The sequence below is a fragment of the Psammomys obesus genome, unplaced genomic scaffold, assembly GCF_907164565.1.
Source record: "Psammomys obesus unplaced genomic scaffold, mPsaObe1.curated_primary_1811, whole genome shotgun sequence".
Classification (NCBI taxonomy): domain Eukaryota; kingdom Metazoa; phylum Chordata; class Mammalia; order Rodentia; family Muridae; genus Psammomys; species Psammomys obesus.
In genome coordinates, this window is record NW_026590407.1 from 2,379,921 (window position 1) to 2,516,837 (window position 136,917).

Sequence of the window (136,917 nt, forward strand, 5' to 3'; positions counted from 1 at the left end):
TTGAAATAAGAAAAAGCTAAAAAATCTGCCTTGAACTCATAATGATCATATAGATAAAAACCACTGCTTTAAACTTGTCTAGGTAGATATTAGTACCAATATCCCTACTGTAACTCCTCTTTTATGTATCTATTTTTCAATGATGTAGTTTTTTTCCATACATAGAGAACCTTTATACTAGAAAGTATAAAGGCCCAGGACAGAATTAAACAGTTTTTGAGCCACTCACTTCATCCAAAAATATATCTGTTTGTCTAATTGTGTGTGTGTGTGTGTGTATACACACATATGTGTGTGTAATGTGTGTATATACAAATATATCATGTATATATTGTATATATGTATATTTATATCTGTATGTTTGCATATATGTGTATGAATGGTGTCTTTGGGAGCTCCTTTGGTTTGTCTATTAATTATATGTGTGTATATGCATGTGAGGTTTGTAAATATCTGCCTGCTTTGTCTGCCAAATGTGTATGTTTTTACATGTTTCTAAGTTTAGTAAGTTTAGTAAATGATAAGCAGTCCAGGGTGTTTTATCAACCCTCTCAATTACGACTCTACCTTCCAGCTGTCCAATTTCTCTAGGCTTGAAAGAACTGCCACTCTCACTGAGTCACATTGCTCTGAGAAGTTAATACAGGAGTAATGGGGACCACAAGGCCAAATATCAGAGGCTTACCTATTTTGATAACATTATGTACGTCTCTTCAAAATGGAGACAGTTTGAATGAAAGGGCCTTATGAGGACTATTGCTTAAATATATCCCCTCAATTTCTACAGCTGAGGAGGGGCCCTTGAAAACACAGGTTGACTGCTACTGCTCTTCACTCCTGACCTCACATTTTTGAAATTAAACCTACTAATCAAAAACTGCCTTTGAGCATACACCCCTAAGAGCACTCATTTATATTCTATATGTAAGCACTGATAAATTTATCAAAAGCTTCTTTAAAATATCAGTTGGATTTGTCATCCTTTAAAGGTATTTACAGGTAAGTTAAAGCTTTTAGAACCAGACGAGTTCCACTACCCATAACAATATTTACCTGTAGTTCTCACTCAGAGGCTGCAATGATTGCTGTCATTAGGTAACAGGCAGCCAAGCTACCCATGCTCCAAGAGGAACTGCAAGGTTTGATTCTAATGACATATCTTTCTGGGTTTAAAAAATTAAAAGATCCTGTTCAATATCCTTTATATTACAGATTAACATAATGTTTTATAGTATGAATTTAGAGAATGACAAATTACACAACTGGGCCACTGCATTCCACAACAGTGCATGTTTTCACTCATGGTTCAGCTTCAGATCAGGCTGCTTTGATTATTCATCATCATAAAGAATCTTTCCCTATGCAAGAAACTTCTTCATTGTGGACTGAGCTGACATCAGTAGTTAATGCTTTTAAAAGTCTTAAAGACAGGAAACTCAGCAGAGTCGTACATTGTCGTCTATTTGTGCCTCTCCTAATCTGGGGAGGCTTTCAAAGATATGATACAGCATTTATTTTACTGTTTTGCCATTTGGATATGCCAAGAGGTTTAGAAACTATTCACTGTTTGTACCACAAAAGATTTTTTTTAAATTGATGTTTAACTTTTAATACGTTACACTCCACTGGCATCCCCTGTAATCCACAAAACAGGCTATTGTGTAGCCAGCTCATCAGACCCTTAAGGGCACAGATATCAAGATTATAGATACCCAGCTCATCATCATATTTTAATTCATGCCTTATACCTCTGACAAAATAAGAATCCCTACTAACCAGAAAATTGGAAAGACAGAATCCTTTATCCCCAGAAAAGCTTTGTTTGCCTGTTCTCACAGGTCACTAATCCACCATTATGGATGCCAGAACAATTGATTGTACCAGGACACTCTTTTCCAGCTTGAAGGCAGAGACATTCACCTAGGTATCCACCACAATAAGAAAGATCATATGAATATAAAAACAAAGAATAAATTGTTAGCTCTACAAGGCAAGACAGGCCCCAGTTTCTTTGCATAACCTTTGCATTAAAAAAAAACTTGCTTTCTGGATTCACGCAGAATCTAGGCTCTAGCTTTCTACTGCAGGCAGGAGCACTGTGCTCACCCGCCATTATTGAGTACCACTAGGGCACTGGGACACACAGCTGCATCCTCAGACCTACAAAAGCCAGAGAGCCATTACAGCAGCCCTCAGATACTGTGCCAAGGATCAACCAGTTATCCCTAGCTAGACTGACAAAACTGTGGGAATCCCTTGTCCTTCAAGAGGGCTGCACCCACAGTGTCCGGACTAGAGTGGTGCCCACAGCCGCCATCCCAGACAGGGACACACAGCTTCTGGTCCAGACTGAGGCACCCAGCCTCCAGACAAGAGTGGAGCCCTCAGTTACCAGCCTCCAGACCAGAGCGGCGCCCCAAGGCGCCAACTCAACCTAGGTGCACATTCTCCAGGCCCAGAGCAGAGCACTCTGCCTCTGGCCCAGAGACTTGCTGGGCGCTCATTCTCACTTTCCCGGACAGAACTGTGTGCCCCAGGATAACAGACTGAGTTTCCCTGTTGGGAGAAAACCCACAGCTAGAGAATCAGCAGGTTCTTCAAGAGGACTGTACCTGGAAATTTAGTGAGCAGCAGCTCACTAAATTTATAACGAGAAACCCAGCAGTGGGGCAGCTGTCTTGAGAACTTCTATGGGTGAGAGGAGAGCCCCGTCTGCCTAACAAAGACCACAGCTACTACTCAGGTCTATACACCTGAGGTGAGCAGTGGCAATTCCTGAGAAACACTGACCATACAGTGACCATACCCAAAAAGCAGAGGAGGACTCCTTCAGGAAAAATCATCTTCCGGCCAAGGACATTCTCCTTACCTCAGGACTCCAGGAAGCACAGAAACTAACAGCCAACACCTAAAACAGCCCAATGGGTAGAGGTCAGCGTAAAAGCTCAACCAACAAAAGACAGAGCAATATGGCATCTCCAGAACCCAGCCATCCAAGGGCGAACAGCCCTGGAAAACCCAGCATAATAGAAAATCAAGAAGATGACCTTACATCTATGCTGATGAAGAGGATAATAGAGGAAACAAATAAAATACGTAAAGAATTAGAGGAAGATAAAACCAAACAGATCATGGCTATCCATAAAGAAATGGAGGAAGTTAAAGACAAGCAGATTAGGGCCATCCGTGAAGAAATACGGGAAGATGCAGCCAGTTTGCAGCCTTCAGAGAAGAAATAATTAAATCACTAAAAGAAATAAAAGAAACAGAGTTGAAGGAACTAAAAGAAAAACAGGAAAATACAATCAGACAGGTGAAGGAAGTGAACAAAACAACTCAAGACCTGAAGATAGAACTAGAAAAATTAAAGAAAACACAAATGGAGAAAATAATGGAGAGGAAGAATTTAGGGAAGAAAACAGGAACTACAGAGGTAAGCATAACCAACAGACTACAAGAAATGGAAGAAAGAATCTCAGGTGTAGAAGATACAATGGAAGAAATCGATGTATCTGTCAAAGAAAATGTTAAATCCAAAAAATTCCTGACACAGACCATCCAAGAAATCCAAGACAATATGAAAAGACAAAATCTAAGAGTAATAGGTATAGAGGAAAAAGAAGACTCCCTTCTCCAAGGCCCAGAAAATATTTTCAACAAAATCATAGAAGAAAATTTCCCCAAGTTAAAGAAGAGGCCAATAAGGATACATGAGGCCTACAGAACACCCAACAAATTTGACCAGAAAAGAAAATCCTCCCGCCACATAATAATCAAAACAGTAAGTATACAGCACAAAGAAAAAATACTAAAAGCTGCAAGGGGAAAAGGCCAAGTAACATATAATGGCAAACCCATTAGAATCACACCTGACTTTTCAACAGAGACTATGAAAGCCAGAAGGCCACGAACAGATATCATGTAGACCCTAAGAGAACAAAGATGTCAGCCCAGGATACTATACCCTGCAAAGCTCTCAGTCCTCATACACGGAGAAAACAAGATATTCAATGACAAAAACAAATTTCAACAATACCTACACACAAACCCAGCATTACAGAAGACACTGGAAGGGAAAATACAACCCAAGAAAATTAGCTTCTTTCAAGAAAACACAGGAAATAACTAACCTTTCTACAGTAAAACAAAAAGCAACCAAGCACACAACCTTATGACCACAGCCAACATCAAAATCAAAGGATCTAACAGCCACTGGTCATTAATCTCTCTCAACATCAATGGACTCAACTCTCCAGTAAAAAGACACAGATTAACAGAATGGATAAATAAACAAAACCCAGCAATCTGTTGCATACAAGAAACACACCTAAGGCAAAAAGATAGACAATACCTGAGGGTAAAGGGTTGAAAGACTACTTTCCAAGCAAATGGACCCAAGAAGCAAGCAGGAGTAGCCATTCTAATATCTGATAAAATAGACTTTCAACCAAAATTAATCAAAAGAGATGGGGAGGGATACTTCATACTCATCAAGGGAAAATTCCACCAGGAAGACATCACAATCCTAAACATCTATGCCCCAAATACAAGAGTACCCACATTCGTAAAAGAAACATTGATAAAATTTAAACCATATATCGATCCCCACACATTAATATTGGGAGACTTTAACACCCCACTCTCAACAAAAGACAGGTCAACAAAACAGAAATTAAACAAAGAAACTATAACTCTGACAGAGGTCATGAATCAAATGGACCTCACAGACATCTACAGAACTTTACACCCAAACACAAAAGAATTTTACCTTCTTCTCAGCACTTCATGGAACCTTCTCCAAAATAGACCATATGGTTGGTCACAAAGCAAGCCTCAACAGATACAAGAAGATTGAAATAATCCCTTGTATCTTGTCTGATCACCATGGAATAAAGCTGGACCTCAACAACAACAGAAATAACAAAAAGTCTACACACACATGGAAACTGAACAACTTGTTACTAAATGACAGCTGGGTCAGGGAAGAAATAAAGAAAGAAATTAAAGTCTTCCTAGAAAGAAATGAAAACGAAGACACAACATACTCAAACTTGTGGGACACAATGAAAGCAGTGCAAAGAAGAAAGTTCATAGCACTAAGTGCCTTCAAGAAGAAATTCGAGACAGCCCATTCAAAAAACTTAATGGCTCACTTAAAAACCCTAGAAAAAGAAGAAGCAGACACACCAAAAAGGAATTTGCAGATGATATGATAGTATACATGAGTAACCCCAAAAACTCTACCAGGGAACTCCTACAGCTGATAAACAACTTCAGCAAAGTGGCCGGATACAAAATTAACTCAAAAAAAAAAAATCAGTAGCACTTCTATATACAAAAGACAAAAGGGCTGAGAAAGAAATTAGGGAAATTAGGGAAACAACACCCTTCACAATAGCCACAAATGACATAAAGTACCTTGGTGTAACCCTAACCAAGCAAGTCAAAGACTTGTATGAAAAAAATTTCAAGTCTCTGAAGAAAGAATTAGAAGAAGATATGAGAAGATGGAAAGATCTCCCATGCTCATGGCTTGGCAGAATTAACATAGTAAAAGTGGCCATCTTACCAAAAGCAATCTACAGATTTAATGCAATTCCCATCAAATTGCCAACACAATTCTTTACAGACCGGGAAAGAAAAATTCTCAACTTCGTATGGAATAACAAGAAACCCAGAATTGCTAAAACAATCCTCTACAATAAAAGATCTTCTGGAGGTACCTCCATCCCTGATCTCAAGCTGTACTATAGAGCAAAAGTTATAAAAACTGCATGGTACTGGCATAGAAACAGAATGGTGGATCAATGGAACCGAACAGAAGACCCAGAAGTAAACCCACGCACTTATGGACACCTGATTTTTGACAAAGATGCCAAAACCGTACAATGGAAAAAAGATAGCATCTTCAACAAATGGTGCTGGTACAACCTGATGTCTACATGTAGAAAAATGAATATAGATCCATACTTATCACCCTGCACAAAACTGAAGTCCAACTGGATCAAAGACCTCAACATAAAACCAGACACATTAAATCGGCTAGAAAAAAAGTGGAGAATACCCTAGAACTCATTGGTACAGAAGAATACTTCCTGAATAGAACACCAACAGCACAGGCTCTAAGAGCAACAATCAATAAATGGGACTTCATGAAACTGAAAATGTTCTGTAAAGCAAAAGACACTGTCATCAAAACAAAGCGACAGCCTACAGATTGGGAAAGGATCTTCACCAACCCTTTATCTGACAGAAGACTCATATCCAGTATATATAAAGAACTAAAGAAGCTGAAAAGCAGCAAACCAAGTAATCCACTTGAAAAATAAGGAACAGAGCTAAACAGAGAACTCTCTGTAGAGGAATATCAAATGGCAGAGAAACAGTTAAAGAAATACTCAACTTCATTAGCCATTAGGGAAATGGAAATCAAAACGACCCTGATATTTCACCTTATACCCATCAGAATGGCCAAGATCAAAAACTCAAGTGACAACACATGCTGGAGAGGTTGTGGAGAAAGGGGAACCCTCCTCCACTGCTGGTGGGAATGTAAACTTGTACAACCACTCTGGAAATCAATCTGGTGCTTTCTCAGACAACTAGGAAAAGCACTTCCTCAACATCCAGCCATACCACTCCTAGGCATATATCCAAAAGAGGCTCAAGTACACAAAAAGGACATTTGCAGGACATTTGCTCAACCATGTTTGTAGCAGCTTTATTTGTAATAGCCAGAAGCTGGAAACAGCCAAGATGCTCCTCAACTGAAGAATGGATGCAGAAACTGTTGTACATCTATACAATGGAGTATTAATCAGCAATGAAAAATAAGAAAATCATGAAATTTGCAGATAAATGGTGGGACCTGGAAAGGATCATCCTGAGTGAGTTGTCTCAGAAGCAAAAAGACACACACGGTATATACTCACTCATATAAACATACACCATAGGTTAAACCCACTAAAATCTGTACATCTACACAAACTAAGCAAAAGAGAGGACCCTAACTAAAATGCTCAATCCCCATCCTGAAAGGCAAAGAGGATGGACATCAGAAGAAAAAGAAAACAGGAAACAACCTAGGAACCTGCCACAGAGGGCCTCTGAAAGCCTCTGCCCTGCAGACTGTCAAAGCAGATGCTGAGTCTGATGGCCAACTGGCGGGCAGAGTGAATGGAATTTTATGTAAGAAGTGGGAAATAGTAAGAGCTGGAGAGGACAGAAACTCCACAAGGAGAGCAACAGAACAAGAAAATTAGAAAACAAGGAACTTCCCAGAGACTCATACTCCAACCATGGACTATTCATGGAGAGAACCTAGAACCCCTGCACAGATGTAGGCCATGGCAGTTCAGTGTCCAAGTGGGTTACATAGTAATGGGAAAAGGGACTGCCTCTGACATAATCTGATTGGCCTGCTCTTTGATCACCTCCCCCTTGAGGGGGGAGCAGCCTTACCAGGCCACAGAAGAGGACAATGCAGCCACTTCTGATGATAACTGATAGACTAAGATCAGAAAGAAGAAGAGGAGGACCTCCCCTATCAGTGGATTTGGGGAGTGGCATGCATGCAGAATGGGGAGGGAGGGTGGGGTTGGGAGGGGAGGAGGGAGGGACTTATGGGGGGATACAAAATGAATAAAGTGTAATTAATAAAAGTTAAATAAAAAATTTAAAAAAAACTTGCTTTGAGCACATAATAAGCATTTGAATTAAGAAAAAGATAAAACTTCCCCTTTGAACTCTTAAAGAGTATATAAATAAAATCACTGCTTTAAACTTTTCTAGTTAGATATTAGGAACAGTAGCCTGCTGTAACTCTCCTTTTATGTATCTATTTTGAGTGATAGCAATGCTACCAGCCTTAAAGATTAAGAGTTAATGTATAGAAACACCAGCTATCAGCTGGTCCTCGACAACTCTGTTACCCACCTTGGTTCACCCTGTGTGCTGGAGCTGGTCTCTAGCAGTTAATTAGTTAATTAACTAACTAATTATTTAATTAACAGTTAAGAGATCACATCCCCTTCAAAAGGGCTAGCAGATGGCTCATTAGGGAAAAGTACATGCCTTACAAGCTTGGTGTCCTGAGTTTCATCCTCAGAATACCTATTGTGAATGGAGAAAAGCAAATCTGATCCCCACACCAAATCCATGACACACAAATACACACACACCAATAATAATAATAATAATAATAATAATAATAATAATAATAATAATAATAATAATAAAAGAACCCTTTTACCAATAGTGACCGAAATAGCTTTGCGTTTGTTGCTGCTGTTGCTTGTTTTATTTCGCTTGTAGAGACCAGGCTGGATTCGAATTTGAATTTGTAGCCATCCTCAAATGTTGTGAATTTGTAGCCATATCTCAAATGTTGTGATTATTCGTTATTACAACAAACACTTCGGTTTTCAGTTTGTTTTTTTTATTAATTTTATGTGTATGATATTTTGTCTGTGTACCACATGTGTGCCTGGTGCCCGCAGGGGCCAAAAGACATACTGGATCCCCAGGAATCCAATCCCCAGAGGATTGTCAGCCACCATTTGGGTGCTGGGAATTGAAGTTCCTTGGTCTGCTTCAAGAGCAGCCAGTGCTCCTAGCCTCTAAGCCATCCCTCCAGTCCCTGGTTTGGGTTTTTTAATGTTGGGTTTGATTCAGCAGACAGTTAGTTGATTTTTTTACTGAGGTGTATCCCCATCACCGCTAATGAGAATGTGAAATGTTACAGCTGCTATGCAAAACAATCTAGCAATTTTCCAAATAAACAAAATTATCACATAACCCTGAACTTTTATATAATGTAAATTAATCTCAAAAAGTTTCAAACGAAGCTTTTGCATAAATGCTTATAGCAGTGCCATTTAAAATCACATCACTGAAAGGTAAAAACAAACATCCTTCAGTCAGTGTGTGGAGAAGCAAATATAATTTATCTGTACAATGGAATTTTATTCAGTCACTGAAAGGAAGGACTGAATGATAAATACTACAACATGGACACATGTTAAGTGTAAGTTGTCAGGCACAGAGAATCACATATTGCATGATTCCATTTACAGTTTGCCCCACCTTACCTTCACAGATATGTTCTAAAACATATTCTTTAAAAACATCTCTAAAACAATGGATGCTTGATATTTCATATAGTATTATTATAAATACATATAAATATAAATACCATTATAAATACATATACACACATATAGGTATATTTTGTGTATATTATATACTATTTGGTATATTTTATATAGACATATATATTTATTACACATACATGTGTATATATGTATATATATTTAAATGCACATATATTATATATTTAAATACATTATGTATATATAGCTTAAATTATATAATATACAATATATTATATTATATATTATACATTACATATTATAAAGTTTTAAATATATAGTTGTTTTATAATACACACATGAACCTATGATAGTCACACATACCCTATGATGTTTAATTTATGAATTAGACACAGTAATAAGTTACCAATAAAATAATTATGTAATACACAAACAAAAGTTATGTGACTATGTTTCTTTTTCAAAATTTATTAGTGTAATTTTGTATTTATGATTTCATCACAACTTCTCACTTTGAATGGTATATTTTCTCCTTAAATTATTTTTAATATTATTTTATGTATTTATTATTGATATATATGTATGAATTGCATACATATATACAGAGAAGTCAAAGAACAATTTTTTGGAATCAGTTCTTTCCTTCTATCTTGGGACATTAGGGATACACCTAAGGTCATCAGGCCTGAGCAGCACATGCTTGTTGTCTAGTAACCCTTCACCTTGCCAGTCCTTGATTAAATTATTTAAGTCTGCCAGAATGTGGCCCTATTTTCATCATCAGCTTCTCCAATATTTCATCAAAATTGTTCAGTAGAAATCTATTCCTGAATCTAGGTACCTTTCTTTTTTCTTATGGCGTGTACTTTCTACATACTAACTTAATGCTAACTTATGGGGGGATACAAAGTGAATAAAGTGTAATTAATAAAAGTTAAATAAAAAATTTAAAAAAAAAACTGCTTTAATGCCCTAACATGCTGTCTTTCTCCTTTAATCCCAGCACGTGGTGAGTAGGGATAGATGGATCCTGGATCCTTTATTATCTGAAACAAGAGTCTCTCATTGAACCCCATGCTCACCTATTGACTAATGATCTCCAGGGAGCCACCTGCCTCCTCCCAACCTTGCTAGGTTTATAGATGTGCATGACTACATCTGGGTTTTTATGGAGATACCAGGTACTGCAACTCAGTTTTTCATACACAGTAGGTACTTTACCGACTGAGTTATCTCCCCAGACCTAATTTATATATTTTTGATGATCTCTGAGTACAGTTTGGTGGTCAGTGTGTCCTTTGAATGGTGATTCCTGGGTTTAATCCAAGCATCAGAAATAAAAATAATAAAATAGATGTATTATTTTGCATAGTTAATTCAATCACATTATTAAAAATTGAAGCATAAAAAACAATATAGTGAAAAGTGTGCTTCACATTGCTATGCTCCACCCGCTAGGTTCCTTTCCCCACTTTCAAAAAATGTTAATAATATCTTTAAAGAGATTATTTATGATTATTCATAAAATGATACAGTTATACAAAATGGTAACTGTATCAAGACACTAATTCTTGGCATTTTAATTTAACAATATATGCTAGTATACTGGAGCTAACTTTATATTAATATATAAAGAGGTTCTTCATTATGTTTATTGCTTCATAGTATTTCTTTCTATTTTTTTCTGGTTTTTTGAGACAGGGTTTCTTTGTGTAGCCCTGGTTGTCCTGGGCTCACTTTGTAGACCAGACTGGCCTCAAACTCACAGAGATCCACCTGCCTCTGCCTCCCTCAGGGCTGGGATCAAAGGCATGCACCACCACACCTGGTTAGTATTTCAATATTTCAATACAGGATTGTTCTGGTTGGTTTTTGTCAATTCAACACAAGATAGAGTCAGCCAGGGAATCTCAATTGAGACAATGCCTTAATCAGATTGGTCTGTAAACAAGCCTATGGAAAATTTATTGATTAATGATTGATGTGGAAGTGCCCAACCTACTATAGGTAGTGACATCCTTTGGCAGGTGGTCCTGGGGTACATAAGGAAACAAACTGAGCAAGCTATAAAGAGCAAGCCAATAAGAAGCATTTCTGCCTGGATTCTGCTCCAGTTTTCTGCCTCCAGGTTCTAGCCTTGAATTCCTTGAATTCCACTGGCTTTGCTCAATGGACCATGACTCAAGATATGTAAGCCAAACAAATGCCTTCCTACTGAAGTTTCTTTTGTTCAAGATCTCTATCACAGCCACAGAGAGCAAACCAAGACAAGGATTATTTAAGTAATATTTTATTGAAAGTCCCATGGGTTGGGCACAGTTTCTTTTTATTACAGACTTTCTGATATGTCAGTTTATACACATGGGTACATTAACAGGATGGATTCCTAGAAGTCAGATTCTGAAATGGAAACTGTGTATTTGCAATCTGCCAAATGTTGTTAATATGCTGTCCATATTTGGATATAGAACCAAATTACAACTGCACCAGTAATAGAAAAAAGTACCTGTTTCCTCATACCCAGACATGGCAGGATGTTAGCAAATTTTTGGTTGTACATTTTATCAGATGATGTGGTGATTTGAATAGGTATGGCCCCTATAGAATAAGGTGTCTGAATGCTTGACCACTGGAATTGCACTATTAGGAGGTGTGGTCTTGTTAGGGTGTAGCCTTGTTGGAGGAAGTGTGTCACTGTGGAGGCTGGCTTTGAGGTTATAAGGTCTCTTAGCTCAAGCTACAGCCAGTCACATAGGACCCTTCTGCTGCCTGTGGATCTAGATGTAGATCTCTCAGAAACATCTCAAGCCCCCTCCAGCACCATGCTGGCCAGCATGCTGCCATGTTTCCCACCATAATAATAACATAGTAAGCCTCTGAAACTGTAAGCCAGACCCAATTAAATGTTTTCCTTTACAAGAGTTACCTTGGAGAAACAAACAAACAAAAACAACTAGGCATGGTGGCACAGGCCTATAATCCCAGCACTCAGGGAAACAAAGGCAAGGGGGATCTCTGTAAATTTGAGGCCAGCCTGGCCTATAAAAAAAAAAAGTTGCTTGGGCATATCTCTTCACAGTAATAAAACCCTAAGACAGGTGAAAATAAAAAAAAGACATATGTCATCTTATTGTTTTTAAATATAAATTACAAGTTTGAATCCTTGTACAACAGAGGAATGGGCACTAGGATCTCGCTGGCCTTGTCTCTTGCTTATTCAAGCTTCAGCACGGTCCGAGATGGCTGGTGATAAGGCTGGAAAGGACTCGGGAAAGGCCAAGAGAAAGGCGGTTTCCCATTCCACTGAGCTGGCTTGCTCAGGCAACATTCATTCCACAGTCATCGACACCTGAAATCTAGGACAACCAGCCATGGACGTGTGGGCATGACCAGTGCTGTGTACAGTGCAGCCATCCTGAAGTACCTCAGTGCAGAGGTACTTGAATTGGCAGGAAATACATCTAAAGACTAAAAGGTAAACAGTATCACCCCTGTCGCATTCAACTTGTTATTCATGGAGATGAAGAGTTGGACTCTCTGATCAAAGCTACAATTGCTGGTGGCGGTGTCATCCTACACATCCACAAATTTCTGATTGGGAAGAAAGGACAACAGAAGACCTTCTAAGGATGCCTGGATTCCTTATTATCTCAGGAATATTGTTAACAGCTGTTCAGTTTTGGTGATTCCAGTGGACTGTATCTCTGTGAAAAACACAGTTTTGCCTTTCTGTAATTCTATTTGAGCAAGTTGGAAGCTTAATTAGCCTTCCAACCAACCAAATTTCTGCATTCAAGTCTTAACCATATATAAATGTTACTGTGGCTTTAAAGAAGCTATTGATTCTGAAGTAGTGGGTTTTTTATTGACTTGACTATTTTTAAAAAACTGTTTGGATTTTAGTTGTGATTCAGAAGTTATAGTAAGAAATATTTGGTTTTGTACAGACATTATTTCATATGTGTGTGTGTGTGTGTGTGTGTGTGTGTGTGTGTGTGTGTGTGTGTAGAGAGAGAGAGAGAGATTTCTCTTTTTTATGGGAAAACAGGAATGGGAAAAGCTACACATAGAACACACATCTGCGATTGAATGGGTAATTAAAAAAATGCATTCCCTATAGCAGGATTCAGGATAGTAACTTCTGGAAACCTGAAATCATGGTCCACAATGTCTTGGACTAGGCTAGTCACCATCATTTCTGACTTCTTTTGTCATTGGTGGATTCAAATCATAGCCTACTTGACTGAAGGCCATGAGTGAGAACTTAAACTATGTGAGTGAAGTTGAGGTGTGGGAAACTCCAGAAGCAAACACTTTTACAGCTACAGAAAATGGGCAGGCATGACAGGTCTTTTACAAGTGGCTGCAATTTTGAGATAAAGCACTGTGCTTTTACTTCCAGACTCCAATCTTTTCTCAGTGGTTAAGAGCCATTTACATTTCCATGTATTTAAAATGTTTCCTCTGTTGTGGTTGATTGTATGTTGACTCGAGTAGGTTAAGGATACTCTGAACATTTAGAAACACTATTTCTGGATGTGCCTGTTGAGGGTGTTTCCAGAAGACGTAACATTACAACCATTAGATTGAGCCAAAAAGATTCATCTTTATCAGTGTGATCAGAAATTCTCTCAGTTTCTGACTTCTGAATTTGTTGGGAAAGTCTAACAACAACCCATGCAAACAAAAAGACTGAGAAGGATTTGGGTTCCTGTCGTTCTTTGCTTTGGTTTTAAAATTATTACTGTAGGGGATGTCATACTGTAATGTGCATTTCATGGTCAGAGGAAAGATTTGTGTTGTCAGGTCTCTCTTTTCACCTTTAGGTAGGATCCAAGGATTGAACTCTGGTTGTCATGCTTGGTATGGCAAGTGCTTCTGCCCACTGAGCCATCTAGCTTTCCTTGCTTTTCTTTCAGAGACATGTTGCCCACGTTGACATCAAAGCCTTATGAGCCAGGCTAGCCTTGAATTCAAGATCCTCTTGCCTCAGCCTCCTGAGTACTTAGATTTAAGGTATGTGCCACCAAGCTTGGCTTTAGAGAAGGACCTATATCAGTGAAGAATTGAATGTGAACTGGATTGGAGTTGTCTATTAGAAATGTGTTTAAAACCTTGGAGATTTTGTTACGATTGTACAGCGAAGTTACACAGGATCTCAGATGTAGAAGTAAAATCTTTTTATACAGGTGAAGGAGCTTCTTCTTTGCTGGTACATGGATCTGGCAAGACCAGTATGGGCAGCCTCCATATCTGTCTAGCCATGTTTTGCAATAACCTTTGGTTTGATCAAAGAGGAAGCAAGCAAAAATTCAATCATATAAGAGAGGAGGGATGGGGCGTCCAAGATGGCTGTGATCAGCACACACCATATCTGAGGGGCACAGAATCTGAAACTCTGAAATTGGTGAAGGGAGGGGCAGCTAAAGCTAGAACACCGACATTGAGGCTTCCTAGGAAAGAGGGCAACCCATGAGCTGGGACAGTTTGGATCCAGGTCACCTGTGAATGTCTCTGGGGACTGAGAGTGGTGAATTGTCAACACCCCTGAACTTCCCCTTCCCCCAAGCATGAGCTTCCTGGCTTGGCAAAGAAGGCTGTGGTTGACCTAAGCACCATCCTCCATGCTCAGTGACTGAGACTGCAGAGGCAGTGGCAGTAAGGGCCACCCAGATCCATGGACAGCTGTAAAGGCCTCCCAGGACTGTGGCTGCACGGGCGGCTGTATAGGCCTCAAAGGCCTGGAATTGCCGCTGCCAAGGGCCTGCCAGGTCTGCAACAGCAGTGGAGCAGGGAGTGGCTAGCCCAAGCCGGAGCCTCCGTGTTCCATGACTGAGACAGCAGAGGCAGCTGCTGAAAGTACAGGTGTTCCTGCTCAGTGGCCAAATAGTGAATACCACTGAGCTGAAAAATCTTCTACATTCTCATTTGCCCCTGCGAGCCAAAATCTGAGAGTAGAAAACAGGGGGAAGCCCTGTGCTTTTTTATTAGGCCTGCAAGCAAGTGAGTGCAGCTTTAAATGAGTGCATGCAGAGCCCCAGATCCAGGGTACCTCTACACTAGCAACCAGACATCAGATCCCTCCCATCCACACCCCAGCTATAGGCAATTTAAGGATTCTAGGGACCATGTTATCAACACTGAAACTCCTGTCCTGTGGATCTACCAGTGGAGTCCAAGGAAAAAATTCCTGGAGCCCAAATAGGTCTGAATACCAGAAGGAATGTACAAGAGGACTGTAGGCCAGTGAGATATTCAGAGCACCTGCACATGCACATTGGGAGCACGGAACAGTGCCAGCAACCCCTCCTGCTCTTACACTACACCCTTCCAGGCATCTACACTCTCTGGCACCCTGTTCTTCAAGGCACACTTCCACACACACACACACACACACCTGCACTTGCACACATGTGCCTGTGACCTTCTTCTCTTAGCTACAGCTGAAATACCAACATCCACTTTTGAACCTATGGACTGCTCTTATATTCCTGAAGAATACTCCAGACACCAGAGACAGAAGGACTGAATCTGAAGTACAGACTCCAGGAACAAACAACAAAGTTTACAGATAAACAGATGGCTAGAGGTTGGGGTGAGAACACATCCAACAAAAATCAGAACATCATGACTTCACCAGTAACCCCCAAAATAAATGGATATGCTAATTCACCGGAAACACAGGAAAATGGTCTCAAATCTATGCTTATCCAGTTATTAGAGGCAGATAAAGAAGAAAGGAAAAAAAGCTCTCAAAGAAATACAGGCAAATACAACCAAACAAATAGAGACACATGGAGAGGCACAAATAGATGTGTATAGAGAGGAATCGAGCAAAGCTCTCAAAGAAATACAGGCAAATACTGCCAAACAAATAGATGCACAAATAAAGGCACAATTACAGTCCTATAGAAAGGAAAAGAACAAAAAAAGTGATGCCATCATGGAAAGAAAGGACTCCACATTCAAACAAATGAAGGAAATGGTGCAAGACATGAAAACAGAATTAGAATCAATAAAGAGAACTTAGAGAAAAGATCAGGAACCACAAAGGTAAGCATCACCAACAGAATACAAGATATGGAAGAGAGAATTTCAGGCACTGAAGAGAAAAGTTCCGAACACAAAACATCCAAGAAATCAAGGATGCCATGAAAACATGAAATTTAAGAATGATAGGAATAGATGAAAAAGAAGACTCCAGGCTCCAAGGTCCAGAAAATATTTTCAAGAAAATCATAGAAGAAAAATTTCCCAACTTAAAGAAAGACATGTCCATAAAAATACAAGAGGCCTACAGGACACCAATTATACTAGACCAGAAAAGAAACACCTCACATCACATAATAGTCAAAACACTAAATCTACTGAACAAAGAAAAATAATAAAAGCAGCAAGGGAATAATGCCAAGTAACATAAGGTTGACCTATCAGAATCACACCAGACTTCTCAACAAAAACTATGAAAGCCAGAAGGGCCTGGGCAGATATCATGCAGACTTTAAGAGACCACAGATGCTAGCCCAGACTACTATACCCAGCAAAGCTTCCAATCGACATAGATAGGGAAAACAAAATATTCCGTGACAAAAAATAAACTTAAACAGTATCTACACAGCAAACCAGCTCTACAGAAGATACTAGAAGCAAAACGCCAATCCAACCAAATCAACTACACCCAAGAAAACAAAGGATATAGATAACTTCACAATAAAAAAAGAAAGAAAACAAGCTTAGAAACACAGTAATACCAACAACCCCACAACAAAAAGAACTAACATTCATTGGTCACTATTATCTATCAACATCAACAGACTCAACTCTCCAATAAAAAGACACAGACTAACAGAAGGGTTGCAGAAACAGGATCCAACATTCTGCTACAATCCAAGAAACACATCTTTGCAACAAAGATAAACACTACCTCAGAGTAAAGGGATGGAAAAAAAATTTTAAAACAAATGGACCCAGAAAACAAGCTGGGGCAGCTATCCTAATATCTAACAAAATAGACTTTCAACCAAAATTAATTTAAAAAGATGAGGAGGGGAACTTCATTTTCATTAAAGGAAAAATCCACCAGGAGTAACATCACAACCCTGAACATCTATGCCCCAAATAAAAGAGTACCTGCATTTGTAAATTAAACATTATTAAAGCTTAAATTACACACTTATATAAACACCTTAATAGTGGGAGATTTCAACACTCCACTCTCACCAAAGGACAGATCATCTAGACAGAAGCTAAATAGGGAAATAATAACACTAAGTCTTAAATCAAATGGACCTAATAGATGTCTACAGAACTCTTCACCCAAACTCAAAAGAGTATTCCTTCTTTTCAGCACTCCACGGATCCTTCTCAAAAATTAACCATATATTCAGGCACAAAGCAAGCCTCAATAGATACAAAAAGATTGAAATAATCCCTTGCATCCTATCAGACCACCATGGCCTAAAATTAGACCTCAACAATAACAGAAATAACAAAAAGTCTACATACACATGGGAACTAAACAACTCTCTACTCAATGACAGCTTGGTCAGGGAGAAATGAAAAATTAAATTAGAGACTTCCTAAAATTCAATGAAAATGAAGGCACAACTTGCCCAAACACAATGAAAGCAGTGCTAAGAGGAACTTTCATAGCATTAAGTGCCTCCAGAAAGAACTTTGAGACATCTCATACAAGCACCTTAACGGCATATCTAAAAGCCCTGGGGGGGGGGGAGCAGACACACCCAAGAGTAGTAGACGATTTAAAATAATCAAACTCAGAGATGAAATCAATGAATCAGAAACACACACACACACACACACACACACACACACAAATAATTCAAATAATCAATGAGACCAAGAGCTAGATAGACAAGACCTTAGCCAAACTAACTAAAAGGCATAGAGAAACTATCCAAATCAGCAAAATCAGAAATGAAAAGGGGGGCATAACAACAGACAGTGAGGAAATCCAAACAATCATTTGGTCTCACTACAAAAGCTTATATGCCACAACATTTAAAAATCAAAATGAAATGGACAATTTTCTTGATAGACTTCATTTACCAAAATTAAATCAAGATCAGGTGAATAGATTTAATAGTCCTATATCCCTCAAGGAAATAGAAGCACTCATCAAAAGTCTCTCTTCCAAAAAGCACAAGCCAGATGGCTTCAGCATAGAATTCTACCAGACCTTCAAAGAAGAGCTAACTCCAATTCCTTTCAAACTGATATGCTAGAGTCGGAAGGAAGGGGAGGAGAACCTCTCCTATCAGTGGACTTGGAGAGGGGCATGGGAGGAGATGAGGGAGTGAGGGTAGAATTGGGAGGGGCTGAGGGAGAGGGCTACAGATGGGATACAAATTGAATCAAACATAATGGTAGGTAGGTAGATAGATAGATAGATAGATAGATAGATAGATAGATAGATAGATAGATAGATAGATAAAAAGAGAGGAGGGATAGATGTAGGGGTGATGGTTATTTCAATCAGCTCCTGACAGCCTCCCATAGAGCAATTTCCTGACCCTATATGGAGAGACTGTTTATTATCAATGATCGTTTCTTGAACCTCAAATCTCCATATGTAGGGATTACCTTGGACAGAAACAAGACAAAAGGGAGAGGAAGAAAAGTACATTTCCAATCCAATAAGGTCGAAGACAGCTGCTGTAGCAAGGCCTCATTTCTCTGGAACAAGAGACAAGGTTGTTGATCATGGCGTCTTCTGCTGCTTGAAAGAGCAGGGTCCTGTAGAAGTTGATGTGTAGGAACAGGCATTATCTTGAAGAGGGGTAAAAGGCTTGAGTTGAGATAGATTAATCCAGTGAGGAAAGCCCTCAAGCTTAGCAGCTGTGGGGGTCACAAAAATCACCTTGAAAGGACCCTGCCATTTTGGAGAAAGAGATGAGGGGCTTTGGTCTGGAGGAAAGAGAAGGACCTGGCTCCCAATGTTAAGAAGAGATGGACAGGAGTTAGTTACAGCTGTGGTAAACAGTGGTCAGTAAAGACCCACAGAAGAGAATGGAGATGACAGAGTAAGAGAGTAAGTAGGTGGTCAGGGAGAGGCAAGCTAAAAGATGAGGAGTTAGGACCAGTCTTCCATATATGAGCTCCATGGGCAAGATAGACAGAAATTTTTGGGGGGTAAGCTCATAGCCTAAATAGGGCCATGGAGAGGAGTTTTACCCAATCAAGGTGAAGCTCTTGTAATAGTTTAACAAAAGTCTTTTTTAAGGATCTTTTAGTTCATTCTATCTTTCCTGAGGGTTGGGCATGATATGGGATATGAAAATACCAAGGAATATTAAGGGCTTTAGATAAGGTTTGGGAAATCTGAGAAGTGAACTCAGGACCATTGTCTGACTGTAGGGAGGTGGGAAGTCTAAAATGCGGGATAATCTCAAGGAAGAGATCAGAAACTGTGAGCTCTTCTATTAGTAGTGGGGAATGCCTCCACCCATCCTGAGAACGTGTCCACCAAGACCAGGAGGTATTAGACATGTTTGACTGCTGGCATGTGAATAAAATCAAGTTGTCAGTCAGTAATAGGGAGAGAGCCTCTAGCCTGGTGGGTGGGGAAGAGGGGGCTATGATATCCTGAGTTAGAATCTGAAGTCTAGAAAATCTTACAAGAGACAGTAATAGTCTTTAGGAAATGCAAATCCTCAAGGGTAGGCTGCAGGTGGGTCTTGACAAAATTAGACAAGGCTCAACTGTTAGGATGAAAGAGCTGGTATAGATAGGACAGAATCTGATGAGTATCAAGAGATGAAAGAGGAGATATGGGTTGTAGTTTAAGGATGTCCTGTGGTGGATGACATGAGTCTAGGGCTTTAAGAGCTGCAGCCTTAGCTGCCTCGTCAACCCGGTTATTTCCTTTGGAAACAATGGAATCTTCTATTTGGTGGGACTGGCAGTGGACTATTTCAATGCTGTGGGAAAGTGGGAGGCTTCTAGCATGGCCATAATTTGGTTGGCATTGGTTATAGATCCTCCCTTTGCTGAAAGGAACCCACGCTCTCTCCAGATAGCAGCATGGGAGAGAAGAATATGAAAGACATATTTAGAGTCTGTGTAGCTGTTAAGGGATTCTCCCTAGGCCAATTAGAAGGTACAGGAAAGAGCTCCTAGTTTGTCCTGTTGATTAGTGGTGTAGACAGGGAGCGCTTGTACCTCAGCCACCTCAGTATCCGACGCTATGGTAATAGCCTGCTTTTTGAGCTCCCTCATGTACAAAGGAGCTTCCATCTGTATACCAGGTATAGATAGCCTGAGGCAATGTGTCCTCCTATATGTGTAAGGGATAGGGCAACAGTTCCTTTAAAGTTTCAATGGAAGAATGAGATTGAGGGTAGCCTAAGTTAGGTTGAGGAAGAAAGTTTGAAATAGTAAGATGTGGGCATGGTTGAAAAGTAAGATTAGAGTCTTCTATCTGGATGGAAAGATCCATGAAGGGAGGTAGAGATTGTAAGTATTTATACGTTAAAAAGTGAGACAGATTGTGAGAAGAGAAGAGAGTAATAGGTGACTCAAAACTTAGTTTTTGGACTCTTGAATAAGGGAGCTCCGCAACTGCTAAGGCACGAATGCAGGTTGCCCATTCTTGGATTGTCGGATCTAATTTTTTTATTAGGTACGCTACAGGTGCAAAGGTGGGTCCCAGTTGTTTACCCAGGGCTCCAAGGGCATATCCCTCTTTTTCTGTTACATAGAGAGAGAAGGGGTGGGTTAGGTCTGGAAGATGTAGGGCGGGGGCCTCAAGAAGAGCCTGTTGGAGCCTCCAAAAAGGCTTTATGGGTTTAAGAAGGGGTTCATGCAAGGGGCCAAAGGCTGCCTCATATAAGGGGTGGGCAAGAAGGGAAAAGGAAGGGGCCCAGAACCTTAAGAAACCAGCCATTCCCAAAAACTGTAAAATTTCTTCTTTAGTAGAGGGAACTGCGAGAGACTGTATTAGAACTTTTCTATCTAGGGTGATGCCCTTGTGGGTTGGGGTTATTGTTAGTCCCAGGTAAGTGGCCCCAGAGTTGTGCAATTGAACCTTGGAGGGTGAGACCATAAAGTTTCTGCTGGATAGGAAATTTAGAAGAGCAGAGGTGTTAGTTTGGCTAAGTTATAGGGATGGGCTGCAGAGGAGAAGGTCATCTATATAATATATAAGTTTAGATTTAGGGAGAGATAAGGAGGCTAAGGCTTAGCCAAACTGGTTTGGACTATCCTGAAATCCTTGGGGTAGGAAAGTCCAAGTATGCAGAGTAGAAACAAGGGTGTCAGGGTCAGTCCAGGTGAAGGCAAAGATATGTTGTGACTGGCTGTCCAGGAGGATAGAGAAAAATGCATCCTTGAGATCCAGAACTGAGAAATGGAAGGTACCTGAGGGGATAATGGGGAGGATAATATAGGGGTTATCTACAACAGGGTGGAGGAAGACAACTGCAGGATTGAGAAGCTGGAGGTCTTGAACCAGGCAATAAGTTCCATTGGGCTTTGTAACTGCAAGTATAGGAGTATTAAAAGGAGAGGAATGGGGAAAAGGAGTTTTTTTTTTTTTTTTCTTAGAAAGTCAGCTATAATAGATTTAAGTACCCTGAGACTCTTGAGAGGAAGTGAGTATTGAGCCTGGATGATATACTGGGTAGGAATCTATAGTTGAATGACCACAGGGAAATGGTGCCTGGCAACACAGGGGTTTTGGACATCCCAGACTTGTGGGTCCACTTGATAGGATGGTAAAGGAAGCAATGTGTTACAACTGGTAAGTATGGTAGCTAGGAGAAGAAGAGAGAATTCTGGTGAGCCTGGCGTGGAGTGAATGGGTGGAGTAAAGAAGATAGAGGCTCCCACTTTGGCTAAAACGTCCCTTCCCAGTAAGGGGACTGGACAGGTTGGCATCACTAAAAATGAATGAGTCAAGGGAACACCCCTGAAAATACAATTGAGTGGTCGAGTCTGGCAAGGATGGCAAGGCTGTCCCCCTACCCAACAATAGAGGAACTAGAAGGAGAGGTTGGTCCCTAATACTCCATTAGGATTGAGTAAGTGGCTCCAGGGTGATGGGCCACCCTGATATCATGATAATTACCCGTGGCTCCCTGATAGTGTTGGCAGTGGTTGGGTCAAGGGAACCTGGACACCTTCAGTTCTCCATGACCAGTCCTACGATATCAGCAGGAGGGCAATCTGGGAATGATGCCCCCATATCATGGGAGAAACAGTGGCAGTCAACACCCCAACATCCCTCTTGGTGGCATTTTGAACATGGTCTCAATGGCTTGTGGGGGTTAGGACAAAACTGGGCCCAGTGACCTTCTTGACCACATTTGAAATAGGGACCCCGTTGTCCTCATGCCTTAAGAGGCAAGGGAACCTGGGTAGTTGCTGACCTGGGTAGTTGCTGAGTCCAGTCGGTTGGCCTTGGCCAGCAGTTGGGTTTTTTTTTTCTTGATGTCTTTCTCTTCTCCTCCAAGGTACACCTAAAAGGCCAATGCTAAGACTTCTGCCTGTGGAGTCAGAGGTCCTCTCTCCAAGCACCTAAGCTTAGCACTGATGTCTGGGTAATTCTGGCAGAAAAAGTAAGTCACCAGGAGTTGCCTACCCTCTGTACTTGGGGTCTAGATTAGTATGTTGTAAGAGGTTCTTTGTAATGTGCTCTAGGAATTGAGATGGGTTTTAATCCTTGTCCTGAATGACCTGTTGGAGCTTCTCATATTTAACTGGCTTGAGGGCAGCCAGGAGGCCGGTCCTGAACTGATCTCTAGCTAAATGCCTTCTGGAGTATTATAATCACATTGTGGATCCTGGTCGGCCATCGCCACAGCCCCAACCAGCTGTGCTGTGTTTGTTTGGTAAACCTCATCTGTTGGTTCCCAAACTTGCCTGTGCTCCTCAGGTAACAGATTGTTGGTAAGAATCAGATATACATCTTGGAAGGTAAGACTATAAGATTGAGAGAGATATTAAATTCTTTAATGAAAATAGGATTAGAGGTATAGGATCTTGTCTCTTTTCTACTTGAGAAAGTTCAGTTAATGAGAAGGGAACATGCACCCTAACTAAGCCATCCACATCGGCCACCTCTCAAAAGGGAAGAGTTGAGGCTGGTTTATGCTTAGTAGAAGAAGAAGGAGGTTTTGTTACACAGAGAGAGTGGGTAGCAGGGGGCTAATAGCAGTTGGTGGGATAATAGCCAAAGTAGGACGACTAGGATGGACTGTTGCTGGGAAGGGGGCTGAGGATGCTGTAGAAGCCAAAAAGGAAAAGGAGGAAGCAGGGGAGGAGGGAGAAGCTAGAGGTGGAGAAGCTGGAGGTATAGAACAGTGTAGTGGAGTTTCATCCAATGGGTTGAAGAATTTAAGTTAGCCAGAATATAACTCCATTTTGAAATAAAGATTTTGCCTGGGAACTGAATTCAGGTACCAGGAAACATAACAGAATGTATACCTGGCAGAAAACAAAGTTAACTCTCTTAGCAAAAGCCTCCAGGAAATATAACAGTATAAATGCTACATAGAAAATAGAGACAAACTCCCTGGCAATAACCAATGGGAATCTGCTGAGAATCGGGTGGGAAAATTCTCCCCAATATTTCAGATATGGTTTAGAAAAATAGCCATTGTGATTATATGCCTTAGCCATTGTGATTGTGTGCCTGAGAAAATGTCACCCCGCCCTGCTTCACCCCACTTCACCCCACTTCACCCCACTTCACCCAATTCTGTAATGCCAAAGCTTGTGCCCCTCTGCCTGCTGCCATGGAAACCCCCAGCTCACAGACTTTCCCTTTAAAAATCCTGTTCACTCAGGAGCTCGGGGTCCCACTTCTCTACTGCTGCATCAGTGAGCAACTTGGGTCCCGAGTTCGATCGCTCTCGTAATAAAGCTCTCTTGCCATTGCATCTAGTCGTCTCCTGATGGTCTCTGAGGGTTCCGTGAACCTGGCATAACAGGGTCAAAGGTAGAGACCTCTTGAGGTTGAGACCTTATAGCTAGAAGAATTTGGGTTGAAGAACAGGAAGAACAGAGAGAAGGTTCTTTAGTGGAGAAGAGAGAATGCTTGAATGTACGATACTGCCTTCGGTTTACCAAAACACTAACAGTAATTAAAAAGATCCCGTAAATTATTGGGATTTAATGTGTAACTAATTGGTCAATTTACACCATTATCTAAGGAATATGTAGGCCAAGTTTTATTACAGAGGCATATATATGAGCTTAGAGGCCTTTAATTCAGACTCCGTGCATAGGGTTTTAAAATTTTCCAGAAGACATCCCTGTGGGGATGCTGGAGGAACGGATGGATGGACAGTTCCCATTGGGAAGTAGGAGTCAGTGACCTGCCAGAGGTGTCCCAAAGGCAAGGTTTGACTCAGTAGAGTAGTATGGCCCTACCTGATCCAACAACTCGTCAGAACTGAACAAAGACCAAGGGCACATCTGCCTGTAGTAAACACTGTTTACCTAGGTCTAGGATTTTCATAGACGAGCAAGGGGTGGGGGGTGTGAAACCATGCTAGCAGGCAGAAAAATCTCACCCAAGGGAAAGAGAAGCCCTAAATGGAGGTCAGCCAAAAGGGTCAACCATGGCCAGTGAAGGCAGTGGTTGGGAGTTCCTCCATCTCAATAGGTACCAGGAAGTTGCCATACTCTCAATGGTCAATCTTCCCCTACCAAGAGAGACGTTTATGCTGACCAATGAAGGGAACTCACCAGTCCAGTTGGTGTTGCATGTAAGAGGTAGTGATCTGGTTGCCAGAAAGCGGATCATGGGCAGATTTGAAATGAAATAGCTTTCCAGCAGTTCCGGTGGTGGTGGTGGTACCAAAAATAAACACAACACAGCATGGCCACTGAAAGCACCTATTTGGCCAATGAACCGATGTTATGATTGTGCATCAAAGTTACATTGTGGGTTCACAAATCACACCACTCGACTAGTTCCACGTGGGAGGTTCTATTAAGGGAAGGGGGAAGGTGTCACAGAGAACTCTCTGGGCAGGGTAGGAAAGGGAGACAGAGAGAGAGAGAGTGAGGTAGGGAGAGAGAGAGAAGTTGGTGTGAGTTCTCTTATAAGGTGGCTCAGAGTACTCGAAGGTGGTTTCAGGTGGTTTGTGAGTGGTCCATAGGTGGCCTCACAGATGCCTGATACCCAGTTTGTCAGGTCCCTTGGGGCTGGCCATGGAGATGCCTGCTTATGGATCCCAACAGATTTCCCTTATGAGGGGAAATGGACTTGGGACTAAAATGATACAAACCTGGGAGAAGAGAACAAATTGTGGATAATAGTACAATGTAAAGAAGCACCTGAAAATGTTGACAGCTTTGAAGAAAAGCAAATGTGCTTATGACCTGCCTGAGGGAAGGAAAAATCAGAAACCACATGGAAATAGAGACTCTTCCTTAAAGACATAGTGTGTCCTTCCACACAGGGATGGCAAAAAAAAAACAAAAAACAATCTGTTCAGAAAATAATTAGGCAGTGTTTATAATATTTGCTTATGTTATGCCCAAGTCTCACAGACACCAAAGACCACCAACGAGCTGATTCTAATGCAAATGCAGTAGGGTCTTTATTACAAACTCAAGCTTGGGCCCACGCCATCACTGACCCAGCAGTTCTTGAGTGTAGAGCCCTGAGCTCAGGGAGAGAGGGGTTTTTATTTAGAGTTACATCAAGGTTCAGGAATTCCAGCTTGACCGCTCTATGATTGATTGTTTCCCGAGGTCCAAACTATAATTGTTTTACTCAACCTATTGTAAAGAATACCTGGGTAAACTCCAGGTATTCACTCACTGATTAGCTGTTGCTAGGGGTGATGGTTAAATATTACCAGGGGTGAGTGGTTGAAGCATATTTTTGTCGGTTTACTCCAGGCTATTCCTTGGTTAGGGGACTTTATTGTCTTGTTCCTGGAATTGATGACCTATGGCCTAGTTCCTGGGACTGGTGACTTTGGGTAAGGAGAGGTCAGGCCTGGTTCTCTCACTTTGGAGGAACAATGTGTATCTAGCAATGCCAGACCATATTAGATTAAAGTGGAGCAATACCACATTAGTAAATCAGGCCAGGAACATTATGTACCAAGTAGTCTAAACCTTAAAAAAAAAAAAGAGATGAATTACAGCCTAAGAAATAACTGCTGAGTCCCTGAGTTCCTGAATTCAAGATGCCTTGAATTCAGCCTTCTAAAGACATTGTGATACAGGATGAACACACCTAATTTGAAATCCGAGAAACAAAACTACTCTAAACCTTTCTCTGTGTCAACCAAACCCAGGGTCCCATGCATACTAAGAACTGTTTATTTTTCTTTATACTCTTTCTTCCTTTTTTTTAACAAAATAAAAAGCTGAAAGACAAATGAGCTGGGTGTGGCCTGTAATCCAAACACTTTAGCAGTCAAGGCAGGAGGATTATGAATTTAAGATTTTCCTTGGCCAACCTGGGTCATGATATCCATTTCAAAACAAAACAAAAATCAAATGATTGATAGTCTACCTCTTTTGTTTTTGGCTTGTTTGTTGGCATAATGTTCTTGTGGAATTTGTACAATTTACAAAAATTTACAAATTGTACAATTTACATTTGAATGAACAAATGCTGATTTCTCTACCCCACTATCTGGTTTCAATCCAGATATTGCATTGTGATGTTTACTTATTCTAAGCATCACCTGCCTCAAGTTTGTGTAAACATGCTACCATTTGTTCTCTGTGATGTCAATAAAAACAACCAACCAGTGCTGAGCAAAGGAGAGAGCTGGGTGGGACATCCTGGTCCAGAGGGGAAGAGAAAAAGGAGAGTAGGAGCAGAGATCCAAAAGCAGAGGACCTGGAAACATGAAGAGAAATGAACTGGACCTAAGATATGCTAAAAAGAAAGTATACTGTGGGAAATCTGAATGGGAGGAAGCTATGTGGACTTGGAGGTTTAGGATGGAGTAATAATTGCCCAACCTTGTGCATGAAATTAATGAAATAGATTTTAGTCTCTGTGGTAATTTAGGTATACAGCTGGTTTAGGAATAACCACTGTTCAAAGATAAATCAATATTAAATATTAATAATCATCAACACTTGTTTATTATTTTTTTCCTGTTAAAAGTTTATAAACCATTGTGAGTTACCCTTTAAGTATTTCTGAATTTAGGTATTTGGGTATGTTTCTTAATTTGGATGAGGAACTAAATAACTTCAGGGGTTACTGGGTCTGAGGAACTGAGGATAGCTGAATGTGAAACTGCATGTGGCCCATTCAACTTGAGTAGTTCTATTATCTTCCTTTCTAGCCATGTTTGTTTCCATTCTCATTGGCACATTATTTCCCAACTTATCTCTTTCTCCTCTTTATATTTTACAGCACTAGTGATTTAAACTAGGGCTATGTTCATGCAAGGTATTTGATGTACTGAGCTACATCCACTGCCTCTTAAAATTTATTTTGAGACAGGTTCTTGTTACATTGTTCACAACAATGTAACATTGTTATCTTGAACACAAAAACTTCCTGCCTCAGCTTCCTGAGTATAATTTTCTTATGGAATTGATACAATTTAACCTTGTTCATTCAAACGCTGATATTTCTCCCCCATTATGTGGTTTCAATCCAGACATTGCACTGTGATACTTCTAAGCATCACCTGTCTCAAGTTTGTGTAAACATGCCACCATTTGTTTTTTGTGTTGTCAATAAAAACAACCAACCAGTGCTGAGCAAAGAAGAGAATAAGGTGGGACATCCTGGTCCTGAAAGGCATAGCTTCCCAGCTCCTACTTCCTTTTCTATGCTTCTCCCCCTTCTAGCTCACTCCAAATTTCTCTCTCAGAACTTCTTTATATTTCTAATATTGCCTCTAGTCTTAAACCCCACTTCTACCTTAATCATTTCCTGTAGTCTCTTCTTTCAATGAGTGAAATATCCACTATTTTCTTTTTCACCACTACAACCTATTTATTTCTGCTAAACTGATCTCTCTAAATGGTATATAAGGGGAAATAAGGGTAAGTGGAGGACTTTCATTTATTTCAAGTAAGTCTACATATTTCTTGAAAGGTTAAAACTTTCTTAGAACCAAGCTTAGTAGCTCACACCTGTAATCCCAGCACTTAACAGAGGCAAGGGGATCTGGAATTCAGTTACAGAGCTGGTTTCTGGTCAGTCTGGAACTACATGAGATCTTGTCTTTAAAAAAAAAAAAGCAAAAAAAAATCAGAAGGCATAGATTACATCTGTTATTTATGTCTTCTCATGCTCCAGTGAAAGGCCTCATGCCCAGACTCATATGATCAGCACAAACTGAAGCAAAGGGGTTAATAATAATAATGATGACAAAAGAAACTATGAAGTTGGAAAAAGGCTTAGGGTAGTGGGAAACAGATAAAATTAAATATATATATATATATATATATATATATATATATATACATATATGTATGATGTTTTGAATAATAATTAAAATGCAAATATTATTTATTACTCTGTCGGGGACCACCTGAGGGAACTCGCCAACTTCAGAGACCACCTGTGGAAGCTTACCAACTTGCCTCAATTTGCCTGTTCCCTTATCTCCAGTAAACATACTGCTTGGAGATGCCCGTTCCCTTACCTGCAGGAAACATACTGCTTGGAGATGCCCGTTCCCTTACCTGCAGTAAACATACTGCTTGGAGATGTTAGAGACCACCTGTAGAAACTCACCAACCTGCCTCAACTTGCCCGTTTCCTTACCTGCGGTAAACATACTGCTTGGCAACAGCAGAGATGTGCTCACAGAACCATGGCTTATCACAAGATGTTTCAGGCCCCTGGCCAAGAAGAATCTGTAACGTTTCACCCACCCTACTTCCTCATCCTGAATCCTATTTAAAGCTGATTCTGCTTAGTAAAGTTGGTCCTTGACAAGCACCTGTTTGCTTGGACTCCTTTCTCTTTCTCGCCCATCTTTTCACAGGTTTGGATTCTCTTTTAACCCGCGAATAACCTTAGCTCCGCTGGCCGGAGCATTACTCCACTGTCTAAAAATCTTCCCGTAACTTTCCATTGATTGTAGTCAAACCTCCAAAGTGTGTTCATTTTATGTGTTTGGATGTTTTGCCTGCACCTATGTATGTGTACCACTTATGTACCTGGTACCCACTAAGGGTGTCAGATCCCCTGGAACTGCAATCATGTATAATTGTGAGCCCCCATGGGGGTGCTGGGAATTGAATTAATGTCTGCTGTAAGAACAAGTGGTCTTAACAACTGCGAAATCTCTCCAGCATGTCAAGATGCTTTCTAAAGGTTCATGTTGGTTTACAGTTCACTGCAGAAAAAGCAAGAAAGAGCTGGTCATACTGCATCCACAATCAGGAAACAGAAAAATCAAAATTCTTAACATAACACATTCCATTTGCTCTGGTACATTGTGTGGAGCCATATAATAGCTGTTTGACTCCTGCCTGCTTGGAATCTATGATGCACATTGTGCCTTGCATGGTACAGTGAGTTTCCATCCCTGGACCTCAGGTGCTGCTTTCAGCTTTGTAGAGGCTTGTTCAACCATTTAGATTTGTCAAGGTATGTGTATGAGAACTTGCTTCCCGCTTACCTGAGAACTGTCCTCCCATTTTTTAGAATTTCCTTGAGAATACCCTGCTTTGCGATTTTCACTGAAACTAGTTCCTCCCACCCCACCCCGAATTGCCCATTCTTACTTACTCTCTATAAGCTGTAACCTAAAGCACAATAAATCAAGACTTGATCAGAATTCTGTCTTCTCTCCATTTTTCGCGTCTCCTATTCCATCCTATTCCCACACCCCTTCCAGGTTCCACACTGACAGTCCTGTGGGTCGGGTCAAACTGTCTCCCAACGTGGAGGCCTGGATATGGAGGGGCATTCTGTGAGGAACGCCGAGAGTGCAAGGCCGGCGAAGAAGTGAGAAGAAAAACCTCGGGACGCTGCGGGAGCCTGCTGCAGCGCTCAGCCTGAAATAAGAATAGGCGATCACGGGACAGGATTTAAGCCAGCATGAAAAATATCTGGATCAAGTAGGAGAGGCTCTCCAGGCACGAGGGGCAAAGGTTAAATCAAAGCATCTATTTAGATTTAGACCTTTGTCCATGGTTTCCTGAAGAAGGAACAATTAATGTAAGACATTGGTCTCGAGTTGGAGACGCGCTGCAAGATTTATATAGTACTTTTGGACCTGATGAGGTTCCAGCCACAGCTTTCTCATATTTCAATCTCATAAAAGAATTAATTAAAAGTAGGGAACATTGCTCAAAAACTGTGGCCGCTGCTGCAAAATCTGAGAGTTTAAAAGCCACTGGGGTAAAAAAAAAAAAAAAAAAAAAAAAAAAAGATTTTGATCCTGTCAGTTTCTGCCTCCCTGGAACTCCTGGGATAAGAAAACCGGAATGAGAATTGGTTTGAATAGCTTTTCTGGAACTTCTGTGGCAAAAAAAGTCGGGTAAAAGCCAGGTTTTGGGTTTTACTTCGTCTCTGTGTATAATTAATTGTCTTTTTCTTGGTGTTGTGCCCGGAGTTACTGTTTCATTCCTGTGATTAATTATTTGTGGTTTTGCGTCTACTTGAGAGTGCTTGATTTTACTTTTGTTCAAAATTGCCGCTATTTTTGTTTTTGTGATTTCAGGTTTGTCCCGGTATATTAGCCCAGGTACAGGCTATTTATTGTCTTTAGTTTCTCTTTTGCCTGAGGCAGCAAAAACAAAATGCAAAACCCCTGTATGGGTTGATCAGTGGCCTCGGAAAATTTGACAGCACTTCAGACACTCGAGCAGGAGCAATTAATGGCTGGTCATATAGTAGAAAGTAACTCTCCATGGAATATTCCTGTATTTGTCATCAAAAAGAAATCAGGCAAATGGAGATTGTTACAAAATTTATGTGCAGTTAACGCCACCATGGTTCTCATGAGAGCCCTGCAACCTGGACTTCCGTAGCCATCCCTCAAGGGTATTATAAAATAATTATATACTTAAAAGATTGGCTTTTTTACGGTGCCTTTACATCCAAATGATCAAAAGCATTTCGCCTTCAGTGTACCATCAATTAACTTTTAAGGAACCTATGAAGAGATATCGTTGGAATGTGTTGCCTCAGGGTATGTCGAATAGTCCAACTTTGTGTCAAATATTTGTAGCTTCGGCTATACAAAGAGTTAAAAACAATTGAAAAGAAATTTGTATTATTCATTACATGGATGATATACTACTGGCAGGCAAACACAAAAATTCAGTTTTAAAATGTTTTGCAGATTTAAAAACAGCTTTAAAAATTTCAGTACTGCAAATTGCACCTAAAAATATTCAGCTTCAAGATCCTTGTACGTATTTTGGATTTCAGATTAATGGACCAAAAGTTATAAATAAAAAGGCAACTTTTACAATGGATAATTTAAAGACACTTAACGATTTTCAAAAATTGCTAGGTGATATTAATTGGTTATGACCTTATCAAAAACTAACCACGGGTGAATTAAAGCCCTTATTTGACATTTTAAAAGGAGATAATGATCCTCAAGTCTCCTAGAGCTCTTACTGCAGAGGGACGCTTAGCCCTTAAAAAGGTTAAAAATGCTATTGCATTGCAATTCGTTACTTGTGTTGATTATTCCAAACCTTTAATGCTTATTATATTCAACATCACCATTACACCAACTGCAGTGTTCTGGCAAGGAGCACCAATTATGTGGGTGCACCTTCCCTCTTCTCCAAGCAAGGTAATATATTCATATTATAATGCAATTGCAGATATTTTATTAGGAAGAGATAGTAGCAAAAAAAATATTTTGGCATAGAACCTAACATAATTATTCAGCCCAATTCTAAAGTGCAGGTAGATTGGTTATTCCAAAATACAGATTGTTGGCCAATCGCTTGTGCCTCATTTCCAGGACAAACTGATTATTATCCACCAGATAAATGAATTCAATTTTGTAACTTGCATGCTTTTTTGTTTCCCTGAAAGACTTCTTTGCAAACTCTTGCAAATGCATTTACTATATTTACAGATGGATCGTCTAATGGTCAAGCAGCATATGTTTTTAATAAATAAACTATAACTTTTCAAACCTCGTTAAAATCAGCTCAGCTTGTAGATTTACAAGCTATTATTGCTGTATTTTCAGCCTTTCCTAATAAAGCTTTAAATATTTAGACAGATAGTGCTTATTTGGCTCATTTGATTCCTATTTTGAAAACTTCAGCACAAGTAAAACATGTTTCTGATACAGCAAAATTATTCTTACAATGTCAGTCTCTAATTCAAAACGTTCTTCGCCTTTCTATATTGGTCATATTCCAGCTCATTCAGGACTACCTGGTCCTTTAAAATTAGCAGAAGCTAATTTTAAAGCTGATTTGGCAACTAAAATTATTGGCTTTAACATAAAACATACAAAGAACAATATCCAGGGAAAGGGAAGTCCCTGGGAATGCCTTTTCCTCTTGTCTTACAGAAAAAGAAAAATGAATTGGATCATCGCCTCGATGACATTGACTGTGGCTGCACTAGGATGGGGAATGGAAGATCAACACTCAAATCCACACGTGCCACTTAATCTTACTTGGTTAATCTTGGGGCCAGAAGGAGAAGCTGTCTTTAGTGTCTCTAAAATCACACATAAGGGGACCTGGTTTCCTGTTATACTAATTCCATCCTCCAAGTTAATTTCAAATTGTAGTTATTGGGCAAACAGTTGGGGTTACTTCTATGTCTGTCCAGCTGAGAATAGTAGAAAGAGAGGATGTGGAGGACCAGGAGACACCTATTGTGCCAAGTGGGCATTCGAGACCACAGGCCGTGTATGGTGGAGACTTCCCAGATTTAGAGACTCCATAAAAGTAAACATAAAAGATCTTAAGGATGGTGAGCTACATGCCCATAGTTGTTTTAGGGGCACACCCACCTTAAATATTTAATTTACAAAGTCAGGAAAGGAGAAAAACTAGGACACAGGACTATCCTGGGGAATTAGAATTTACAAAAACTCAGCAAACACCCTGGTACTGTTTTTACTATAAGGTTACTCAGTCATTGACCTACAGATAAAACAGTGAGAATAGGACCAAATCCAGTTCCGGCTTCAGTTCTAAAACCTCTACCAGAACCTACCACCCTTCCATGGGGCATGCTTTCCCCAGGTTTAATACCTGTTCCTATAGTAACTCTCATATCAGATAAGTCCACTGAGGATTCTCTTTTAGAACTTGTACAGCATACTTTTCTTACCCTTAGTGAATCTAGACCTGATTTAACAGACTCCTGTTGGCTTTGCTATAATGCAAAATCTTCCTACTATGAAGGAATTGTTGTTTTAGATAGTGTTTCTATTTCATTAGATCATAGCTCCTGTAGATGGCTGCAGACCACTCAAGTTCGCCTAACCCTACAGTCCGTCCAAGGACAGGGAACATGTATTGGTAAAGTTCTTGCTTCACATAAACATCTATGTAATGAAACCTTTAAGAGTATAAATGCCTCAGGAGCAGGACAATATGTAATTCCTCCAAACAATACTTGGTGGGCTTGTTCCAATGGCCTCACCCCTGCTTTTCTGCTCATTTGTTTTATGATTCTTACTGTGTTTTAGTACAATTAGTGCCAAGATTAACATATTATTCCTCTGATCAGTTTTCTCATCTTTGGGACCCAAAACAGGATCAAGCTTTGCTACGCCCTAAAAGAGAACCAGTTACTGCAGTTACAATGGCTGTTCTCCTGGGCTTGGGCCTAGCTGGAGCTGGAACAGGAATTTCCTCTTTAGTTTTGCAGGATAGATATTATGATCAGCTGAGATCGTCAATTGATCTAGATATTGAAAGAATGGAAACTGCTATCTCCCACTTACAAAAACCTTTAACCTCTCTTTTAGAAGTAGTGTTATAAAATAGAAGAGGACTAGACCTTTTATTTGCTCAGCAGGGAGGGCTCTGTGCTGCCTTAAAAGAGGAATACTGTTTCTATGTAGACCATTCAAGAGTAGTAAATGATTCCATGAACAAGGTCAGGGAAGGCTTGGAGCAAAGAAAACATCTGAGGGAAAAAGAGCAGGGGTGGTTTCAGACTTGGTTTAGAACTTCTCCTTGGCTTATTACCCTTTTACCCTCCATTTTAGGACCCCTGATAGGCTTGTTTATTTTGCTTTCCCTCAGTCCAGTACTGTTTAATAAGCTCATGGCTTTCCTTAAGCAGCAGATTGATGTCATCAAGGCAAAACCCATACAGGTCCATTACCACAGGCTGAAAACGGCAGATGCATGTCTCTTTGAGACCTCCCTTACAAAATACTGATTATCCCAGTGAGCTGAACCAATTAGCCAGTGACGGGTAAGAGAATCCACAGTGGTCTTTTTCTCCACCCTTGCATCCTAAGACAGGAGCTCAGCCAATAGCTGCTGATATATCCAATGACGGGCCAGCAAGGATAAAAGATCCAGGATTCCAACCTAAGACAGGCACGGTTCCCTTGGGATCACAGCCTTGAAAAAATATTAACAAAGGGGACCTGTGTGGAGCCATATAATAGCTGTTTGACTCCTGCCTGCTTGGAATCTATGATGTACATTGTGCCTTGCATGGTACAGTGAGTTTCCATCCCTGGACCTCAGGTGCTGCTTTCAGCTTTGTAGAGGCTTGTTCAACCATTTAGATTTGGCAAAATATGCGTATGAGAACTTGCCTCCCACTTACTTGAGAACTGTCCTCCCGCTTTTTAGAATTTCCTTGAGAATATCCTGCTTTGCGATTTTTACTGAAACTAGCTCTCCCCCAATCCCGAGTTGCCCATTCTTACTCTCTATAAGCTATAACCTAAAGCACAATAAATCAAGACTTGATCAGAATTCTGTCTTCTCTCCATTCTTCATGTCTCCTGTTCCATCCCATTCCCACACCCCTTCCAGGTTCCACGCTGACAGTCCTGCGGGTCAGGACAGTACATCTTCAGTCAATCAGTTTAATGTGACTCTTCAAGGGAACTAAGGACATGGAGAGGTGTTTCTATGGTTAAAAGTACTTCCTGCTCTTCCAGAGGACCTGAGTTTGGTTCTCAGCACTTACTTTAGGGGAGCTGTGCCTCCAGCTCCAGAGGCTTGGGTAACTTCTTCTTACCTCTTTAAGCACCCACCCACATGTAGCATGCAGACACACAAATATATACACATAAATAAAAATAGAAAATAAGATTGTTCTAAAAAATTTAAGACTTGCCCTCATGAAGCCTCACACTCACTATGTAACCAAGGATGAACTTGAACTTTGGGTTACTCTTTCTTCATATGCTGAGTGTTGGGATTGGAAACATATGGTATCACATCAGGCTTTGAAGTGACTTCTTCTTTTTCTTTTTTTTCTCCCAAGCAGTTACTTCACCAGTATTATTAAAGATTCTCAGATCTGGAAAAATACAATGATGGACTTATAATCAAATTTGTTCTTGAGTCAGTGAGTTAGCTGAGCTTATTGCCAAACCTTTCAGATGTTTTAATACCTGAATTTACATCTAATGATATATACAGAAATACTTTTATTTACTTTACAAAATCCAGAAATCTCAAATCTAAAAATTTTTGCATACTAATATAAAGCTCAAAATGTTTCAGATTGCATATGCCTTTAGTCTCAGGACTCGGGAGGCAGAGGCAAAGGCAGGAGGATCTTTGCAAGTTCAAAGCCTGCCTGGGTTTTATAGTGAGTTCCAGGATGGTCAAGGCTACATAGCAAGACTGTCTCAAAAAAAAAAAAAAAAAAAAAGAAAGAAAGAAAAAAAAAAGGAAAAAAATCCATTAAGAGCTGAGCATGAAATGGGATGAGCATTGCACATAGGAGAAAACAAATAACAGGACAGGAGCCTACCACAGAGGGCCTCTGAAAGACTCCTGCAGGGTATCAAAGCAGATGCTAAGACTCATAACCAAACCTTCAGCAGAATGCAGGAAATCATATGAAAGAAAAGGGTAGTTTGTATGACATGGAAAGGATAGGAGTTCCACAAGAACCGAATATATCTGGGCACAGGGGTCTTTTCTGAGACTGATACTCCACCAAGGACCATGTATGGATATAACCTAGAACTTCTACTCGGATGTAGCCCGTGGTAGCTCAGTAACCAATTGGTTTCCCATAGTGAGGGGAACAAGGACTATTTCTGACAGGAACTCAATGACTGGCTCTTTGATCTCCCCCCCCCCCCAAGGGAGAAGCAGTCCTGCTAGGCCACAGAGGACTTTGCAGCCAGCCCTGAAGATACCTGATAAAACAGGGTCAGTTGAAAGGGGAGGAGGTCCTCCCCAATCAGTGGACTTGGAAAGAGGCAGGGAGGAGATGAGGGAGGGAGAGTGGGATTGGGAGGGAATGAGGGAGCAGGATACAGCTGGGATACAGAGTTAATAAAATGTAACTAATAATAAAAATTTAAAAAAAGAGGTGAGCATGAAAGTGTATGTTTGTACCTGAGTACTTGGGGATTGAGGAAAGAAGTCTATCTTAAGCTCAGAGCTAGACTGGGCTTCATAGTGAGCACCAGAGCAGATACTATATAAAAATTTTTCAAATTAATATCTAGGAATAGTAAATATTCATAAAGTCACACAGAAAAGGTTGGGCTAATGATGTATCCTTGTTTGAATGCTTGTCTTGCATACAGAAAGTTCTGGACTCCATCACCAGCACTGCACAAGCCATCTTTCATTTGTAAGTTTTAAAATTTCATTATTATTAAAATAACAATAGTGGTAGTGATAGTAGTAGTAGTTGTTGGTGTTGGTGGTGGTGGTGGTGGTGTGTGTGTGTATAGGAGAGAGAGAGAGAATGTGTGCAGGTGCACATGTGCCATGTTGTCTTAGTCAGTGTTCTACTGTTGTGAAGAGACATCATGAACACAGCAAGTCATATAAAAGGAAAAATTTAATTGGGGCTATCTTATCGTTCCATAGGTTTTGTCCATTATCATCATGGGAGGAATCATGATGCCACACAGGCAGACATTGTGCTGGAGACATAGCTGAGCATTCCTACAGATAGTAGGAAGAAAGAGACTTTGGGCTTGGAGTGGGCTTTTTGAAACCTCAAAGTCCAGCTACAGTGGCACACCCTTCAGCAAATTCACACCTCCTAATCCTTTCAAATAGTGCCACTCCCTGGTGACTATTCAAATCTCTAAGTCTATGGGGGCCATTCTCATTCAAACCACCACACACTGTATGTGTGTGAAAGTCAGAAAACAGCTTTTAGGAGTCTGTTCTGTCCTTCCACCACATAAGTCCTGGGGATGAAGTTCAGGTTGTTAGCGATTTTACCTGTGTGAGTCATCTCGTCAGTCCTTATTTGGGGTTTTTTATCAGTATTTCAGCACTGTGATATGCCATATCCTATTGTCTCTTCTATAAATTTATGTATAGCAGATACTGTCAGGATTATGCCTCATAGGCTTTTCATTTGTGAGACTGGTTTTTACAAGATGTAGGTATAGACATACAAGTTTTTTTTTTTATCTCTTTAAATAAGTTCATATGTGAATTGTCTACATATTCAAATGATGCTCATTGGTTAAGGTGCTAGGAATCAGCAAAATTGCTTTAGCTTTTTTATTTAAGATTTAAAAGAGTAATTCAATTCTTTTATCACAGGAGTTGTCTTTTTGGTCCTGAGTGTAGTAGTCAGTTCTGCCTTTACATGTCCTTAGAGAAACCTTCCTATGGCCAGAGAAATTAACCTAACCCCTTTGATATCTTTTTTTAAACTTTATTGGTTCTTTGTGAATTTCCCATCATGTGCCCTAATCCTACTCATCTTTCCCTCCCCTAGTACCCGCCCTCTTCCCTTAAAACCACTCAACCAAGGACCATCTATGGATATAACCTAGAACTTCTGCTCGGATGTGGCCCGTGGTAGCTCAGTAACCAAGTAGTTTCCCAAAGTAAGGGGAACAAGGACTATTTCTAACAGGATCTCAAGGGCAGGCTCTTTGACCTCCCCCCCCCCCCAGGGGAGGAGCAGTCCTGTTAGGCCACAGAGGAGGACTTTGCAACCAGCCCGGAAGATACCTGATAAAACAGGGTCAAATGAAAGGGGAGGAGGTCCTCCCCTATCAGTGGACTTGGAAAGGGGCAGGGAGGAGACCAGGGACGGAGTGTGAGGTTGGGATTGGGAGGGAATGAGGGAGCGGGATACAGCTGGGACACAGAGTTAACAAAATGTAACTAATAAGAAAAATAAAATTAAAAAAACCACCCCCACCAAAAGAGAAAAAAAAATCTCATTGTGAAAGCTGTCACAGTGTGTCCCACAGTATCCCCTGTGTCCTCACTTCTTCGTTTGCAATGATTTGTTGGTTTGATACAAGGCCTCTGGCTTCTAACACTCTATCAATACTGGAACCTCACTGAGAATCCTCCTAGATACCCTTTTGTTTCCCTGTGTCATATTGATCCTATAGTTTTGGATCTGTAGGACCAGCTTTTTTGTGCACTCCAGCAGTTCATCCAATGGAGAAGATGTTGGGATGGGACAATTCAATGCTCTGAATCTGGGCCTGAGAGATATCTGAGCTGGTCAGCCTGATGGCTCTCCTGCTCTCACATCCTCAGGGCTGGCTCACACAACATCCGTGAAACTAGGCCCAGCTCTACCGTGCCGTCCAGGTGAGGGGAAGGACAGTTCTCCCACTCTTATGACCCCAGGACCAGCTCTCCAACCTGCCATAGGTGGAGAGGGATGAGGGAGGGGAGAACATCTCTCCCTTGTCTGTATCAATGCCCAGAAGACAAGAGGTGGACCAGGTTAGGTGCAGAGCCTTCTCTCCCAAGTGCTGCAACAGGTAAGGGGCAGGACAGCTCTCATGCTCTCATGACCCCAGGGCAAGCTCTCTCACTTGCCATGGGTGGCAAGGGGCAAGGATGGGGGAGTGTATCTCTCCCTTGCCCACACTTTTGAAAGGCAGGAAATTTGCGAGGCCAGCTCTCCCACACTCACAGTGTTGGGCTGTCTCACCCTCATCCATCACATCCAGGGCCAGCTTTTACTGTACTGTCCAGGTGACCTCTAGGACCTGCTCTCATGACACCATCAAGGCCAACTTTCCCATTCCCAGTGGTGACAAGGGCAAGCCACTCACACAGCAGACAAAAGGCAGAGCCTGCTCGCAGACACCCACTTTCTTCTGCCCAAAACTGATGGCAAGGACAAAAGGGAGGGAAGGGGATCTCTCTTCTTGCTGACACCATCTCACAACAGACAAAAGGAAGATCTGGCTTGTCCACACTCACACCCTCATGGATGTTGACCCACCTGCAACCCTCACATCCAGGGCCAGCTTTACTGTACTGTCCATGTGAGGTGCAGGACGGCTCTCTCTCTCTCTCTGCTGACCTCAGGACCATCTCTCCTTCCTAGTTTAGGTGGCAAGAGGAAAAAGTAGGTGGCATCACTCCCTCTCCCATGTCACTGCAGGGCAGACAAGTGGCAGGGCCAGGTTTCCCATGCTCATGCCCTCGGGCTAGCTGGCCCACATCCACACCACCAGGGTCAGCTCTTCTGTGCTGCCAAGGCAAAGTGTAGGGCCTGCTCTCTGGAGTGCTGTAGCTAGTAAAAGTTAGGGACAGTTCTCCTGCTCTCATGCCCTCAGGGTCAGCTTTTCCATAATGTCTAAGCAAGGGGTTGGGCCAGTTCTGCCCAGCCCTGACATCAACATGTCCCAGGGCGCGAGTCCAGACCAGGGACATCTGCTTGGCCTTTGGTGGTAATAGAGCCCCTCTGTTGCAAGGCCATGGACCCAAACATGGCTCCTGGTGTCAGCATAGGCCAGAGCTGCTCCATGGTCCCTGGTGGCATCACTGGCTACTCATATCAGGCTGTTCCTTACTACCCTCTCGAGTTCTGCCTCCCTCTCTTCACTGTGACCACACCCTTCTTTTTCTCTTTCTGGTCCATTTCTCCAACACTTACTTGCTCCTCTTAGTGGCAACCAGGGTCTGTGAGTGTCTGGGGTCCTCTCGGGAGTAGTTTCAGTAGTACTATGTTCCATTTGTGCATTATGGCACTGGGCAGGGGTTATCTCAGGCATAGGCATGGTCTCCCCACCACCACCACCAGGTTTGTGCAGTGCCAAACCAGTGGTCATCTCAGCCTGGTTCCCTGTCTAGGCCCCATGGTGCCAGTCTGGTGGTCATTTTGGGCTTGATTCTCTACCAGCCCACCCAAGTGGCCCCTTTGAGGGTCCTCTGTCTTAGGCTCATTCCTGCCTGGGCCCCACAGTCACACGTAGGGTTCTAGTCTCCAGTTTGCTCCCCGTCCTGGGAACCCATCACTGGATGGGTGGTCATCTCAGGCTCACTTTTTTCACTAATGATGCAGATGTTCATAGGTCAGAACACTGAGCTTAGACGTAGCTTCTCTCCTCTCTGCCACCTACTGACACACATTCGACATAGCGCCACAACTACAATGCTTCTAGGAGCAGGCCTATCTGCTCTTTAGAGGGCCTACTTTATGATATCTGTAAAAAAGTTGGGCATCACCTTGAAAGAACCTATTATTTAGGAAAACTAATTAGGAACACAACCGCAGCCTAGATGTGCTTGAGTTGTCCTGTGATCTTTGTAACCATTTAAATGAAATGTCCAAACCAGGGTTTAAATATGTTCAGTACATTTGTAGTCCGTTCTATATTGATTTTTTTTTTCCTAACTCAAGCAATAGCAACCTGTGGTGTTAGAAATTCTATTGTTACTATCTAGGGTTTCCTTTTTATATTTTCAGCTTTCTTTTTTTTTTTTTCCTATGCCTTTGGAGATGTTCTTTTTACTCCATATCTGTTGCCTTTTGATAATATAGTAATCTGTTTATTACTCTAATAAAATACCTGATGCACACTAACTTTGCAAGGTGTTAAGATGTATCTAGATATTTAAATGTGTTCAAACAACCCAGCAACGGTTGTGGCAAGGGCATCCCTTAAAGTTGTCACTTCATGGCAGGTGGCAAAAGTGGGAGCTTGGGTCAGTTGAAGAAAATGCATTACCAAACAAAAATGCAAAGAACAATCTGGGTCAGGCTTGTTTTCCTAAAAACTCACTCTTTGAAGAATTCAGTTGCCTGTGAAAGGTATCTTAACTTCATCAATGACGTAGTGGCCTACCTCAGATCCCACCTTTATCTTTTTGTATGAGTGTTTTGTCTCCATGTATATCTATGTACCACATGTGTGCCTGGTGCCAACAGAGGCCAGAAGAGGGAGTTGGATCCCCTGGAACTGGAGTCATAAACAATTGTAAACCACCATATAGGTTCTGGGACTAGAACCCAGGGCCTCTGCATGAGCAGCAAATGCTCTTAAACACTAAACCATTCTCCAGCCTTAAGTTCTCATCTTGTGAATTGTCCTTCAGGTATCACTACCTGGGCCAAGCTTTCAGTACATAAACCCACAGGGAATACATTCACCCATATCCAAACCATACATTAGAGATAGGTGAATCTGAATAATACCCATATACCTATTTAGACTGAAGAAGTAGAATACAAGACACTCTGCTAACAGCCTTTGATTCTATCATGTCCCAACAAATAAGCCTGAGGAAAGTTTTAAGAGAACTATGTCAGTGGATGATCTTGGAATAACCCATTCCTAGACCAAGATTTTTGTTTCAGTACTGTATCATAGAAATTTTTGGGTTTTTAAATATTTTACTGATTCTTTGTGAGTTTTACATAACACACCTCAATCCCACTCATATCCCCATCCCTTTGTATCCACCCTCTGGCCTTGCAACCTCACCCCAAAAGAAAATAAAAAAATAAATAAATAAAATAAAATAAAGCATAGAAAACATCTTGTCTTTTTGGAAGCTGTAGTATGTCAAAGGGTATCCCACGGTGCCCTTTTGTGCACACATCTTTGCTTACAAATGTTCACTGCAATGAGTCACTGGTCTGATTCAAGGCCTCTGGCTTCTGCTACACTATCATTACTGGATCCTCACCAGGACTTCTCTCAGACATCCTGTTGCTACCATGTGTCATGGAGATCTTGCAACTATGTATCTGCAGAACCAGCTCTTTTATATACTCCAGCAGTTCAAAGATTAAGGTAGATTTTGTGATGTGCCAGCTCAAAGCCCTTGATCTGGGCCTACGTGGTAGCTGAGCTGGTCAGCCCACCAGATTTTCTGCACCCACACTACATGGCAAGCTTTCCAACACTGCTCTGGTTAGCTCACCCAATAGTGTAGCAAGCAAGGGGCAGGGTCAGCTGTCCCACTGTCATGCCCTCAAGGTCAGCACAGCTACACCCAGGCCACAAGAGCCAGCTCTACTGTGTTGCCCAGTTGAAGTTCAGGGTCCACTCTCCCTCTCTAACACACTTGGGGCTGGCTCACCCATGCCTTTGCCATCAGGACCAGCTCTACTATGTTGCTGAGGTAAGGTGTAGGGCCCACTCTCCCAAGTCCTGCAACCAGTGAGGAGCAGGACCTCTCATGGAGCTCTCCCACTCTCATGACTTCTGGCCCAGCTCTCCCAACTGCTTCAGGTGAGGAGAGAACATGTCCCCCTCACCCATGTCACCTCATGGCAGGTGAATAGTGAAACCTCTACTCTCTCTCTTTCTCTCTCTCTCTCTCAGCAGGTGAATAGTAAAACCACCTCTGTCTCTCTTGCTCATGACCTCTGGCTGGCTCAGCAGCCCCTGACACCAAGGCCAGCTCTGTGTTGCCCAGGCAAAGTGCAGGGTCTACTCTTCAGAGTGCTGCAGTCAGTGAAGGGCAAAGCCAGCGTTGCACAGCCCTTGGGCATCTACATATGTTCCCAGGCAGCAGTCCAGACTGGGGACATCTGCACGTTCTCTAGTTGTAATGAGCCATAGACAATGACAGACACCCCTGTTCCTGCCTGGCTAAGGAGCCAGACATGGCCTTCAAGTGGCAGCATGGGCGGGGATTTCACCATGGCCTCAGCTAGCAGGGCAGGCTACTCCCAACAGGCTATTCCTCTCTACCCTCATATCTCTAGTTCCACCTCTCTTCATAATGCTTAAATTGTTCAACTTCTCTTTCTCTCCCATCTGTCCACCACATATTTGCACATTGTAGTGGCTCCAGCTATGGGGGAGCCACATGGCAGTTAAGCCTGTGTGTCTATAGCCGGTGTGCCTCATAGCAGCCGGTTGGCCTCTGGGTGTCATCCACTTACCCATGGTTCTGTGTGCTGTCTTATTTTGGTTGTTTTCTAAGAAAAAGGGCTATCAGAGATTGGAGAGATGGATGAGTGTTTGAGAGCACTGCTCTTCCAGAGGACCAGGGTTAAATTCCCAGCCACCATGTGGCAGTTCACAACTGTCAGTAACTCCAGAATCTGACACTTTTGTATAGGTAAAACACCAATGTACATGAAATACTTATATAAAAAGGGGGCTATCAATTGTTTCTCATAAAGACTTTACATGTGAGACAAACAGAAGGTTCAGCCACTAGAGACTAGGCTCATAACCAAAAATGTAAGGTTTTACATGGGTTTGACTTAATACATTTTAGACTTCAAACTCCTTATAAAATGCTTATCATTTTAAAGTCCTTGTTTCCCTTGAATCTATTATTGTTAATGTTAGTTCTTGGATGGACCTCAGCAGTAGGGACTTTAGAGACAGGCCGTATACTTGGTAAATATTTAGGGCCTCTATGACAATGTCTCAGGCTACAGTCAATATATATGGGCAGGTGAGGCAACAGAAGAGCTTCCAGGTACATAATTCATCAGAGCAGCTTGGCCTTTCTGAATGTTGTATTTCAGGTTTTTCTTTTACACTTACTAAGCCAACCCTTAGGTTTGGAATTTCAGGACAGTACTCCTTTTTTTGTTTTGTTTTGGCTACTTTTTTTTATTGTTTTTTGAGACAAGGTTTCTCTGCATAGCTTTGGCTGTCCTGGACTGGCTTTGTAGACCAGGCTGGCCTTGAACTCACAGAGATATGCCTGCCTTTGCCTCCCCAGGTGCTGGAATTAAAGGCATGAGTCACAGTGCCTGAGCAGTTCTCCTCTTTTAATCAAGGTCTGAAAACACATTCCTGAGATTGTCAAAACACCAGTGGTTGCTCTCATACTTACTGGAAGCAGGGGAAAAGTTACTTTTTCTTCTCTGTTGTCTTATACCTAGTGTTGGTGAACACAATGGTGCCAAAGCATAGTGGATGAACTTGACATTATGTATAACCTTTCTCATTTTTAACTGAAAATCTTAACACTTTACAGTGAAACATTTAACTTTGTGCATGCATACAATGAGAATACTGTTATTGAATGAGAAATCAGAAGAAATAATGATACAGTAATAAAACATATTAAGACTGGGCCAGTTGTGGCACATGCCTTTAATCCCAGCACTCAGGGAGTCAGAGGCAGGCAGATCTGAGTTTGAGGCTACCCTGGTCTACACAGTGAGTCCAGGACAGCCAAAGCTACAGAGACGCTGTCTCTAAAAAATATGTATATATACATACACATATATGTATATGCATATATTATATAAATATATATGTACATGTATATATACAATTCCAGACATAATGGAGCATGCCTTTAATTCCAGCATTTGGGATGTAGAGGCAAGATCTCTTTGAGTTTGAGGCCTGTCTGGTCTACCTGGTGAGCTCCAGGATAGGCAAGACAGACTGTCTCACAACACAAAACTGGAAAAAAAAAATGACTAAGACTGAAGAATTCTCTGTGCCACTTATATTTTACCTCGACACACAAAAAGGCATGTATCTGCCAGATATCTACCCTAAGCACTATTACACCAAGCAGCTAGCTATATGACATCACACAGGTGCTAAAACCAAATGATTTCTATTGTGCCAGGTAAAAGCCAAATGGCCTCATTCAGTCCTACATTCCTCTTTAGTTATTCCTGCTTATCCTAGCGGATTTTACTTTTCTAATACCATGGCACATAGCTTCTACACTGAAGCATTTGGACTGTTTCTTCTGCCAAACAACTCTTGCTTGATACTTTTAAGTTTGGTCACTTGGTCTTTTCAGGTTTCAGCTAGTTTTAGAAAATAAAGCTCCACAAACTTTTCCTAACACCTGTATTTTTTTATTCTTTTCAGATTTTATGTACATGAAGATTTGCCTACATGTATATGTGTGACATGTGTCCCCAGTGTCTGTGGAAGATAAAAGGATAATGTTGGATCCCCTAGAACTAAATTTCAGATGGTTGTGAGCCATCATGTGAATGCTAAGAATTAAATCTGGGTCCTCTGCAAGAGCCAAAAAGTGCTCTCTCTAAACCACTGAACAATCTCTCCACTTCCCTGCACTATTTCTTTTGTGTTTTTTTTTTTTCCAGACAAGGTTTCTCTGTGTACTCTTGGCTGTCCTGGACTACCTATGTAGAGCAGGCTGGCCTGGTCTCACAAAGATCCACCTGCTTCTCCCTCCCAGAGTGCTGAGATTATAAGCACACACCGCCATGGCCAGCCCCCCTGTACTGTTTCTTAATAGAACTTACTACACTGAAATCTTTATGAATTTCTTACTGTCTCCCTTAGCTAGAACTAATCTCTCAACCTTAGGGCTGGTTCTATGGAATCTGAGTCTGGATTGGAAAAGGCACTTTAGTTTAACATATGTTCATCACAATTTGCAAAAGATGTTCTTCTAGTGCCTATATAAATACTATAAATATGTATTTGTCCAGTTTCATAGATTTGCACTATGCAGTTTTCTTAAGTCTACACTCTAGTATGAGAATTTAAAAACAAAAGAGTAATTCAACAAAAGCTCTTCCATTAGGGACCTAAAGTGTTAGCACAGAATATTTTTCCCTTCTCATCTCTAAATATTTTCTTCCCACAAAAACTTCAGGAACCTCTAGGACAGAGGCTTCCTACAGTTCTGTCTTGAAATTAGTCCATATAAGATCTGAGTTGCAGATAAAAACCCAAAATAGAAAGCCTCTTCATTGCAAAGCTAATCTTGTGAGCTTTTATTTCAGTGACCAAAAGGATGCAGTTAATGGAATTCATGACTATCAGGCATGCATGTCTACCTGAAACTGTTTTTTGTTTTTGAATGGCTTAAATCGTTATCATTTAGGCACATCCTGATATACAAAGTGAGTTAACTTCTTCTGCAACTGTCTGGTAGTAAGAATAAAGCTCATGATCTAGATTCCTTTATAATTAAAGCACTCTGAATTCCCAGGCTGCCTGTTCTACCTTGAGACCATATTTTCAATCTGATATTTAAACAAATCACAGTATAGGAGAGAGACCACCTTAAAAAGCTGGATTGTGTGAACACCAGGTAGATTTCTTTTTCAGCTGATAGTCAAACTTGAAAGAAAACTCAGTTAAACAGTGTCAGGATATTTCCCCACTACTTTTTCTGACACTCCCTAAAACCAGAACTCCCTAAAAAACAGAAATGAGTCCATAATACAAATAGAGATTTATCCTATGTGGTCCCACTATCAAATTATAGAAAGCAGTTCCACTATCAAAATTATAGAAAGCAGTTAAGGGACATTGAGAAAGCATAGTCCCATACATAGTAATATGCATCTCATAATTTATCTGTTGATTATTTTCACATGAATAGCTTTAAAAACTCAACCAAACACACATGACTCTCAACTCCCATACATAAAAACTGGTCTTTGTTCATTCTCATATGACAAGATGTCTCAAGATGATAAAAGTGGGAGTCAATCCCCCCCCATAGCCATTTCTTCAACCGTCCCATTAACAGCTCTTCATTTCTTGACTACTTTTCCAAAGAGGTAATGCTGAGATCAGTCAGAAAGGCTTTCTGAGAAGACAGGTTTGGATTTCTGGGTCTGTTCCAGTCGATTTAAGATGAATTGGCTTGTATCAATGAAACGCTCAACGCAGTTCACAAAACAGGCCTCAGCCCGACTGTCCAACTTTGGCCCAGGCTTATCCATGCACTTCTCCTGTTCAGAATAAGAAACAAAATCACAAAGAAAACTTGCAAATAAAGGTCTTTTGCTTAAAGAAATAATTCTACTTAAATCATCTGTTTGTTAATACATTTAGACCTGTTTTTTCTTACCTGTGGCACCTAGTTGAAAATTAAATGTGTTTCTATATGTGTGTGTGATGTATCTAGGAGACTGTGAGACGAGAGAAAGAAATCAAAGGGAGGCAAGAAATACATGTGTTGAAAGAATACATGGCATGATAAAGCCCATGACTTTTTATGCTGACCTAAAAAAATAATAGAAAATAATTCAATTGGTAAATCATTAAAAACATTGCACACAGGCTTACATTTTATAACAAGGCAATGAAATAAAAACCATTCTTCAGTCCTCATTTTACAAGTGGAAACTCCAGCAGAGTTTGCTCAAAGTCAGGGTGGCAGAAAGTGGCACACATTACAGACTAAAAAAAGTAGCAAAATCGTAAGTAAAAACACTTTTTTTCGGGGGGCACACACCTCTAACCCCAGCATTTGGGAGGCAAAGGCAGGCACATCTAAGTTTAAGGCCAACCAGAGCTACACAGGAAAACCCTGTCTTGAAACCAACCCTTCCCCCTTTAAAAAAAAAAAAAACAAACTTTTTTTCTGAGTAGGTTTGTAACTCTACATACAATTATGCTGACATTAAATGCCTTTAAATGCACTGTGGAAGAAAATGACTAAAGGATAAATCAGATAGGTGTCCTAAATAAAACCAATAAAGAAAATCTACAAACCAACTACAAACCAACATTCTGTAATCTTGTTTATTAACGACAGAGTTGCCTGCCTGTCTTTTGAGACAAGGTCTCAAGATGTAGGGCTGAATGGCCCGGAAACTGATCCTTTTGTCTCTGCTTCCAGGTTCTGTGACTGTACCATTCTACTCAATATACCAAAGGTTCTTGAGTCTCCTCAGGAGAAATGAAAAACTCAAGTTTTCTACAGAAGGCCCTATAGTTCAGATTTTTTTTTTTTTAAAAAAATGCTTTGACAATTTCATACATGTATATAATTTGATCATATTTGCCATTACCTTCTCACTCGCCTCTACTTCCCAATAATTCCTTATCCTACTGTATATCCTTTATTATCCACTGAGTTTTAATGAGTTGGTTGCATAAACATAAGTATAGGGTTCTTTTACTGGAGCATGAGGAACTTACTAGTGGCTATAACACTGAAGAAAAATAAATTCCTCTCTTCCACTCATTTCTCTCCTTTTTCTTTTTTGAGACAGAGTTCCCTTGTATAGCTTTGGCCATCCAAAAACGCACTCTGTAGACCTCGCTGGCCTCCAACTCAAGGAGAGCTACCTGCCTCTGCTGAAGTTAAAAGTGTATGCTACCACCCTGCAGCTTAATGATTCTTAAGAGTCACTAACCACACCCACTTCCCACAAAAATAAAATGGAATCAAAAGACATTTAAGAAAAAGAACCTATCCTATCTTGGTAGTGAACACCTTTAATCTCATAAATGAGGAGGCAGAGACAGGAGGATCTCCAAATTCCAGGCCAGCAGGGGTGAATAGTAAAGCCCTGTCTCTAAAGAGAATTAAAAAAAATGGAGGTGATTGTGAATGGCTGTACATCCAGTACTTGAAAGATGGAGGAGGCAGAAAGACTAGGAGTTCAAGGTCATTTTTGGCTATTCTCAGTTAGTTATCCATTCAGTTTGAGGCCAGCCTGGAATACAGGATACCTTGTCTCAAAAAAGTTTACGGGAAAGGGACCAGGTAAATCAATGTCTATATAGTTTGGAAACTTTTAGACTGAATTGCACTCACTATTCTCTGCTTTATACACAAGTTTTAAAGTTTCTCCAACGCCAATGAATATTATCCCTGGCCTTTAAATTCTTTTAACTTTTTATGTCACAGGAGGGCAGTATGCTGCCCTTGGCAACCAAAACACTTTGATTTCAGCTACAAAGAAATGCCTTCTGCCCTTCTGCCAAAGTCCCTTCACTGAGCAGACTCAATCCGCAACCTTCAAACCTTAATGGCGTGGTATTACACAACTCATAGTGAAGGCAAATAAATGCCACTTTTATACTTAACGAACAAGAGCCGCTTGTCTTTGCATCAAGAGGGGTTATAAATGAGTAAGCTAGGTGAGTCCCAAGGAGTCCAGAAATAACAGTCATGGACTCTCAGGGATTCGGGCTCCCTAAAATTCCAGGACTGAGGATTCTGATCAGTCCTAGTAGTCAACACTAAGCAGCTTCCATCTCAGGTGCTTCAGATTGCTCGGTGGGTCAACAGTATAAACCTGTGACTCCAAATCTTTTGCACCTTCGGTCTCCTTCAGAGTCACCCTGATCCCTTCCGGCTCGGCCTACGGTATCTGAGAACCCAGAGTACAGTGAAGACCACCCACTCTGGAGTCCCTGACACCCTAACAAGTCCCGTGGGAGCAAGAGCAATGGAAAAGTAGACGACACAGCGTCCCATTCCGAGCCCCGAGGTTCTCACCCAGCAAAGTTCCGTCATCTGGTGCACCAGCTGCTGGAAGCGCTGTTTCTGCGTCTCCACCTCGATAAAATGCTGCAATTGAGGATCCACAGAGCCCAAACCAGAGCCCGAAGAGGCCGAGGAGGAATCCATCCCGGCGTGACCACGCGGGCCGAAGCGAACACAGAACCAGCAGACTAGCCGACCTTCACGTGTCTGGGTGACGGAACCGGAACTACAATCTCCCCCGCCCCGCCCCGGCCCGCCCCGGCCCGCCCGTCTCCTGTGCCCGCGGACTGCCCTGTTAGCTCACTGTGATGGCGCGGGGCTGGTAACCGACAGCGCTCTGCTGCCCCTGCCAGCAGGACCAGCCGCAAGCCCGCAGTAGCGCCCGGCTGTTGTCTGAAGCGCTGTTGCGCTGTGGCAGTGAAAATGTAGAAAAGAAAACAACAGTCTAAAGGAAAAGAGGAAGTTGCTTCATACCACGTGGTCCAGTAAAGGGCCGCCCCTACAACTCCGCCCTGCCCACTTCCAAATTGGCCCGCGCATTCTCAGCTAGGACTCCCAAAACAGAACTCTTCTGCCAATTAACTGCCTGCCCTGTTCTTTGAGTTTTCCTCGTAATGAAGGGAAATGAGGCTCTGGCTGATTCTGTTCCTAATTTTAAGATTTATTCAAATGATATTTTGCATCTACTCTGTGCCAAGTACAGTGCAAGGTTTGAGAATTCATCTAGAACATGGGGGCAAGCTTTAAACAAGAGAAAGAAGGGTGAAATGTGGGTTCTAGATTAGGAATACACCAAACTAATGACACACGACTTTCTACAATTTTCAGACAGGGAGCTTTGGGCTGCTGCGTGATGAATTAAAATAGGAGATTCCTTCACACTTTCAAGTAATTTTATTATATCAAAACAAACACTCCCATCTTGATGGCACCGTTCCCGTCTGTCCTGCCTCCCCCCAATGAACTCTTAACACTTAACCAACAAGCTCTTGGACAACTAATGGAGCTATTTACATCTTTCCCTCCCCCCAAATGTTCCCATCCCAAATTCAATCTGTTAGGAGTCTTGAAGTTATGGATAATACCAGGCACAGAAATTCCTTGGCCTTTTCTCAGAAGCATTATGCCGAGGACTGAAAGAAGAAAGGCATTCCGAGATGTACTGGGGCCTTTCTGTATTCAGTAGGAGCCTGGAAGGCTACAGAGCCTTGGAGCCTGGAGCCGCCTCAGGAAAAGTGGAAAAGCCTCTCTCTTGAAGGAGAGAGGAGTAGATTCATGAAGCTTCTCAGCCAGGTCAGGATTCTTCATCCATGACATCTAGAATGTTACTCAAGAGAGTTTTGAAACTAGGGCGTTCATCTGCTTTCTACAACCAAAGAAAATGAACAGTGTCATAGCATAGAATCCAGAATCCACAGGGAACCCTGCAGTAAACCACAAAGTCTTAAGCTTATATTAAGTATATGCTAAATACCTAGCAGCATATCTTCTTGATAATACACACAGAAGAAAAATGCATAGCAGGTCTCCATAAAGCCACTCTGTGCTTTACATCTTAGCAACTCAAGTTATATTTTTTTATAATTTATGTTTATGTGCATTGGTGTTTTGCCTGCACATTTGTCTGTGTGAGGGTGTCAGATCCTCTGGAACTGGAGTTACAGACAGTTGTGAACTGCCATGTTGGAGTTGGGAGTTGAAACTAGGTCCTTTGAATGAGCAGCCAGTGCCCATAATACTGATAACTTTTGCCTTTACTTCTCCCTGCATCTCTGTCCAAAAACCAGGCAAGGACTTCTTATCTCTGTTTTCACCTGGCTGTTAAAAAAAATAATTCTAGCATTACTCTTTTGTAGACTAGGTTGGCCTTGAACTTTGAGAGATCCTTCTGCCTCTACTAGTATTAAAGACATGGGCCACCACTGCCTAGCATAACTCAAATTATTTGTGTAATAGGAACAAATTTTCAAATTAAGCTGACAGGCTGATTAAAACTGAAGATAAGTTCATTGCAAATTTATACACACTATCTCGTTATTTCAGGGCTTGGAAAGGAGATGGCTATCAAGTGTGCTTAACTGGTTTGCCAAACAGAGCTCCTATAAGTAAGGATAATGTTTAACTAGGTTCCCAATTTACTTTCTGTCATCACAAAGCTAAATGAACAAAAGACTTACCTTTGCAAAGCCAAAGACTGCCTGGAATGGACCCTGAGCAACCGGGGCTTTTGTTAGTTTGACTTTAAGATTACAAATCTTTTGGAGATCCAGTCAGATTAAGGCTCTTTTGGAGGGCTCTTGACCTAGGCCATTTTTTGTTTGTTCTTTTGTTTTGAGACAGCATCTCTCTACATAGCCCTGGCTGTCCTAGAGCTCATTATATAGATCAGGGTGGCCTTGAACTTACACAGATTCACCTGTCTCTGCCTCCCAAGTACTGAGATTAAAGGCATATGCCACATGCCTGGCTGATATTTGGTATTTTTTTAAAAGAAAATTTGAAAATTTGTTTTAATTTTTTGTTTTTTTTTTTGAGATAGGATATCACTCTCTTTATATATGTATATATGTCTATATATGCATACATGTATAACATATATAAACATATGCATATATATACATATGCACACATATATGTATATATGTGCATATATACATATATATTCCAGGCTTCCCTGGAACACAATATGTAACAAGGCTATCCTGAAACTTGTGTCAAACCCTCTGGCCTCAGATTTTTGAGTTTTGGGACTACATATGCCTAGTTGTCTCTGTTGTCTTTGATAAATCAGGAAAGATTCATGACACAGTGACCTGAACTGTCAGAACTGAAGGGTTATCAATTTCATAGTACTCAAATCACTGGTTTTGAAAACTAGACAAGTATCAGAAGGTCTTGCAAAACTTGAAAGGATTTGTGTGTTCCATAGCAGATGTACCTATACAGAATATCTGGGAAAGAAGCCCAGTAGTTTAAATTTTTAAAAATTCCTTCCGATCATATTAACTCCCCCTTCCTTCATATGATTCCCTGCACTCTGCAGAAGGTTTGGTTATGAGTTTTAGTACCTGCTTTGATACACTGCTAGCTAGAGTCTTTCAGAGGCCCTCTATGGTAGGTTCCTGTCCTGTTACTTGTTTGCTCCTACATCCCATTTGTCTTTCTAAGTGAGGATTGATCATCTTACCCGGGGTCCTCTTTCTTGTTTATCTTCTTTAGGTGGATAGATGTCATTATGTTTATCTTATCTTACAGGTCTATATAAGTGAGTATATACCATGTGTGTCTTTGAGATACCTCACTCAGAATGATCTTTTCTAGTTCCCACCATTTGCCTGCAAATTTCATGATTTCCTTGTTTTTAATTGCTGAGTAATATTCCATTGTGTAAAAGTACCACAATTTCTGTATCCATTTCTCAACTGAGGGACATCTGGGTTGTTTCCAGCTTCTGGCTATTACGAATAAAGCTGCTACAAACATGGTTGAACAAATGGCCTTATTGTGTACTTGAGCATCTTTTGGATATATGCCTAGGAATGGTATAGCTGGATCTTGAGGGAGCAGTATTCCTAATTGTCTGAGAAAGCGCCAGATTGATTTCCAAAGTGGTTGTACAAGTTTACATTCCCACTAGCAATGGAGGAGGGTTCCCCTTTCTCTACAACGTCTCCAGCATGTATTGTCACTTGAGTTTTTGATCTTAGCCATTCTGATGGGTGTCAGGTGAAATCTCAGGGTCGTTTTGATTTGCGTCTCTCTGATGGCTAAGGACATTGAGCATTTCTTTAAGTGTTTCTCTGCCATTCTGTATTCCTCTACTGAGAATTCTCTGTTTTGCTCTGTTCCCCATTTTTAATCGGATTGCTTGATTTGTTGCTTTTTAACTTCTTTAGTTCTTTATATATTCTGGATACCAAATTTATCTGGGCACAGGGGTCTTTTATGAGACTGTTTCTCCATCAAGGACCATGTATGGATATAACCTAGTACTTCTGCTCGGATGTAGCCCATGGTAGCTCAGTATCTAAGGGGGTACCCTAGTAAGGGGAACAGGGCCTATTTCTCACATGAACTCAATGGCAGGTTCTTTGACACCCCCCCCCCCCAGGGAAGAGCAGCCCTGTTAGGCCACAGAGGAGGACTTTGCAGCCAGTCTGGAAGATACTTGATAAACCAGGGTCAGATGAAAAAGGAGGAGGTCCTCCCTTATCAGTGGACTTGGAAAGGGGCATGGGAGGAGATGAGGGAGAGAGGGTGGGGTTGGGAGGGAATGAGGGAGCAGGATACAGCTGGGATACAAAGTTAATAAACTGTAACTGATATTTAAAAAATAAAAAAAATTAATAAAAATTTGAAAAGAAAAAAAGTAACTTAAAAAATAAATTCCTTTGGAGGCTGAGCATGGGGACATATGCCTTTAATCCTGACACTTGCGAAACAGACTGGTAGATATCTGTGAGTTCAGTGTTGACCTGGTCTACATAGTATGTTCCAGAATAGCCAGGGCTATGTTGAGAGACAATGTTTCAGAAAAGAAAAAAAAAAAAAAAAAACTAACGCTATAAAGTATCCTTAGTAGTAGTGCATAGTAATGCATGCCTGTGACTCCAGCACTTGGGTGGTGGAGGCATGAGAACCAGAAATTGAAAGTCAGATTTGGCTACATAATGAGTCTGAGTACAGCCTGACAATTTGAGACCCAGTCTCAAATCCCTACATCACACACCCAGCTTATGATGTGCTCAGTGCCAAATTAATTGAGCCAGAACTTCCAGCCCCAGCAAAGCATTTTTAGAATAGTGAAACATTATTTTCAAAATGATACAACTGCACCTCCTCAAAATCTATGGTAAAAATAAAATTTTAAAATATCTACAATGAGCCAGAGCACTGATTGCTCTTCTTGTGAACCCAGTTTTGATTCCCAGCACCCTTAAAGTGGCTCACAACTGCCTGTAACTCCAGTTCCAGAGAATATGATTTCCTCTTCTGTTCTCCACGTGCATCAGGCATGAATGCAGTACATAAATACACATACAGGCAAAACACCCACACACATAAAATTATAAAATAATTTTAAAATATTTTAGAAGCAAAATCAAAGAACCAAAGCAGACAAGCAAAAACTATTTTAGGTCCATCATAGGCAACAGGGTTTTTAAAGTCTTCTTTAGAACCTCAACTAGGAAAGGTTGGAAGCTAGTAAAGTGGAAGAAGGGTCTAACACTCTTAAGTGAGTCCCAGTTAATGATTACAGACTTTTGTTTTGTTTGGGGATCAAAGGCATGTGCCTCCACCACCTTGCTGAGTAAAGACTTTGTAACACCCATTCTCTTACTTATCTTTGCTAGATGGCATGGTCTCACAAACTCCCCACTCTTAAAGCTGAAATAAGTATTAGGCTCTGCTAATGATACTCTTGTGAGGATTAAGGTGGGCATGGAAAAGCCATCAGAGGATTGGGATGCAAGCTAGAGTGAGAAAACAGATGCAGCTCCAAGTCTGTGCCCAGCTGATATGTGACCATGGAGAGTAGGGATTGGCCAGCTAAATGAGAAATTAAGTTGAAAGGAATAATTTAAGAGGAGACACTACAACACTTACCTCATGCCAGCAGCTGTACATGATGGTATATACTCTCTCTGATGCCAGATGAGGCCTGTATAGACGTAAGCCTTGAGCAATGTGTTCTGCTGTCTCACTGTTAGTAAATCTCTCATATGGCATTTTCCCCAGGGAGTAAATTTCCCACATTAAAACCCCTAGATGATAAAGAGAGAGAGTAATAAGTGTACTCATTCTTTTTGGAAGACATGGAGCCTAATCGTTCTGGATGAACCTTCAAGAGTAGAATAAGTTGATGTCTTCCTCTATGAATTGTGCATTTTGTCCAGAATTCTGCCATAGTTCTGGCTGCACTGGTGGCTATCAGAGTTGCACTATGTTACTCCAGAAGAGAAACTGTGTCTTGTTTGTCTTGGTTCCTTCAGGGTCTGGCAGAGTGCCTAGTACATAATCAGTATTCAGAAGCTGTTGAATAATGAACTATTTGTTTCCCAGGATATATTGTAATTCAAAGAAGACAGAGCTTATGCTAGCTGTTTTGTCCTCAAAAACCCTTGTGGTTCCTGACACATAAGAAGTAGACAAGGATCAGATGAAAAACAGTATTGCAAGTTTGAACTTTCCCATTATGTTCTTTTTTCAGCTGTTTAATCTATATTCTCTCTTTCCTCTTACCACCCCCCATTCTCCCCCACCATGTGTGTGTGGGTTTGTGTGTGAGTACACATGCTGGAGCACTTGCACAATAGCATACATTAGAGGTCAGATAACAGCCTCAGGTGTTGGTCCTCACCTTGTTTGAGACAAGGTCTCTCTTGTACATTTTACAGGGTAGCTGGCTCATCAGCTACATGTGATTCTCCGTCTCTGCCTCCTATCTGTGGGTAGGGGCATAGTGGGATTACAAGCGCCTGTGTTCTCTACTCTTCCAGGTTTTATGTGGGTTCTGAGGACTAAACTCACTTGTTCAGGCTTGCATGAGAAGCAGTTTACCCTCTGAGCCATCTTGCCAGTCTAATCTGTATATTCTTATCTACTTACCAAAAGCCCAAATGTCAGATTTGCTGCTGAACTTGCTATACATGAGCACTTCTGGTGGAGACCACCGGACTGGAAATTTAGAGCCTACTGAACTGGTGTATTCATCATCCAAGACATACCTGCAAGGGATTCAAGACTTGTTGCCATTAAGAATTAGATTGCTTGTTATGTGCCCGAGTCTTCTCAGCACACCCATAAAGGCTGCACAAATTCACATTTACATTCTTTCTCAAATGCCTCTGCTGGCCAGCCAATGCCTTTTACAAATGTTACTTTTAACAAAATCTCTGTTTTCATTTCTTTCTCTTTATAAATGTATTCATTTGCCTTTCATGTTGTTGAACCCATTTTCTTGCACATGCTAGGTAGCACCCTACTAGTGATAAACACTTTCTAGTTCTTTTTTGTACTTAAAATATTGAGACAATGTTTCACTAAATCAGATAGGCTGGCCTTGAGTTTTCAGTCATGGTACTGCTTCAGCCTCCAGAGTAGCTGGAATTACAAAGCCTGTGCCACCATGCTCAGCTCCTATCTTGACTTCTGATTTAGCTTTCCTGGTTGACAATATGGTTACAATAAGAATAAATGGGGAAAACCTAATAAGGACTCCTTTTCTGAAACTTTTCTACATCACCTTTTTCTTTCCCTGCATTTTTTTTCTTTCCCTTTTCTTTTATTCTGCAGTAGCCAGTAAGGGTTAGACCAAGAAAGGAGTAATGAAAGGTTTAGCAGATCAAATTCAGATATTGAGGAAATAGAAGGATGAGGAAGGGGAGGATGGGTGCAGAGGAAAAAGAGAAAAGAAGAAATGGGATATAACAATAAAGGAAAAGATAAACCTGGGGTGGTGGCTCATGCCTGGAATCCCAGGACTCCAGAGATTGAGCCAAATGATCAAGGATGATCGCTGTTAAGTTCCAGACCAGCCTGGGCTACATAGTGAGTTCCAGACCAGCCTGGGTTACACAGTGAGTACCAGATTAGTCTGGGCTAGAGTGAGACTTCATCTAAAAATAATTAAAAATTAAGAAATATAAGAAAAAGTGAAAAATAAATAATAATTTAGTAATTTAGTAATACTAAATAATTCAGTAATTTAATAATAATTTAATAATTTGCCTAAATAATTCAGAATAAGGAAAGGCGTGAACAGATGTTAGAAGACACTACAATAAGAATAGAAAGGCCGGGCATGATGGTGCATGCCTTTAATCCCACCTGCTCTACATAGTGAGCTCCAGGATAGCCAGAACTACATAAGAGACCCTGTCTTAATAAACAAAAACAAAACAAAACATAACAAAAACAAAAAATGAGAACAGAAAAAGAAAACAAAGATTAAAAATTACAATGTGCTCCTGTATGTTTTGTGCTATTTTCACATTAGATGATAAAATCAGATGCAGTGGCAATGCCTGTAATCCCAGCAACAGAGAAGCTGGGGTAAAATAGAATACTCTCTAGTTTAAGACCAGCATGGACCACATTGAACAACACCTTTGCCAAAATAAATAATAAATAGGAAGTTGAAAAAGGCACACTCACCTAGACAAGCCAAAGTCGGATACTTTCACAACTCCTTGATCATTTACCAAACAGTTTCGAGCCGCCTACAGTACAGCAAATAACTGTGAGACTGCATCCTTGGCCTTAGGTTTAAAACGTAAAGCTCTGTCTACCAGCAAAATGCAGCAGGGAAGACCCATGGCCTTTATCTAAAGGTACCTTCCACCTAGTAGTTATTTGATGCTACTGAGGTGTGTGGGCTTGCACTCATGAACATGAGCACACCGTGGAGCTGTATATGCATGCATTATATGTGGGCATGTGGAGGCCAGAGGTTGATATCAGATGTCTTTTATAATCACTCTATTTCTTGAGACAGAGTTTCTGAGCTTAGTGATTGGGCTAGGCTGGCTAATGAGCTCCAGAGACCTGTCTGTCTCTCCTTAAGGCCCCAGTGCTGGACTTACAGATGTGTGCTATATTCCCTGGCTTTTATATGGGTGCTAGGGATCTGAACTTGGGATTTTTTTTTTCTTACTTTTCAGGCTCTTTACCAAAAAAGCCATCTCCCTTGCCCTTAATTTTTTTTTTTTTTGTAAAGAGAGAGGGTCTTATCTGTACTCCAAGCTGACTGAGAACTCACTACGTAGCTCAGGCTGTCCTCAAACTCATGGGAATCTTCCTGTTACAGTCTTGAAAGTGCCAAGATTATGAGGCATACTTATGACCCTGAGAAATTTTGCTGTATTTCCATGGCATGGAGAGCAACTGCTAAGAGAATTCAGAAGAAACACTGGGCAAGTTTGTGTTGTTTTCTGCCTTTCTGGCAGGAAGAACATGGCAATTTGAGTCTTCTTCTGGCTGATAGAAACAGAGACACAGACTGATGCCTCCAGGAGCTAAGCAGGCAAGAAAAAAGTGAAGTGGGGTGGGTGGAGATTGCAGAAAGTGGAGCACACAGGCCTGCTATGAAGGAGAGAGCTGCATCCAAGCCCTTGATGATTATTAGCATGGACAGTGAGATTGTGGGTCTTGTCTTCTCAGATGGTCTAGATTTTCAAGAGCACAGTAGTTGCTGTTTTTAATGTAAAATGCTCCTCTTTAAGTGTTTGTTGACTATAATAAAACACTTTTAAAAGAGATATGGGCAGTTGAAAGAATGCTTGACTAGCACGCATGAAGCTCGTGGTTCAGTTCCCAACACTCCATAAACCAGGGATGGTAGTGAACACTTATAATCCTGACACTTGTGAGTAGAGAGAGAGATCAGAAGTCCAAAGCCAGCTTGGGCTACATGAAATCCTGTCTCAAAAATAAAATAGAATAGAAAGAAAAGAAAAAAGTGAATCAAAATGTATCCATGGGTCATGTTTGTGACTCTTATGTAACCAAGTAATGGCCTTGTGCCAGGAGCAGTCCCACGGGGAAACACAGGACTAGTCTTCTGCTCAAAAATCTAGAAGGGGTACTGTTTTCTCATAGGTAGTAAGGACTCAGGACAAGTGGCAGGCCTGTTGAACTTCAGGCTGGAAACAACTGCTGGGCTCAACACTGGGGCAGATGCACACTTAATCTGTAGTGTTTTCTAGAGAAAATCTAAATGCTGGCACTTGCAACCCTCAACAGTGTGTATGCTATCGCTTCCAATGCTTATTCCACTCTTTGATTCCCACCCCAGTCCTTCTGAATGCTCACCAGGTCTCGGTGAAGGAACTGCTTTGACTCCAGGTACTCCATTGCTTCACAGACATCTTTGCACATCTCCAGCAGCTGCTGAGTCTGGAAGCGGTGCCGCATCTCCCTCAGGTAGTTCAAGAGGCAGCCATTAGCCATGTACTCAGTGATGATGAAGATAGGGCGCTGTTTGGTGCAGACTCCATACAACTGCACGAGCTTCTCATGGGAAAGATTCCTGCGAGAGAAGAAAGGAGCTAGTCCTCTATTTTTGCCCCTACACACTAGTCATAAAAGGGCAGGGGAGGGAAGGGACTGGCCTAGCATGGAACATCTAATAGGATACCATAATAAAAAAGTTATTTTTTTTTCTCCTTCCCATCACAAACCCCAAAAGTTCCTCAAATGTGGAGGTGGGCAGGGATTTGGAGTCTACCAAATGAACAAGGAACAAGCCCAAGCTTAGGAAAACAATAGGCAAAATCAGACTTTTTCTTGAAAGTCTAATATTGTACATATACCCCAAAATGCTACTGAGAGGCGCCATATACATACTCAATATTATTCTCAACCAGGATCAGAGAACTGATTACCTTAGCAATTCTGTAAGGTAACCTCAGACCCCTATGCTAAGTTCCTCTTACTATAAGTCATCTTAGACCACAGTGTGTTGTCCTAGAAGTTCCTAGACTCCTCCTGCAACTGGGTTGAGAGTTGAATTTAGGATGAAACTCACATCATAACTTTGGCTTCTTCAATGAATTCATCCTCAGACATGGAGCCTTCTCTGATCATCTTGATGGCCACATCATATTGTCCCCTCCATTTCCCATATTTCACTACACCGAATTGTCCAGTTCCAAGCTCCTTCAAGAAGGTCAGGTCCTTTGGATCAATTTCCCATGATCCTAACAAGAAAGTCTTGTTGTGATTCTTTGATGGGACATTCATATATAATGACTACAATATATAAGATTCCCTGCTAGGGAATAAGTAGGAAAAACAGTAAAGGGAATAGTCTCAGGAGTACTAATCTACCTTTCTTTACTCAGGTATCTCAAGGGGAAAGAGTTATTGATTGGAGGAATTGGGAAATTTTAGGTACAAATTGGACAAAGGGCAAGAAGATAGACCAAAGATCCTTCCAAAATCCAATTATTATTAGATTAATAATGACAGTTAATAGACTCATAAATGATGTTGAAAATTTTTTTACACAGTAAACAGGGCTGGTGATATGGCTCTGTAGGTAAAGGTGCTTGCCACAAAGCTGGAAGACCTGAGTTTGAACCCTGAACTCATATGTTGAAAGGAGAGAACAAAGTTCAGGATGTCCCTCTGACCTACACATGTGTGGTATTGCATATGTATGTGGACAGGCACAAATAAATAAATGTAAAAATTTAAACCATCAACAATTTGATGAATCTGGTTTTTTTTGCAGTACCAGATGTAACCACTAGAGGGAGAAAATTGCTAAATGTCTTGGTTCCGTCTAGCCCTCCCTTTCTAGAGACAGCTAGCACAGAACAGTATAGCGTAAGACCATCCTATAAGGTAAGGTTTACTGAGGTAATTCATAAAACTGCCAGTCCGCCCAACTCCACAAAAATAAGCATTCACCATAGCCCAGGCCTGCAGTAGAAGGAGCGTTTTTGTTTCGTTTAGACACAGGATATTTCAGCCTGGATATGAGTCCTGAAACAGAGAGGTCACAATGTCAGTGTAGGCAATGGGATTCCTTGCACGTGCACATCGACAGATGCTGGGACTTGCAGCCAAGCATGGGGCAGAGCTCCAGGGGTCCTGTGGAAGCGTCCGGGGGAAAGCTGGAAGGACCCGGAGGGGGCAAAAACCTCAGAAGAAGACCAACAGAGACAACTAACCCAAATCCACCAGAGTTACACAGACTGAGACATCAACTAAGGGGCATGCATGGTCTGGGCCTAGACCCCCTGCACATATGTGGCCGATGGGCAGCTTGGTGGGCATCAGGGTCACCTGGCAAGTGCAGGGGGGAGTCTGTTTCTAACATGGACTCGATTGCCTACTTTTGGATAACTTCCCCCTGACAGGGCTGCCTTGCCTGGCCTCCGTGGGTGAAGATATGCTCATTCTTGATGTGATCTGATGTGTTGTGGAAGGTTGATATGAGGGAAAGGGGGAGATCCCCTTTTCTGGAAGGAAAAGGAGAGGGGAAAAGGGAGGGAAGGGGGGGCGACTAGGTTTTAAAGTAAATAAACTGAAATAAAATAAAAAATTAAAAATGTCTCACAATTCTAGTATGAATTATTCTAATTCAGTTTGAATCTGAGAAGGTCTCCACCAACCCACAGTGTCTTCTGAAGGTTTCTCCCCTAACCAATTTTTAATCATCATCATCATCATCATCATCATCATCATAATAATAATAATAATTATAATAATAAATATTCTCTGTTGTTGGGTATGGTGGTTCACACCCGTAATTTCTTCAGTCTGGAGACTGAGGCAGGAAGATTGCTGTCAGTTAGAGGTTAACCTGGGCTACATGGCAAGACAGCAAGATCTTATCTCAAAAGAAAATAAAAATAGAAACAAAATGTGAATATATAGAACAAAATAGAAAGAAACACCACTCTTGCTAAATATATTCCCATGTCTCAGCCTGGGTTTAGCTCACATTCTTCTTTCTCAGTGAAGGATTCCCAAGGGTTCATGCCTCACCAGTCTCCCCTTCTTTCATCATCTTAGTTTGTGGGTACTTAAAATATGTTCTGTTGTTGTCTAACCTGTATGTTTTCAGCCAAGGATCTTGATTCAGAACTGTATTCCTTTGTAGAACTGAGTGACTTGCAAGAGTACATGGTAAAAACATGAATAATTGCTAGTGAACACTATCTGATTCATTACTCACTAGTCTCTTTATTATCTTCCCTTAGCACCAAGAAATCAGTCCTGGGCTGGAGAAGTTGCTCAGTGATTAAGACTGTTCTTGTAGAGGACCCAGCACACACACAACTATAATTCCAAGGATTCCAATGTCTCTGGCCTCTACAAACACTTGATCTCTCTCTCTCTCTCTCTCTCTCTCTCTCTCTCTCTCTCTCTCTCACACACACACACACACACACACACCACAATTAAAAATATGTGAAGAAAGAGGAAGAGAAAAGTCAGTCTTGCCAGTCCTGTAATCCCAACTCAGAAGCTGAGGCAGGAGAATCATGAATTCAAGGATAGCCTGCGTTACAGACTAAGCTCCATGTCAGAATGAATAACATAGTGAGAGCCTCTGTAAAAACAAAAAAGTAAACTTCCCCTACCTCACCTGGGCAGCATAGTAGAGGTGTTCCTGGTGGTGGAGGCAAGGGAGAACCAGCCTGGAGGGAGTGAGAACGGGAGAATTGGCCCTCCCCGTGCTGGGGCAAAGTGGGAGAGCTGGTCCTGGTAGTGGTGGACCAGGAGAGCAGTGGGCTGACAAATTCAACTTCCACTTAGGCTCATATCCGTATCTCTGTGTTGGCACACCCCAACATCCACTCCATCTATGAACTGCTGAAGCACATAAAGGAGCCAGTCCTGTAGATCCAAAGGTGCAGGTTCTACATGACTCAGGGCAATAATGGGATACCTGAGTGGAGTCCTAGTGAGAATCCTGTATTGAGAGTGTAGCAGAAGTCTGAGGCCTTGAACCAGACCATTGACTAATTGCAATGAACATGTGCAAGTCAGGCTGTTTAGGCAAAAGGGTATATACTATGTGACATACCAGGACACACCACAGCTCCATGGCAAGATTTTGTTGTTGTTGTTGTTCAATTTCTATTCTTATTTTTTGTTTTCTTTTGAGAAGGAGGTTGCAAGGGTAGATATGAAAGGACAGGGAAATGAGTGGGATTGGGGTATATGATGTGAAATTCACAAAGAATCATTTTTTTCTTTTTTCCTCTCTCTCTCTCTCTCACACACACACACATTCTCTCTCTCTCTCTCTCTCTCTCTCTCTCTCTCTCTCTCTTGATTTTTTGAGATAGGATTTTTCTTTGTAGCCATTACGGTCCTGGAACTCACCCTGTATACTAGGCTGTCTTTAAATTTAGAGACATTTGCCTGCCTCTGCCACCTGAGTGCTGGGACTAAAGATGTGTGCCACCACGGTCCATCTTCAATAAAAAAAAAATTCAAAGAATTAAAAAAATAAAAAGTAAAGCCAGACATGGTGGCACATGTTTTAATGCCAGCACTGGAAGGCAGAGACAGGAAAATCTTTGAGTTCAAGGCCAACCAGCCTGGTCTGCAAAGTGAATTCCAAGATAACCAAGGCTCCATAGAGAAACTCTGTCTTGAAAAACCAAAGGAAAACAAAAGTAAAATCAAACAGTGCTGAGGAAATTGCTCAGGGGCAGAACAGTTGCCTACAATGTTGGGTGCAATTTGCTAGCATTAGACTAAAAAAAAAAGTCAATCCCTATTTGATGTGAGGTGTGACTACCTCTTGAATAGAACAGCATCCGGCATCACTAGTTGGTTATTAGTTTCCTAACTAATTCACACTACCCTGTATGAGTACTCTTCCTCTCATCGGTTGCCTTGAATTGATTCTTTAGGTGTTTGGTTAGCTTTGTCAGCTGCCTCAGGTACTCACCTGCAGAATTATGTTGATGGTAGTTGATGAGCTCTGGGATGGTGCTGAAAAGGTGTTTCTCAGCCAAGTAATACTGACTCTGAGGTGTGGAACACACAACATAATGACGTATCACCCCTTGAGGATCCCTGAAGAAATGGTATTCAGTCAGTAATTTGGGAATAAGATATGGGAGGATCCAGAGAGTAAGGTACGGTGAGTTTTGAGTTTAAGGCTGAGGAAGCAAGAGAGGCAAACCACAAGGAAGTTCTGGGAGGCACCCTTGGCCTTTGTCCCTGAGGCACTGGAATAATAACACTTACCCTGCAGATTTAGCAAACACAGACACGGTGTATTTTCCAGCTTTGCTGGAGTCTCTGACAATGAAACCTCCTTCTTTTCCCTGAAACAACAAAAAAGAAGTTCACTATAAGAGAAAATGCTGTTCATATCTGCATCCTACCTGGCCAAACTGGGACAGAGAAAATAGGGTGCCCCTGATTTTCCTCTTGAGGTCCATGTCGAGATGCAACATCTTTACTTTTAATGCATCAAAAGTCGAGCTGGGATTCCAGTTTAAGGTTGGACCCAATTTTTGGCTTTTACTGCTTCTGTACAGAAAATGCCTTGCGCTTGTGGCCTCTACTCACCTCTTGCTTTAGCAGTTGCTCAGCTTGACTTCGGGTCATGTGCTTGGAATACCACCTGTGAAGAGAAAGTGCTTGATTGGCTTCTAGGCCATGTCTAAGTGTCATGGAAGTTAGAGCATCCTCCAGGGCTCACTCATACTATGATTTGATCATTTCATTCAAACACTGTCAAAGATATATCAATTATCCACACAGCACACTAGCCCTTCCAAAGCCCAAGTAGCCACCGAGGACTCATGGATACAGAGAGTAAAGGGCAGACAAGGAGCAGGATTAATAGGAAAAATATTAAGGACTGGTTCACTCAGGGACAGTCCACTTCAATGATGAGGGAAGAAGGGGCTCTGGATCAATTTTGGTGTTTTCATACTTTCAAATGTCTCCTGTGAGAGTTTCAGTTCTTTGACTGAGATGCTTCTGAATTTGGGAATCTGAAAACCTCTTCAGCACTCAAAAGTATATGGATTTTGGAGTGGACATCCTAACAAGATGCAGACACTAACTGAGCATGGTGGCATCATTTGACTGAATTGGTTCTTAATTTTATATCAATACTGAAATAAAAGCTGTACATATTTTTAAAAAGCAGGCATCTAGGTGCAGTGGCATATACCTATAATTATAGCTTTCAGGGAGACATAGGCTGATGGATTTCTGTGAGTTCTAGGACCGCCTGGTCTACAAAGTGAGTCCAGGACAGCCAAGGCTACACAGAGAGACCCTGTCTCAAAAACAAAACAAACCAACAAAAAAAAGCAGCCTCTGGTGGTGTACACCTTTAATCCTAGCACTTGGGAAGTAGAGCCAGGAAGATTTCTGTGAGTTCAAGTCCAACCTGGTCTACAGAGCAAGTTCCAGGCCAGCCAAGGCTACGCAGAGAAACCCTGTCTCAAAACACAAACAAAGAAATGTAGAAAAAGTATATACTGTGGTTTGTTTCCCCTGGAAGTTTGTGAGCTGAGAATATAAGCATACTCACTCATACATCTCTATGGAGTCCTCTGCTTCAGTGACATAGTTACTAGGGATGTAGCCTTCCTGCCTGTAGAGAAGACAATATGATCATGCAGTGAGTCCTTCCTGACCCTCAGGTTAACAGACTCCTGTACTCACTCACTTCCCTGAGCTCAGACCAAATCTCAAATAGAGATATAAATATATCAGGTAATGAAGATCTATTTTCTGATGCATAATTAAGCCAGTGAAAGACAAAGTTTCTCAACGGTGTTGCATGCATGTGCATCACCACAGATCTCAGAGGTGATGGATGCTGCGTTAAAAGCTGTACACCCGATAATAGTTGAAGGGAGAGTATACTCATTGTAGTGTGAGGAGAACAAACCCTGATCCAGACACATGGGGAGAATCGTGTGGAGCGTGTTCGATGCAAATAGAGTGGGCAGGTAAAGGCTGGGACAGGGAATGGACGGGATGGAGAAGTGCTCTTACCCATTTTTATCTCGTGCTCGCCACCATGGTAGGTTGCTCTCCTCCAGGATAAAATACTCCTCACCCTTTCTCAATTGTAAGTCATTTGCATTCATTGGCATATAATCATAAAGGGCCACAACCTTTTTCAGCTCCCTTGGGGAGATTGGCACTGCTGTTGGCTCAGGGGGGAGTGGTTTTTTCAAGATCTGAGTGATTAGGAGAAAAAGTAGTAGGGGGAGACAGTTGGCTAGTCACCAAACATTCTCCTTTCCTTCTTCCTTCCAACTCTAAGGTTTTTCAGAAGAAAGAAGCCATTCTAAACCACATCAGAAATAATACATATTTTAGTCAACATCCATTACACAACCACTTAAGCTTCAGGCAGGTACTCCCAACTGCACATGAGAAGATCACCTCTAGAGATTTTTGACGCTGTTATCTTCAGAAAGAAAAGTTACTTTATCTTATACGTAAGATGAAATGCTTCCTTGCTCTCACTTCCCTGAGTTCCAATAGAAACATAAATATAACCAGTAATGAAGACCGAGTCTGATGCATAATTAAGACAGTGGAAGGTAGAGTTTCTCAGCTTTGGCATTGCATGCATGTGCATTGCCACAGATTGTCTTAGAGGAGACAGATGCTGCACAGAAAGGTGTACACTCAGACATACTTAAAAGGACCCTGTCTCAAAAAATAAGTGATTACATTAAAAAGCTGCCACGTGCCACCTTATAACCCTCGTCTCACTGAAAAAGATGTCTAAGTAGAAGGGCAGAACCTTTTGCTCAGCATAACACCCATGAGGACTTCAAAGTTCTAGGCAAGTCTAACACTCTGATGTGTGGTCAGTGACTAATTGTTTGGCATGGGGTTTCTCTGTTCTAGGCAAGCCTAACACTCTGATGTGTGGTCAAGGTCTGACAACATTTTGTTGTTGCTGTTGGCACAGGGTTTCTCTGGGTAGCCCTGGCTATCCTGTATCTTGCTTTGTAGATATACTAGGCTGGCCTCAAACTCAGAGATCACTTGCCTCTGCCTCCCAAGCACTGGTATTAAAGGTGTGTCACCACCACACTTTTTTTCTTTTTCTTTCTTTCTTGTTTTGTTTGTTTTTGTTCTTTTTGTTTTTTGTTTGGGACGAAGTTTCTGGCTGTCCTGGAACTCACTCTATAGACCAGGCTGGCCTCAAACTCACAGAGATCCACCTGCCTGCCTCCCAAGTGCTGTGATTAAAGGTGTGTGTCACCATGCCTGGTGAAAACAGATTTTTATTTAACCCACAGCTGTATGTAATTTCCCTTTATACCTGATCTTCCTCTGGGGTAGGGGGAAGAGGCTTTTTCGTTTTTCGATGAGAACTCCCAGGTTTTAAGCCTGTAAAACAAGAAGCCAGTGATACTATGATAAACATTTTAGGGTAGGGCCCAGGGACAGGGTCCTGGGTTTTGTTGTATACACTGCCTTTAGACTAGTCACAAAAAGATTCTGGGTGCCTAGGCATGCATTTTAGCATAAAACTAGCTGGATTTCAGCCCCCATTACATAATCTCTCCCCCTAGCAGTGAAAATGTGCAAATTAGTGTAGTGTTCTTAGATTTAATAGACCCTTGAGATTGTGATAGAAATAATGCCAAAGGAAAGAGAAATCAGGGTGAAGTAGTTGTATGAAGCCTTGGATTCCATTCCCAACAATACACAGATACACACACACACACACACACACACACACACAGAGAGAGAGAGAGAGAGAGAGAGAGAGAGAGAGAGAATTGTATTATATTAATTAGATAAATTAGATATCTTACTTCCATTCCTGTTCTCCAAAATTTGGCAGCCCATAGCATTCTTGGCTGTCTGAGAGCAGCAGAGATACTGTCCATCAATCCAGAAGCAAGGATGGTATTTCTGTACAAGGTCACTATTATACCGGATTACTGTTGCAAGAGAGAAGAGAGATTTCACAGGACATGCCATCTGCCTGCTTTTCTCTTCACCAGAGGGAAATGATGAGTATCGAACAACTACTCTCTCCCCGAAGGGGTAAGCAATAAGCAGCCAATTTGGTTCACAGGAGTAGCCTGGCCTGCCTGTCTGCATTGCCCCAAAGCATTTCCTACACAGTTGTCATAATGTGTATACTCCAGTCAAGACAATAAGACTAGCTGATGGCTCGAGAACCCAACGACAAGATAGTATTTATGTTTTCCCAGTAGTCGTTATCCTGCAAGGAAGTTGTGAAATGTGTTTGATTTTCAGATAAGGGAAATAAATGTGCCCAGGTTCAACTCATTTGATATTTTAGTATACCAATTTCCAGGTTCCCATTTCCTGAGTCACTATTTTCTTATTTGAGAAAAGCCTCACTTTGTAGCCCAGGGTGGCCTAGAATTCACTCAACATTAATGACCTCTGCGTCAGTCTCCTGTCTTGAGGTTCTAGGTATGAGCTACTATGCTTGGAACCTGAGTCATATATTAGTGACACCTTCATTAGAGAGAACTTGCTGCAACTTCCTGTGTACATAGAATAATCAGCAGAGCTGACCTTGAGGGAAATTTGAGAAAAAGCAAACACATATACAAAGCAAAATACACCACATTCCCATCTTTTTTGGCCACTGACTAAGATGGACATATATATTTATATGCAGCCGAGATACTGCCCATCAATCCAGAGGCAAGGATGGTTTTTCTGTACCAGATCACTATTCTCTTTTCTCTCTTTCTCTCTATCTCCCTCTCTTTCTTTCTGTGTGTGTGTGTGTGTGATGCATATATATGTATGTATGGTAAAGAAAGGAGAAATAAGATTACATATATATATATATATATATATATATATATATACATATGTATGTATGTATTACACACACATATGTGTGTGTGTGTGTGTGTGTGTGTGTGTATAATCTTACTGCCAAAATACAAATGCAGTTTCATTTCCCTCACAGGGCTGGTAGCTCAAAAAATCTTTCAGAAATCAAAGTAATTGACAAAAAGTGGTTTGCATATAGGTGTAATTACTGTTCATTAATTCAGTGGCATTTCAAAACCTTACAGTGTAGTCAATTTCAAAGGGATGTTTTGTCTTATTGGTTTTTGTTGTTTTGATTTTCATTTTTTTAAGAGAGAGAGTCTGTACATAAAGTTGATGGATAGGGAGGTGGGGAGAATTATTCTAAATTCTGGGAGGAGTTTGGGAAAAGGAAAACATGATCAAAATACATTGTATGAAAAACAATTTAGTTTTTAAAAAGTATCTAGGGCAGGGCAGGTGGATAGATGGTAGAAGTACTTATGACTGAAGCCTGGTAGCCAGAACAGGATTCCCAGACCTCAGTTTAAAAGCTAAATGTGGTGAAACAAATCTGTAACTCCAGTATTCCTACCAAGATGGATGTTAAAGAGAAGTGAATCAAGATGATAGATAGGGACAGAAGAATGCACTAGAAGCTTGAATATGTAATACAGTGGCAGAAAGGAGAGATCCTGCCTCAAAAATATGATGTAAGGTGAGAAACAACTCCCCAACTCACACATAGCTGTGGCATGCAGATGTTCACACTCACATACATAAGCAAACAAAATAAATAAATACTTTCAAAGGCTTTCATGAAGGTTTCATGGTGTATGAGAACTGAAAGAAGCAAAAAATGGGAGAAAAAACTGACAACATTAAGCAATGGGACAAAGATTCAGGTTGCTCTGAACAAATGCATATTACTGCTAAGATAAGAAACAACCCAAAAAATCCAGTGTAGACAACAACTTAAAGTTCTTAATGTTGCTGCTGTTGTTTGGTTGCTTGGTTTGGTTTTGTTTTTTGAGACAGGGTTTTCCTGTGTAGACTAAAGTAGCACTTGGAGGCTGAGGCAGGAAGATCCAAAGTTCAACATTTGGCTGGGGTGCATACAATACAAAATCCTGAAGCTGAGGATGTAGCTCAGTTGATAGAGTACTTGTTTGGCTTGCACAAAGACTCTGGATTCAATCCCTGGCACCTCTTAAAACAGGTGTAGTGGCATACACTGGTAATCCTTAACTACACAGCAAGTTTGAGGCCTGTATGGATTACATAAAACACTCTCTGTCAAAAGAAAAACACAAGCAGAAAAGCAACAAAAGCTAACTTTTTGGCTGGAGGGGGATACTAGGTATTGAAATGAAAACCTTGAACATGCTAGGCAAGTGCTGTACCACTGAGTGACATTCCAAGCTCCTCATCATGACCTTTGAGACTTTTATCCACTCTCCCCTGCCAGCTTTTCAGAGTTCCTCTTCACCATTACCAAGCACAGGGTGGTGGCAGTTGCATCATCTATAGATACTTTAAAAACAGTAATGTAATACAACTGGCCAAATTATTAGCAGGCACTGGCATTTCTAAAAAAAAGCCACTGAAACTGTGCCCTGCCAGGGTTAATGGCTTTGACCACAACTACCTCTTGCTTCTCACCACCATGCTACTCCCTTCACCCAGGGGTTTCAAGGCATCCACTTTCTTTGTGCCTTCTGGAGGACAAGGCACCAATAGGCACAGTTACTATACTTAACAACTTCCCACTCTAACAAACTAGTCTATGCTTATATGCTAGTGAGGGGAAAGAAAGTTTCTTGCTGCCTCCACTTTCAGTATACTCATTAAAGAATCCTCTCAGTTCTAAGTGTAGTGTGCCATGACTTTAATACCAGCATTCAGAAGGCTGAATGATGTGAGTTCCAGGCTATCCTAGATGAGGAGTTCCAGGTCATCTAAAGCTATATAGTAAGATCCTGTCTAAAAAAATAAAAGGATTATAGGTCCATTTCTATAATCCCAGCACTTGGCAATCTCTGACAGGAGGATCGGCAGTAATTCAAGGCCAACCTCAGTTTCAAAACAAGTTACAGACCAACCTGGGATATGTAGTCAGACTCCATCCCCAAAATAACAACAAAAAGAAACTGTTTATACACCTAAATAGAAAGAAGTCTCTTGGGGAGGGAGTGCTGGCTAACCCACTCAGCAGTTGAGAGACACTGTCTCTCTTACAGAGGACGTGATTTTGATCCCAAATAGTATTCACAACCATATGTAACTCAAGTTCCAGGTGAACCAATGCTCTCTTATGACCTCTGCAGCCACCAACCATGCATGAGGTGCACAGACATGCATTCAGGTAAAAACATTAACATACAGAAAATAAAATAATAAAACACGTCTCTTGGAGATTGGTAAATTAATGGTAGAATCTAATCTGTGGTCAGGCATGCTGTAATATACCTTACAATCTCCGCACTTGAATGTCTAAAGTAGGAGGATTGCCATGAGTTTGAGACTCACTTGATATGCACAACGACCTTTAAGCCGGCCTGGTCTACGTAGTAAGACTTTGTCTCAAAACAAGACAAAGCAAAACAACACAACAACAAAATTTCTTGAAGACAGAATTCCTACTTTTGTTGGAGATCTAAAGTCGGTATTTCTGGATCCTTAGAAGAGAATTTTAAAAGCAAGTTGTTCCATCAGGAGAGGTTAGGGAGAGTGCTTGCTTCAGCCATGCACAAGTGGCCAGTCAGGGAAGCACAACAGTTGGTGCTTACTTCTGAGTACTTGAAAGCTGGTCTATGGCATTCATGTTATAAGGAGACTACCTAAAATTCTGTTCCAGACATGTATTATTCACTGCTCATATTTGTTGTTATTTTGCCCAGGCCATTGTTCCATTCATTTTGGTTAGGTCAGGATGATTGGTATATTTGAAGGCCAATTAAGATAGGCTTTATTGAGCTTAAACAAACAGAATCAGGAATAAATGTGAGGCTGAGGTATATATTTCAATAACAGAATATGTGCTTAGCATGAACAAAGCTCTGGTTTCATGTATTAGCACTAAAGAGGAAGAGGAGAAGGGAGAGGAGACAAATATCTATTATGGTTTTTGTTTGTTTGATTGGTTGATTGTTGAGTCAGGGTTTCTCTGCATAGCCCTAGCTGTCCTGGAACTCACTCTATGGCCAAGCTGGCCTCGAACTCGGAGATTTGATTGCCTTTGCCTCTGCCTCCTGAGTGCTGGTAGTAAAGGCGTGTGCACCACTACCACCCGGCTTGTTATAATTTAATGCAGAAGTATCAATTTTTTGTCTTCAAGGAAATGAATAAAAGAGCCCATGGCTAAATTCTAGGGCTATAGCCATTTTATGTAAAGTGTCATTGAGAAAATTGCTACAAACCAAGTATTGTGACTTACACTTATAATCTGAGCACTGGTAAGGCTGAAGCAGAAAGATGGCCATAAGTTCAATAGCAGTTTGGGCAGCAATGTGAGATATTGTCACAAAACAAAACAAAAATAGACAAGTGGGGCTAGTGAGATGGCTGCAAGTAAGGGCACCTGCCACCAAACCTGATAACTTGACTTTGATCTCCAGGATCCATGTGGTGGAAAGAGAGAGCCGAATCCCACAAGACAAGTTGTCCTCTGGCCTCCAAACATGTACCATGGCACACATGCCTGCATACAACATACACTCAAACTAATCAATAAAAAAGAAAAAGGAGGAGAGAAGAAAAGGGATAAAGAGAAGGAGTAGAGGAAGACCAAGGATAGGAAAAATGAGGAGGAGAGGATGAAGGAGAAGGGGAAAAGGAGGAGGAGAAGAAACAGGAAACAGAAAATACAAAAGCTGGATATTATTAGGACCTACTTTAAAAATTAAGGTACAATTTATTTAGGATAAATTATACAAACCTATGGTGTATAGCAAGCCACTTTTGTCACACATTGCTTAACCTCTCTTGGTCCTAATACTTTGGAAGATTCCTCCATGCGTATTTATGATTAATACCCCTCCAGCAGTAATCAATATTCAGATGAAAACTTCTCCTTTGTGTGTCATTTCCATTTGATGCTTTTTAACCCAAAGAGAAGACAGTATCACTATAATGAGAGTTGAAGATTTTTAATAAAGGTAGTTTTGTTTTGTTTTGTTTTGTTTTGTTTTGTTTTGTTTTGTTTTGTTTTGTTTTGTTTTGTTTTGATACAGGGTCTCACTCTGTAGCCTGGCTGGCCTCTAACTCTCTATATAGACCAGGCTAGTCTGGAACTCAGAGATCTTCCTGTCTCTGTCTCCTGAGTGCCAGAATTAAAGGTGTGTACAACAAGCAGGGCAGCTCTTTTTTTTATTATTATTAGCACCTAGGACTAACCTGAGATTATTAAAACTTTCATCTAAGCCTCTCAGCAACAATACTACTTGTTAGAATAGAAAGCTTCTGCTTTGTTTTCTGTGGTATTCCCAAACAGGCTTGACAAGGTTTGTCAGAGGTGTCTTCAGCAAAACAGAAGAGAAGGCAAAGCTGTATCTAACCACACTGTCCACCAACCATTAACAATGTAGCTGAAGTGACAGTGTTTCTGCTGTCTTAGCTTTATGTTTAGCCTATTGTAATTTTGGTTAATGATCTTGGTTTGGAAATTAGTGTTTGAACTGTAAAAGGACTGCTAACACGGACGTTTCTTCCTTACTTCTCCTCAGCTAGTCTGCCCATGGTTTCCTGTTTCCTAGCTAACTTCCTACCCGTTATCATCTGTTACAGACCCTAAGTTGGTAGTAGGTACTTAGTTCCATAGAAAATTCAATTTGTGAATCTGTTTTCTCACTTATTTTCTGTGTACAAAACATTGAACACAATACTGTCAATGTAACCAAAGATGTAAAAATACAGGTGCCCTCTGTAGTTCTTATATCAGTCTTTAGGAATAGTTCTCTCACTTAGAAATAATATATTTATTTGAAGAATGGAGTCTCAAGCCTGTATCCAGGCTTTGTCTTTGATTAGCTATATGTTCATGATAATGTCACTTCTTTGAACCTCAATTATTTCACCTGGAAATAGGAGAATTGTAAATCATAAAACTATTGTGAGGATTGAGTGGGCCAATAGATGTGAAGCACTTATCACAGACCATGGTGCATAGAAAGTAACTGTAAGGTACTAACTATTGTTGCTATAAGTCCAAGATTATTACAAGAATGAAGCACAATAATGCATATAAGTTACTTAGCTCAGTGTCTGGCACACAGTAAGAATTCAATAAATAAGTGCTCCTTTTCTTTCTTTCCTCCTTCATTTCGAAAGAATTGGTGATTATAATTTGTACTAATTATTCTTTCAATAGAGTGAGCAAAGCCAACCACTGAGGGTTGGTGTCTAAATGTTTGTGAAGACAAAGAGCTGTCATGCAATAACCCAACTGTGCAGTTATCAGGCTGCCATCCTTCCTGTTTCTCTAGGCAGCCTTTCCTGATGTCAACTCAACCAGTTAATCTCTCAGTCACTTGACATGTAGCTATATATACACATGTGCATGCATCCTGCCTTGCAAGCATTTACAGTGAACCTTATCTTTATCACTGTGTGGTGAAACACTGAGGAAATGTTCAAGTTTAGGTCTTCACAAAGCAGCGACTACAAAGTAGCTCCTTGGGAGATATTTCGCCACATTGAGGAGATGGCCACCCCTGTCTTATCTAACGCTTTATAGTTTTTCTCATACTTTCACATATGTTGTTATTTATTTGATTCTTAAGCAACTCTGGAGCTGGGTGTGGCATGCAATATCATCATTGGCATTTAGAAGAACAAGCTAGAGTACAAAGAAGCCATTGGCTTACTTGGCAAAAGTCAATGATAGAAAGTGTCTTGCAACTAAGCTCTTTGACTGTGACTTCAAGTACCCTCACACCCCTCACACTCTCACCCCATCTAATTGATTTTTACAGCTAGATATCTCATAGCCAGGACTTTTTTTCTTTTTTTAATTTAATTTTTTTATTATTAGTTATATTTTATTAACTCTGTATCCCAGCTGTATAATGCTCCCTCATTCCCTCCCAATCCCACCCTCCCTCCCTCATCTCCTCCCTGCTCCTTTCCAAGTCCAGTGCTTGGGGAGGAACTCCTCCCCTTTCATCTGACCCTGTTTTATCAGGTATCTTCAGGACTGGCTTCGAAGTCCTCCTCTATGGCCTAGCAGGACTGCTCCTCTTTTGGAGGGGGGGAGGTCAAAGAACCTGCCATTGAGTTCATGTCAGAAATAGTCCCTGATCCCCTTACTAGGGTACCCCCTTGGATACTGAGCTACCACGGGCCACATCTGAGCAGAGGTTCTAGGTTATATCCATACATGGTCCTTGGTGGAGTGTCAGTCTCAGAAAAGACCCCTATGCCCAGATATGTTTGGTCCTTGTGGAGTTCCTATCCTTTCCACGTCATACTAACTCCCCCTTCTTTCATATGATTCCCTGCACTCTGCCAAAGGTTTGGTTATGAGTGTTAGTATCTGCTTTGAAACACTGCTAGGTAGAGTCTTTCAGATACCTTCTGCGGTAGACTCCTGTCATAGCCAGGACTTTAAATACTGTAAAATCATTGAACAATACACCACCATTGTAAATGGTACAGCGTTTACATGATGTTGTTATATAAATTTTTATATAAATAAGAAAATAAAGAAGCTCACAATTACAAAGCTGTGTTGGGTAGGGCTGGTGAGATGGCTTCCTGGGTAAAGAAGCTTTTCAGACAAGCCTAATGACAAAAGTTCCATTCTTGGAACCCACAATGAAATGAGAGAACCAACTACTGAGAATTACTGTCACACACATGCTGTGGCTTGAGGACACATACACACACTGCCACTACCACCACCACTACCAACAACAACAGCAGTAAGAGAAACGTAATTGTGCTGGAGAGATGATGATAGAACTATGTTAGAACTCTTAGTGTAATATGTTATCTTTTATTCATATGACAGAATATTAATCTGTTGAGGCAAAACGCTCTTTCACTCTCCTTTTCTACTCCCTTATTCTACCCTGCTGAGTCCTTCCCCTTTCTTTAACTCATTTTTGTTTCTCTATACCTCATTTCACATTTTCTCTTTTCCTCTCTTCTCTTTCTTACGATTTCTTTCTTTTCCTTTTTATAACTAGTTTACTTTCAAAATAATTCTCACCATTTTTGAGGTGATGAATCCAACGCTTTCTCAGCTCTTCAGTTGGGGAGAAAACATAGAGGGGTCCTTCATCGTATACAACCTGTAGTGATGAACACACCAAATTCCAAGGTTAGGTTCAGAAAAAAGAAACCTCTTAGAGTAAGAGTAAGTTTTAAGGTAAAGTATTGTATATCAGTTGTATATAAAAAAGAAATGATTAGACAGGAGCCTACAACAGAGGGCCTCTGAAATACTCTACCCTGCAGTGTATCAAAGCAGAAACTGAGACTCATGACCAAACTTTGGGGAGAGTGCAGGGAGTCTTAGGAAAGAAGGGGAAAGTAATAAGACCTGGAGAGGACAGGAGCTCCACAAGGAGAGCAACAGAACCAAAATATCTGGGCGCAGGGGTCTTTTCTGAGACTGATACTCCAATCAAGGTCCATTCATGGATATAACCTAGAACCTCTGCTCAGATGTAGCCCATGGCAGCTCAATCTCCAAGTGGGTTGCATAGTAATGGGAATAGAGACTGTCTCTGACATGAACTCAGTGGCTGGCTCTTTGATCACCTGCCCCTGAGGGGAGAGCAGCCTTGCCAAGCCACAGAGGAGGACAATGCAGCCAGTCCTTATGAGACCTGATAAGCTAGGGCCAGAAGGAAGGGGAAGAGGACCTCCCATATCAGTGGACTTGGAGAGGAGCATGGGAGGAGATGAGAGAGGGAGGGTGGGATTAGGAGGGAATGAGGGAGGGGGCTACAGCTGGGATCCAAAGTGAATAAACTGTAATTAATATAAAAATAAAATTTTAATTAAAAAATGAAAGGAAGGAAGAGGAAGAAAGAAAGAAAGAAAGAAAGAAAGAAAGAAAGAAAGAAAGAAAGAAAGAAAGAAAGAAAGAAAGAAAGAAAGAAAGAAAGAAAACCCAAATAGGGTCTTCAGTTAGCAGTACTTTAGGGGTCAGGTAAATCAGATGATGAATTCCTGAACTTTTCATTTCCAGAGATGTAAGACTTCAAAGCTATTACCTTTTTAAGTCCTGTTGGTGTATGATTTAATTTCTGTGCCTAGTTAGTTTACAGTGTTTCCGTCAGCTTTATGGCAATTTTTTTCTTCCTTTAGCAAATGATATTTTATGATCCCAGTGTTAAATGTTGGTTTATATGGAAGAAAATTGAAGGGATAATCTATATGACTGAAACTTTTATTAGTATTTATTTATTTGACTTGGATAAGATGGAGTAAAATTTTAATTTGTGACTATTACACCACTCTCCAGTGGCTTCTTCTTACCAGTATTTGCCAAAAGCAAACCCAAATTGGAACTACAAATTTATTTCAAGTTGAAAAAATATAGATGTCAAGAACTATCATCAAATTAGACAGTATTTTTAATACCAAGTTCACTGTGTTAGGTATTACAAAGATACATAAAATACAAAGGATTTTGTTCTGAAGTCAAGCATGGTGACATACCTGTAATCCAACCACTCAGGAAGTATGAAGCAGGAGGATGGTGAACTCTAGGCTAGCCTTGGGTACACTGTGAAATAGTGTCTCAAAAAAAAAAGTTTTCGGTCTAATTCTCATTGAGTTAATAGACATCACAAAATGAATTCTAAAGTCAAATACAGTTTTTGCATTATGAATTATTCTTAATTATGTAATGCTGCTCTTCATTATCTTCTCATGCAGCTAAACAAAATCATCATGTTCGAAGACAGTAGTAATAAAAACTATGTCACAATCACCCTTCCTTCATAAGTTTTCTAAAAGCCAGCTACATGAAAGAAACCATTTCACATTTTTCTTTTTGCTTGCTGGTCTTGCTGTGCTCATAAATCCATGACAGAAAGCTCCCTCCCCTGAGACTTTCCACTTCCTTTTCTGTCTTCTATTGCTGAAAAGGTTGCTACATTCACTACATGTGACCTACACAGTTATCAGAATACAAACAAGCAAAGTGTAAGCCCAAATCATACTCTCTTCTATGGCTTACATTGCATCTATCAAAAAGATGCTCTTCATTTGTTTCCAACTAGACCAGAATGCAGGTTTACATCTAATAAGCCTTCCCCATATTGAACTTCCTAATACTACCTTTTCCCTCCCCTTTTCTGTCTTTTCAACCCACGCTACCGCCATTAAATAGACATGCAGAACCAGAAGGAAGTGAAATGATCAGTCAATAAGTAGAGTGTCTGTCTCAATTCAGCCATTATAAACAAGACATAATATAAGAAGACCGGTGCTGATTTATAATCTTTTTGAGGTGTAGAGATGGAAATAAACTGTGTTAGATGGGTTAAATATAAAAGCAAATATGCTAGCCAGTCTCATATATTGCATGTAAAATTTTAAAATGCAAATAAATAAATAAATAAGCTTTTGCTGGTTGGCCAAAAAGCTTCTGCTATTTACTAAATGAAGGACTTCCAATAGTAAATACATCTCATTTGCAGCTAAGAAGCATCTTGTAAGGATTTGAGAGCCACTCTCATGAGTGAGACATGTGTGTCTAAGACTCCATAGAAGGACAGAATCCTAACTTAGCTCATTACTACCCAACAAATACAGCTGACCTAATCTCATTTACACTAAACTACCTTTTGTTTGCTTTTATTTGGCTTAAAAAAAAAACATTAATCCTGCAAATAACACAGCTGAGATATGTATTAGCTGGCCCCAGCTTTGTTATAGATAAAAAGCTCTGACATCGAGTTAATTATAATAATAGTTGCCTAGGTTAGCTTTCAAGGTCTCTTACCAACCAGTATCACCAGTTCTACCTGGCAGAAATAGTAAGCTTGTAAGCCCAGGTACTGGGAGGCTATGATAGGAGGGTTTTAAATTTAAGACCTGCCTTACACCTCATGGAGAGACCTCATCATTTTTTAAATGGGTGAAAGAGAGAAAAAGAGGAAGATTAAGATGGAGCGTTTAGAACAAAGAGGAAGAGAACTAAAAGTAGTTAGAAGGGAAAGGAAGAGGGCTAGGAAAGGGGGAGATTAGGAGAGAGGAAGGGACAGAGAGTGGGTTGAGAGAGAGAAAATTAGAAGTGGGTAGGATAGAGAGAGAGGAAATTAGGAAAAACCATTGACTCTTCATTTGTGCCTGTGCAGATTCTCAAAGAATGGTCTAGTGGAGCTGAACACTCCCCCTTCAGATTATACCATGTTCTGAGTATCTGTTCCATGAAGAGCCATGACTGACTCTGCATTTGCCATCGACTGATTATCTTTAACCACCTGTCCCCATACCTTAAATTTCCCTGCTTATTCTTTTCAGTAAATGTCCAACAACCTTTGTAGAGAAGACAATTTGAGATGTGCATTTCCTATTTCCACAGCTGCCTTGTAAATAAGGTTTCTGTCTTGGAAACTCATCTTAGTGACTGGCATATTGTGCAGTGGGCAAAATAGGCCTGGTTTCCTAATGTGTCTTCCTTGACTACTTCAGTTTCTACACACTGGGACCTAGTATCTTTCACCTCATCCGTAATGACTTCATTACAGAAGCTTTTCCAGAGTAGCTTAGCTAAAATAACTCACCTGGAATGGGTACGGGAACCTTTCAATGATTGTAATCTGTTCCATTTCACTGAGCTCTTCACTCCTCCTCTGTAATGAAAAAAGAAATTAGGGTTACTTATGGATGTTGTGGTGGTTTGAATGAGAATGGCCCCTAAAGGCTCATGTATTTGAATACTTGGTTCCTGGTTAGGGAGACTTTTGGGGAAAGATTAGAAAGTGTGGTCTTGGAGGAGGTATGTAACTGGGAGTGGGTTTTAGTATTTCAAAAGACTCATTTTCAGCCTCTTAGCCTCGAAGTTGTGGATAATGATGGAAACTTTCACCTGTTCTTGTGGACATTCCTTTGCTCTACCATCATAGACTATAACCCTCTGAAACCATAAGCCCCAAATTAAATATTTTCTTTTCTTCTTCTTTTTTAATAGATGTGTTTATGTTTATGAGTGCTTTATCTGCATGTACACTAGTATGACAGAAGAGGGCATCAGATCCCATTATAGATAGTTGTGAGCTGCCTTGTGGTTTCTGGAAATTGAACTCAGGACCTCTGGAAGAGTAGCCAGTATTCCTGATGGCTGAGCCATCTCTGCATCCTCTAAACATTTTTTTACACACTGTTTTGACCATGGGGCCTTATGACAGTAATAGGTTTCTTTGGGTATTGGGAAACTTCTACCATGGCTTCAAAAAAACTCTTGCACAAAGTCTTTATTTAAAACTTTTTTCATTTTTTTCAATTATACTTCACATTTTATTGTTCTCAATTTTTCAAATAGTCTTTTTTTTAAACTTTTTTATGTTTTATTAATTACACTTTATTCATTTTGTATCCCCCCATAAGCCCTTCCCTCCTCCCCTCCCAATTCTACCCTCCCTCCCCTTTCTGCATGCATGCCCCTCCCCAAGTCCACTGATAGGGGAGGTTCTCCTCTCCTTTCTGATCTTAGTCTATCAGTTCTCATCAAAAGTGGCTGCATTGTCCTCTTCTGTGGCCTGGTAAGGCTGCTCCCCCCTCAGGGGGAGGTGATCAAAGAGCAGGCCAATGTAGATAAAAATCTCTATAGATGCCAGAAATGGCATGGTATACCCTGGAATTGAAGTTATAGCAATTGTGAGCCAGCCTCTGTGGATGCTGGGAATCATACTTATGTCACTTGCAAGAACAGCAATTGTTCTTAACTAACATCTCTCCAGACCCCAGAAAAATTTCTTAATGATTATTTCCATTCCCATAGACCCCTAGACATTTCAAATAATTAGCAAAAATATAATTTCTCAATAATTGGTCCTAGGAATTAGATAGTTATTTCACATCACACCCCAATATAAAGTTCATATGGATTTAAGCATATAAGATGGAAGTAGAATTATGATGGGATGAGGCTGTAGCTCAGTGCTAGAGTGCTTTCCCTACATGCATGAAGTTCTGGGCTCAAGTGCCATTACTGCAAAAAAATTAAAATGAAATTAGGATGTGAGAATGATGGTACACACTGATAATCTCAGTGCTTGGGAACCCGAGGCTACAGATGGAGTTCAAGCCAACCGGGTTACCTGTACTACAGAGGGAGACTGTAAAAAATGCAAACAGAACAAGAAAGAAAGAAAAAAGAAGAAATAAAGACCTGTGTGGGGGGGGGTCATATGCATTTAATCTTACCACCTGGGAAGCAGGGGCTACTCTCTGTAAGTTCAAGGGTGGGAGGGAGGAAAGAAACTGCTGTGTGAGTAGAATAAAATAAACCAAAACCAAATTTAATGATTAATAAACTGGAAGAATATTTCAACACACTAATATTAACAAAAGACTGATATTCTTATATCAAGATGTCTTTGAAGTTTTAGAAACACAATAAATATCTCAATAAAAGTGGGCCAAGTGATGAACATGCAATTCACAAATGAAAGAATGTAAGTGAGCAGTAGACACATTATTGTTCAATCTTATAGGTAAAAAAAAGTCAGCAATGATATATTATTTTTCTTCTCTGAAAAATTAACTAGTATTTAAAATACCTCATGTTATAAAGCATGGAGAGAGATACCATCCTACATAGTTTGCAGGACTCTGTGATATCGCAATTCCACATCTAGAAAATGAAATGGAATAAACACAAAAATAATAAAAGCATTACTGTGTCTGGGAAGATGGCTCCACAGTTAAGAACACTGGCTGCTCTTGCTTAGGACTATGTTTAATTCTCAGAACCCACACCACAGCGTACAACCTGTAACTTCACATCCAGTGAATCTGACACCCCCTTCTGAACTCCATTTGCACCAGACATGCACGCAGAACACTCAAACATTAAAAAAAGATTTGGGCAAAGATGGCTCAGTAGTTAAGGGCACTTGTTAGGCTAGGTGGTGGTGGTGCAGTTCTTTAATTCCAGCACTCAGGAGGCAGAGGCAGGTAGATCACTCTAAGTTTGAGGACTTCCTGGTCTACAGAATGAGTTCAAGGACAGCCAGGGCTGCATACAGAAAACTTGCTTGAAAAAAAAAAAAAAACACAGAAAAAAAGGGCACTTGTTAATCCTGCAAAGGACCCAGGTTGGGTGGCAAGTACCTACATGGAGTGGAGGCTCACAACTGCCTGTAACTTCAGTTCCAGGGTTTCAACACCAGATCTGATGCAGTGTTCTGCCCTCCACTGGCACCAGGTATCAGGCATGCATGTGGTACACATACATGTATACAAACATTCAAAAAATTATAAACCTTACAAAAAAATAAGAGGGGGAAGGGCGGGATTCCAAAACAGACAGCTCACCAGTTTGAATGCTTTTTGTTTGTTCCCAACACCAACTTGGCAGTTTACAAAAGTCTTTACTCCAGTTCCAGGTGATCTAACATTCCCTTCTGGCCATCTCAGGCACTGCACACACTTGTTACACATACATATACACAGTCAAAACACTCATACACATACAATAATGAAATGATTTTTAAAATAAAAGGTGAAGAAGACCAACCAAATGGCTCAGTGAGTAATGGCACTTGCCACCAAGCCTGATGACCTGAGTTCAATCTCCAGGAAGTGCAGGGCGGAAATTGAGAAAAAATTTCCATAAGTCGTCCTCTGGTTTCCATAGTCATGCTGTAGCATATTCACACCCACCCATTACATGCAATAAACACAGAAAAAAACACAAACAAGTATAGTCTGACATTCTGGTACATGCCTTTAATTTCTAGCACTCAAGAAGCAGAAGCAGGTGAGTCTGAGTTCTTAGTCTGAGTTTAACCTATTCTACATAATGAATTTCTGTCCAGAAAGGGCTACATGGTGAGACTCTGTCTCAAAGAAATGATAAATAATCAGACAAGCATACAGACAGAAATATAAATATAATTTTAAAATATACAGGGAGAAGAAGAAGACTGACAGAAAAAGGCACCTGGCTTCCACATGCACATAAACAGGTGCACATGCATTTGCACACATTGCCACACGTGCCCAGGAAAAATAAATAAATTTATTAAAAAATAAATAAATAAAAAATAAATTTAAAATACCAGTTCTCCTCCAAAGAAAATAAAGCAAGGTACATAGTAATATTGTATTCTAATTATGTAATATAGATGAGCACATGTGTATGTATTGCTAGGGGAGAAAAATATATTTAAACCTATACATACCACTATGATAATTATTGTTTCTAAGTGGATAATGGGGTTATACATAGTTTTATCTTTGATTTGTGATTTTTTTTGTTTTTCCAGCTTCTATACTAATATGTATGCTCATAACCAAGAAAAATAAAGTGACAAAAAATAGCAACTTAATAACCAGTACATACTATTCCCTGGAAAGAACCTGGAAATTCTGGGACAATAAACAATGAGTTATTAAAGAGTCTAATCTTGGGAATGGAAAAGTGGCTCAGCAGTTAAAAGTACTGACTGTAGTCAGGTGCAGTGGCACATACCTGTAATCCCAGCACTCGGGTAGGCAGAGGCAGATGGATCCTGTGAGTTTGAGGCCAGCTTGATCTACAAAGTGAGTTCAGGACAGCCAACGCTACACAGAGAAACCCTGTCGTGAAAAAAAAAAAAGTAATAAAAAAAAGAGTACTAGCTGCTCTTCTAGAAGATACTGGTTTAGTTTCTATCGACCACATGACGGCTAGCAGCCATCTATTACTCTAGCTCCAAAGGATCCAATGCCGCTTCTGGCCTCCTCAGGTACCAGGCAAGAATGTAGTGCACAGATTTGTATACAGATGAAACACCCATACACAAATAATAATGAAATAAAAATTATTGTGAAATTCTAAAATTAGAATCTAATTTCATGCCTGTAATATCAGGTCTTGGAGGGCTGAGACAGAATTGTTGTGAAGTCAGCTTGAGCTACATGGTGAGCTCCAGACCAACCTAGCTTACAGAATGAGACTCAAAATAAACACACACACACACACACACACACACACAAAACAAAAAAAAATAAAACAAAAAACAACAACAGCAAAAAAAAAAAAAAAAAAAAAAAAAACACCTCTTTAAAAAAAAAACTCTCAAGTGACTCAGCCTTGACATGAAGACTTAGTCAAATCATAAACTGACACTGGCAACTGAAACAGGAAAGGCAATGATCCCTGGCCACTGAGAAAAGTCAGTATAACCTTACTTTAAGGGGGGTGTTATAAAGTTTTCCAAGTTAAGTGTGTCTCTTCATATCACCAATTTGTGGACTTAGTATCACCAATTTGTGGAAGATGGAAGACTTTTCAGACTGGAAAGAAGGCTTAGTGGTTAGGAGCACATAATTGCTCTCCCAGAGAATCCAAGTTTGGTCTCAAGAAGCCACATCGGCTTACAACTGCCTGAAATTCTAACTCAGGGGTCTCATACATTTGGTCTCTCTGAGTATACACATAAATGCACACATGCACACACACACACACACACACAAACACAATACACATATTTTAAAATAAAATCTTCAAAAAAGAAGGCAAATTATTTTTTGGCAGAGTCTTTTCTAATCTCTTTCTCTCTATGTATATATACATAGTATTTGCAGGAAGGAGCATGCCTGTGAAGGTCGGAGAACAGCCTGAGGTGTCAGCCCTCGCCTTCCACCTTCTTTGAGATATGCTCACTTTTTTAGCTGTTGCATAGGACAGATTAGTTGGACCTCAAGCTTCCAGGAATTCTCCTGTCTCTATCTCCCATCTTGCCATAGGATCACTGAGACTGTAAATGCACATGCACAAACGGGTCTGGATTTAGGTGAGTTCTGGTGATTCTCAAGTCCTCAGGCTTTCATGGGCGAGCACTTTCTAATATCCCACCCTGAATGAAAAAAAAATTATTTTTCTTTCTTTCTTGCATTCTTTTGTGTATGTGTGGTGTGTATGTGTGTGCCTACATATGTGGCACAGTTCTCCTGAAGAGGTGAGAGAACAATTTTTAGAAACTGGCACTCTCCTTTCACTATGTGAAGTTCAGGGACAGAACCCAAATCATCAGGCTTGGCAGCAAGTTCCCTTGCACACTTGGCCATCTCACTGGCACCTGATGAAGGGTTTTCTAAGGAATTCTGCAATGCACAACAGCAACAGCACTCTATTTGTGGTATTTGAAAGTTCTAGTCTATAGCTGGCCTCGTCTTACCGGAATCTGTCTTTCAGGTGGAGGATTTTTTTCAGGAACTACTGTCTCAACGCAGGTGATCTTCTCGACATCTATTGAACCTTTCTTACTGCCTTTTTTCTAAAGGAAAGAATGAGGAAGAAAATGGAGAAAGATGAAGAGTGATCGAGCAGCCAGACATTTGCACACTATCATCTAGTTACCCTCTGTAGTGTGGTGGCATAAGCAGCCTAACAGAACCTGGTTTTTGTTTGTTTTTGAGACAGAGTTTAACTATGTAGCCCTGGCTGACCTGGAACTCACTATGTAAACCTGAGTGCTGAGATTAAAAGTATGTGCCACTGTGCCTGGCAGAACCTGTTACTTTAAAATAATAAATATTTCAAAATTTATCCTACTTTTAAATACCAAAAGGGAGTTAGATAACATGGAAGAATAAATGATTATATGCATTCTGTCTCAAGAAATAAAAAAAGGTAATGTTGAATTCTTAGATGTCATTCTTAATAAGCATATAATAAGTTCTTACCAACCACAAAGATTTCATGTTAAGACATCCTGAACAGCTTCTAAACACCCTTTAATTTTTTCCCTGGCATGACTGTACCTACTCCCAGGCTAGGAAATATTTTTCGAATTTGATGTACTTAGGTCTATCTAATTCCTACCCCCACCCACTTTCTACCATAAAAGTCCTATCTCCTGTCTTACAGAAGTTCCAAGACTGAGTCCTCGAAATGGTGAAATTCAGACTTCATATTTGGGAAACTCACCCCACGTTCAAAGTCATACTCATAGTAAGAAAGTTTGTGCACAGTCAAGAGAAATAAGCGTTTCTTAAAGTTTAACGGGGATGTTTTCTTTTTCTGTTGCGAGCGCTTCAGAAAGATGCTCTCCAGTATCACTGCAGCCATGGTTTCCTCTCTCTGGAACTCGCCTGTGTTCTGTAGATAAGGAAAGGTTTTAAGGCTCAAGCACAGTCATCTTCATCTGACCTGGTTCCCCCCCCCCCCCAGCCTGTTTTAAATGAAACACACATAATGCAACATTAGCAAGGTGCCTTATTTCTGCCTGATCTCCTTCTTCCACAGTTCCCAACTTGGTCAAAATTCAGGTACAGTGAATGCACACTATTCAGCCAGGGGGGTGCTTGGGTATGGTGAGTTCACAAAACCTGGCTTCTTGGGTAGGGGAACGGAATGCTCTAGATGGCCAGCATTTGCGTCTAGGTGTTCTGTAATGTCTAGACACCACTTTACACCATTTGCCTTTTTATGACACTTGTTCCAAATCTGTAAATGGCAAAAAAGTTCTGTGAGACTGTTGACCCTGATATTCTCAGAAAAGAAATTCACATATCAGAACTCTCTAAGGCAGATACTAAACTTTCAATTCCCAGTATCCTAAATAATGAATGCAATTTTTCAAAAACTGACTCACTTAGGTCTGTAACCAAAAGGGCATGAGGCTTCACCTATACTTAGAATGAACACACAATAACTGCCATTCAACTGATTTAGCTTATGCCCTGCTAACTAAGTTATAAAGGAGAGAAGCTTTGTTTTCAAGTTGAGAACAATTTGACTATAGTGGTTTAGCACTTTGACCTCACTCTCCTATATTCTTAGATGGTTTCTTTTAGATGGGACCAGATAAAAGTGATAACTATAGAGCAGTAGTTAAGAACACCTGTTGCTCTTTCAGACAACGAAGGATCAGTTTCAAGCACACATGCGAAGGCTCACACTTGAAATTCCATTCCAAGAGATTTGGTGTCTCCTTCTGACCTCCTTGGGCACCAAGCATGCAAGTGGTGCATATATGTTAATACAGGCAAAACACTCCTAACTATACAATAAAATAAAATCTATTTTTTAAAAAAAAAAGTGTTCTAGGGCTGGAGAGATGGCTCAGAGGTTAAGAATACTGTCTGTTCTTCCTGAGGTCCTGAGTTCAATTCCTAGCAATCACATGGTGGCTCAAAATCATCTATAATGCAATCTAGTGCCTTCTTCTGGCATGCAGGCATACAGGCAGGCAGAATACTATATAAATAATAAAGAAACAAATCTTTTTTAAAAAAGTATTATAACTATGTTGCTGTTAAGGATGACAGTTGTGCTCATTTAGGAAGAACAATGTGCTTAGAATACTCCAGAAAATTCCACAAAACCATCAATGGCTTTTCTATGGTCCTGAGGATTGAACACCTCGTGTAGCTCATTCTGACCTTCAACTCATTTGGTAGCCCAGGCAGGCCCCGATGTCATGACAATTCTGCTGCCTCAGCATCTACAATGTTACCTAGAGTATAGGCCTACAGCACCAGGGAAAGCTCACCAATGGTTTCATCAGACAGACAGACAGACAGACACACACACACATCCACTTCGTTCAATCCACCTAAAGTTTATGCACAATTTTACCAATTCTAAATTTTCTTTAGAATCATGAGTGAAAAGATAGTAATAAATATGCATCACAGAATAACAAAAAGTTGTCAGTTCTCCTTGGAGCTTTGTTTAGAAGAGCAAGGGAGAATTTTGTTTGTTTGTTTTGTTTTGTTTGTAATTAAAACCAGGTGCTCTCACAGTTACTTTGTTCTTTCCTGTGGTGTAGACACATCTATTATCTTGCTGAGAAGACAAGAATGGATTCAAAGAATGTCAGAATGATATTTGCCTTCTGCTTACTGCATAGCTGCTACTGTCTTCTGGCAGTGGATTGTGTTAAAACTTAGTCTTTAGAGAAAAATGTCGCAGAAATGCAAACTTTTCCCTGAACCTTGCTACATAACTCTCCTTTCTTGCCCTCTGCCTAAAATGGACTCCCACCAGAGTGACAAACTGACAAGATTACAAGCAATCAGTTCTACCAAACAATCATTCCTACCTTCAGTTTCAGCTCAAACTCCAAAGTTCCTCTTAAGAGCACAATTCTCCATTTACTCACAGGTTGTGGTAATGGAGTGACTATATTCTAGTCTTATTAACTGCTAAGTCATGAAGACCTTTGTAATAATACCACTTTTGCTTCATGGTAAATTACAATCAAGTACCTCTTCAGAGTCAAATACCCAAATTACAGAGGGAAAAAAAAGCCCAAGGAAGCTGCATAGCTTAAGCAGTAAAGAATATTAAAAAGCACCCCAAAAAATCATGCCCATTAGTGTATGTGCTAGAAAGTGAAAGGTACTCATGAGGCCTTTTACCCTCAAATATGCTGTGGGATCTTAGTGGACACGCACCCTGCTTAGACCCAGTATTAGTTTCAGTCCTGCTGCCTGCTATTATGTCCTATAAGACATGTGCTGCTGTTGCCTCCTCTTTCCTTTCTTCCTTCCATCCTTCCTTCCTTTAACATATCCAATTTACAAAAGGAAGGCTTCTGTCTCTGTTAAATGCCTGTGTTGAAGTAAGGTTTAGAGCTGGTCTAAAGTGAGGAAGTAATTAACCATCAGCCCTCTAAGTAAAGAGTGAAATGCCTTTTACGTTTATACCATTGAGCTGTGTCGTTCCTGTAATTTCCGTGGTTCACTATCCCTTTGACTGTTTCTTTTCTGTTCCTTAGAATGCAATCCAGACTCATACAACCTAAAAATGTGGTGGTTCTTCTTTAAGTACCTCTGTTCCATTATCCAACAATATAAAAGAAGAAACATCTATCTCTTTGTCTTCTAGAGTGCAGGCACAGTGTAATGGACTGCTCTGTGTTAGCAGTTAGAATCTTGTAGCTATTTATTGTGGGAAACTCTAATTTTGCTTATAAAAATTTTGTTGGCTAATAGTGGCAATCCAAACACAAAATATGCATGACGTGAGCTGACCTCACAGAGATTAGTCAAGGGGTGAGAGACAAGGTGGAAACAGAAGTAACAGAAATGTCACACATACTGAGAGATGTTTATAAGGATGAAAAAAAGAGAGAAAACTAGAAAATCTTGAGTTGTTTGTGTGACATATTATTTCAGTGTTATAACATAAAACCCAAATACAAGGAACACACATGGCCCCCTTTTGCAGCCTTTCAGCTCTATACGCAGCAGTAGAATTCAGAAAAGAGGAAGCCTATTAGTAAGAATTCAATCATTATACAAACTGTACTATGCTGAGGAATTAATACCAACAGCACTTGAAGTGTCAAGAAATGAAAGCATTATTGGCAATTATCCTTGCCTATGATAAGATGAAACACTACTAGCGAGAACACTGGAGTAATATTCAGTAAACTACACAGCTTGCTTAAGATTGAAGAGAGTTTATGAGATATATGTGAGTCAATAGTACTCCAAAAAACGACTTAACCAGAATATCAAAGAAGCAGTATTTTCTCATTATTTCTCCTTTAAAGTTCTTATTAATTGGCCATCAAGCATCTGGCCATTTAAATTCTCTCTGTAGGGATATGGAAGAGAACTCCTGTTCCGGTGTCATCCACCTGTCAGGCACTTTATTATTTATGTTTGCGTGCTGGGAATGGAACTCGGAACCTTGTGCATGTGAAGCTAAAGCTCTACCACTGAGATACACACCCTAGCTTCTGAACAACATGTGTTATTACATGTGTTATTTTATGTCTTCTTCACAACAAACATAATAAAACTAAAATGTGTAGGCTGTGTGACTTGTCCATCTTCATCCACGTATATATCTTGCTGTAGGGTTCTTTCAGTTACTGTAGTACGCCATTGTTTCTCAGATTGATTTAGGCTGATTTTCCTTTTTTTTCTCCCCCACAATATTCCATTTAGTCCAAGCTGTTTTCAAACTTTCTAGGTAGTCAAGGATGAACTTGCCTTTCTGATCATCTCCTGCTTCTAGCCCAAGAGTGTTGGGATTATAGACCTGTATCACCCCACCTGGTTTAAATGGTGATATCAAACCCAGTAGCCTTTTTCTTTCTCTTCTCTTCTCTTTTCTTTGAGACAGGGTCACATGTAGTGCTGGCTGTCCTTGAACCCACTATGTAGATTAGGCTGACCTTAAACTCAAAGGATTCCCCTGCCAACGCCTCCCAAGTGCTGGAATTAAAAGAATGTATCACCATGCCCAGACAGAAGAAAGGTTTTTTTTGGGTTTTTTTTTTTTGTTTGTTTGTTTGTTTGTTTGTTTTAAATGGCATGCCCATAATCACAAAGCAACCCAACTATTAGTGTTTGGTTCTCAAGAAACACTGCTCAGCTTCCATGGAATCCTATTTATTTTATCAGCACTATAGATGACCAACTTCATGGTGAGGACTTCCACTATATCTGGCTTATTTTTCAATTGAGTTTCTGTTTCCCTTTGGTTAAAAATTTGTTTTCCCTGCTATGTCAAAATAATACAAATTCATCATAGACAATGATTCAAGTTTAAGGATATAAAAATCAATTACAAACCTCATATATAGATGTATTAGTGTTTTGACATATTTTTCATTTTTTCTTATTATATTTGAAATTATATTATGCATACCATGTGTAGTTTGCTTGTGTTTAAAATTATTCATATGCCCATCCATTCATGCAACATACTTTTTGCCAAAAAAGAGGTTCTAAGATTCTTGTTTACCATTATTCCTAGCCAGTATGTCCTAGCTGTGACATGTGCATGTCATCTCAGCACTCAGGAGGCCAAGAAAGGAATTAAAACTACACAGTGAAATACAGTCTAAAAATCTAAATAACAGGAGTAACAACAACAGCAACAATAATTAATAATAAGGAAGAGGAGAAATTGGAGAAATGTCTAAGTAGTTAAGAAAGGTGTTTTTTGCTTTTCCAAAAGACCCAAGTTCAGTTCCCAGCATTGATATCAAGCCACTTGCAGTAGCCTGTATCTAGCTCAAGGGAGTCAACACAAACTTGCGCATACATACACATGACAAACACACATGCACAGACACCACACACAGACAGACACACCACACACATAGACAGACACATACAGATACCACATACCAGATACCCACTCACAGAGATACCACACACCAATACACACAAAGACACCACACAGAGAGAGACACACACCCACAGATACACACACTGATACCACACACACACACACACCTCTAACACAGACATATACACCATATACATACTGATATACACACACAGATTCACATATGAAGACACCCACCCCCCACACATACCCATGCACCATGCACACAGACATACACACACACCACACACAATACATAAAGAAATGTGAAAAAATGTGTGGGCATTTTGCATTTTGATACATATTGCAGAAATACTCTCCAGAAATAGTGTACCAGCTTCTGCTCCAAATAGCAAGGTTTTGAGAGCCTGAATCCCTTTTCCTCTACATCTTTACTGGATGTTCACTTATACTCATAAATTTTTAGTCTGGTTTTATTCTACACTAACTGTTTCACAAAGTCAGTTTATTTTTAACCACCCCCCTTGTCTAAAACCCAATTCCTCATAACTCTCCAAGTCTTTGCATAAGAGTGAGGCTTTATTTTCATTTTGGTGAGGGTCAACAGTGAGAAACACTGAGGTTCAAATAATCGGTATAACCCGAAGTTTTTACATTTTGTGGTTTATTTGGAAAGGGCTTTCAACGAGTGGAGAGTAGAAGGAATGCTTGTGATTAAACATTCCAAGTTTATAAAGTTCTCATATCATGCTCAGTTACTGTATATGAACCTCTATAACAAACCGAAAGTTACACGTGGCCCAATTGTTTCAGGCTCCTCAGACACATGTTCTCCTCCCCCTCCCCTGATGGCTTCATGCATAACCAAGCAGGTTTGGAGTTTAAAAAAAAAGTCAAAGTCTCCTCCATAACAACAACTAGTTCTTCCTCTTCCTTCACCCATCTCCACCCACTCCTCTTCTTCTTGAAACAATGTCTTGCTCTGTAGTTCAGGTTGGTCTGGTACTCTGGGCAACCACATGTCTCAGCCTTCTGAGGGCTGAGATTACAAATATGTGGCACCACACCCTGCTCTTCTTTATCTGCTTCTTAGGTTCTGTTACACTCAGAATTCTAGTCATACCTTATCTTCAGGGATTAGCAATGAGTCTTCAGCATTGCTGAGGGAAAAGTAGAGACACCTATACAGATGACTGGAGAATATCCAAACGTTGGGTTTCAGAAGACATATCTCCCCCCTTATATCTAAGTGACTTCCTGCTATGGCTCCAGACTGCTGAAAAGAAACTCTATGGGAAATTTGTTCAGATGGAAATACCAAATCATAGTGACTGTTTAAATTGCACCAAAACCCTACAAGCAGACAGAATGTTATACTAGTTCTCCCTTATAAGGCATTGCAAAGACTCTAAACAGAATATGAACATCCATAAGCAAGAGGAACCTGTTTTTGTTTGTTTTGTTTTTTCACAAGCAAATAGATTAAATAGTCTGAACAAACAAGAGGTTAGGCCAGGTATGGCAATGTCCACATGTAATCCCACCATACATGTGAGTAAGGCAGAAGGATCACACGTTTGAGATGAGCCTGTACTACATAGCATTGGCTAGGTAGGCAAGGCCTTAAAAGATAGATAAATAAACAAATAGTCAGAATAGAGGGGATAAGGCAAGCCTTAAGGAATACTGTATAGGTGTAATACTCTATTTAGGTTTCTATTATTTGTATTTTGTGGTTTATTTCAAGTAACTGAGAAAGACAATATAGCACACTTGCTTCAGAAGTATGGCATGCAAAATGAAGGAAGGAGCAGAACTAAAACATACAGCCTCTGAGCTGTGTGGGGTGTTCCCCCACCATCCACTTCACATCCCCCACCCCATCCACAGCCTTTTCACTGCTGCTGCTCTGCCTCTGGAAATGCATGGTATGAGATAAACCCTCCAGACTTAAGAGCTGGTGAGGAGGATACAATTCAATTTGGAGATCTAGCAGTTGATTCCATAATATCTCCAGTAGCTTGATCTGAGCTAAAATTTCACTCTGTTTGCCCCTAGGTCAACCCTATGGGGCACTGGCAGGGCTCAGGTGGGACGAAGGTGGTAATGACTGCTGAAGTCCAACACTTACTCCTGTCAGCAGCCTGAACGACTTTACCTTTATTTACACATGAAGTCCTGGCAATAATCTTCCAGAGCAAAGTAACAGGCAGGAGGGTAGAAGGTAAGAAAAAGGAGCCTGAGGAGAAAGTGGTGAGATAAATTTGACCAATTTAAAGGCTATTAAGTGTTAATTCTGGATCAGGGGATACTGGCCAGAAAAGAAAAAGGAATGGGAATGGGGGGAAAGAAAAGGAGAGGAGAAATAATGAAGCGAAGAGAAAAGGCAGCCATGTGCATGGTAGGCAATGGTAAGAGAAAAAACCTTCCCAGAGACCTCAGGGGTTGGCCACACTGTCTCAGCTAAGGCAGAGGCTGCTTTCTGCTAGCTCTGTCTCCTGCCCACTGTTACCACGAGGCTGCCATAGTTTCCACAGAACCCTTCCTATAATCCAGCTCTCATCCTGGTAATATTTGGCCTGTTGCAGGCTAAGACAGGATGCCTCCACCTTATGTAGCCCAGATCTTTTCCGCAATGAGCACTGCTGTTTGAGACACATGGGTTATTTTAGTTTCTGCAGATTAAGCAGCCTCTTAGAATTTCTTCTTTTAACAGTCTCATTGACACAAGGATATATTTTTTTGTCATCAAACAGGATTTGATGAAAACAGCTTGCTTTTACTTTACTGTGCTTCTTTCCCACCAAGATCTGCAGCGCTCCCTTTCCAACATTTGCTACCTTTTCAGATGGTCGCTGCAGGTTATTCTTTCCTCTTCCTATAGCCACTCCACCACACTCACTATCTTCAGGAGACCTTTATATCCCCCTCCATCATTGGAAAGGAATGCCAAGGCCTTCTGCTGGCAAAACTCTCATTCTCCACGAGCCTCCTCCACCAGAAGATATCTGGAAGCAGCCATGTTTCCTGTCTGGTTCTTAAGGGTTCCAAGAGAAGTAGTTACAGCTGCTGCCCAGCCTCTGCCTCACCCCAGACCCACCTCAGTTTTGACTTAGTGCAGGTCACTTCCCAGACGTAATGAGATGTCAGGACTTGGAAGGTGAGACTCACTCTCAGAAGACACTGGCTCTGGAGACATATTCTCACAGTCCAGAGAGGAAGGACAGTCTGAGCAAACCCCACCCTTTCACAGCCATTCAGTTCCCTTTTTTTGTTTCCTGACATAAACCAATGTCTTTTTTTTTCTTCTTAGCAACATGGTATCTGGTTCTGTGCTGCTGTCCCTATTCCCCTCCCCCGCCAACTTTCCCCACCCCTCATTTGCCTGGGACCTCTTACACAGTCTAGCTCTGAGACAAACTTTCTTACCATTACTGCAGTGGCTGATTCTCCCTAAGATGATGGGGCTGAGCCTAACAAACAAGTCATCAGACTACCCTCCATGGGGTAAAGGGATGACATACCTAAAGGACTGTGGGGGATGATCAGCACAGGAAAAAGAGATTCCCAAGCTGGCAAGACACAGAACAAAGCCAATGTCTTTAAGGTCTCCTGTTTCCTCAGGAGAGGAGACGCAGGATCACATATTTCGACTTGAAGGATGAAGAAGGCTCACTCAGACACCCTGAAATACATAGACCAACAGAGGTAGAGACAAGACTTCCTCTGCTGAGTCACTTTCTAAGAATGCATTTTTTTCTACAGATAAATATGACTGAATGCAAGCCCACACAAAGACTATTGTGCCCGTCCCCATTGTTTGTGAATGTTCTTTTGTGGATATTTTTCCTTCAAGATTCACCTTATGAGCTGAGCCATGATGGAACAGATTTATAATCCCAGCGACGGGGGTGATGGGGACAGGACAATCACAAGTTCAAAGCCTGGACAACGTTTTTTCTCAAAGTAATAATATTTTCTTTCATTCTTTCAAGCAGTAGAAAAGCCTATATGTATTCTTTGAAGCCTGAATGTTCTCTCAGCGGGTCCTTAGTTTGTTTACCAGCTTCCATCTTCTCCCTGAGGATTCTCTAAAGAAATGTAGGTACATGATGGTGGCAGAGGCCCTGGTGACTAATTTCCTTGTCCATCTTCTTTTATGGTTCATTTTCATATTGCCTTACAGAGACATTATACCCTAATACAGAAACTTATCATTGATGGCAAAAGTTGGTCAGAATTCTGAAAGCACCAATATTTTTAAAGCATTTGTAGAATGACAGATTGGGAAATCATTACATTGGTATAGATAGATGGGCACCAATTATATGGCTCTCCCTACTTTAGTGATGAATTATGTCCTTTCCTTAGTCTTATGCAGTAGCTGTTCCAGTCACCAATGGAGTTACCATTGACATTTACCATCCCTCTCCTTTTCTTCAGTTAGATGCTCCTTGTCATATGGTCCATCATTTCCAAAGGTCCATTTGGGATGGGAATGTGGAATTATTAAGAGCACTGTGAGAAATCAGACAGTGAGCCAAAAGGTAAAGGCAGATTAAAGCTAGGAACTTCTTCACTTCTTGCCCACAACCACTCACACGTTCATACCAACAGGACTATCCTCAAATAGTGCAAACAAATAAGCTAGTGTAAATTCAAATTATTCCCAGTAGATGGACCATGGAGATGGGTCAGCAAGTAAAAGCACTTGGTACCAAGCCTGATGACTTGTGTTCAATATCCATGGAAGAAGCAAGTAATTCCTATCAGTGGTCCTTTTTACCTCCACACTCATGTTTTAGCATGCACATATACATACAATTAAATGCAATATAATATAAGGTTCTGCTCTTGGTGCTGTCTATAGTAAATAGCTTTGAGAAAGATGAGAAAGTAGCCCAATTAATGTGTGAAGAGTGAAAGGTTGAGTCCTCTAGATGATAAAATCAGGGCAATTAATATCTAAAAATGCTTTCATCACATGGTTTAAGAAGTCAAACTCAACATTTTATTTTCCAGGGTGAAGAATGATGTCACAATTAGTCTCCAATATTGATATTAAAAAAATCTCCAGGTGGAAGTAGAGTGGATTGCTGTAGTGCTTCTGAAAATGGGCTTTGCTGATAGCAACTAGAAGAAACATAGTCAGAAACATACATAGCTGAAGGTGACTTTGGGCTTATTCCTAGAAGTAAAAAATCTAGAGGAAAGTGAATTCTTACACACTGAAACGCCAGACTATACCTAGAGTCCTGTCTTAAGTTCTGAGTGCTTCATTTTAGGAGAAATTAATGAGCACAGACACACAGAAAGCAGAAAATATAGCTAAACAAATTTTGAACTATAAGATAAATAACTTCAGAGGATCTAATGTGCTACATGGAAACTGTATTAATACTCTGTTGCTTACTGGCAAGTGGATAAGAGAGCAGACATAATTATCTTCATCCCTACACACACACACACACACACACACACACACACACACACACACACAACTGTGAATGTTAATGATGTGTTAATTTGACTGTGGTAGTTATTATACAAGATGAGTATATACCATTATATACCTTATGCAAGTCTGTAAATTGAATATACATTAAAAAATCCCTCCAAATACATTACATGAGAAATAATAAAAACAACAAAGTTTGATTAGATGAAGAGGACTAATTGCCCCCTTATCTCCAGGTTACTTACACGTAAAACAAAAACAAACAAACTTTAGAAACTCTCTACATGCCAGTGAGTGCTTTTAAGGGATTAGAGAGAGGAAAATACTGCTGGACTTCAGGCTGGCAAAGAAATGTAGCAGACAATGCTGTTATTATTATCTTAACCCCAGGAGACCATCCAACAAAAATGTGGGTGAACAAAGTCAGCTTGTTTCTGGAGTATTACACAAGCAGGATTCTCCAGGGTCTCCTAACATTAGGTCCTAGGCCACTGCAGCCTCTTCCTGCACTCTAGCCCCATTGTCTACCCTGCAGTTGTCTCTTTTTCCCTGTGTAATACACTGGTTGTCAGTAGGCCTATATAGTGACTTTAGATAAGGAAATTTAATATCTCACGTGCCTCAGTCTCCTCATTTGGTAAACACTAGTAACAGTGAACAGCTTCTAAGATTGACAGAATTCAAAGAGGTGGGCATAAACCAGGCATGGAGGCACATACCTGTGGCCTTCATCACTCAGGAGAAGGATCAGAAATCTTCAGCTACATAGGTAAATTTAAGGCCAGCCTGGAATTAATGAGGCCCTCTCTGCCACGAAGACAGCCATAATAGTATTATGTGATACTAAAAGGAAACTAGGTTCTGGAGTCATAATACCTGGGATGTGCCTTCTGAATACACTGCACAGATAGTTTCACATGCCACTGGAAAATGGGATGTGTATTCTGAATACACTATTGACGGTGGAGAAATGGTTTCACATGCCACTGGTTTCCTCACACGGAAAATGGAAGTAGCATTACCACCTTCCTCCTGCGATTACCCTAAGAATCTATTTTAAAACTAAGAACCTGTCACCCTTTCTCTGCTAGACTATCTTGAAACTTCATACATGCTTGCTGCCACATATTCGGGAAAGTGAAGTGCTGAGGTATATTTTCTTTGTTGGCCCAACTCTTTCAGAAGTGGGATAAGTTTGTTGCCAGTTTTCAGGAGACAAATCAGCCAATTTACTTCCTCAGTTAAAAGGTGCTACTTTATTGTTCCTTTTTGTCAAAGTACTTAGTCTGGAATTGGACATTAATGAGAACATTCGATTACTGTGTCCTGCACTTACAACAGAGTCTGAAACAAACTAAATATTGAATAAACGTGTGGACCCAGTGATCGCGTGAAAAATGAACTGAAGCAAGTGGCTCCATCCCAGGGTTTCCTTGAGCCACAATTTTCTGTGAAAGATGATCCCAGTTTCCTTGAAGTGAAACAAGAATGTGCTGAGATGGAGGACCCTTTCACTTTATCCTAGTCCCTGTTCTGCTCTAACACGGGAGATTATATTCTGAGAAGAGGATCGCTTTCTTCGCATAAACCACTAAATTTCGACGTCCTCCAAAATGGATGAAGTAGTTGCTAAGGCTGGGCAGGAGGAAGTGGAGGAGAGAGCTGCAGACTTTAGACGGAACCAGATGCTCGCCTCTGTCGCCGAGACAAACCATCCAGACACCCGAGGGCGCTGCGCTGGGATCCTTAAGACTCTATGGTTGTTGTTTCCCACAGCTCTGAGGAAGTGTACCCAGGCCCCTCCCATAAACTTCCGTTGCCAGCGTTTCCTCTTTCTTTCAGCGCTGACATTGCTCGTGCGAACATGGTATGGTGGTCTGTTGGGGTTTGGTAGAATCCAGCTCAATCCTTGCACCGGCCGGGACATTACCGTCCCACGATGCACCTAGGCTCAGGCATGACCTCGATACTCACAGGAAACAGCATAGCCAAGAGCAACACAGGAAACCGAATTATGGGTGGAGGAATTGGCGTAATGGGGTGGCTTAGCGGTGTTTAGAGACACTGTTTGATGGCGCATGTGACTACAACACCTTTTAGAACTACATGGACATTGTATATTAGTACAGGCTGATTACTTGTAGAGTTAGTCAGCTTTGCTTTGGATCCAGCAAGGACGCCGGGCCATTGTGGCCCAGTAACTGCACATTCTAAACAGTTAATTTTTACTAGGTGAACGTTCCTAAGACCCGCCGGACATTCTGCAAGAAATGTGGCAAGCACCAGCCCCACAAAGTGACACAGTACAAGAAGGGCAAGGATTCTTTGTATGCCCAGGGTAAGCTACTCAGATAAAATTTTGGGGTGAACATGTGGAGTTGGTCAGACAGAAAGACCAGAACCTCTATATGTAAGGCAGGCTGGCCTGGAATAAGCATTCCTGCCTTAGCCTTTCAAGTTTTGGGGTTGTACCTGTTCCCTGACGTGCCAAGTTTTGATGTCGCACGAAGTGTACTAACATCCAGGTATTCCCATCTCCTTAGGTGTGGATATTTCTTAATGCAGGTCAGCCCCAGTTTTAAACCTAAGACTTTTCCTTTGGGCTATTTAGACTGATCTGTACCATACCCTAATGAATAACTTTTTCCCAGGGAAGCGGCGTTATGACAGGAAACAGAGTGGCTATGGTGGGCAGACTAAGCCTATTTTCCGCAAAAAGGTTAGTGATTAGTAATTGACACCTTTCTTGCTTACTGTGGTAAAGACCTTGCATTTGTCTTGTCTACAAGCATTGCTATAGTGTTAATCACAGCAAAGTTATTCCACTTGCAGCACAGACTTTCAGGAGCACTGGAGCTTGAGGTAATCCAGATCTGACGCTAGTCTAGAATCCTCAGTATTCACAGTACTTCCCAAAAAGGCAAAAAAAAAAAAAAAAAAAAACTTAAGACATATGTCTTGACTCTAAGAACTTAATTATGTGTATGCCAGTAAGACCTTTTTCATCCATTTATTGCCATGTCCAAATCGTCAGCTCTTTATTGCAACAAAAAAATTGTTAGTGCTTATGAATTACGAAGAACTTTGGAACACAGCATTTTTTGTAGCTGTTTTCCTCCTGCCAGCCTGCTTGCAGAAACAACTAAAATGACTTCATTTTAAAAAGCTTGGGCGTCAGATGAATGGGAATGCTTGGTTGCTTAGATGACCAGCCAGATTGTTTGAAAGATGTTTCAGCTTTAAAACTTCGAAATAGCAACAAAACTGATTGGTAGTAGCTGGGTGTGGTGTCACACACCTTTAATTCCAGGAGGCAGAAGCGGAATTTAATAAATTCAAAAAGGTGTATTTTATAGTTGCATGAATTTAGGTGTCTTTTATTTTATTCACCCACTAAACAATAAAAGTGGTCCTTTTTATTTTTCACCCCCCTACATACACAGGGTTTCTCTAGGATTGGCTGTGTAGACCTGGCTGGCCTCACAGATCCATCTACCTCACAGAGTGCTGGGATTAAAGGCTTTTATCATGTTACCTGGCTGTATAAATTCAAAGTAGTGGGTTTTTTTTTTTTTTTTTTGGTTTGGACACACTCATGTGGCTGCACCTTGTCTACTTCCAGAGTGCTGAGAACACAGCTGTGTTACCAGCACGTACAGCCTCCGTTTTGTTGCTGTTTTCTAGTAAGATCATTGGCTACTGAATTTTCTTTTTACTCTGTAGCTAAATACAGATCATGGCAAAATTTAAGGATTTCACTTCATTTCTTTTCTAGGCTAAAACTACAAAAAAGATTGTGCTGAGACTTGAGTGTGTTGAGCCCAACTGCAGATCAAAGAGAATGCTGGCTATTAAGAGATGCAAGCATTTTGAACTGGGTGGCGATAAGAAGAGAAAGGTACCCCTCTTTTTTTGTGTCTGTATTTTTTGGAGGGAGTGGGCGGTTTTATGTTTTGAGACAATTTCTCTGTCTTTTGTCCTGGATAGACCAAGGTGGCCTTGAACTCAGAGATCCACCTACCTCTAGAACGCTGGGTATACTCCTAATGTGTAGTTTTATACAGGTATGGCTATATAGAGGTACCTGTTTCAGGATTACTCACTGTCATAGTATACCTTCAAAGATACTTGTCCATAGTTGAAGGTACAAGTTTGCATCTTCCATATCTGAAATGCTTGGGACCAGTAGTATTTTATTTTTAGTTTTTTTAAATCAGATTTGAATTTTGCATTTATTTTATTAGTTGAAAAATCTAAAAATTTGAACACCAGTATGACTAAATAAATGGCTTCAGCATCTCAGTGTGTAGATTTTACTGTTTGTAATTGGGAAAGGAAGAGACAACATGGTCTCCTTCCAAAGTGTTTTGCTGTCTTGGATTGAACCCAGAGCCACGGTAGGTTCCCAAGTACATGGCCAGCCCATGGATAGTGTGAAGATTCCTTAAAACTACAAAACAATACTTTTTCTGTTCTACTTCCAGGGCCAAGTGATCCAGTTCTAAGGTGATTCGGTTATGAAGACAATAAGATCATGAGCCTTTGTTCACCTCACTTGATTGCAGTTGGTCTTTTGCGGGGGAATAAACTAAAGTTTGTGCTTGGCAGTTGAGTATTTCATTTGAACCTTGTTGAGTGGTGTGAAATATGACTTGTGCTTGGAACAGTACTTGGTATTTAAAATATATGAGTTAGTTACTAGTTATCATAAAATTCTAAGCAGAGATTTGTTTCAAGGACCAGGTCATTAACACATCTGGAGTGATTATGAAGCTTTAGCCCGTCTTGTCTGGGCATCATAGTACAGTCCATTCAATATAAGCTACTGGCTTTAGATTTTTCACTCCTTAAGCATCTTGATACACTTTTTAGGTGAGATTTTTACTGTTGAATTGCCCCCTTCCTCCAACGTTTTTCAGTGTAACCCTAGCTGTCCTGGAACCAAAGGTCCCAGGGTCAAATTCAGGTCATTGAATTTTCCTGAAAATTATTTTCAGAGTATCAAAGATGTATATACTTTAGCTTGTGAATTTGGGGCTTGGCTTCTTTTTAAAATAGATATTCTAGGCAGGTCTCATTGTGATCCTGTATTAGCTTTCTGCCCACTGTGGTGACAGATGCACAGTCTAACTGGTGAGAGAAGGTAAATAAGGAATGGTGAAGGCAGATTTTTGAATTTTAGAAACTACGTTAATTATTAGAAGCCTCATTGCACCCTACTGAAGAGCATAAAAACAAGGATAATAACATTGTAGAAACTTCTTTGATACATAAAGGCTGTCTTTTAAATAGGGAAGGTTAAGTTCTTATTGTAAAGTAAGAATTAAGCTTATTCAGAGTTTGAAGAGTCTGGTACCAGTGATCATACAGCTGGACAAGGGGGAAGATCCAAGCCTCTCCTGTTCAGTTAATCTGCTTGGTACAGGATTTGTGATCACGATCTTTCAGGGATGCCCTGATTTATTGTTCATGAATAGTCATTAGATGTTAAATGTAAACTGATGTGATCACTGTTGTAAGAATTATAAACCCTGTGGCCCTGAGAAACTTGGATCCTCTATAACCTGCCTCCTGAGGGCAGGAAGAAAGAATACATTCCCAAAGGCTCAGAAAATATTCTGACTGGTATATCTGGTGCAATTTCTTCACATCGCCTGCTACATCCACCCCTCCTCAAGCCCTGTTCTTTGCTGGGGCTGGTCTCCACCGGGTCTCCGGTTCAACTTCAGTTTCGGGGGATCCCGTGCTCTCTTCTCACTTCCTGTGCGCCAGGCATACAAATGGAATATACATATACACAAAACAATAAATCCTGTATCTATCGAGTCTAGTGGGTAAACACCTGGTGCAGAGTAATGAGGACAGGAATGCTCACTTGATTTCAAAAGCCTTCCCAAAAACTTGCCTTCAGAAATAATTTTTAGGGGCTATAACTTTGGGATATTTTTTATTTAAAGGGGAAACAGGAAACAGGTCAGTCCTTAACAAAACCAGGCACTGAATGTAGATATCTGCCTTTGGGTAGCTTATCTTTCTATCCGAAGCAAAACAGTGCCTGAGGGATTTATTCGAGTTTTTAAGTTCAAAGTCCATTCATAGAAGCCTAGCTGTGTTTTCACTGGAAGGAGCTGCGTGATGAAGCAGCTAGGATTGCAGGCTACTCCTTGACCCAGGGAAGAAAGCTGGATGGTATAAAAACGAGGTCCACCAATTTCCTGCAGGTTTCTCAGGGCTACGGCCCAGGCTAAGTTTGAGAGTGGTCGTTCCCAGACCTCAATGTAGTTTTCCTGAAAAGCCAAGAAGACAAGTATGAGCACATGGTAACCCTCATTACTGGCCTTATTTGATATTCAGCCTTATTTTTACAACTGTCATGCACTTGGAGGAAAAACTAAAAATCTGCCAGCAGTATATTTTAGAAGTTAAAAAGTAATGTCTAGCTGGGTGCGGTGGTACATAGCTTTAATCCCAGCATTCTTGGGGTGCAGAGGCTGGTCTACAGAGTAAGCCCCAGGACAGGGTTAAACAAAAAAAAAAAAAACAAAACCCTGTTTTGAAAAACAAAAGACGTCATACAACTGGGTATGGTAACATACTCCTTTAATCCCAGCTCTCAGGGAGATGGGAATCTCTGTGAGTTCAAGGCCAGCCAAGGCTACCCAGAGAAACCCTGTCTTGAAAAACAAAAACAGAAGACCATATCAACCAAAGTACATAAAGTTCTTGGAAAGTCTCTAAATGTACTAACCTTGCCTTTTAGCTTTGGCAGTTTTACTTCTGGCTACGTGTTCTTGTTAACTGAAGTATGTCCACCCAGAGCATGGTTTTTATACTTAAAAGCTCATCCTGAGAAAGGCTCAAGGCTACACTGGGATCCCAAACACCCAGTATAGTTGCAGCCAAGTACTAAGACTTTCTCTTGGTTTAAACCCATGTCAGAGTAACCTCTGGCAGACACTCCACAACAAGCATGGTTCACAGAGCTAGTTCCAGGACAGCCAGGACTACAACATAAATCCTGTCTTGAAAAATAAAATGTAATAGTTCTGGTAAAAGTTCTATTAACCACTCAGTTACCAAGCTCAAGGAAAAACTAACAGAAAAAAGTCAGTCATGTCCTCATACAGCAGTTAGTCTTGAGATAATTCCATACTTGAGTATGGGAAATACAAAGTACCATAAATCATAAATTTTAATGCAGGATAATATGTTCCTGGATAATTTTCTCTCAAGAAGCATTACTTACCTTTCTAAAACAGTACCCCTGCTTGCCCAAGGGGTCTTGGTTGATGGCAATTACATCCCTATTCTGAAGTAGGGCTTTGGCTTGAGAGCTGATTTGTCGGAGATCATTGGACATGAGTAGAGGAGCTGCCATGATAGCCCAGAGGGCCATCTGTGTTACCTGCTGGTCCCAACTGAGGCCAAAGTTGCCAATCACTAACTAAGACAAAGAGTGAAATAAGTCAGATGAGAGATTCAACTGTCTAGGTTTCTGTTGTTCATTGGGGGCACATAGGTCCTTGTGCTTACTGAAAAGCATTAAGGAAATGAAAACAAGGAAGGTAAAGCACACATGGGACCCTTGTCTCAATGGAGGAGATAAAACACCGGTTTTCCGGCTGGGAGTGAATTTTGTTAACATCCGGGTGACCTTTTTGCTATTTGTGGAGGCAGACCTCTCCCACCATTTGCTATAGAGGCAGACCTCACCCAAATCCAACAGAATGATCATCCCATACTCTTCTCTCCGTAGACTGTTACCCATCCTTAGGGGAGATGTTACAAGTTCTTTAGGGCCTACTGACCTCTATGTTCTTAGTCAGAGACCACACTAGATTCTAGGCGTTTTAGCTACAGAACCCACCCTCACAGTCATATGTACTGTGTAAAAGAGTTTATATGTAGTCACACCTTAAGCTTTATTGTGCACCTGGGATTGGACTGATTGTTGCCTGAAAACCTTTTCCCAAATTGCAGTGTTTTAAATATGCCAACAACAAACCACCTGGCATTAGACTCCCCAAAGACTGATCCAGATTGGCAAATTAAATCTGCACTGGGTTTTCATTTCTATCTCTTAGTGAGGTTTACCTCCCTGCCTGGATATCTGCAGGGACCCCTCAGTAGTTTGATTGTTTGTTTTTGTCTGTTTTTTTTTTTTTTGGAAATAAGGTCTCACTCTGTAATCCAGGCTAACCATTTGCTCTTGAATTTGGAGCAATTCTCCTGTATCAGCCTCGAGTGCTGAAACTCCAAGTAAAAGGAGCAAAACCATTTTCTACAGCACTATGATGTTAAGTGCTCAAGGAAAGCCTATTCTTGGGATTCAGTGTGTAGTTCAGTGCTTAGTAACCTTGCTCAGCTTGTGCTAGGCCCTGGTTTCAGACCCAAGCAGCAACATAAAAAAAAAAAAAAAAAAAAAAAAAAAACAGCTCTGACATGAGGAGGGTTCAGATCTTTACCATGTCTGGGTCATTCCAACCCCCTGGTCCAGCGACTTCAACAAGCTCCTTCTGGTTAGCTATTGTCGAGATCAAGATATTCTTTATGCTTTGCCAGGAATCATAAACATCATCAAAATACCTCCACTGATTGCAGTAATATTGGATATCTGTATAATTGGGCTGTAAAAAGACAGAATTATTTACAATCTTAACTTTCCTGTGAGATGCTGATGACCTAGGTAAAGTAGCTACTGGTAGCCTCTATAGTCTAAAGATCCAAAGTTTCCCATAATAAAACCTGACCATCTTTTATAGTTCTAAATCTAAGGGAATTTCACTGAAAGATGGTCACTTTATAAGTATGCCATATAATTTAAGTACCTGTTTAATGTGACTTTAATATTTATGCTGGACATGCACTGAACTTTGGTATCTAAATATTGGCATGATGAAAAAAAATCTTTGTTTTCACTGTAAGATTGCCTAAAATGGTCATGCTGCTATTTTTGCAATAAAATAATTACAATGATCTAAATGGTAAAAATAAAATTATATAGGATGCCATCAAACATGATAAAAATCTGAATCCAAGACAAGTAATTTGTGGAATGAATCAGTTTGTAGATATGTAGGTATGACATCCAACGTATAAAATGCAAAGGAAAAAGTTAGTCTATCTAAAGATTTTAAGAAAACAATATGGATTAATTCTGTGAACACTTAAATGCCTACCCTTCTGGATTTCCATTCTAGTGGGAAGACAAATGAGTGAACAAGAAAAGCTAAGGTCTTGGGGGCGGGGGACCAAACAGCTAATGACTAGAGGGTGAATGGGCAGAAGGCTATTTTAAAGTAGAAAAGACCAAAGCATGTAGTGTCTGGTCAGTTTTCAATGTTAAGTAGCCAACCTTTATTAAAATCTTGGGGGACAATTTGTCAGAAAACAATGAGCAAGTACATCATCATAGACTTATATAAAAATGTCTTTGTGTGCCCAGTACCATCTATGTACAGTGAATATACATCAATGGGGTAAATATGGTAGTTGATAAACTGAAAGAAAAGAGTGCAGTGAGGAAAAGAGCTGTAGGAAGATAGATGTAGTCAAGAGGCAGGTTGCTAAAGTTTGATTTTATTGCAACTGCAATGGAAAGCCAGTAACTTTCTGAAGAAGAGACTGATGGGATGTCCTTAAAATTTCTCAGGAGACAGTTCTGTTGCTCCTAGGAAAATGCTGGGAGGAAGAAAGGGATCAGAAGTAGCTCAGGCTGTCAGAGCAGGCTGAGTGAGATGAGAGTGGCCTGGAAGGCCAGCGTGGATGTGGTGAGGATAGAAAGTTAGTGAATTCAAGAGAGATTTCAGAGCGAATATTAGCAGTATTGTTAGTGAGAAGGATAGGAACAGTGAAAAAAAGGCAAAATCAAAGATTTTTTTCCCAGGTGGTGGAAGCTTACACTATAATTACAAGCAATGTAGATAGTGAGAAGTGCTTCTTTTTACTCAAGTTGTGAAATTTAGATTCTGGGCTCACTAGCTCACCTTATGAAAGGGTCTCATATATAGAGGCCACTCACAGGAGTATACAATGCTTCTGCCCGTCCTATTCAAGGCCAAGGACATGTACCTATAACCTGCATAAGGAAAATAATGGGTAAGATAAGCGAAAGAAGGGAATTTTCAGCTAGTGCTGTACATCTCATGAGCCCACTTTATATTTTAAATTAGTAACAGACTGCTCTCTACTTAAATTGTGACTGCTAGGTTGCTCTGACGAGATGGTACAGAGATGATACATATATAGAGGAAAGGCAGGGATAAGATGCTTCTTTATGAAATTCTGGACTCTCACAAACAATGTCAGATCTAGTTACAATTATTAACTATAATTTCTTCCCAGGGTCCTTGAATCAAAAATGAACAGTACATGCCAGGTCCCATGGTAGGCATGTATGAATTCTACATAGATGAATAAATGATACTGATTAATTCTTTGGCTGGATAGTGGTGTTTAATCCCAGCACCCAGGAGGCAGAGGCAGGCAGATCTCTGAGTTCAAGGCCAGCCTGGTTTACAGATGAAGTTCTAGGGCAGCCCAGGCTGTACACAGAAAGAAAGGAAAAAAAAGAAAGAGAAGAAGAGATTAGCTCTTTGGAGGCTCAGCTTCCCTGTGGCCTCAACTCTTGTCTCTGGCTAGATCTCTCAGTTGATGTTAAACAAAAGGCTGAGAAATGATCATGGCTAAATCTTTTGAAGAAAACATACCATTTTGGCTGGTGAGATTGCTCAGCCACTAGTAAAGATACTTTCTGGCAAGCCTGAGGACCTCAGTTTGATTCCTGCGACTCATATGGTTGGAAAGAGAGAACCAATTCCTTCAAGTTGTCTTCTGCCTTCTCAACAGTCAACACAGCACATACAACCCCCACCCATACACAGTCACACACACCATAAATCATTTTTATTTTGTTGATTTTAACGTAATTTTAAAAATATAATTAAAACCCAGAAACATACCATCTTCCAAGGATATCATACTGTCACAGTGACAACCATCAAATTTTAGCAGATCTACACCCCAGTCAGCAAATGTCTGGGCATCAATGTCATAGTATCCAAAACTCCCAGGGAAACCTGCACAGGTTTTATTCCCAACATCTGCATAAATACCCAGCTTCAATCCTTTGCTGTGGACCTGAAATGAGAAGAAAGATGGACTACAACAGACGGTCAATCAGGAGGGGTCCACTTACTAAGGCTAAGAGTGGAGAGATGTGTGCTTGCTTGTCCAGGTCTTGGGCCTTCGTTCCTTAAAGCACTTCAGTTTTCTAGCTGAGTTTATTGTAAACAGAGAACAAATCATCCAACTCTACTAAGAAAGTTTTAACTATAAATGTGAACTGTAACTCAGAAGTGATGATAAAGCAATGACCACTTTAATATTCCTCACATGATCCTAAACAGTCTCTTTAATATGATAGATTTATCTTGAGAAAGGCTGACATTTAAGTTAAGCCTCTCTGACTCTCCTCCTGTCTCGGCCTTCTTGGTGTCTATCTGGGTAACCTCACTTACAGCAAGAAACCCGCTAAGTTATACCATCCCTTGACCTTGATGTCTCCTTTTAGTAGTTTTCCATCTACTGAACTCCCAGTATTTGCTCACTGGTTGTAGGTTCTCACATGTCCATCTGACTTGAAACTTGACCTTTCTTTCCTACAGTACTGAATAAAATCTGCCTAATTGCCAGGCCTCATTTGTTTTCAATAGTCTCCAGAATATTTGCTTTCATCCTTTAAAATTAAGAATATTGAATAACTATATACTTAATAGTATGGTATAACTGTGGTAGCCTCTCATGCTAATATGGAAATACAAGCAGGCATGATACAACCACATTCTCCTTTTCTCCTAGAGGATTCAGTGGTTTGAGCAAAAAGTGTTTCAACAAAGGCAGGCCTCAGGAGCTATTGCAAAATGTGTATAGGCTAATGTGATAATTCTACATTATAACTTATTTTTCAGACAATAGAAACCATTCCATTTTCAAAGTACCTTGTGGCTTGTTTCTCAATAAGCCTTCCTAAGCCATAAGAAACAATCAGCTCTAAACTCACATAATTAGCTAGGTGTTGGATCCCATTAGGAAAGCGCTGGGGATCTGCCTGAAGCCGGCCATTTGAATCCCGTTGGAGAGCCATCCAACAGTCATCTATGCAGAGGTATTCATAACCTGCATCCTTCCAGCCATCAGAGACCATGAGCTCTGCCATCTGCATAAACAGTTGCTCACTGAAAAAGAAATTCTAACAGTCATTCCAATTTATGAGGGCTCAAGCCCTCCATTTTAAGGCACATTGGGATTTCAGTTTCTAAAACTGCAGTGATACTGTGGTAGTAATCACAACCCATATGAGTTAAAATTAACTACCCTTCCTGTTACTCCTCTCCCACTACCTCTGACCAAGAATTCAAAGAAGGGGTGGAACTCTCAGTTCCATCCCAAACCACAGAAGAAATAAACAGAAACTCAAAATAATTAATGTAAGGACGAGACACATGACAAAATCGATAAGTCATTGCAACTAAGAAGCCGTGCTGACACAGGCTTGTACTCTCAGCTATTGCAGAAACTGAAACAGGAGGGTCTGCAGGTACAAGGCATGTCTGGCCTGCATACATGCAGGGAGATCTCAGCAGAGTAAGAGTTTGCATAATAAACAGCTTCTGGTATCAGCTTTACCTGTGTAGAGAAAATAATCTCATCCACAATAGTAACAGAAAGAAAAAAAAATCAGACACAGCAAAAGCTAGGATACCCAGAGGTTAATATATTTATCAATTAAATGTTAAAACTATCATGCTCTTCAATGACTTAAATAAATGGAGAAAAATTGTCTTAAAGAAATAGATTAATTAATTAAAACATAATTAAACTGCACATGGTCTTACATGCCTGTAAACCCAGCAAATAGGAAGTGGTAGCAGAAGAACCCCCAGTTCAAGACTACCAATTCCTACCATGGTGTTCAAGACCCTCGGCCATGTCTCCAAACTTCAAGAGAAACAAACAAGTTAAATGATTTGCCTAAAGCTACAATGCAGTAGAGTTTGAACCCAGGCAGGGCACTGGGGTCTTGATGGCACCCACTCATACATAAAGGTAATGCTATTTTTATGGAAGTCAGTTAGAAATCTGTGTTTTCATTTACATAATAAACAATTGCAAGATTGTATATATTATTTCTGGATGATAATGAGGGAGGCTATTTTCTATTATGTCATTTTTACCACTTACTTATTTTCAAGAACTGTGCATTGAAACAACAAACAAGCAAGTAAACAAACAAGGAAAAAACATAAAACACCCAAGAGAAACAAAACAAAAAGACAAAAAGCCAGTATTGGCAAGTTACCACAGATTTTCATCTCAGGGACACAACAGACATAGTATGAGAATGAGAAAGTCAGTTTCTTTTATGTCTGACTAACACCTTGATTTTATCTTTATAGGCAATCAGAGAAATAACTCATGAACACACAGAGAGTTGTGTCAATTGCCTTTATGGGTGGTTTTGCACCACTAGGGTGACTTTACCCCTTTTTCACTAATATTTATAGGGGAGCATTTCAATATCTAACACTTGATTCTTAACATTTTCTAGATCACATATTCATTAAAAAATCTGAAGAAGCTGGATGTGGTGGTACACACCATTAATCCCAGCATTTGGGAGGCAGAGGCCAGCCTGGTTAATAGAGTGAGTTCCAGGACAGCCAGGGCAGAGAAACCTTTTCTCAAAACAACCACAAAAATTAAAAGAAAACATTTTTAGAAAAATGCCCATATGTTTGTAAACTTACAATCCATTTTCTTATCCATGCCAGGAAAGATACATGTGTTTTACTTGCCTAATTGAGAGGGTCAAAGTATGACTGGTTGGTTTTTTTAATGGGTTTATTTAACTGAAAGTTCATCTGTGAGAGACATGCATTTTTGCAACTCATTCTTTTTGAGACACAGTCTTAATGCAGCCCTGGCTAGCCCTGAACTCAACAGATCTGCCTGCCTCTGCCTCTGGAGTGCTGGAATTAAAGTCTTGCACCACCATGCCCATCAGTATTACAGCTTTTTCTGTGTCAGCTCCCTGAGTTAAAAAGGACATTTTTTTCTAGTTTGCAAACTAGGATTGTGAGCATCAGAGAGCTTCAACCTGGTCTCAACTCTCGCCTTTAATGTGTGAAGTTCCATCAGGTCAACCTTCCAGTCTGATGCCACACTCAAGAAAAACAGATTGAGGGACATCTCAGTTATCCCCTGGTTTCTCTAACTCTCACTTCAATACAGCCAAAGAACCCGTGATCCAAAAAGAAAAAAAAAAAATTGACACTGTTCTTAGTCATCCTCCTACCCATTCTAACTCTCCATATGACTAGCTCAAGGCTAGCACTAAACAAGGGCAGGGTACAAACCCACACAAAGGGTTTGTATGGAACAAAATGATCAATTAAAAACTCTATTGCAGGGTGGTGGAACGGGAGTGAAGCACTGGATGCTGGTTATGTCCCAACTAAGGATAGTTCACATAGATAATAGTTTAGGGACAGTCCACATCCCGGATGGGATATAAAAATTTTAATTTAATACAATATAAAAGTATAAAACATAAAAATTGCTGGAGATAACAAAGCAGTAATAAAAACGGGGGGGGGGGCGGTATAGGGACTTAGCTCAGTGGTAGAGCGCTTGCCTAGGAAGCGCAAGGCCCTGGGTTCGGTACTCAGCTCTGGAAAAAAGAAATTTAAAGACAAAAAAGCAGCAATAATTGGGGATCGACACCTCCAGCTCAAACATTCCCATTCCTCCCATCAAATACACCCACACAAATCCGGAAAGAGAACAAACCACTTAGTATGTCATACCTGATGCAGGCATCAGGCTCTTCTTGGCAGTTAAGGTTGCACATGAAACGTTCCCAGTGCAGCCAGCCCATAGTAGGAGTCCGCGCCAAGCCATTGTCCAATGCTCTGGCCCCAAGAATGCTCCAGAAAATTAAGGCCGGGGGAAGAAAAGCAAGCTCACAGATCAACCGCGAATCTCTGCTCAAAAGCTTCATGGTCACAGCAATTCTTTGATTCAGTTTCCTGCAGTTAACATTTACCCTTGGGAAGAACCAATCGGGGATAAACTACCCAATAATGACATCATCGTTTCTCAGGCAACTGGACAGTTATCACCAGATGTGGACCAATGAACAATCACGTAAAACATACATCCACCAATCATATAGATGCTCTCCTTACCTTGACCCACCCTATTGCCAAACGAGAAGGAAGTGCGGCACCTCAGTGATCCTGAGTTTAAGCCGAGTTGCTCACGTGACCGAGATCTCACATGACGTAGGCGCTCACGTGATCAATCGCTTACGTGAGCAGAAGTAGTTCTGGTCGTCGTCTATCGTCTCGCTATAGCCCTTTGAGGGAAGAAGAAGGAAAATCCTCCGGTCTCGTTGGAGGTTGGTGTGTGGGTGGAAACTGGGGACCCTGGGTGGTGATAAGGAAGAGCAGAGCGGGGTCTGGGGTCGCCTCTGCCTTTTTAGTGCTCGGCCTCCCCACTTCCCCCACCCCACTAGCCCCCCCTCCCCCTCCCCGAGTGCCGGGAAGCGGCCTGCGCTGCGCCTGGTAGGGAAATGGTGGACGGTTGTGACTGTGTGCGTGTTTTTGTAAATCAGTTCTTTGGCCGCTTCTCGGGGGACCTTTCCCCCTCTGCCCGCAAGAGGGACCCGTAAGGTGAAAAGCATTTCAAACACGGCCCAGAGTTAGGAAAAAAATAATAATAATGAGACCCGCGGTCGGAGCGCCGCTCCATCCATTCAGGCGCTCAACTGTTCAAACTGCACGATGGTCGCAAGGGGTCCCGAGTAAATTACACCCTTAGAGTATGAGCTGAGCAAGTGATGCGTGCGCGAGAGGCGCCCAATAAATGCTTTTACTTATTATTTGAATCTGTTTTTTGCTTATAGCGATCTACGAGTTGAATTTTGGTCATTCAAAAAGTAAAATAATCGTTTAAAAGGGACACTTTCAGCACTACCCAACTCTTACTACAGATACAAAAAGTGTGCTGTAGCACAGGTATAAGTACACAGATTTTAACTCACAAATCCTGGTTATCACGTTAGGTAACAGAATCCTGGTGGCCTCCTCAGGAAATGTAAGGAAGGAAAACCTCCCAGTCACTAGGGAGGACCTGACCTATTGATGCAGAATGCTGTAGAGATCACCATTGTCCCTGGGATGTTCTACTAAATTATTCTTCCAGCCGACCGTTAATCTGAACAAAATAAAATAAAATAAAACCCCATAAACTTAATAGCCACTGTTAACATTTTATGTCCAGTCCCTATCATTACACACAAAAAGTTTAAAAAGTGTTTTATCATATTTTCCATGCTTATGTTTTTTTCTAAGGTTATTGTTCCATTATGGTGAGCTTAAAGAACTAAAAGTATGAAAGTGTATATATTAAAAAGTGAAAAGCTGCCTTCAATCCCTTGTTCTCCATTTGTTGAAGCTACTTTCAGATCGTCTCTCACACAATTATACACTTGTTTTCATTTGTGAATATTTTAATAGAAGTAGGATTATACTATGCATGTTCATTCATTCAGTGTATTTTGAAAATCTTTCTAGGTAAGGGCAGATCTTTTATTAAGTGAGTGCATAGAATTCATCCATCTTGCTGATAGCTATTTAGTTTTCTGATTTTTTTGCCATTACAGTGCTGCAAGCAAACATTTTTTTAAGTCTTTCTGTCGACCAGATTCGTGGAAGAAACTCTAGCAGGGTCAAAGGGTATGTGAATTTTTATTTTTATTTTTATTTTTTTACATAAATGGTTTTGATCATGAATCATTTAAAAGTTTGTAACTATATTAAATGTATAATGTTCCACTCTTTTTCATAAAATGCCTTAAAAATAATACATAGTTCAATAAGTCCTGCTCTTAATTTCAGATAATTCCTTAAGGCACATACCTGCAGTGGATTTTCTGTCAGAAAGTGTGGTAAATATACCAAAATGTTTTTCCAGAATAGCAAATCAGTTTTTCACTCTTCTAGGGAACACTCAGTAATGTTGACTTATTGTCCCTGTTTAACTTGCACCAGTTTTGATGGGTATTAAAATATTTATTTTACTTTAAATTTCATTTCAAATGAAGTTTGAACATTTTCTAGACTTTTCCAATACACTCTTTTCCCCCTGTATTTTAATTTGTTTTTGAAGTTAAAATTACATCATTTTCCCCTTCCCTTTTCTTCCCTCCAAACCCTCCCATGTTTAAGCAGATCCCTACCTTGCTCTCTTGCCAATTCTTGGCCTCTTTTTCTCAGTTTTTACGTATGTATGCCTATTTCTAAATAAAATTTGCTCGGTATATTTTGTGTGCATGTTTTCAGTGCTGACCATTTGGTAGTAGATAACCAATTGGTATGCTCTGCCCTGGGGAAGACTACCTTTCCCCACTGTCAGTATTCCTTAGTTGCCTGAAGTCCAATATCCTCTTTTGTTGTTGCTTTTTTTTTGGGGGGGGGTGTCTCACTATGCATTCCTGCCGTCCTGGAACTCCCTCTGTAGACTAGGCCGGCCTCAAACTCACAAAGACCCGCCTGTTTCTGCTTCCCTCCCTCAGTACTGGGATTAAAGGCATGCACCACCACACCTGCCTCAAGGGGTCATTTTTAAGTTTGCTCTTTTCACTCATTTCCCCTTCCTTCTGTTTGAATGCTACATTTGCCTGGGTGATAAGTCTGAAAGGGCTGTAATGAGATAATTCCTGCTTAAAATCCATAAAAGGTGATGTATATAAATACACATAGGTGCATATATCTCCATGCCTTTCTACACCCAGTGTCAGAGCCATAATGTACCAATGTCTTAAGGTTTGTGGGGAAGCACATGTTAAACAGTGGTGTGAATACTAAATCATCATGCTTGTGAACCAAACAAGAGTAGAGTCTCCTTATATTAAATAGAACCCTTAGGATCTTATCTCTTTCTTGATAGCCTTGTTTTTTGATTTTTGTCCCTTTTCATTTTGTGTACAATTAAACATTTTTTATAGTTTCTGGATCCTGGAACAGGATCAGGATAGTTTGTTCCAATTAAACCTTCTGCCTACAATTGATATACTCACCAACCAATCCTTCCTTTATTCTATGTATTTATACTTAGCTGTGGTGAAGATACACAGTTCTCCTGTAGGGCTGCTGTACTGGACCTGGCATCTAAAACATGCTTGAATATGTAAATTCTCATTAATGTCTTTTCCATTTATATCCTAGGCTTCAATAGTTCTGTATTTGATTGATTTGCATGCATTGTTTGTATTCTTAGCATATTAATGGAGTTGTTGTATCTTCCTATGAAATTTGTCTTTTGATTTCAAGAAAATTTTCATTTTTATATAATGAGATAAATACTTTGTTATATTTAGTTTTAATTCTCTTTCTGTGATGTTAATACATTGGGTCAGTGCAGAAATTTCAGAATATTCAAAAACATCTAAAGAGAAAAAAATACCCACAGAAACATAAAAGTCCTATAGTACTGCTACCCAGAAATTAATTATATCTGATACATAATAAAAATGGGATAAATAATTAATAAATGAATGAATGAAAAGTTCATTCAGCCTTTTTGTTAATGTGGGTATCTTTTTTTAAAAGTTACTAATGTGAATGTCTATAGTAATCATTTTCTTTGTTTCTTTTACTATATTGTATACAATTTTTCATGACAATAGTTTTCTAATTTTTTTAAAGCCACACTGAAATTGCATTGAGCCAAGCTTGTCACCAAGAGCCTACCAATCACCATGATGCTGAGCACAGAGGGCAGGGAGGGGTTCGTGGTGAAGGTCAGGGGCCTACCCTGGTCCTGCTCAGCTGAGGAAGTGATGCGCTTCTTCTCTGATTGCAAAATCCAAAATGGCACATCAGGTGTTCGTTTCATCTACACCAGAGAAGGCAGACCAAGTGGTGAAGCATTTGTTGAACTTGAATCTGAAGATGAAGTAAAATTGGCTTTAAAGAAAGACAGAGAAACCATGGGACACAGATATGTTGAAGTATTCAAGTCCAACAGTGTTGAAATGGATTGGGTGTTAAAGCATACAGGTCCAAATAGTCCTGATACTGCCAATGATGGCTTTGTACGACTTAGAGGACTCCCATTTGGCTGTAGCAAGGAAGAAATTGTTCAGTTCTTTTCAGGGTTGGAAATCGTGCCAAATGGGATGACACTACCAGTGGACTTTCAGGGGCGAAGCACAGGGGAGGCTTTTGTGCAGTTTGCATCACAAGAGATAGCCGAAAAGGCCTTAAAGAAACATAAGGAGAGAATAGGGCACAGGTACATTGAAATCTTCAAGAGTAGCAGAGCTGAAGTCCGAACCCACTATGATCCCCCTCGAAAGCTCATGACTATGCAGCGCCCAGGTCCTTATGATAGGCCAGGGGCTGGAAGAGGGTATAACAGCATTGGCAGAGGAGCTGGGTTTGAAAGAATGAGGCGGGGTGCCTACGGTGGAGGGTATGGAGGCTATGATGACTATGGAGGTTATAATGATGGGTATGGTTTTGGGTCTGATAGATTTGGAAGAGACCTAAACTATTGTTTCTCAGGAATGTCTGATCATAGATATGGAGATGGTGGGTCCAGTTTCCAGAGTACTACAGGACACTGTGTACACATGAGGGGATTACCATACAGAGCCACTGAGAATGATATTTACAATTTCTTCTCACCTCTTAATCCCATGCGAGTACACATTGAAATAGGACCTGATGGCAGAGTTACGGGTGAGGCAGATGTTGAATTTGCTACTCATGAAGATGCCGTGGCAGCTATGGCTAAAGATAAAGCAAATATGCAGCACAGATATGTGGAGCTCTTCTTGAATTCTACTGCAGGGACAAGTGGAGGAGCTTATGATCATAGCTATGTTGAACTCTTTTTGAATTCTACAGCAGGGGCAAGTGGAGGTGCCTACGGTAGCCAGATGATGGGAGGGATGGGTTTATCCAACCAGTCTAGTTATGGAGGTCCTACCAGCCAGCAGCTGAGTGGTGGTTATGGAGGTGGTTATGGTGGTCAGAGCAGTATGAGTGGATATGACCAAGTTCTTCAGGAAAATTCAAGTGACTATCAGTCAAACCTTGCTTAGGGAGAGGGTGTACCAAACAGCTTCTATAGGAATAAGAGCTACATTTATAGCAACTGGATAGAGTAGGAAGGATATCCAGCATATCCAGTATGATTGGGAAATGGGAAATACAATTGCTTCTGATCACTATTGGTCAGCTTCTTTCTTTCTTCTTTTTTTTTTAAGAACAAAATTTAAGTTTAACAGTTTTGCATTACAAGCTTGTGATTCATGCTTACTGTAAGATTGTTTTCAAACTTTAAGCTCAGCAATTTTGAACACTGAAAATATTCATCTAGGACATAATAACAAGTTCAGTATTGACCATAACTGTTAAATCCACTTTCAGCTTTCTAGTTAGATACATTGTAGGAGTGTACTTAAGCAGTAAGCATATTTAGGTTTAAAGCAGTTTCACTTATGTTAAATGTTGCTCTTACACCACAATACATCCAAAACTTCAGATGCATGTTGAGAAACATGCTTTTCTGTAAAAATCAAATATAGGAACCGTGTCTGATTCAAAGTGACAACATTTGGCATGTTTGTTAATTCTAGCTTTTTGGTTTAATATCTTGTAAGGCACGTGAGTGTACACTTCCACTTTTTCTTTTTAAAGATCTGGGACAATTTTGAGATGGATTACCAACACTTTAGGAGTTTGGTCATGTTGTTTCTATGGAATTCTGAGACTTTGATTTAAATCTTACCTTGTATTGTGAATTCCATTTAGATGTATTGTACTAAGTGAAACTTGTTAAATAAATCTTCCTTTTAAAAACTGGAAAACTTCTGTATAGTTCAATTTTTTAAATTATGTTCTATTATACGGGCACATAGTAACTGAAGTTCTCTGTTTAAATTTATTTTTTGTTTCAAATATTCCAGGCTATGAATGACTTTTAAATTTTGATCCTCCTACCTCTACTTCGTAAGTATTAGAATTGTAGTCATGTGACACTATCAAGTTTATTCAGTGCTGGGAGGCAACCCTAGGACTGCTTGTATACAAGACAAGTGCTATACCAACAGGGCTATATCCATAGCCTAAATTTTGATTGTGTGCTAGTGGAGGCCAGAATAAACATTGGGTGTCCTGTTCTATTGCTCTCTGCCTTATTGTCTTAATAACAGGGTCTCACAGCTCCTGTAGCTAGGCTGGCAATAAGTCCCAGTGGTCTCCTGTCTGCTGAGCACAGTGTTGCTATTACAGTAATACTGGTCTTACTGGTTCATGACATACCATGACTGGCTTTTTACATGGGTGCTGGAGATATGACTAAGGTCTTTGGGCTTGCAGAGCATGCACTCTTTTTTGTTGTCTTTGTCTTTTTCAAGACAATTTCTCTATGTACGTGGCTGTCCTGAAACTCTCTGTAGACCAGGCTGGCCTCAATGAACAGAGATTCACCTGCCAGAGATCCAGTCCACCAGGTGCTTGGATTAAAGATGTGCATCACCACACCTGGCCTGTTTTGGGGTTTGTTTTTGTTTTCACTTTTTTATTTTGCTGGCCTCAAACTCACAAGAGATCCACTTGCCTCTGTTTCCCATGTGTGTTGTGATTATTTATTTTTGATTTGTCTTTTAGTTAAACAGTGGTTATTCCCAAACCAGCTGTATACCCAAATCACCACACAGAGACTAGGATTTATTTAATTAACCTAGAGCACAATGCTGGGCAGTAGTCACTCCATCCTAAACCTCAAAGCCCACATTGTTTCCTACCACTCAGATTTCCCACATACTTGCTTTTAGTCATATCTTAGGTCTCCATGGTTCCAAGTCCTCTTCTGCAGATCTCTCCTCTCCCACTTGCTTCCTTTCTCCTCCTCTCCCAACCAGGATGTCCCACCCTATTCTCTCCATTGCTCAGCATTGGCTGGTTGTTCATTAACACTACCAAGAACAAATGATGGCATATTTACACAAATTTGAGACAGGTGATGCTTACAATAAACATCACAATGCAATGTCTGGATTGAAACCAGATAGTGGGGTAGAGAAATCATTTGAATGAACAGGTAAATTGTATACATTCCACAAGAACATACCAACATTTCCACCATTAAGTCCAAAAAGGCTAGGAGATGTGGGAGGGAATGAGGGAGGGGGCTACAGCTGGGATACAAGGTAAATAAACTAATACAAAAATAAAAATTAAAAAGGCTCCTTTTCTTTTAATACAATAATATAACAGTTATGAAAACTATTAGGTAAGGTTTACATGTGCAGCGTCCAGTTCACATGCATTTGGCAACTTAGGAGAAAGTATTATCTATCCTATCTTGACAATTTTTAGAGTTACATGCCTACATTAAGTTTTATCCTTATTGGTATTACCTATATGAAAATATTTTCTAAACAATTTAAGCTTACTTGTGGAAATAAAACTATTTTGTCTTTGACCCCACCATACACTTGAGAAGGAATAAAGTTAGTTACTGGAGTAAACAGGAAGTGCATGTTAGCAGCTTCCAAAAAATAAATTGACAGAGCCAGTTTGCTGCCTGAACAGTCACCCATAACTATAATGTTGGAGCATCATTTTCAGCCTGCTGGCTCAGAATATTTTGACAGACATATATATGAAGCAGGAACTATTTAGGACTTGCTTACCCTGTCTTGGCAGAGTTCAGCAGTCGACTTGTCCTGCATTTAAGCTTGCCTCTTTTTGGCAGATTTCTATCTATCATGAAACAAGGGCATTTTCTTTTTCCCTGGGTGGCTCCTTTGCCACATTTGAAGCCATTTCCATATGGATGTTCTTTGATTCTCATCATCTACTTTGACATAGGCTGGGTGCTGCCAGGAGATGATATGTCTTAATTGTCAACAAATCTTTAAAATAATAAAGACATTTTTAAATGCCGTATTCTGTAGGTCTCTGAGGATTTTTTAAGACCTACCTATATTTATACATTCTACCTCTCTATACAATCATCTCTATCAGTTAAACCTAGGATGTATACTCCTGTGATAAATGAGACTTGTGTCCAATATGACTGTGAGTTAATTAACAACTAACTTGCATTACCTAACAACCTAATTTTCTCTTTGAGTAAAATCATTAACAACTTACAGTTATCTCCCAATGACAATAAACATTCATAGCCCCAGAAAATAACCAAAAACCTGCTCAACACTTAAAAGGTAATTGGACATTATTCTCATTTTTTTTTCTAGCTGACTTTTTGGACACACAGAAATCCTGTTAAGGAGCCAAAAGGAAATTGGGGAAATGATTAATTAAGCAAGCATTAACATTTGTGGTCCAGTCTTTGAATGTTGAGAAATTTCAGGCTTAATAGAAGTCCTGTTTGAAACAGTCTGAAATGCTGGACCAATTGAGATTTCTTCAAAGCTCTCTTGGGAGCAAGCTTTGATGAGAAAAAACAATTGAAGCAGTTGCGGCAGGAACAAGCAGAATGCTGGAACATACAAGGTGCTGGAACAGATGTGTCAATGTCTCAGCATGCTGGAAGGATGGTTTCTGTCAGGTTTGATGCAGCGTCTCCAGTGTCCGGTCCTTTTGTTCTGCAAACAAAATTTCTCACAAGCATTATACAGTTCTAAAATTATAAATGTATGAGATATTCAGGATGAAATTAAACTGTAAACCAATTTTATCTATGCCAATTAAAAGAATGGCATAATAAATTTTGAGGATATTGTAGCCAAGGATTTATTGGCCATGTATGGTTGAATTTCTGGCTGGAGACAATTTTTTCTCTCTCAGTCAGTTTCAGAGTTGTTCCCATATGAGGGGATCAGCAATTTATGTTACCCATTCTGTTTAGTCTTCTTGATTTCTCTTTCTTCCATCTTCAGGTGGTCTTCCTCTGTCCTACCTGATTTTTATTAGTTTTGATGGAACCCATAATTTCTCTTCTCCTGTATGAACATACACAAAAACCTCTTCCCCAGAGTCACATGTTCCTTGTCTTCCATTTTGGAATTTAGACCTTTATATGCTGCTCTAATTCAGCACTTCTTTCTAAATACCACTGTGTCTTAGCAGGTGTGCTACTTATCTCATTTAAACATTTTGAAATTGATAAATCATTATTTAATCTATTTTGGGGAAATTTTACATTTCCCTTCTGCTTTATGACCATCTTTCTAAAATTACTGTTATTTTCATAATTGTTTGACCTGTAGGATTATGTTATATCTATAACAGGTTTCATGTCATAATATGTAAAATACGGTTGAATTCCAATGGACATACATGCTTAAGCACCATCAGCCCCAGTTTGCAAGGGTACCTCCAAAACATTCACCATTCTAACAAACATGTAACCTTGGGATCATGTTCTCCAGAATTTAAGGCAAAAGCCCATTGGAATTCTGAATATGAATCTAGGGCATGGTGCATGTATTTCAGTTCTCCAAACTCTGTAAAATGGAGCACACCAGCCACTGTATGACCTTGCTCCAAGACAACACTAAACAAAATCTGCATTTCCACTTTAGCGTATACAATATCCAGTGAGACCAAGTTGCCTATAGCTGAAGATTTTCTCTACAGCATCTGAATGGACTGCCATTTTGCAGTATCTTCAAGCTTCTGTGGACTTTTCTCATCTGGAAGACAATGCAATGTCTTTTGGTGTTATTTTTAGTTCTGTATTGGATTGCTCTGAAAGCTCTATTTTGATTCAAAGATTCACCCAACCTCTGTTCTGTGGCCTTTAATTTAGCATGTATTTCCTCAGTCTCTTCTTCAAATCTGTCTTATCCTGATCTTTCCCAAAGAGGATATGCAAAACTGAAATCATCAGTGAAAAAAATCATTTGTATGCTAAGAGAAACAAATTCAAATGGTATCCAGAAGTACCGTGTTGTGTCTTCCTCCATTTTCAACACAGAAAATTATCTTTTTTAATCTCAAAACCTCTCCCTAAGGACTTTACTGTCTTAGACCCAGCTTCACTTTCAGACCTTACCAGTTCAGATTCTTAAGGCTTCTTAGTCTGTCTCTGGCTCCTGCTTCTAATGAGAGTTATTTTTCTGCCTCTCTCACTGGATCCTGACCCCTTCTTCACTCTAGGAAGTTACTGGGTCCACAAATATTTGCTCCTCAGACTGGCAAGAACCCCTTCTAAAGGGATTTCGCTTTCTGCCTTGGCTGGCTTTAGAAGCTTCCTTGTTAAAGGGCCACTTTTTTTCTCTACCTAAAGAAACTGTCTGTAAGTATCCGTTTTTTGTTTTTCTGCAGCCTGCTGGAGGCCTTGCTGCTCTGCAGGATCTCTGTCTACTCGGGAGTTTGTGAGCTCCTAGTTTAGGAACTTCCTTTGCTTTGTTTTTAAGGACAGAACTAATAAACTGCTCTATAGTTTTACTTTCTATGTAAGTTCTTGCTAGACTACTGTGAATTCTCCCACACGTTGGTATGTCATTTGTTGTTGATTATTAATATTTATTAATTTATCTCTTACTTAAACAGTGCTTATTCCTAAATCAGCTGTATATCCAAATCATCACACAGAGACTGGGATTTATTTAATTAACCTAGAGCACAATGCTGGGCAATAGTTATTCCATCCTAAACAACCAAGCCCACATAGTTTCCTCCCATTCAGATTTCCCACATTATACTTGCTTTTAGTCATATCTTAGGTCCAGTTCAGGTTCATCGTTCCTCACAGTTCTAAATCATCTCCTTCCAATCTCTCCTCTCCCACTCCTCCCACTCACTTCCTTTCTCCTCCCCTCCCCTCTGGATCAAGATGTCCCACCCTATTCTCTCCATTGCTCAGCAATGGCTGGTTGTTTATTGACAATACCTTGAGCAAATGGTGGCATGTTTACACAAACTTGAGACAGAAGATGCTTAGAATAAACATTACAATGCAATGTCTGAATTGAAACCAGATCGTAGGGCAGAGAAATCATTTGAATGAACAAGGGTCAATTGTATACATTCCACAAGAACATTATACCAACACAAATACTGGAATTAAAAGTGTTAGGGTTGAGCCAGGTGTGGTGATGCAGCACTTAGGGAGGTAGAGGCAAACAGATCTCTGTGAATTTGAGGCCAGCCTGATCCACAAAGCGAGTCCAGGACTGCCAAGGCTACACAGAGAAACCCTATCTCAAAAGCCAAACAAACAATAAGAGGGTGGGGTTAAATGCATATACCACTACCCAGCCACAGCAAGCACTCTTACCCATTAAGATATCTCTCCAGCCCTGCAAATTTCTTTTTTTATTTGTATTTTTCTTTTGACACAGGGTTTCTCTGTTTAGTCTTGGCTGTCCTAGACTCTGGCTCTGCCTCCCAAATGCTGGAATTAAAGTTATACACCAACAACGCCCAGTTCTGTTTTATTTTATTTTTTTCAGCTTTTCAAAACAGAGTTTCTTTGTGTAGCCCTGGCTGTCCTGTACCTCACTTTGTAGACCAGGCTAGCCTCAAATTTAGAGATCCACCTCTGCCTCCCAAATGCTAAGATTAAAATCATGTGCCACCAACACCCATGTGTTTTGTTTATTTAAAAAAAAATACATGTTTATTTAAAACATGTTTGTTTTATTTAAAGGTTTGTTTTTAAGCTTACTATTTTTCCAGAGCTCTTGGAGCCTTTGTGCTTTATCAAGACACTATATCCCAAATCCAAAGAAATAGAAAGCAAATTAATTGCTTTCATTTTCCCATAAACGTGAAAATACTATGCACCTTGGCTCGGGAAAAAAAAAATGGTTCTACACAAATTGCTAAAACTTTTAAGTACTCTTTATTTTTAGGGTTTCCACTGGTCCTCTGATATTGTGCATTAGTATCATTGGAACATATTTAAAGATTTTGATTGCTAGGCCCCATCTAGGGAAGGTTCTGAGATGATGCCAAATAATGTGCTGAGGGTACCTTTTTTTTAATCTAAAAATGTTGAGATCTTACTTTCATAAATACAAAGATTCATTATTATTATTTACAAAGCATTCTTAGAATTTTGAAAGTTTCATTCAATTAATTTTCACACAAATATATACAAAAACCTGGGCCTAGGGGTCCCTGCAGAGACTGCTATTCCAACCACGGACCATGCATAGAGAGGACCTAGAACCCCTGCTCAGAGGAAGCCCATAGGCTGGCACAGTGGTACCCTAGTAAGGGGAACAGTGACTGTCTCTGACATGAACTCAGTGGTCAGCTCTTTGATCACTGCCTCCTGTATGGTGCAGCCGTGCCAGGCCACAGAGGAAGACAGTGCTGAGACTACTTAAGGCCACATTTTGAAACAGCTCACATTTCTCTCACTGCTAAAGGTCTAACCCTAAAAGGAACTGTTAAGAAATAGCTTCATTTATAATCACCAGTTCTCTTCCTTTATTCATAGCAAGTAGTTTAACATTTATTTTGAAGTACAAGCCACAGTTGATTGTTTACCATACCTCACATTTCCTATGAGTATTCTGAGCATCCAAGACATTTCTGTCATCTGGTATCTTCTATCTCTGTATCCTGGTAGTTACCAGTTTTACCTTTCATTCATCTTTATTCCCAGACACCCTCAGATCAGTAAAAACTGCACTCAAACTACATATTTCTGGATATATGATGGCTCAGGTACTGGATAGTTAGTTAACTTTGAGCTGATGATGCTTTGGCATCTATAGGAATACCCTGTGGTATAAGGGTGCACATACCAAATTCATTTTAATTGGTCTTGTACTTAAGAATACTTTATTAAGCATCATTTCTGGAAATAAAGAAATGGCAGTGAGATTTGAGATGCACTGATTTATAGTTTTGGTTGGTTGGTTGATTTTTAAATTATTTCTAATTTCTATTACAGTTGACAGGAAAGGAGGAAGTTCATTTTCACCCTCACGTCATTGTGCCAGTTTTTACCCTTTTCTCCTAAGGACATTTTGGAACCCTTTCTCAAAGAAGTAAATAAATTCAAGGTGTTTTTGCTTTCCACAGTGTTGAGTAATTTTTCCAGAAGTTTCTCAAGGGATGAGTGAAAAGGCTCTAGTTAGCCACTAGATGTCACCAAGTCCCAGAAAAGGAGAGCCGAATCTTGAAATGCTATAATGCTGTTTGCTCCATTAAGGAGCATGTTGCTAGCAAGATGGCTCAGCAGGTAAAAGTGCTTCCAGCCATACCTCATCACAGTTTGATCCTTGGGGATCCACACTAGAGAGAATGGAGCCCAGCAAGTAGTCCTCTAACCAATTTTCCCTCGTGTGGTGTGTTCCCCAACCCCAATAAAATGGTAAGAAGCTCAGGTCCTGGAGAACAGTCAAAAGAAAACACCTGTATGACATCAATTGTCAGTACTAGAGAGGGCAAAAGGATGACAGTATGAGTCAGGGCATCAACAGTACTGCACATGTCTACGGGCATACCCCACCATCACTAGTGATGCAGCATAAAAGTTATCCAGGGGAGTATTCAAGGAGGTAAAGGATGTTCCACTCCATTGAGTAAAGATACTGGGCAAGAAGAGCAAAAATTGTCAGCTACCATAATTATGGCCTAAAATTGTTCCCACGATGGTTTGTGTCGGTGCTCCAGTGTGGTTTGTGGAGCATCAGCAGCGTGACCTTAGGCAGAATGTGACTTCTCAGCCCAGATGGAATGGAATGATTGGAAACCTCAGAAGCTGGCTCCCAACAAGCTGTGTTTCAACAATTATGAAATATATTTTGCTAATGTGCTTATTTATGTGTGGGTTCTGTAAGACACCAATTCATTCATTCCAGAATTAAATCATCTGACCCTAAAATAGGTAACCAAGTAGAGAGTCATATATGTAACCATAGATGAATGTTGACTCATCCTCTGGCAAAATAGTTAAGAAAATGTGATGTCAAATTCATTTGTAAATCAAACACCCTTTCTAAGAAGAGGAATTTCTAGTGCTATCAATAAAAATGATATATTCTTTCCAAGATGAGCTTTGAGGGCTATTGCCACACAACTGGTGATAGCATGGAATTCCATGTGCTTGCCAAGTACTAGGCTAAATGGCATGAGAGCCCTCTTACAACCTGCTTTCACACTGACTGCAATTCAGGTTTATGAATGGTAAACATCTTCTTGTTTTTTGTTTTATTTATTGTTGTTTTGTTTGGTTTGGATATTTAAGACAGGATTTCTCCGTGAAATAGTCCTTGCTGTCCTGGAACTCTCTTTGTAAACCAGGTTGGCCTCAAACTCACAGTGATCTCCCTGCCTCTGCCAACCTGAGTGCTGGGATTACAAACGTGGGCCACCACTTCTGGCTGGTAAGTGTCTTTGTAAGTGAGTATCCCTTTTATCCCCCTCCCACCCTGCCCTTTCTTCTTTTATTATTATTATTTATTTTTACCATTTATTCACTTTGTATCCTGCCTGTAGCTCCCTCCCTCATCTCTTCCTGGTCCAACCCTACCTCCCTTTTCTCCCCCTATCCCTCTCCCCTAGTCCACTCAAAGAGGGAGACTTCCTCCCCTACCAACGGACCCCAGCCTACCAAGTCTCATAGGGACAGCCTGGGTTCTCTTCCTCTTTGGCCTGGCAAGGCTGCCCCACTGTGGGGGTGGGGATGGCAGTGAGGGTGAGGGAGAAGGAGTGGTCAAAGAGCAGGAACAGAGTCCACTGTCAGAGACAGCCCCTGTTCCCCTTACTAGGAAACTCAGACTGAGTTGCCTATTGGCTACATCTGTGAATGGGTTCTAGGTTATCTCCATGCAATGTCCTTGGTTGGAGTATCAGTCTCTGAAGGGACCCCTCCTCCCTTTATTCTTTTCTGCACACTATTTTTTTTTAAATTTTATGTATATGGGTGGGGGCTTTTGCCTGCATGTTTATCTTTGCACCACTTGTATACCAGTGGTAGCCAGAAGAGGAGGAACTGGAATGGGCAACCCTGCGGGTGCTGGGAATAAAACACGGTCCTCTAGGATAGAAGCCAGTGCTCTTTAACCTACAACCTGCATTCTCTCCTTCCGCCCCCAAGCTTGAGGACAATTTTATTATGATCTGAAAGAAAATCTCAGGGGAGCAAGCTGTAAATCTTGGTAGGTGCCAGGAGCAGGAAGATGTAGGAAAGAAAGGCCTGCTATTTGGGTTAGAGAAAGAGTAAAAGCCACAGTTTTAGGAAAACATGCTTCGAAAGGCTATAAAGAAAAGGAAAAGTTTCACTTTTCTAAAAAGCCGCCAGCTAACTTGTGCTCCATTTATCTCTTTCTTTTTCTTTTCTTTGTTTTTGTTTGTTTGTTTGAGACAGCCTTTTTCTGTGTAATAGGCCTGTCCGACTCTGACTTGCTTTGTAGACCAGACTGCCTCAGACTCTTGAAGATCTGCCTGCTGAGTGCTGGGATTAAAAGCATGTGCCACAATGTCTTGCCCTATTTATCTGTTTCTAATGCTCTGTTTGACCAATTTGTTAAGACATCTAGATGTATTCCTATTTTCATTTCTTTTATTTGTTTGTTTAGAGGTTGAGGGAAGCTAGGAATTGAACCTGGGACCTTGCCTATGTCAGACACTAGCACTAAGCTGCATACCTACCCTTTTTATTTTAGAAGTCTAATTGGATTTTGCCAGGCCTTTTTCCCCTAGACCCTTTTTACCTTTTACTTTTCTTCCTCTTCTTGCTACCCTTGGTGTTTGATCAACATGTTTTTCCCATATGTGATGCCTTTTGGTTTTATTGCCGTCCTCACTTTAGAGATGAGGAAAACAACTCTCCTAGACTCAGCTATCTTGGGAAAGAAACTTGTACTGGAGGGAAGCAGGAAATAATGGGGGTGGGGAGTGAAGGACATTTCTGGAATTCACGTGGGAATGTGTGGCCGTTCCTGGGAACTTGTGGATGAGGATATCTATGTGCAGTGCTAGAAACATTCTCAGCCATCTTTCTGGTTCTTAGGAGTTCACAGTAAAGGGGGAGCAGGGGCTAGGGCTGGACTCAGGAGGGTGAGAGAGTTTGGCAAAAATCCATCTCTTCCTCTCTTTCAGATGACCGGAGATCACCCCCGCTCCCAGCACATTCCACTTTAGGGACAGGAGTTGGGAAGATGCTGCCAGGAAATGGCGGCTAAAGCCTGGTGGGGGCTGGCACCGGGGTCAACAAAGCAAATGCAGTGGTCAAGAGTGATGAAGGGCAGATGGTGGTGAGGGAAGGAAGACCTGGAAAGTTGTCTGCAGAGCTAAGAAGGGAATAAATAACCACTTTTGTTAGACATTGCTAGGCATCTGGAAATCCCAGGCTGCCTCTCTCGTCCTCTCAGACCTCTCCTTTTGGCAACAGGCAAGCTGAAATGTAGCATAAGCAAAGGCAGGGACATTTGGACAGCCAACCTCACTGCTAACTGCCAACATGCAATCACCTTCCCCCAGGGTTATCCAAGGCTTGTCCATCCCCCAGTCAGGAACTCTATGCACCAAAGGCAGCTGCTGGGGAATGGGTGGAAGGGAGGACAGCGGCTCCCTCCTCTAGAAGAAGTGTCCCTGTCTTGGCATGCAGGAAGCTGTAGAATACAAGTTTATTTTCAGTTGAGTGTTAATCCAACTTTTATGGCTTGTGATTAATCTTTTTCCTTCTGTTCTTGAACCTCCTATTGATGATAGGATCAAGGACAAACAGCTCACCAACTGTCACAACACCATATTGGAACTTTCAAAAATTCTGAAAACATACTGGTTTGCCTTAGTACTTTCCTTTTCTTCTCTTAAAATTTTTTTCTATGTAGCAAAATCTTTAAAAATGTTTTGCCACTTTGTTGAACCTTCTCCTTCTTAGTTCACACTTACTTGCACTAATCTTTATTTGGTTTGAACTGTGTAGCTCAACATGACCTTAAATACACACTCTCCTGCCTCCTATTTCCAAATGCTGAGATTTCAGGCCTAATGCTACCCATGCAGAGGTAGTTCATAATGAATTCTGTTCTCTAAATCTTTTGAAGCAAGTAAACTGAGCACTTACTAACTATTATTTTCAAATTATCCTATGTGGTTTTATTTTTCTGTTAAGCTGTACCTCCTCCCCCTTTTGGTAGGGTGGGGGCTGACACCCAGAGTCCTCTCTGTGCAGACGCAGTTGGATCTCAGTGAGTCTGAGGCCACCCTGGTCTATAAGGCAAGTTCTAGGACAGCCAAGGCTACACAGAGAAACCCTGTCTCAGAACCCCCCTCCCCCCCAAAAAAGTGTGTGTGTGGTGGGGGAAACAATTGTAGTCAGGAATAGAATATCAAATTGACAACTATGGGAAGGAAGAATGGAGGCTAATTAGCTTAGGACATGGATTTCAGACTATATGTTTGGAGATAGAATGGAGAATAAAAGAGATCAAAATAAGATGTATGGGCTTTAAGAGGCATTTTGGAGAGAGACTGGGAATTGAGGCTGTACTGGTATGGAGGATCAGGACAGACAAGCCTTTAGAAACTAGCTTAAGTTGTTTTGTGCATATCCTAAGAGCTATTGGAAACCCTGTGGGGTAGGGGCAATGACTCAGATATGATTTTTGAAAATTATACCTCTAGTTACAATAGGCGCAAAGGACTGGGAAGGGATCACAGTGTACTGGAGATTCCTAGCAGGGATTTTTCTTTGTTTGCTTACTGTTGGTCTTACTGTGTGGCCCCAATTGGTCTGGAATGCACTATGTAGATCAGGCTGACCTCAAACTCCCAGAAATCCTCCTGCTTCTTATTCTAGAGTGGTGGGATTAAAGAGATGTACCCTCCTATTAGGGGTTACAAACAGGACACTACAACATTTGGCTTTTCTATGGGCTATGAGGATTTAACTTAAGTCTTCATGCAAGTGCAGCAAGCTCTTTGACCCACTGACCTATCTTCCCAACACATGACCTCCTTTTAAATGAATTAACTATTATTATTTTAATTGTAGATATTTATTATTGTGGGCTACATTATGACTTTTTAACACTTGTATATAATGTGTATATGAAGGTAATTAATGTTCCTCATTTATGTTTGGCACTTTCACACTCCAGGTTTTTACAAACTCTGTAATAGGTGATTGCAGACTACTCTCACCACATTGTTCTAGGGAATCCCAGAGCCCATTACTTTTCCCCTCCAAACAACCCAGGCCATAGTCAAGAGAATAGGTTGCTGTCCACAAACTGATGGCAAAATCCTATTGCTGAAGAAAATAGAAAATAGATTTTCCCCTTCATATAATATATCTTGATGATGTTTTCCCATCCCTCTACTCCTTCCAGTACCTTCCCATGTCTCCTCCCATCTGTAACAACCCCATTTCTGTCTCTCATTAGAAAAACAAAAAACAGGCAAGCTGGGTGCAGTGGTGCATGCCTATAATCCCACACTCAGGGAGGCAGAGGCAGGCTGATCACTGTGAGTTCAAGACCAGCCTGGTCTACAAAGCAAGTTCAGGACATCCAAGACTACACAGAGAAAACCTGTCTCAAAAAAACCAAAACCAAACCAAACCAAAACAGGCTTCTAAGAGATAATGAAATAAAACAACAAAAACTAGCACATTATAACAGGACAAAACAAACAAAATGAAAAAGAGCCCAAGAAAAAGCACATGAAACATTTAGACACCGGGACCCACTCGTTTGCACCCTGAGAAATCCCATAAAAACATTACACTGGAAGCCATAATATATATGCAAAGGACCTCTAGGAGACATACAAAGAGAGAAACAGAGAGAGAGAGCAACCTGACATGATGTTATGAAGCAGTAGCCACCAAAGACAACATTGTGTTCGTTTCCTATTGGCCATCTAGTGCTGGGCGTGCAGCCTACTCTTAAGAGTGGTTTTGGTTTGTTTTCCTTATGAGACTCTTTTGGAGAAAATTAAAGTTTCATTTGTAAGTGGTTATCAGTTGGAGATAGCTTCTGGGCTAGGGATTAAAGCAAGTGTCCACTCCTCCTTTCATCTCTAGGACCCCATGTGGTGCAGACCTGTGCAGGTCCTGTGCATGCTGCCTCAGTCTCTGTAAGTTCACATGATGTGTGTTGATTCTGTTGACTTAGAAGGCCTTGTTTCCTTGTTGTCCTCCATTGCCTCTGGCTCTTACACTCTTTCTGTCTCCTTTACTTCAGGATTCCCTAAACCCCGAAGGGAGGGATTTGATGGAAACATCCTATTTTGGGCCGAGTTTTCCAAGTATTAGGGATGGATTACATCTAATTGAGTTGGCAAAGGGGTCCCATAGGAACCCTCCAAACAACCCAGGCCATAATCAAGAGAATAGGTTGCTGTCCACAAACTGATGGCAAAATCCTATTGCTGAAGAGCTGATACCTACATAAACTTTACCCCTGCAGCTAGCATCTGTGCTACAGGAAGGTACTCTGTATACTACCAAAGGAGAAATGAAAACACCAACCCAGCCTCAAGCTGGGCTCTACAGTGACATTCTGCCTGATGATATGCTAGTGCAATGGTGGTACAAAGCTTGTGGGAGTAACCAACCAATATCTAATTTGACTTAAGGCCCACTCCATAACATGGAACCCATACCTGAAAGACCCCAGCCTCACCCTAAGTTAAACATAGCTAATGCCATTTTGTGAGACACCACTGTTTTGTAAAACTCTGAAGGCCAGATGAGAAACTGGAAAATTACTGAGAAATCCTAGCTGTGTCACCCACTTGGGATATCTGTGGTCAGGCTGCCCCAGTCATACTAAAAACAGTTTGTGTTAATCACTCTCATAGATATCTGTGAGACTGTTTCAGCTAAGATAGGGAAAAACAAAATAACAGGTGGCAGGCCACGTCAAGGGGTCATCCTACCCCCCTTGACCACCCAGTTCCTAGAATCTTGGTGCCCCTGCCAAACTTTGACGCAAATTGTGGTCTCGTGTAAACGTACCAATCAGCCCCCTGTAACCATGCCCTCTCGCTTCTGTACCAGTGCTTCTGCTCTAAAACCCTATAAAAACCCCAGTTTTTCCCCAAGGAGGCGCGCAAGGTTCCTCCCGAGTGACCTTGCTGCCCCGAGTACTCGCTTATCAAAATAAAAGCCTCTTGCTGCTTGCATCCGAATGGACTCGTTGTTCTTTGGGAGGGGGTCTCTCTGACGGAAGATACCCTCCGGGGATCTTTCATACCTACTTCATAGGTGACAAAGAACCTGAGACTACATAACCCAAGGACCTATATAAAACCAAATATTACTGTTCTACTAAAAAAATAACAATAAAGTAATTCCTAATGATATTCAGCTGTCCTAATAGATCAGTGCCTTGCTCAGTCATCATCAGAGATGCTTCCTCCTGCAGTAGATAAGAACAAATACAGAGACCCACAGGCAGACATTATGCAGAGAATGGGAGACCTTGGAAAACCCGTTACTTTCGTTTATCTCTGTGTTGATACACACCTAATATTTTCTAAAATAACCCACACTTTTGTTATTGTTGAGACATGATTTATATAGTCACTATACCACTGAGACTATCTTTGAAATTCTGATCCCTCTGCTACTTCTTTGTTTGTTTCTGTTTGTTTGTTTGTTCCTAGAGATAGGGTTTCTCTGTGTAGTCCTGGCTGTCCTGGAACTCACTGTGTAGAACAAGGTGGCCTTGAACTCAAAGATCTGCCTTTCAAGTGCTGGGATAAAGGTGTACACATGGACACACCCAGCTTTCCTGCTACTTAATACTGTTAGAATGGCAGTTAAATTTTAGCATAAGAAAAGACAAATGGCAGTGTTCACTGTTGTTTCCTGATATACCACTCCTCAAACCCTTGGAATTTCTCAGAATGAATGTCTTCTACACACTAATGAGAGTGATTGGTATCAGAGGCTCTGTGGTAGCTTTACAATGGAAAGCTGCAAGCCTGGTGACCTGAATTTGAGCCCCTAACCCCACATAATAGTTGAAAGAAGGGAATTGACTCCACAATACTGTTTTCTGATCTTTGAATGTGTACTGTGACAAATGCCTCCCCAAAGTAATAAATAAAGTAAATTTTAACATTAAGGCATGATTAGATGGTTAGAAGGCTTAGCCCTACCCCCACCTCTTAGATGAGAAAAGAAGTTGAAGGTTAAGGTGAACAGGAGAGCCAAAGATGGTTAAACACACTTACATAATGCAATTGTCACAAAGTCATGGCATCTGAAGTGCATGTGGGTTATTCTTCTGAAACTGAACCCTCACCCTGTGACCCTGTTTCTATAGTAGAACTTATTAAGATTGTAGAGAAGACCCAGCTGTTGTCTGCTACATTGCTAATGGCTTTTTATGAAGACACTGTGAATATTTATGTAAATACAAAAAGATTCTGTCAACTAGAGAAGAAGAAAAAGAATACTTTGGTTTCTTCTTCCTATAACTTATAGAGAGATTGAGGGGGTTAGGCATCTAGGACACTCTTTTATCCCTGCAAGGTGATGTGCTGAAGCCTGGAATACTGAATTCTGCTGTGAGACATAACCGCAGCCATTTCAGCTTCCATTTTGTGTCTAAGGTGAAATTAAGTTCAAAATTTTAATTTTGCTTCCTAAAAGTAGTTATTCATAGCTGACAGCAACAAACTCTGCCAACAAGCCAAGTTAACAGATCTGCCAGAGGGTCAAGCTGACCTTATACTCAGTATGATTCAATAGTATCATAATCATACTTTGTTATCTGTACGCTTGGCTACACTCTGTACTCTTGTCATCTATACACTTAGTAGCACTTAGGCTGCCCTCTGGAAGACCCTCATGTACTCACTTAGAACCAATCAGCTTAAAGTTTAGTTGATAATAGTTTGTCTAGTTAGCCAAAAACAGATATTGATTTGTAGAGTTAGCCAAAATATTTCTGCCCTCCCCATGTCTTGTATTTGGTTCTTTCTATAAAAACCCTGCTGTGTGAACTTGTAGAGGTCACAGATAGGCTCCCAAGTCCTTACTGTGGCCCTGATCAATCAGCTTGGAATAGGCATTCCAATAAACCATCAATATCTGAGATGATAGTCTGAGTGGTTTGTGCCACTATTTTTATACCAGAACAGATACATGACCCTAATCCTGCTACTTGGTAGCCAAAACAGGAGGATCGGGAATTCAAGGCTGTCCTTGGACATACTGTGAGTTTGAGGTCAGCCTGAACTGACCTCAAACTGTCTGGTGGGGATTGGGGAGGGGGTTGGGGGGAAGGAAAGAAAATCCCAAAGGGAGGATAACTTCTTATTTTCTTGTTTATACACTTGGATATTTGGTTTGAGGTACTGGTCAGAGAAAGTGATACCAAATTCAGAAATTAAGAGATTGATCTTAGACATGTTGTATTGCAAGTGCCTTTGAATATCCTAAAAGAAACCATATAGATAATTACATATGCAGATCTAGACTGGACTGGAAGTGTAAGTTGTGAGCTATTTGTATTCAGGTGGTGATAACTGAAACCATAGGGGAAGCTTAAGTCAGACAGTGTCAGGGTTAAACTGCAGAAGGTAGGATTTAAGAACTGCCTTAAGAACTAGCAACAAACATTCCATGCAGAATAGAGGAGAAGCAACATGCAAAGGAGACAGGGAAAAGAGCATCTAGAAACTTTTGGGGGGAGCATGGGGGGGGTTTGAAACAGGGTTTCTTTGTGAATCCTTGGCTGTCCTGGAACTCACTCTATAGACAAGACTGTACTGGAACTCACAGAGATCCACCTGCCTCTGCCTCCCTGAGTGCTGGGCTTACAGGTGTGTACCACCCACACCCATCCATCTAGAAACCTCTTAAAACAACAATCTTAGGAAAAGCTTCAATCACTGAAGCCAATGATAGATTTTTTTTTAAGAAATAGAGGCTGTTAAATATGGAGGTCTTAATATGCTTTCTTTCTTTCTTTCTTTCTTTCCTTCCTTCCTTCCTTCCTTCCTTCCTTCCTTCCTTCCTTCCTTCCTTGTTTTTTGAGAGAATCTTACTTTGCAGTCCAAGCTGGCTTAGAGCTCATTATGTAGCCCAGGTTTGCCTGCACTTATGGCACTCCTCCTTCTCACGTGCATGAAGAACTATGCACAGTGCCAGATCTTTTTTTGTTTGTTTGTTTTTGAGACGTTTCCTGTGTAGCTTTGGTTGTTCTGGACTCAATTTGTATACCAGGCTGGCCTTGAACTCACACTGATATTCTTGCCTCTGCCTCACTGAGTGCTGGGACTAAGGGTGTGCACTACTAAACCTGGTTGCCAGATCTATTTTTATGGAATTAAGGGTAGAAACCTTGGTTGGAGAACTGAGGTATGCCTAGCTGATAGGAGTATCCAAGAAAACAGAAAAATTATTATAGTCAATTATTTGAAGTATGTGTTGGTGTACAGGCAGCCTGCTTCTGGGTTGCCTAGTAACCTATGATGTCATCATGTGTCACCTGCCAGGTGTGTGGCAGATACTGCTCAGCTGTACATGCACAAGCTATAAAAGGATCAACCATTACTTTGCCTCTCTCTTCCTCTCCTCTCTTGTTCTCTCTGCCTCTCTTTCTTTCCTGGGGGCCCCACCATGTCTCTCTCTTTCTTTTTCCTCCTGATCTCTCCACCTCCATCTAATAAATCTCTTTCATATCATATCCGTTGTGTGTGTGGCATCATTTTTAAATAAATACTAACAGTATGTTCGTAAAGTGAATGTAATAGTGTAGCAGGAATGAGATTAGGACTCAAGATATTATCATCATCATCATCATCATCATCATCATCATCATCATCATCATCATTATTCTTATGCTGACAATGACTGAATTTCTTGTTTGCCAGGCTGGCCTCAAACATACTAAGTAGCCAGAGATGTCCTGGAGTTCCTGATTGTCCTTCTTTACCTCCCAAGTGATAAAGAGAAGTGCTTTTTAATAGGGAGAAATTTTATGGCTGCCTAAAAATTACAATTAAGCATCTGTTGGGAGTGAGTAGTTGGACAGAGAAAAGAATATAACTATAGTGTACATCCGCTAAGAAATAGGAGGATCTAGGACCTAAAATATGGGTGGTGTTTAAGAGGCAAGGACATCGATATCTTAACTGAGAGACTGTTCATAAGGCTGCTTGAGTAGCTGCACTGTAGATGTTGTCAAGATGCTTGCTTTGGGGAAGATGAGTGGTAATTCTTTGCTGACACTGCGCAACCTCCTTTTATGCAAATTAAGTGTGGTCACATGCACATAGAGACAATAAGAAGGCCAGTGGTCGAAAGTTTGAAGAAAGAAAAAGATTCAGTGAATTGAAGGGTGAAAGCAGGTTGTGGGATGACTAGAGAAGTGGAGGAGTGACTGGGTAATTCTGATGGCCCATTTCAGGTTGTCAGCGGTAAATTTACTATGAACCACACTTTACTTTTCCTAATGAATTTTCTTAGTGTTACGGTATGTTATTTAATCTTCAAAGCAGCCTAATAAGCAGGAGATTATTTTTATCTTCTTTTCAAGATAATAAAATCTTCACCTCTTTTGTTTAATGTTAGAAAGCTAGGTTTGCAGCCTAGCATCACATCCAGATTATCTTGTTCCAACGCCTACTATCTTGACCATTAAATTCACCAATGTCCTGAATTAGGTCCTGATTATACTTTACTATTGTAAATTATAGGTCTACATAATCATATTTAATGACTGCACTGTATTCCTTTGTGTGAACACAGCACACGTTATAATGAGACCTACACATTTTTTTTTATTCTACTAGGTACACACTGAGTCATCAGAGAAGAATAAATGCAGCAAGCATTATAATGGGATCTAAGCCTTTTTCTCATAATAGGCACAAGCTGAGTTGCCAGTGCAGAATAAGCTGTTGTATTCCTTTGTCTCCTGTGCTGTGTAGGAAGAAAGCTCAGTTGTTTGCCTTTCTGGGCCTGATTAGAAGCTCTGTGTGAACTGAGCCTCAAAGTATATTGAACTCTAATTCTTCCGTAGAGAGCACCTCCATGGATTTGCAAATTGATTTTACGCTTGACAGTCTGCTCAGTTAATTTTCCAGAAAATCTCTAGCTAGAATTCTGTGCTCTTAAGACAGCCAGTGATCAACACTGAACCCCAGAAAGAAAAGAGAATTTTTGAGCCCTGTTTTAGGAGTATTAATTTTCTTCTGCATTTTTCTTTGTATTTTTCCCTTAGATTTTTTTTCTTTTTCTTTTTTCTTTTTTTTTTTTTTTTTTCCGAGACAGGGTCTTATGTAATCTCAGCTGGCTTCAAAATCATTATGTAGTTGGTACTGATCTTCCTGCCTCTAATTCTCAAGGGCTAGGATTATAGGTGTACACCATCACACCCGACTTTATCTATCTATCTATCTATCTATCTATCTATCTATCTATCTATCTAT

General features: G+C 40.6%; 5 protein-coding genes, 1 non-coding gene and 2 pseudogenes across 8 annotated transcripts; 3 read left to right on the forward strand and 5 right to left on the reverse strand.

The window, feature by feature from the left end:
- Window positions 1-12,349: 12,349 nt before the first annotated feature.
- LOC129676774 (histone H2A.Z-like) lies at window positions 12,350-12,737 on the forward strand (annotated as a pseudogene).
- A 27,714-nt stretch (window positions 12,738-40,451) lies between these two features.
- LOC129676785 (small nucleolar RNA SNORA17) lies at window positions 40,452-40,577 on the reverse strand (annotated as a pseudogene).
- A 6,086-nt stretch (window positions 40,578-46,663) lies between these two features.
- Timm8a (translocase of inner mitochondrial membrane 8A) lies at window positions 46,664-49,796 on the reverse strand. Its single transcript, XM_055607312.1, has 2 exons — window positions 49,575-49,796; window positions 46,664-47,070 (listed from the first exon to the last, which is right to left on the reverse strand). The coding sequence occupies exons 1-2, from the start codon at window positions 49,704-49,706 to the stop codon at window positions 46,909-46,911; spliced, it is 294 nt and encodes a 97-aa protein (XP_055463287.1). The 5' UTR covers window positions 49,707-49,796; the 3' UTR covers window positions 46,664-46,908.
- Window positions 49,797-50,412: 616 nt separating this feature from the next.
- On the reverse strand, window positions 50,413-94,236 carry Btk (Bruton tyrosine kinase). Its single transcript, XM_055607292.1, has 19 exons — window positions 94,148-94,236; window positions 85,939-86,109; window positions 85,187-85,285; window positions 79,583-79,651; window positions 76,048-76,129; window positions 67,850-67,978; window positions 67,351-67,418; window positions 66,060-66,247; window positions 65,590-65,652; window positions 64,611-64,665; window positions 64,284-64,363; window positions 63,982-64,109; window positions 60,978-61,052; window positions 60,091-60,262; window positions 59,376-59,592; window positions 57,720-57,784; window positions 56,172-56,290; window positions 55,170-55,327; window positions 50,413-50,928 (listed from the first exon to the last, which is right to left on the reverse strand). The coding sequence occupies exons 2-19, from the start codon at window positions 86,077-86,079 to the stop codon at window positions 50,857-50,859; spliced, it is 1,980 nt and encodes a 659-aa protein (XP_055463267.1). The 5' UTR covers window positions 86,080-86,109; window positions 94,148-94,236; the 3' UTR covers window positions 50,413-50,856.
- A 4,025-nt stretch (window positions 94,237-98,261) lies between these two features.
- On the forward strand, window positions 98,262-101,112 carry Rpl36a (ribosomal protein L36a). The gene is made up of 5 exons (XM_055607297.1): window positions 98,262-98,372; window positions 98,738-98,843; window positions 99,157-99,224; window positions 100,281-100,403; window positions 100,990-101,112. Exons 1-5 carry the CDS (start codon window positions 98,262-98,264, stop codon window positions 101,008-101,010), a joined length of 429 nt encoding a protein of 142 aa, XP_055463272.1. The 3' UTR covers window positions 101,011-101,112.
- A 1,323-nt stretch (window positions 101,113-102,435) lies between these two features.
- Gla (galactosidase alpha) lies at window positions 102,436-111,776 on the reverse strand. 2 transcript variants are annotated; one of them, XM_055607289.1, is made up of 8 exons: window positions 111,754-111,776; window positions 111,373-111,612; window positions 108,567-108,741; window positions 107,467-107,644; window positions 106,492-106,583; window positions 104,971-105,132; window positions 103,752-103,949; window positions 102,436-102,792 (listed from the first exon to the last, which is right to left on the reverse strand). In XM_055607289.1, the coding sequence occupies exons 2-8, from the start codon at window positions 111,564-111,566 to the stop codon at window positions 102,532-102,534; spliced, it is 1,260 nt and encodes a 419-aa protein (XP_055463264.1). In that variant the 5' UTR covers window positions 111,567-111,612; window positions 111,754-111,776; the 3' UTR covers window positions 102,436-102,531. The 2 variants fall into 2 exon arrangements, with proteins under 2 accessions (XP_055463264.1, XP_055463266.1); XM_055607291.1 differs by lacking the exon at window positions 111,754-111,776 and having other exon boundaries at window positions 111,373-111,628.
- Window positions 111,777-111,849: 73 nt separating this feature from the next.
- On the forward strand, window positions 111,850-117,446 carry Hnrnph2 (heterogeneous nuclear ribonucleoprotein H2). 2 transcript variants are annotated; one of them, XM_055607288.1, is made up of 4 exons: window positions 111,850-111,965; window positions 113,232-113,304; window positions 113,467-113,516; window positions 115,276-117,446. In XM_055607288.1, the coding sequence occupies exon 4, from the start codon at window positions 115,329-115,331 to the stop codon at window positions 116,676-116,678; it is 1,350 nt and encodes a 449-aa protein (XP_055463263.1). In that variant the 5' UTR covers window positions 111,850-111,965; window positions 113,232-113,304; window positions 113,467-113,516; window positions 115,276-115,328; the 3' UTR covers window positions 116,679-117,446. The 2 variants fall into 2 exon arrangements, with proteins under 2 accessions (XP_055463263.1, XP_055463262.1); XM_055607287.1 differs by lacking the exon at window positions 113,467-113,516.
- On the reverse strand, window positions 114,363-114,464 carry LOC129676781 (small nucleolar RNA U13). Its single transcript, XR_008720122.1, has one exon. It is a non-coding gene; the product is annotated as a small nucleolar RNA U13 (small nucleolar RNA).
- Window positions 117,447-136,917: the final 19,471 nt, after the last annotated feature.

Bases quoted from the DNA above. Each gene is read 5' to 3' on its own strand.
- Timm8a (XM_055607312.1), bottom strand. From the start codon at position 49,706: ATGGATTCCTCCTCGGCCTCTTCGGGCTCTGGTTTGGGCTCTGTGGAT. The intron at 47,071-49,574 runs GTGAGAACCTCG...TATTCTGAACAG, and splicing joins AGATGACGGAACTTTGCTGG to GAGAAGTGCATGGATAAGCC.
- Btk (XM_055607292.1), bottom strand. From the start codon at position 86,079: ATGGCTGCAGTGATACTGGAGAGCATCTTTCTGAAGCGCTCGCAACAG. The intron at 64,666-65,589 runs GTGAGTATGCTT...TTCTCTTCACAG, and splicing joins GACTCCATAGAGATGTATGA to GTGGTATTCCAAGCACATGA. The intron at 57,785-59,375 runs GTGAGCATTCAG...GCTGTACTGTAG, and splicing joins AGTTCCTTCACCGAGACCTG to GCGGCTCGAAACTGTTTGGT.
- Rpl36a (XM_055607297.1), top strand. From the start codon at position 98,262: ATGGTTGTTGTTTCCCACAGCTCTGAGGAAGTGTACCCAGGCCCCTCC. The intron at 98,844-99,156 runs GTAAGCTACTCA...ACTTTTTCCCAG, and splicing joins GGATTCTTTGTATGCCCAGG to GGAAGCGGCGTTATGACAGG. The intron at 100,404-100,989 runs GTACCCCTCTTT...TTCTACTTCCAG, and splicing joins GTGGCGATAAGAAGAGAAAG to GGCCAAGTGATCCAGTTCTA.
- Gla (XM_055607289.1), bottom strand. From the start codon at position 111,566: ATGAAGCTTTTGAGCAGAGATTCGCGGTTGATCTGTGAGCTTGCTTTT. The intron at 107,645-108,566 runs GTGAGTTTAGAG...TTCTCATTTCAG, and splicing joins TCCAACACCTAGCTAATTAT to GTCCACAGCAAAGGATTGAA. The intron at 103,950-104,970 runs GTAAAGATCTGA...TCTTTGTCTTAG, and splicing joins GTTGGAATGACCCAGACATG to TTAGTGATTGGCAACTTTGG.
- Hnrnph2 (XM_055607288.1), top strand. From the start codon at position 115,329: ATGATGCTGAGCACAGAGGGCAGGGAGGGGTTCGTGGTGAAGGTCAGG.